Source organism: Halichoeres trimaculatus, unplaced genomic scaffold (genome assembly GCF_033239565.1).
Source record: "Halichoeres trimaculatus isolate MK-OKI-2021-1 unplaced genomic scaffold, fHalTri1.1 fHalTri1_scaffold_3, whole genome shotgun sequence".
Classification (NCBI taxonomy): domain Eukaryota; kingdom Metazoa; phylum Chordata; class Actinopteri; order Labriformes; family Labridae; genus Halichoeres; species Halichoeres trimaculatus.
In genome coordinates this window covers 25,582,966-25,687,908 of record NW_027437181.1, presented here as the reverse complement: position 1 = coordinate 25,687,908, position 104,943 = coordinate 25,582,966, and the positions used below count along the sequence as shown (strand labels likewise).

At 40.3% G+C, this 104,943-nt stretch overlaps 1 protein-coding gene across 3 annotated transcripts; it reads left to right on the top strand.

Moving 5' to 3' along the window:
- Window positions 1-40,591: 40,591 nt before the first annotated feature.
- Window positions 40,592-81,714, top strand: spata17 (spermatogenesis associated 17). Of its 3 annotated transcripts, none has more exons than XM_074666920.1 (10): window positions 40,592-40,680; window positions 41,008-41,097; window positions 42,318-42,399; window positions 43,856-43,906; window positions 46,151-46,254; window positions 52,067-52,190; window positions 57,104-57,346; window positions 61,496-61,644; window positions 63,531-63,628; window positions 80,834-81,714. In XM_074666920.1, the coding sequence occupies exons 1-9, from the start codon at window positions 40,613-40,615 to the stop codon at window positions 63,613-63,615; spliced, it is 996 nt and encodes a 331-aa protein (XP_074523021.1). In that variant the 5' UTR covers window positions 40,592-40,612; the 3' UTR covers window positions 63,616-63,628; window positions 80,834-81,714. The 3 variants fall into 3 exon arrangements, with proteins under 3 accessions (XP_074523021.1, XP_074523020.1, XP_074523023.1); XM_074666919.1 differs by lacking the exon at window positions 80,834-81,714 and adding an exon at window positions 64,078-64,124; XM_074666922.1 differs by lacking the exons at window positions 61,496-61,644; window positions 63,531-63,628; window positions 80,834-81,714 and adding an exon at window positions 60,398-60,498.
- Window positions 81,715-104,943: the final 23,229 nt, after the last annotated feature.

The window sequence follows — 104,943 nt, the reverse complement described above, 5'->3', positions numbered from 1 at the left end:
AAATAGGATATCGAGATATATATCGTGTATCGAGATATAGTCTCCATATATCGAGATATTCGATTTTGGCCATATCGTGCAGCCCTACTTGAAGGCATTTGAATAAAGTTAATTGTTGGAGTTTGTATCGTTCAAAATTTTTACGCCAATATTTTCACTTTGACTGCAAATTAATATCAAATTCAAATATCTGTTATCCGCTTCCTTGCCTACTAATAATCAATATCGGCATTGGCCCTAAAATATCCATCTCTGTCTATCTCTACTTTAAACACATACACGCACACAATAGTGGTAAAGGTAGAGAAACAAACAGTGATACACAGAAACACTCAGAGAAACCTGCCGGTGTGTCCCTGATAATGCCCGCTGGATGTTCTCACCTTTCACAGAGTCTGTCCACGGCTCTATTTATAATCCTATCACAAAGAGCACACACCTTGCACATCTGTGTGTGTGTGTGAGTGTCTAGGTTCAGGTTTGTGTGTGTGTGTCGTGGTGGAGATGGATCCAAGTGCAGGGTCCTAGCAGGGTTTGCTTGAGTGTGATAACAGGCTGTGATTTGTATCTGTAGATGAAGCATCGGCATAATAAATGTTCTCTACCTCTCACCTTCCCCCATCCACTCTCAGAGCCTCCACTCCTGTCTTTCTCTCACACACACACTATTTCTCTGTCTGTCTGTCTCTGCAATGCACTCTGTTATTCTGCCTCTCTGTTCCTCACCTAAAGTTTTTATTCCTTTTTTTCTGTGGTTGCATTTTTCTGTCGGCTTATTTTCTGTATTCTTCTCTGTGTCACACATGACTGAGTGCACACTCACGCACACACACAGACAGACGTGTGGTAGAGAGTGAGAGGGTGTCAGTACTATTCTCAGGTCAGTTGGGTTTGATCTTTTCCACCTTCTGCTTTCGCACATTAACAGACAGCCCGCAGGCTGAAACAGAGAGGAACACACACACACACACAAGATGCGCACACACACTCAGCAAACAGAGACATCACAGTCTGCACACTGCATTCAGAGCTTTCATCATCAAGACAAGCATGTACACACACAGGATCAGGTGAGAAGGGACTTGCACTTGTTGCAGGTAATCAGTTATTTCCTCTCTTTCTTTTGGATCAGTGCTTTTAGTTTCCAAAGTAAAAAACTCCAATTCCAGCTCCAATCTTCTACTTTCCTTTCTGTCAGTTCTGCTTTCTGTGTTTAGTCTTGTGGGTGCAATTTTTCTGACTCAACAAAAGGATCCCTTCCTGCAGTTGATCTATAGTTTTCTGCTGGCCTGTCATAAATTTCTGTCGGCGGTATTAGCCGAGGTTAGGCTCTATTCAATTCTCCTCTCGGCAGTCAGTCCATCTGCCTGTTATCCCCTCTAACGCTCTTCTCATCCCTGCCTCAGCTCCAACTAATACTCACTGCTGTGGGAGAGAGCCTGTTGGCAAACTGTTCTCTTTTTCCCGGCTTCACCCCTCCTCCTTACTTTTACTTTTATTGTCCGTCTGTCTTCCTTCACCTGGTTTCCACCGATTTTGTCTCCCTGTCTCATTATCTCAGCTTTACCTTGCATCATATAGCTCCTCTTCTGCCTCTTAACTTCCCCTCTCTGTTTGTTCAGCGTGTGTGAAGAAGTGTTGGATAAAGCCAGGGGAGATATATTAGGGATATGTGGCTAGCTTGAATGTGGTCTAATTTTCCATAATGAACTGCAGCCCAATCCTCACCTTCATCATCTTTAGATCTCATCGTATGGAAGTGGAAAGAAATCAATTTTCACTCTTATTAAGGGAGGCCTTCCCTGCTTAAGTCTCTGATTCGAGTGTGTGCATACGTGTGGGTGCGTGCTCCCTCCTTCTCTCTCTGCTCTTTCTTGCACTTTTAGTATCTTTCTTTCTCTATCTCTCCCTAATGTATGACTCTCCTCTTTTCTCCCTTTGTGTTCATTTTTCATTCCTACTTCTCTCCCTGCGATTATCCCAGTGCATATCAGAGGCTCTTAATGAAGATTCACAACATTTTCCCCTCCCAGCTAATACCTTATCAAAGGAGAAATCTCGTTCCAGAAAATCAATTTTCTTTCATATTATTAAGTCCTCCTCTACTGCACTTGCATGCGTGATTCCTTTGGTTCAGCGCCGTGAAGCAACAGTGAGGGACTTAACCCTGAGAGCCCTGCACGCTCCATCCACACAGACGCTGATCTGATATCTCTGGTGGCTTAAAGAGATACGAGGGCAAAGGTAAGAGGCGGGAGAGAATCACAGGGAAGAGACGAGACACGAGGAAAGTAGAGGAGAGGAGAGAAGAGAAGGAAAAGGAGGATGGGAGAGGTCTGATAGAAACTTTTGCATCACTTTAAACTTGATTTATCTCACTTTTTACATATTTCCACTCTTGAATTAAATGTCTTTTGTTCATGCTGAATGTAAAATTATTTTTGCACAATTGTCGAAATAATCTCACATTGAGGAAATACGAGAAACAAACAAATTTTGACCTAATTCATATTTCATTGGCTGAAATTGAATCTATTGCTGATGCCGTGAGTACACCATGTCCAGCAGCTTACAGCACAATAATGCTTATATAATGCAATTTCATATTCAACCAGGTCTTTGCTTGAAAATGCTTTAACATCACAGAAAATAAATGACATCTCACAGAGGTCAGAAGCCATAATGAGTCATATCACCAAGCCACCACAACTTTCCCTGAGTTCACTTTTCCTCTGAGTGAACCAACTGGACATCCCATTCCTCTTTTAATAAGAGCAGAAAATGCAGAAATCAATAAACCAAGGTCAAGGTAATGTTACTAATCTCACCAGAAGAAATTTGTATGTCAATATATGTCAGTGAGTGGTTGCAGTTATTTAAAGAGCTCCAGCTATGATAATTCTCCCCTGACTGATGGTGCAATATTCCTCGAGGCCTCAAAAAGACAAAACTGGGACGTGGCCCCTCGTAGCCCAGGTTTTTTTCCCACAATAAATAGAAAAATGTCCCTCTATCCTAGCTGTGAAATGAGCCCAGTTAAAGACTTAGTTTGTAAATCACAACTGTGAAAATTCTCTTACTTTCTAATTTAATGAAAGTAAACTGGAAAGGTCCAAAATTGTTATAGACTTAGGTATACTTTCCACTGTTCAATATCTGGATGAATACCACAATCACATGATGCAAACATCTCCCAACACACTTCCCATAACAGTGTATAAACACACTTAAGATGTAAAATTTACACACTGCTTCCATATGTTGCCAACATTAAGTCCTAATTAACCCCATTAAACGCTCTGCATACAATAAACCTGTCACTGCGTGGAATATACACTGTACAGATTAAGTCCAAGTATACATTGGCAGGGCAGCATTACTCTCTCTAATCCTCTGGACTTTTTTTATTCATTCACTATAAATTACTCCAGAGGATTTACACATCAGTGAGGAAATGCTGCCAATGTGAAATGACCCCAACTCCTCTCTGCTCTCTCAGACCTTTTAAAAAGCTATTGATGTATCAGGAAAATGAACACTGGTGGATACGAGGTTCCAGCCAAAGACTCGGGTTGGCTTTCCCTGATGCATGTTTTGTAGCTGAGGGTGTATTCACACCTAGATCGTTTGGAGCAGTTGTTCCGACACAGTGGGAAGCCCTCCCGAAAGTCCAGTTCGTTTGGGCATATGTGAACACAGAAATCGCGCTCGGATGGGGGACAAAACTAACGGGTCGAGACCACCAAGAAGAGTTGGTCTCGGCTCGCTTCCATTCGAGCCCTGTAGCGGTTCCTGTGCAGTGAGAGCTCCAGCAAGTGGCACAACTGACTCATAACTGTGGCTCACTCTGTAGAGATGGGGGCAGTGATGAGCTCGGTTGACAACTGTACAGTCAAAACAGTAGAAGAAGAATGAGTAGAAGACTCAACAAAGGCAGAAAAAGAAGTAGAGAAGCCTGAAGAACAGAAAAAAATGAGTCGTAGGTTCACGTGGAACAGCGAGGAAATAAAATGCCCCATTTAAAAAACTGCACATGTTGTTCATATAGCACACACTGGTACAAGAGCCAGATAAACGCTATAATGCAAACTAGCCACACATGTTGTTGATGCTCCATGGCGGGTAAGAACATAAATGGATGAACGAAGATAAGGAAACTCCCCGCCTCCCGGGTATGATTTCTGACCAATGAGAGAAAAAAATCGATCGCACGTGACATTTGTTTACAACTTTGGACCCCAACATACTTTTGTCTTATGAACACAAACAAACCAAGTAACAATCGCTACGATCGTATCATTTTTGCCCCTGAATCGGAACAAAGCAAAGGAGCCACAGGTGTGAATACACCCTGAATCATGACGAACCATTTGAGCCTCAGGGGCCATTTACATGACAACTGTATTAGGGTGAAACGCAAAAGTTTTGTTGCAATTCTTTCCTCGCGTTTACATGGAAACGGTGTTTCAGCTGACCTAAAACGCAAACTTTTGAAAATGGCGTCCAGAGTGGGATTTCTTGGAAACACTGCCGGCACCGTTGCAAACAGTGAGCCGGCGGTTTTAGTGGAACCGCTGACGTCACAATCTGCTTCAGGCGAGCGCATACAACAGGACAACAGTACCTTTGTTGCGATCGTCGCAAACTACCGTGTTGTGCTTGTGCTGCTGAATCTGCTGACTGTCTTTATACAAAATATGCATCTGTTGCTCCACTTTTTTAAATTCGGTAGAGATCTTCCAAAACGGCTTCTGGACAAGACAGTTATAGCGCTGACTACAGGCCTGGCATGCTTATTACAGCGTTTTCAGTCCCTCCACGTTCCAGTGTAAATGCAGATTTTTTTCTCTACGTTTTAGCGTTTTCAGATGAAACGTTCTCATGTGAACAGGGCCTCAATCCTGATCATTTAGAGGCATCTTTTCCCACCTTCTGTTTAACAAGATCCAAAAACAATATATAGGAAAGGTCTTGAACATGAGGTCCGCTGCCCCTAGGGGGTCAGTGACATTTTCTGTTGAATCGGTACATTTTCAAATATTTATTCCCCCAAATTTCCATTTTTACTCTTTGAACACACATCATTGGATGCACAGAGGCCAAAGATTTTATCTTAACTTTCTACACACAGGCTCACTCAGCTTTCACTTTTAGCTCCTCAAGACAGAGGAAGACCCGCCTTTATCCCTGCTCTGCCAATCACATGGCCGCATGTTTCTTACTGGCTCTGTCAGGTTTCCTGCGATAGCTTAATACTGAATATAGTATAGTATATCCAGTATAGTATGGTAACATGTACTGGGCCCAGCTTAATAAAACACACAATTTATACAGAACAAAAAACTGAAATCTTATCAAGTGTTTTTCTCACATTTTAAGTAAAAATGGTCTTATTATGCCCAATATAAGCCACATTTACCCAATCAGTCCAGAAAAATGTCTTATTTCAAGTTATTTGAAGATAAAAATGAGGCCTGAATTGCTTGTAAGAAGTAAAAAAAAAAATCAGCCAATGGAATAAGAAAAATTTGCAAGAAAATTAGCTTAAAACTCGATTATTGTCTTAATATAAGTAACTTTTCTCTTGTTGCAGTGGCATATTTTTTTAAACCTGTTACAAGATATTCAGACCTAATTTTTGTCTTTAAATAATTTGAAACTAGACATTTTTCTGGAATGGTCAGGAGAATGTGGCTTGGATTAAGTCTAAAATGACATTTTTTACTGAAAATAAGACAAAAATACTTGACAAGGTTTCAGTTTTTGCAGTGTATTTACATATACATTTATCTAAGGGGGTTCCTGATTTGTCTCTCCATCAGTCAGGGTTCCTTGGTCTGAAAAACGCTGAAGACCCCTGGTATATAGGAATAAAAAGTATGTTCTTCTTTCTATTTTTGGCCAATAATAAAATGCATTTCATTAAGAAAACAGAGGAAAACTTTCAGTAAAATTGGTGTTGCTTGTGATTTCTGCTCCAAACTTTTCTTTCTCGTTACTACAGCTCAGGCAAACTTCACACTGACTCTGTGAAAACCACGGTCAGTTGTTTTTACGCCTTGCCTCAGTGCTTGAGATCTACTGTGATAGGCCATAGGAATGAGGCCTACAGCGCAGGCATGGGCCCTATGGCGGAGCTGCTGGGTGATAGATAAAGTAGGGCAGGGGTAATGATGAGGCATCATCGATGTAAATGATACTCAGGGAGGCCTGGCGCGAGGTGCACGGGGAGGGCTGCGTGCAGGTGAAAGAGACAGCAACACTGGTGAGAGATGGGAGCAGGTGAGAGGGAGGAGAGGTGGATGGATGGAGGGAGGGAGAGAGGGAATAGGGATGATGAAGAGGGAGAGGGGAGAGAAACAGAGGTGTTGGGGGTGGTGATGTATGTAGGCCTGTCAGAGAGTGGTCGGGGAAGATGCAGTGTGCTCCTTACACTGGGGAAGCAGCACCCCCACCCACCCACTCACACACACACACACACACACACACACACACACACACACACACACACACACACACACACACAAATTTGGCTACCGTCCCACACCCACCCAGCACAGCTCCCCAGGTTGGCCTGGATGTAGAGGCTGACTAATAACCTAAAGGTTGTGGGGTTGATCCCCACCACAGACAGGGGTGTTTTCTGGCTGTGAGCTGGCAGCTGCAGGATGCTGCTATTACTTCTAAAGTTCTCACCAGCGATGCCCTTGAATAAGACACAGAGTCCCACGCTGCACTGCAGGTGGCCTCCAGCATCTCTGATGAAATGCAAATGTATATAGAGGGCTGCATGTGAGATAAAGGAGAGAATGCAGAAGTCAGATTCAGTTTCACTTCCATCTTTCCCTAAGAATTTAAATAAAGTTAAATCTCCTAAACTGCTTTTTTTTTTTTTTGTTACTGCAAAAGACACTATTTGAGCAGAGATTTATTGTTGCAAAGACAACATAAGTGTCAAATCAGGTCCTCATAGCCATATTTTTCATTGTAGTTTCAAAAAATCATTCCTATTAGAGGAGGAATTTGCTTGTCAGAGAGTGGCTCTAAAAGTAAAAAGTAAAAAAAAATGCTTTTATTGGCGGAAAGACAGGCTGACAGTGTCTTGGTGAAAAATTAGGATGGATAATGGTAAAAAAAAAAAAAAAGAATACAAGTGTTTTCCATGTTTCAATACTAAAAAGGATTTGATGGCTTCCAAACAACATTTCCCTCTTACACTTTGAACTCCTAACAGACAAGAAGAGTACACAAGTGGAAATCCCTGGTGTTTAAAAGGAAGCCAGTGTGGCAATGCAAAAACAAACAAAAAAAGAAAAAACAAATACAAAAACAAAAAAAGAAAAAACAAATACAAAAACAAAAAAAAGAAAAAAACAAATACCAAAACAAACAAACAAAAAATGGAAGTCCCATCAGTGTCTGCTTGAATCTGGTTCCAATCAGTCATTTGTTTCAACACAGCAGTGAATGCTTTAAAACTCTTTTTAAAAAAAAAACGTATTGAGAAAACACTTTGTTATAAATAAATATTGATTATCATCGAGATACAGAGGCATACATATGCACCCTTTTGTATCTGCAGAGATTTCTTAGGTATAACCTAGTGGCGTCTGCCACCGTCTTTTCGGCCTACATCATAAATTTGTTTATTTATCTAAATTCTACCCTCCGTTCCTTCTCAAGAAAATGATCTGTGACCCTGTCGTACCAACCAGGCGTTTTTTCCAGGGATTTTACCAGTGTTCTCTCAATGGCCTGCAGAGCTAGACTGATTAACGGCTTTGGCCCATTGAGTTGTGGGTGTAAGACTTGAGCCGCTAACAGGAGAAGCTCCTCTCTACAGAAGATGCTCCGGTGGAGGGTTATACTTTATGATCGCTGACTGGCTCATTTCACTGTCGATCAAAAAGGGATTCGCCCTCAGACAGATCATCCAATCATCATGCAGAAGCTCAGTGTCCAGGCCAGCCCACTGCCTCATAGACCCCCAGAGACGCCGAGCGTCCGATAGGCGGGACGAAGTCCAGCGTTTAACCAATGGCCATTTAGTTTCCCCAGTGGAACAACCCACTCTACGCTTCCCCGCTGAAGTCAGAAGACGCTCAGCGTCGGACTGTGTTAAAGCACTGAGACGCTGCGGGGATGAATGAGAAGGAGGTGGAGCCAGTTACCTGTGATAGGTAGCTGATTCTGAACAAAAGATGAAGGAATTCTAGCTCATATTTTGTCAATGAAATGTACACACAGCAGAACATATCACCACTTTTTTTGGGGACATTTTAGGGGAAGCTGAGCTTCCCTTGCAGTCTTAGAGCAATCCCTATAACCTTTTCATGCTGAAATAAAGAGAAACAAAATGATATATTAGATAAGATACATCAGATACATCAAGATGTTAGACACATAGATAAAACTTTTTCTGATATTTTTATTTTATTGCTGAGGTCCAAGAATTGATATTTCACACTTTGAGTATCACCGTCTACTTCAGTTCGTATTTCTCTGTTTGGAAAAATCCACAAACCTAAGTTTGATGGTCTCAACTACATGCTGCACCCAATGAGTGGGTGTAGAGCAACATGTGGACAGAAAAATGATCACTTTTTAATTCACATTTGAGAAAAAAATCTTGTTTTCATCATGTTTTTTTTTCACATGGTACTTTTTTGCTCATTGGAAAAATTCCAAACTGTTGAGAAGCAGCAGAAGCTATCACTTTAAAAATCTGATAATATTTATGAATTTTTGTTGTGAAAATATTGGTTGATCCGGGGTGTCTGGAGTTTTTTTTGGAGAGAGGTTTGTTATAGTGAAGTAATTTATGAAAGTCTTTATGTTTTTTATGTTGAAATAATCTTTAAATTCACCTCTTAAATTCTTCTTTCTGTGTGAATGGCCTCAGTTCACTTTGCATACAATTCCAGAGGTGTGTGTAGTGTATGTGTGTGTGTTAGTGTTTCGAGTGGGAGAGCAGAGTAATCCATTCTCTCCACAGTCGTATGGAGAGGCACTGTTGTCATGGCGTGTTTCACACACACACAAACACAGGGACACACTCAAACACACACGTGGTTGTCATGCTGCGTTACATGGAGCCGTGATCACATTATCCTGCACTGGACCCTACACACTCATTCACTTATACAGCATTCTCTGTTGATTTCCTTCACACACACACACACACTCACACACACACACTCGCACACACACACACACACACACGCACACACACACACACACACACACATGCACATGCACAAACAAACAAATAATATAGGAACCAATGGCTCACCTGATGGGCTGGCTGAGATGGAGGAAGCAGAGCAACAGACACACACACACACACACACACACACACACACACACACACACACACACACACACACACACACACACTCGCAGTGGTCCTGCTGACAAGCTCTTCCACGCCAGATTAATCTGGTTTACAGTCTTATCTGAGCAGAGATAGCACCTCCACAGGCACAAACTCACACAAATATAATATCACAAACCACATTTGGACCCAGAGGAGACATGCATACACACACACACACACACACACACACACACACACACACACACACACACACATACACACACACACACACATACACACACTGGTCACAAGAACACAATTGTCTGTTTACCTGCAGGTGGGCTGGTCAGAAGAAAAGAAAACAAACAATAAAGAAAGAGTCTGAAAAGACGGAGGGAGAACTTGTTCATGTGAGGGCTGTGAGCAGGAGGGAGGGCAGCTGGAGAAAGCTTGAATTCGACAAACATCACATTAGTCACAGCCAGGAATCTCCATTCTCTCCCCCTCCCAGAAAGAAACCTAACCAAGAGAATGTTGAAGCAGTAATCCTACAAACTTCAGTGTCCTTTCTGCTCAGTGAAGGTCAGCTTTAAAACAGTCCTGAGCATTTTCCTTTTCTTTTCACTTGATTTTTATTCCTCTAATGTCTTCACTTTCAGGACGCATGGTTCAAAAATTCTGTCTCATTCTGCTCCAAAGTGTTTGTTACATCTGCGTCATGCATAAAACTCTCCACAAATGATGACGGTGTGTGAAAGGAACCATGAAAACAAGTCAAATCCTCCCTTGAAAATTAAAAAAAGGCCTTTTTTGTTTTCTGTTGCTGCTGTTATGTAATAATAGATGGTAAAAATATAAAAGTGCACTCTGTCTAATTTTAGCTGAAAGGCAAAACCTGTTTACAATGACATCAATTTATTTAACACATCTAAAGTGTGTTAAAAATGAAATATTTTGATAAGATGTAAGAACTGAAAGTGTCTCTCTCTGCAACCCTTCCCCTCATCCTCTCCTCCTGCATCCGTCCTCCCCTCAGCCTCCACAGAGGAGACTTATTGATTTGGCGTCTCCTTTCCATGCTCGAGATGAAATAATTAGTGAGTGTGGAGAAGAGAAGGAGAAGGAGAGATGACTGAGAAGAGATGGAAAAGAACAGGAAAATGTTAAAGAATTAAAAGAAAGACGACAGAAAAGTAAGCAAGAAAGAAAAAACATGAAAGACAAAGAAAAAAAAACAGGAGAAGGGGTAAAAGAGGACATGGAGTGGAAGATTTCTCTGCAGGAAGGGAAGCGAGCAGCCAGTAGGATTAAGATGATTTCATTAACTATCCTCAGCGACTTCACCCTTAAACCCCCAGATTACACACACACACACACACACACACACACACACACACACACACACACACACACACACACACACACACACACACACACACACACGAACACACACTCTTAGCTCCCAGTTAAGTTCTTCATCAGTCGTGTGCTTGAATCCAACACATTACAGGCAAAGCCCGCTAATAAGAAGTGTGGTTTATTTAACACTTTGCCTCTAACACCACATTACATTCCTCTAACTGATGAGCTAAAAACACATTTTTTCTTTTGCCATTTTTGATGTTTTGACTGGGTATGACAGCAGAGAAACAGGAAATGTTAAGAGCTGAGAGTGGAGGATGACACTCAGTGAAGGGTCATGGCTGTAGGAGCCGACTGCCGCAACAAAAACACGGGGAACACACTTTAAATCTTTGGATTAATTAATAATTAATGAAAATATATCTATGTTATGTGACTTTTTCAATATTTCTATTGGTTGTTACATGTTTGACATAGAAAGACATGTAATTATCTTTTTTGAAAAACATGGCACACAGGTAAAATTGCACGTTTGGATTTTTTTTTTTAATTTAAAAACTTCAGAGAAGGAAAGAAAATCACTGTAAACAACTATTTATATAGGGGGCAAAATAGAGTTAAAACAACATTTTCCCCTTTAATTGTGCTCATGATTTATTGTGACAGGTTAGGTTGGTTTTGATCAAACAGCTTCAGATCTATAAGTCCTGCTTGACCACCCGTTTACATAGGGGTTATCCATTTTTTAAGTTTTATGTGTTTGGACTTGGTTTTGCACTACATCGGGGGTCTCCAAACTTTTTTCCCGTCAGGGCCAAACAACTTTTCCCTTCTCTGATGGGGGGCCAGGGTCAGTTTGTAAAAAAAAGTGTGGCGATTGCAGAGGTGTCCAAACGTACATATTTATTGTTTCCCAGAAAGCCAGGCATAACCAGATATTAACAACCCTTTCTGGGATATTGACAGGAAAAAAAAAATCATAAAATAGATAATAACACCATTAATGAAATATATCACACTATTTATGAAATGAATAATAACTAAATAACCCTTTTCAGGTTTTTCACAGAAAAAAAGACCATGAAATATGAACTTTCTTGTAGACACCACTGTTTGCAGCTCTCTCTCATTGACTTCAGAGTGAAAACCAGAAAGCAAGCAGGCTAAGAAACCAAACTAAGTGATACAACACCTACCAGCACAATAACATTTCACTACCAGTATGGTTGTATAACAGGATTTTCTTTTTTTTAAGGGAGGGGTTTCAGATAGTGCACAAACTGCTGAAGGGTGGAATAGAAAGTTATGTTCTATGCATGTGTAAGTCTTGATCACATGGCCAGACTGAAAAATAAAAAAAACATCATAATGTGCCTCTGGTATTGTTCAGGGGGCCACGCAAAATGTGGAGGCGAGCCGTATCCGGCCCCCGGGCCATAGTTTGGGGACCACTGCACTACATGGTGGCCATCAAGTGTTTTACAGTTAAACAAAATTATATGAAAAAGTCAAATGAACAGACAAATACGTGGAAATTGTTACAAAATGAGGAACAGATTTTTAAGTTTAGTTAACCAATTCAACACACCTCTATGAGGGCTCCGTTAGTTGCATGGAGACCATCAAGATGATACTCAGTGTCTTGCCATATTCATATAACCTCATCACTGGTGGCAGTGGCATCAGTGCTTTTTATCTTTAGATTGGTGATGTCCTGTATTTTTGTTCAATACACTATATCTTTAACATAACCCTGTAGTTTTGCTGAGTCTGTGGCTCTGATTTTGTCTCAGTAAATCCTGACACATGTTGAGCCTTGTCTTGAGGAGAAGCCATTTTTTGGTGTTCATTTAACCGTACTTCTTTTATCAACAGGATACCTGAAAAACACAAATGCATCGTGATTTAAAACAAATCTGATTGCGATATCTCATCAGTCGCCTTTGAAATATACTTCTAAGCTGCAACAAGACTCTATGGACACCCTGTATTTCTTCCATATTTTCTCTTTTTCTCTCTTTCTGTTGTTTCTGTCTCCTTCCTCCACCTGCAGCCAGTTGCAGAAACAGCCATAAAATATGAAAGATTATAAGTTCATTACTGGAGTGTAAATGCAGAAAGCAGTAACAGTGTTGTGTATTATTACAGTGGTGGTAGGAAACTAAACTCTTCGCTCCTCAGAGGGAAAACTGGATGACTGTCTTTGACAATTTCTCACCAATCCATTTCCCTGCTCGGTCAAAAACTGTGATTTTGACTAAAGCTGAATGATCCGAATAAACAGAAACAAACAAAATGAGACATTTCATCACAAGCGCTGTCACCACCTCTCTTTCTCCATGCCTGTCATCCCTCCTCCTCTAATTCATTCGTTTCCTGTTTTTACCTTCAGTTTGATCTCAAATGTTTTGTCCAGCGTTTTATCAACTTATCCTCCCTCTCTTCCTTTACATCTCCCCTTTCTCTCTCTTTCTTTCACAGCCTCCCGGGCTCTCCCTCCTCCAGCCTCTGCTTCGCTCTGAAATGGACAGCTGTCGTCTGTGTGTATGTGTGTGTGTGTGAGTGAGTGTGTGAGGGAGTGTTATCTGTCTGTACTGAATGCTGTGAGTGGCCTCTACTGGCTGACTGAAGGGAATTAAAATGATTCATAGAAACGAACACTGGACTGCTTTATCACACACACAAGCACACACAAACACATGTACACACACAGAAAAGAGAAAGAGAGGCCTAATGTATGGAAGAGTGAAATTAAAATGCAAATACCCCATCTTTGAATGACATTATGCTGCTCACAGTGTGGAAGGACAGTGGGGAAAGTTTCATTTTTAGTACGTCTTCCTTTTGTATGTTTACAGCGTGCAGATTGTGTGTACGTGTATGTATGTGTGTGTGTGAAGCTATGTTGGGTACAGTGGAGGGAACAGTAGGCCATAGATTTATTGCTTTCAGGGGAGAAGAAGGCTGCAGGCCCTGGGGGTCTGTCCTCACATCAATATAACAATGACACACATCGACCCAACAAAGGGCCGCTTGCTTCATCACCAGGACAAAGTAGCATCAATAGTTACAGAGCGTGCCAGCACACGGTGAGAACAGAATAGACTTTGTTCAATCATAACGCAAACTTTCTTTTCATTATGTTCAGCAGTTACAGTTTCATCTATACAAACTGTAAATGTAGCTTTATACACAGCGATTGACCAGAGTAAAGTGAAAAACTGTGCAATACATGATATTTGGTTTGTTTGTGAGGATCTCTGAGGCTTTTGGTTGTTGTATAAGTACAATTTCAAAGATCTCTTGAGGACTTTTTTAAAGGGTAATAAAACAGACTAAAAATGAACAGTGGTGTCTCTGCATGACACCAACAGACCAACACGACTGACTTCATCAAAAAAATTATTTCTAACATACTTAAAGTCTGCCACAGGGTAGGTGTCAAATAAGACCATGAACAGCAAAAGGTAGAGCCATGTTTTTAAAGTGTCTGCAGCAAATATCTCAAATGAGTGACATTTAACTGTTAAAATAAAGCTTGATTTTTGTCGCATAGGCACAGAGCGAGCTAAGCGAAGACATGTCCACAGGGGGCGCTACAACTGATCTCACGCAAAAGTCCCCAACAGTAGCTTTTAAAATTATTAGAGCCCAACTGATATGGGATTTTTGGGACCGATGCCAATATCAATACTGGGGGCAAAAAAAAAGCAGATATCCGATATATCGACCAATATCTGATATATCGGCTAATATATAATAAATTCATTGATATACACAGGATATACGCTGTATATAATCACAAATTATTATAATACCCATAAGATTCAAGACAGAGACAGAACACTATTAAATTAGAACAAGGAACTTTAATCATAAAACTGTCAACATAAGAACTGTATTGTAAACCAATGATAATTAAGAACAAGCTGTAAACACAATGATAAATAAAGAAGTCAAACTGTAAACACCTTAAATAAATAAGTCAAACTTTAAACACAGTAAGTTTAAAACAAATTCAAAATGCAAACACACAATGAGCAACTTCCACGTTAAAACGCTGTATTATAGTCTTACATTAATGATGGTGGATGTGTGAATTAACAGTACCATTTATATCTGTTTATCTCACAAAAAAGCAACTAACATAACGTTCTATAGTCTTACATTAGATAATGGTGGATGGAGGGGGCGGGCACTCAGGCAGCGTGCAGACCAACACACAGACACACAGGAGCAGGAGTGACAGAATCTCCGCGGAGCAAAAATTTTTATAATCGGCTACATTTTGGCCAATGTTGATTAATCGGTGACAGGCATAATCGACCCGAAAATTATCTCAATAATCTTTAATAACTTGGACTAAAGCTTTCAAAAAACATATAAATTAGTCTCTAATAATCGTAATGTAACAAATCTTTATGAATGTACCTTTTAGTATAATGTTATACAATAAGCTAGAAAACAGTTATGAATGGAAATCCCGCACAGCGTGATAAGATTTACATGGTTTACATCATAGAATGCTCTAAATGATGACGCTGTGTCTGTGTGTAATCATGTTTGTCTTGAATAAAGGAAGAACCCACGCACACACGCGCGAACATTGATGGATACACAACCGCCCTACACCCTTTTTTACACACACACACACACACACACACAGCAACCTCAGTGATAAATAGACTTATTCCAGGAAATCAACACTGGTCAACGACATGATCACCACCTTTGCTCTTTATAGAATTTCTACAGGACTGCATGATAAATCTAAAAGGGGGACATTTGCATCGGATCTCTGTGTGTGTGTGTGTGTGTGTGTGTGTGTGTGTGTGTGTGTGTGTGTGTGTGTGTGTGTGTGTGTGTGTGTGTGTGTGTGTGTGTGTGTGTCTTTGTGTTCAAATGTAGCATGTTTTAAAATGCTGCTGCATGTGGTTTGTTGATAAAACAGTGTTTAACTACAATTAGTACAGGAGGATGGTACTAACACAGTGGCAAAATCTCAACAGCCAAAACACACCACCAACAACACACACATTCACAACAAACAGCAACATTAGAATTAACAGTTCTTATTATCAAAACATAAACATTTTAAAGTGAGGCAAAGGTTAAAGGTCAGAGCTGTAATGGATCTCAGTGCAAAAAAGGTAAAAAAAAAAAACACAACAGGTTGTAATTTGTCTGTCATGAATATGAGAATAATCTAAAGATCTGATAGATCTGGGCTTTTTATATCTTTGTTGTGAGAGCAGGACACTCTGCCTGCAGGAAACTGAGAGAGAAAGAGAAAAGTAACACACAGATTGGAATTGAGCCCAGGCCTCCTGCTCCTGCAGCCTCTGTACATGTACATGGGGTCCCCACCTATAACAGGGCCACACTGGTGCCCTGAATATAGTTTATTTCCAACCATTCTGTTTCTATTAGTCACTATTTACTGATCCCAGAGGTTGAACAATTACAACACAAAGGTGTCTTTAATTTTTAATTCCTTGTCTTTAATTAACAGATAGATTAAAGTTGTGGTAAAAGTACAAAACAAGGTGGAAAGTTACAAATAGAAAAAGTTAGAAATGGGTCTCAGATATATGACAGAGAAAGAAGTGAAAAACTTCCCAAAAAGAGGCAGAGATGAGAGGAAACTAATGAGAAGAAGGACAGAAAGTGAGACAATATGCTGTAACGCTGAGAGCAGAGACTTTGTTGCCATTGAGTGATGAAAAGTCCATATGTTACAGAGGCATCATAAATTATGTCCCACAATGTATAGTACAGGGGGCACAGGGGTTTGGTGTGTGTGTGTGCGTGTGTGTGTCATCCAGAAATAGGACACCCACCCAGCTAGTAAGACAGCAAGCTGAGGAAAAAGAATAGCTCTGCTCACCAGCAGGACAGACCTGCTGCACCTGCACCAGCCATGCTGCTGCCCTCACACACACACACACACACACACACACACACACACACACACACACACACACACACACACACACACACACACACACACACACACACACAGCAGAGGCTGCACACTCACACAATCATATAACTCTGACATCATAAGTTGACAGTGGCGATGCAATAACAGACGAATAGATACAATCCTCCCCTTGCTCATAAACTTTTATTTAACAGTTAAAGCTAAATGTGTAATGTTCAAAGAGGAGGATAGGAGCGATAAGGCAAAGGACAGCGGGCAGGTTTAACTTGGTTCCTCCAAGTTGTGACTGATAGTGACCAGATGATTTTGTCCTGGTTTCAGATATCGGTGTATCGGTGCCCCTCAAAGCTGAAGCAGGTTCAGTGGGAAGGAGCCTATCCATGGTGCTGATCCAGGCAAATAGCTCTATGCCTTTTTTCCAGGTGCTCTTTGCTCTTGAAAACTTAAAATGTTTCCTCTGATGCACTTTCTTTGTTTTTTTGCTGGATTACCAGTCTACAGGGTATAAAAGTTTAACATTTAGTTGTAATTTCTGTATATTCTGAAGCTTTTTTTTGCTGGTAAACATTTAAATATTTTATAGTTTAAATAAATATTAACTTCAGTAATTCCACATGTACTCATTTTTTGCCTGTTACCCAAAACATGACCCATGTTATCCCACAGTAGGGCACACAGGTTATTATTTAACACTGGTATCGGTGTGGTATCAGTATCGGCTGGTACACAAAGCCCAGGTATCGGTATCGGTATCAGTGCCTGTATCGGTACTGGAACCGGAACCAGAAAAGCTGGATTGGTGCGTCCTTAATTGTTATTAGCAACTTCTAAATATTTTGCGGACACTTTTTCTTTTCTGCTGTGGAGTAATTCTCAATATTTAGTAAGTTCATTATGCTCAAACCAACCTCTCTGAGAGTAAAGAATCCCCTAAATAAACTTTAAAGAAACAATTTAATGACCCAATTTAGATATGGTATAGAAAAAACAACTCTATTTTTCTGCATCCTTAAAAGACTCTAGCTGTCAGGAAAGTGCAAAAATGACCGCAAGATTTGATTTAGATTGAAACAGAAAATAACATAAAATAGTAATAAGTCTACATAAAATGATACTTGCTGTTGAATGCTCAACTACTTATAGCATATTCACCCTTTAATAATTTGGAAGTGTATTTTTTTCCAGGCCTGTCTTCTTCCTATATTTGCCATAAACAGGTCAGTTAAGTATGAGAATGTGATCTGATTTTATCTGTTAAACCTGTTTTCCTATATATAACCTGGTTTGTGTTCTCATGTGGGTCCTTTGTGAGTGAGTCATGTTCTGGCACAAAATTGTTACATATGGTAGCTTTATCAGTAGGCTTGCAAAATTCTGGGCATTTTTAGTTGGACACTTTCCACAGGGACTTATGGAAACTAGAAAAGCACTCAGAGAGCACAGACCTCCGCCAAGCATATTGTGATTGTCACACAACACTTTAGTCCTACTTTAATGTTATACTCCCTTTCAGCAGACTGTCTGCTACAATTTGGTGTTAGTTGCAGGTTTGTACAATATCTGTTTCCCGACAGTGTTGAAAACTATGATGACCCAGTACATATTTCATATATCAGATCTTGGTATTCTAGAATATTGCCAGGATCTGGATCGTGCTTTTACATCTGTCTGAAATTATGGTGACCTTGTCTTGTTTTATTTTGCAAAGCAATCCGACCATTTATGGTGGAGTTATATACACATATGGTGAAAACAGCCCTATCTCACAATGATAAGGAATCCTTTAAAAAAAGTCCTTGATCCAGACGGTGATCCAGATACCACCTCCAAAATTTAGTCATTTCTTCTTTATCCCATTTTGAACATTTCCTGAAAATTCCATGAAGATCTGTTTGTTACTTTTTGAGTTATGTTGTTCACAGATAAACAAACAGGCAAACTCTCCCTTGGCGGAGGAATAAATGAGAATTTATGGGAGTAACTGGGAATTTAAATTAAAAAACTTTAATGTAGCTCAAGTCAGTATATTGTTCTGGCTATAAAAAACACATATGATATAAGTTAATATCTATGCTCTTCCTGAGCAGCACTTCACTGACTGCAGGGCTATTGAGACCCCACTCCCTTCATGCATTGTGCAAGATGCCCACAGCACATGATCATTAGAGACGCCTGCTGAGGACTACATAATGTCAAGGAAGTTTTGATAAAAAGGTGCAGAATGTTCAGAAAAGTTTCTGGAAATTTACTGGAATTTTTCCACCCCTTTGCAACCCTATTTATCAGTAACACAGTTGTTCTTCAGAATAGTTTCAACTTTTTCATCCCCTCTGAATGTTTGGAGGTCTTTGCATAAGTTAGAAATGAATACAAATGCAACATTTGTTTACACGCAAAACATCAACAAGCCTAAGTTTCTGAAGATACACCTTTAAAACTTTTCCACTTATATCTTGTCTGTGATGGAGCTGGACACACACAGTGGTGGCTCATGATCTTGCCTCCAGTGAGCATAAGATCACACAGATGAATAGGATGCAGCTCTGCTACCTGACTGTCTGTGTCCCTGCTCTGTTTGTGTGTTTACTAATAAATCATCCCATTACACATCATAAGTAGGCCATCATAATTAATTGGCCAGTCGAGAGGAGCTCTGACAACAAGCCCCCAGCGGTGAGCACACACACACAGACACACATACAGAATGCAGGGCCTTGCACTCACAGTTATCACTTGTGTTGTGCAAAAGTCTGCACACACAGATGTAAAACCTGGACGCATATGAACAGAGACATGAAGGAAATCATCATAGGTTAGGTAAAATATTTTCAGAGATATTACTACACTGCTTTTATTGTTCTCTACTTGATTTATTCAAAGCATACTTTCTTCTGCATTAACAGATTCCTCAAACACACCATAGAGTGCAGCATGATGCATTTGATGTCACTCAGCATTATTACGTAAGGGGAAGGAGATGAAAAGTCAAACACTACATCTCAGCATCCTAACCTCCTCCATGTGTCTCTTTTGCTCACATCCTACCGTCCACCTTTGTCATCTATTGTTGGTGCCTCACAAAAGCAAGTTGCATGAAGAGCAATAATGTTTGCAGTCTCTGAGAAGGTCAGGAGGTATCCAGATACATGGAAACACAGAAGGAGAATGAACAATGTCCTGACACACACAATGCAGCTCACTGCAGGGGAACCAGGGCGGCCTGTGCAGTGTGTGTGCGTCTTTGGGTACATGCAGTCCATGTATGTAGTGTCTACGCATGTGTGTGTGGATATGCACCCAGCTGCTTTGTTTCTTAATGTGTGCGTGCATGCACATATGTACCTGCCTGTGACCATGAGAGTGTCCTATAGGCTATAACATTAGTGAAAGAGATAGGCAATGGAGGTGTGTGACAGTGTCAGTGCTAAAAGGAAAAGTGGGAAAGGTGACCCTGGGAGGAAAGAATGAATGACCTCTGATACCCATCTTTAGATCAGAGGAGAAAAAGACACCTGATTGGGCTGTGAATAATTTAAAGGGACATTCCACACAGGGTTGTAACCCCACCTTCTAACAGGGGGCTTCAATAAACAAATGTTACTCTTGACTTCAGGTGAATGGCTGATTCATACCATTTGTTGCCTGTGTGATTCATCAAGTTCTATAATTTTTTAAAGTATTTATCATTTAATTCCTTTTTTTCATACATGAGGGAGTTTTTATCTCAAATACTGTATAAGATATTCAACAGGGTCATTTGTTTGTAGAATCAGTCTTTTTTCAGACTTGGAGGTCACAGATAAAGATGGTGGGGAGGTGTACTAGTCACATGTAGTCATTGAAAAAGCTGATTGACTACAGTCAGATGTTTTTATAATACGAAGAGAAAAAATATAAATAGGATATGGGTCTATGTGTAATCAGAGTGGATCCAGACTTTTTCTGGAGCACACTGACTCGCACAGGGATAGTTTTTGTTAACACATTCACATAATTGGAAGGCTGTCTTTTATCACGTAGATCTCCACTCATGTCTTTTTTTACTCCTTTCAGAAAATTATCAGTTTCCTTTTTTTGTAAATAGTTTTAAGAAGTAATAAAACAGGGTTGCAAATTCAAATTCTCTAAATGTGATTGTCCCAGAATTAAAAAGCAAGGTGTTTGCCCAAAACCAACTGGAATTTAATGAAGCAGAGCCAGTGGAATTTAAAATATTAACTAAGATTGAAACTGATCAGATCTGATGCTGTGACATCTCTGAGTGGAGATGAGCCACACACAGATCTGGTGGAATTTGACTGTCATACCACCTCTGGTCACTCCTGTGGATCTGCCCCTGCAGGGTTTGAATTACACAGTGGCCTTTGGGGGAGCCCTATTTTTTATAATGTGCACCACGACTTTTAACTCACATGTATGTGCATGTTTTATTACTTATATGTGGCCAATAACAGGTTTACAGAAAAAAAATCCATTATAACTGCAGCTATTGCCAAATACTGTATTGAAAATTTCATCAAGGCACCGTCGCATCAATCCAAAAAGTGTCCGAAAAGTTTTCTGTTAAATTCACAAGTTGCTAAAATTCACAGTAACTACGAATCACAGTGTGATGAATTAAATCCTTTAACAACGTGCAGCATGGAGAGAAGATCTCTGCAAAGTGCCCTCTACAGACAGAAAAGTTGTTTTGGCTTAAGTACTGTCAGTTTTAAAGCAATAAAAATACCACAGGACAGTCCTCTGCAACTTTTGGAACCGTATCATGTCAACTGTTGAGATCAACGTGGCAGTGGCTGCTTTCCTGGCTCCAAAATCTCTAAATTGTCCCTCATATAAGTTTTACAGAAATAAAGCAGCAGGCGAGACTTAAACAGCTGGTCAAATCCCCCCACAAAAGTATGAGTTAAGTTATGAATTATGACGTAGCCTCTGCTCAGATGCAGCAGCTTCCCGTAATGTCACACACAACAAACAGTGCTATCCGTGGTGCTGAAACAAGCTCTGATATCAAGTGAGGCTCAACAACATTACAAACCCTAAAATTTCAGGGGAGCGCCCGACCTTTTCAGGGGATTGGAGCTATCCTTAGCTCCCCCATAATTTGAACCCTGTGCCCCTGTATGTAATACAATAAAATGCAGATTAGAGATATTCTTACTCGCTAGAAATGGTTGTTTGGGAGCTGGTGGTAACTTCTGGGACTTTGTAAACCTACAAAACAAACATTGCTAACACCACAGCAGCAACTGACTTGCATCGTTGGGTCAACATTTTTCTTCCCCTTTTTATCATCTTCACACTTTTGCATGATAAAGAAAAGTCAAAAGAGCACAAAATAAATCTTGCAAGTAATACCAAGTCATCAAAATCAGGTGACCAGTCAGCCTGCTAAACCTACTCACTCACTGTTGTCACCAAATGTTGAAGAAACAGGCAGTGGCATGTGCAGTGAAACCAGCTGCCCAGACTCAAAATGCAATCAGTGCAGCTCTCCAGAAACATATAACTCCTATAGGCTCACTGCAACCACTGAAGAAAAAACTGTGTATTATAAAGCTTAATGAGCATTAGTGTTAGTATCGACTCAAAAGTCTTAACAAAAATGTCTGCTCATGTTGCATTTCTCTTGCTGAGATCTTTTTATGCCTTGAAACTCACCACGCTACCCAGGCAGCTCTGAACACACAAAACAGATTTATTGGCTTAATTTGCCGACCCCTTCACCCACATCTGTGAGAGGGAGAGGCGGAGGCCAAGGTCAGGTTTAACAGGGTCAAGTTCAGTCCGTCTCCCTGATGCACTGCATTATGCAGTCAGCTGACTGAATTAGCATGACAACCCGATTTAGCCAACCTCTTTCCCCCCCGACTCATCTCTATAACACATGCACGCACACACATACACACACACACACACACACAAATATACAGAAATGCACAGGCAAGCACACTTAAGGTTTTTTTTGTAATATCAAGATAGATAGATAGATAGATAGATAGATAGATAGATAGATAGATAGATAGATAGATAGATAGATAGATAGATAGATAGATAGATAGATAGATAGATAGATAGTAACCTAATGCACAGAGATGTTTCATTCTTTAAACTTTGTGTGTTTGTTGGCAGCTGTTGAAGTTCATAGACCAGAGAACAAGAGGGAGGTGAACAAGACGTCCTCTTCATTGATCAGAAATTCAATCTAAAGTCCATAGACAGATATAAATGAGCTGTGCCGCCTTAAGTATGTATACCTCAATATGTACATGAAACAAACAGGTATGACTGTATATTTTAGATAGGACTGGCAGGGTGTAACTTAGAGGAGACAGTGAAAATAATGTTTAAAAAACTGTTTTTTAATTGTCTGCTACGTTGTTGATAAACTTTTGAAGTGTGTTATACTTTGTCGTTTAATTTCAACTATGATTTCACAGTTAACAGCCAATTATCTTTGGTTCAGTTTAAGTCTTTCATTCACAATGTTAAGCTAATTTTCGAGCATCTTTCCCCTGGCCCAGAGATGAACCAGACAGGGCATACACCAAACCCAGCAAGGCCAACCATCAGCCCCTTAAAACCACATCCTTACAAACTGCTGGGGGAGAAAAAGGCTTCAAGGAACACTGAAGTCTCACATTAGCCCTAGTGGCACGGATTGTTATTGAACATGTTAAGCTTCATCCCTTATAATGAATGAATGGTGAATGTTACTTGCTTGCCATAAAGAAACACTTTGAAGTTTTGAAAAAACACTAGAGATGCTTTAGGGAGCATATTCAGTCAATTGTAAGTTTCCTACAAAAGTTTTGAACAAGGGTGAACAGTTTCATATGCTTTGATTAAAAAGCCCCACACAGACATGGCTCCATATTTTTTTCCACTCCATTTTTATTTGACAATTTGTAATACTGAGGTGTCTCCCCAAGATCTCGACAGGGCTGCAAAGCCCAGAAAGAAACAGAGTTCATCATGGAAGAATGACATGACATGGTCTGACCTGTAACTGTGACCAGCTCATTTTTTATTTTATAGATACCTGGAGAGTTATCTTATTATCAAAAAACAAAACAAAAAAACAACTAAGTTCGACTGAAATAAGTGAAGTAAAGCTGATAACAACCAACCTTGAGATGTTGTCACTTAACATAAAAACTGAAGCCCCAGATGGTGACAAAATTTTTACTTTGGTGATATGTGCAGCTTGCATTGGAGCCAAAAATGTGTACTCTGATTTTCATTGGTTCAAAGATTAAAAGGTAGGGGGTGAGTTTTTTTCCCTTATCAATTTTATTCTCCTGTTAAAGAAAGTTTTTTTTTCAAACTTCTGCAAACTTTTTTTACAGTAAATGAAACAATTTTTCATCAGCAAGATGAAGATGATCAATGAAGTTCTCTTTTGTCCAAAAAATAAACAATTACTTAATGAGACTTTGATTAACAAACAAACAGAAAGCATGACTGAGATCCAGATCCGATGATGACTCCTGAAACAGACACCAGAACACACAGTGATCCTCCAACGAGGCAGAGAGGTAGAGAGGATGAAAAAAAAGAGCTAAGTCTAAATTAAGATGTTGGATGCCGGCTTTCCAATAGGACCTTGACACAGTGGTTGACCTACTCATGACAGGATCCCAGTGCTGCGGATTTGGAATTCTATTAGTATTACCAGCTGTAGAGGAGGGGGGAAAAATGTCATGCAGTCATCAGGAAGAGGCCAATCCATAGCTTCTATCCATCAGCCAATTACTGGTGCTAAAGTGGAATTAGATAGGTATTGACAATGAGGGGAGGTGGAGGGAGATTAGGGAGGGAGATGGAAAGGGTGGTAGAAGGAGGAGGAAGGAGGAGAGGAAAAGGTAGAAAGCGATGAGAGCAAAGGAAGAGGAAAAAAGAATGAGAAGAACAGACAGAAGAAAAAAAGGAGAGAAGAGAAAATGCCAAGGGAAGAAGCCAAGAAAAAATTATGATCCGTGTTAAGATGAAAAAGCAGGAGAATGAAATTAGAAAAATATAGGATGGTTTTTAGATAAAACAATGCTTCTGTAAAGGCATTCCATTAAATTCTTCATAAATTCATTGATTATTGATTGTTGATATAAACAAAAAAAAATCTGTAAAGTGGAAATTGTTATGAGTATAAAAAAAAGGAAATAAATTAACTAACACTCCTCTCTGTAAACAAACTTAAGTGTTTCTGATCTTAGTTTCCATCTTGGTGAAGTTTTATTCTTTTTTTTTTTTTATTCACAAAGCAATCCCCTCTGGGAAAGTTGCTGGTTGATAACCATCAAACGAGAAAGAGCAGTGAAAACCTATCCTGAGTTAACTCTTAAACAGAGGAATAAAAGCTGTGACAACACATAATGAACTGGTGGACTGTGAGTTTGTATTGGAGAGAGATGGAGAAAAAGGGATCGGAATGGAAAGATGGGAGGGAAAGGGAGAAAAAAGAGAAGGAGGGAGGGAGGGAATAGAAACTCAGAGCTATGTAATGAATTTATGCCTGGCTGGCAGATCTTTATAAGTTATTGGAAAAATAGCTGGGCGGCGTATTGACACAGCTGGCTCTGAGATCAATACATTGAGAATGGGCAATACATTTTAATTTAAAACTGTTCAAACTTTAGCAGCAAATCCATGCGGCTCAGCGCAGCCTCCTGCCCCATCCCAGCTCACAGATACCTGCGCGCACACTTCTCCACATACATGAACATAAACACACACACCACACTTATCCACAAGGGGTTTGGTTGGAAAAGATAGTGACTGTGTCTGCTTGATCACAGCACAAACACACAAACAGCCACACATGAAGATGTAGTATAATAACTTCATCTTCTCCTCAGTCTTCAACTAACATATGAGAAGTCTGTAGCATTTTCCAGTTTGAGTTTCTGCGTCGTTCTTGTAGTTTAAACTTAAGCTCTATCATCTGCAATTCAACACAAAAACATGCACACAGTGGGAGTCAGATGCATGCTTAATGAAAGGATGATGCAAGTATGGAAGTTGAGTGTAAATGTGATGTTCAAAAATAAAAAGAAAGAAAAAATGTAGGGTATTTGTTGCAAAATGCTCAATGAGAAATGAGATCTTTCAAACATTTAATATCATCAACCTAATGATTGCATGAGACGACTGAGGGTCCGTCGTCATGCATTGCTGCTTATCAGAGAGTCATCATGCTGAATTTCATTTTCAGTTTTTAAATTTCTGCAAAGAAAAAAAGAAAAAGAAGAAGAAAAGAATTTGAAAAATAAGGTAAAAACAAGATTTGGAAACATTGTTTCAGACATATAAGTTCAATATGAAAGAGTGACATTTGCTGCAATCAGATCATTTAAATAAAATCTGATAATGTATGAAAAGGCTTTTGGATCACCAGAATAATACATTTTAACTTTCAAAAGTTCAAACTTAAGCAAAATTATGAAAACTTTTTTGATTAGAAGTGCATCCTGTCTTCTTTTTTGCATCCCCTGTCTGTCAGAGTGGACATCAAAGCAAACACCACATTAGTGTCCATCTGCATCCTGTGTGCAAACACTCACATGCATTCAGAGTTATTTTTAGATAAACCAATAGCATGAGTAATTAAAGGACAGTTTTACACAGGGATGAGTCTGAGGGCACTTTCGACATCTGTTTTCATCCTGCTCAATTAGCATAATTAATTAACGTTAATCAATCCAAACAAATTATTTTTTAACACTGAGAATAAATCACAGCACATCTCTCCATACCTCAGCTCTGACTCATCGTGCTCTCTGAGAAGCATCCATTGATCACACAACAAATGAGACAATGCAGGGCGATGAGGCTTATTGTATTGTATTCCTATTGCAGTCTGCTGTCTGAGTCTTTGCATCGTCCATCATTAACCTGCCAGAGACGGACAGACTGTGATTATAAGTTTATAAAAGAAATGCAGACAAGCTGCTCAGATAGCCAAACAAGAGAGACATCTTTATCTATTAATATGACTCCAATTCCAATAGAGTGTTACGTATTTTAATAGATGGCACAAAAAACCTACATTATCATAAATAATATAGAGATCTGTAAACGTGAAAAATGAATAAATAAATAAGCTGGTCAGTAGTTAAATTACGCAAATATAAAAGTAAAGATCAGTAAAACTGAAACAAACTAAAGTGAGAGCAGTGATTGAAATAATCCTTGAGGTATTTTAACCCAGGACAAAAATATATGTATATATCTTATACACTTTGGACTTGTTAGAAATTCAAGAGGAAAATACACAACTACACAGTGACCAACATATGCAGGCATAACTTTGAAAAATCCAATTTGACACAAAAATACATGTGATGAATTCATCAAATACCGCTCATCCCAAAGGCCCTTTGGCCCTACTTCCAATGCATGCTATACCTCTGCTTAACTTAACTTGGTTTGCACTGGTTGGCACTGTTTTTCTTTTGTACCCCAAAAGTGACAAAAGATATCAATACATGGTACCTTTTTTAAGATAATAAGCCTGATTTTCTAAGCAAATTGAGCCCTTTCTAAAAGGTCACACCAAAACACTACACAACTCTGATTGGTCACAGTGAATATTTAGTCATGCTACAGTGTGATATACTTTGCAAGCTTCCCATTACAGACTCCTTGAACAGCAAGTTTTTTTTTTGAAAGTGAATAAAATGGATTAAAAATAAAAATATTACAAACTCAGTAAATGAAACACTGAATGCTAAACCCTGTTCATGAAATAACCCCATTTTATTCAGATAACAAAGCCTTTAAAACTTTCTGCCAGTTGTTTTTTCTGTTGTTCAACTCTTGTACCCACTGCCTCTACACTGCCCCTATCTTTCATGTGTACTTGATCATCTTTTACCCTTTATTCTGCTGAGGACATAGACCGTATAATACATGGATGTGGTCTCGCAGACGTCACCCCTCTGTTTCTGAAATGGAAAATGAAGCACATCGGCTATGGCAGCCATATTGGTAGTGGCAAGGGCTTCACGGACAGCTGTGCCTCTTATTGGGGGAGCTCGAGATCTTAATATCCTCCGAACGGCCGAAATTCACCCCCTTACAGTGGGTGCCCATAGTAAAATTTGCGACTCAGACAGGAGACACTTTTTGAACCAGGCTGTAAATAGGTTGATTTCTGCTTTGAAAACAGTTTTTTTTGGCTTGGTGTGTACGTGACTTGGTTCAGGATCATGAGTTGCTGGAGCCTATCCCAGCTGTCTTTGGGCAAGGGTAGGGTGAACCTTGGACTGGCAGTCAGTCACAGGTCTGATAAGCCATGTTTCCACCAAGTGGTTCAGTTTGGTTGGTTCGTCTCAGCATGGCACACATTTTATGGCGTTTCTACTGACTGATCCCAGGACGGATCCCCAAATAACTGAGACGAGCCGTCCCACTTTTTGGGACCCTTTCCTATGGGTGCCTGATGAAACCGATCCGATCTCGGAAGGTGGAGCCACAACACTGCAGACCATTGATTGGTCAAAGGAATTGTCACTTACCCCGACAGCGGCTGCATTTCTCCTGGCAGCGCACAGTCTTCTCTGAAACAAAGCTTGATTGCACTTTATCAAAGAGTCACATGCCAATCACAGAGAAAACAGATTGCTGCATGTCTTCCATCATTGCTCTTTGTTTACTGCATCGCGTTTTTCTTCTTTGGTGGATTTATTAGCGGGGTATACTGTGTCACACTGCTATGGTGTCACACTATTATTTAACAGATGCAGCTTTCGGCATCCGGCTTACACGTCGCCTACCACGTGGGGGCACAGTTTGCTGTGGAAACGCAAACAGGATTAGGCTTACCTGTATCAAACTGTGCCAAACTGTACTGAACCGAATCAGACTGCTTAGTGGAAACACAGCTATACATAGACATGGAGAACTCACACCTACAAGCAGTTTAGGATCACCAACTAACCCGATGAGAATGCTTTGGACTATGAGAGGAAGCCAGCAAGAACCCACACAAGCCCACCTAGCCCGAAATTGGGATTCGAAACCTTCTTACTGTGAGGCAACATCGCTAACCACTGCACCACCTTGCAACTTCCTTTCATCTATATCATGAAAATTTGAGGATGTGCACCTCCTCATGCCAGACAGACACAGTGAACTTGTGGCAGTCATCGTTCACCCACAAATCATGAGCTTAGTTAAAAGCAAGTAGATCTTGGGACTTGCACGGTTATATTATTGTAGGCTGCACACAGAGTTTACTGGCAGCTCTTTATCAAACACACACACACAAACACACAGACACACACAAACACACACACACACACACACACACACACACACACACACACACACACACACACACACACACACACACACACACACACACACACACACACACACACCTCTAATATTGTTATGCTGCTGTCAGGTTTTCATTGCTGTGGGTTAATCAGAAGGCAAGGGGAAGGGTGCTTTCTACTCACCACACTGCCACATTTATCGATTCCATTTACACACATACACACACTCACACACCAAACACACACAAACTGACACCCATTTTCACCACAAGAACAGGCACCCATAACACCCCTTTAACTATTCTATTGGCCCCGAATAGATTTTCCCATTTTACGCTGCAGAGGCAGGGGAAACAGTGGAGCAGAACTGAAAGTGATATAAATGTATCAAAAAACAGATGAACAAACATTGGGGGAAGATTTATTACTGGGGGTTTTAATAAAAATCGGAGGCGGATGAATTGATTTTGGTTTAAGGGAGGGTGTTATAAGGAACAATTTATCGGGATGGCCCAGGTAAGATGCATTATTTTCCGATTGTTATCCGGCTGCAGTGTTTAAGGGGCTGATTTGTGTTGTGTATTGCACTTTATGGGTAAGAAGGAAAGGGGAACTTTGGATGATTTAGGTAGGATGTATTAATCAAAGGCAGCTGGTGTGAACCATAGATCGCCAGGAAAAGGAGGTACAGGTGACAGCTCATTCTGCTAAAGAATGTTTTGGAGCTGCACATCACCGCTTCTCAATTCCCCTTTCTTCTCCACACTTTCTCCACCTCCCTCTTTCCCTCTTCATCTCACTATCTTTCTCGCCTCATCATCTAACTCTTTTTCTCTTCCCCTGCCTTCCTTGCTTTCTTTCTATATCTATGCCTCTTCTCCACAGCTCACTGCACAATGGGTTTTAATTTTATGAGGCTGAGAGTAGCTTTTAGCCATCCATGCGGCAAATAAACGGGGGATTAGGAGTATTTAGTGTTTTCCTCCTCCCTAAAAGCCTCATACCTCCTCGGTGCTCAGTGACCTTTGCTGCCGCCTCTGACATGTGAAGAGACAAGCTCATCATCATCAGGTTTACACATTCACTCTGTTATCAGTTAGTATGGTAATGCCTGGAAGTGATGGACTGTTTGCCTTTGTACCAGCTGCTTGGTTTCTGCTCTGTCTGGCTCATGGTTTGGCTGCCTTTGTCTTGAGGTTCTTTTGGCTGGACTCAGACTACAGGAGACCAGTTTCAACACCAGATTGTTGAGAAATGTTCTTTCCCCCAACATGCGAACCTTAATAAGCCATGTACTTATATAATTATATCACTCATACAGGATCTTATAACAATTACAATGTATGTCATAAGGAGCGGTGTTACCCACACAGTATTTTTTTTATTGCAGGTGTATATAAAACTTGGAATCTATCTCAGGAGTCTGAATTTAATTCACATGAGTGTTTTGATTTGCACTGTTAAGTATGATTTATCAATCCTGTTTTAGCAGGCTTTGGTAGAAAAAGGACAAATAGTTCGTAAAGAGAGCAAAAGCAGGCATTACACTATCTGCGGCTGACGACGTCCCAGCTGTCGTCAGTGGAAGTCTGTTAACTTATCAAAATGAAATTGCATTTGTTTAGAAGTGCATTTAATCCATTTGAAATCAAAACTGTAATCCCGACTATCAATGAGACTATTAATTGCAAGGAAAATCCCCCCAAAAAGAGGTCTCTATTGCAGTTTGAAGCCAGAGTGACGCCTCTCTGTAACCTACTCGTTACAGTAAACCTAAGACCCACCAAAACCAGAAGAAAGGTCACACCTTTAAGGATGTTGAAACCCAAAAATAATGACATTAATGTCAAGATAAATTGAGAGGAGCAAATTTTGCCTTTGTAAACAGTACAAAAAGAAGTTGTTCAGAGGAAACACTCGAAATAGGGATAAGTTGACACTTGTTCCAGTGGTGATTATTTCACTATCAGTTAACAGCTGATTGGAGATTGCTAAACAAATAAACATAGAATAGAATAGAATAGAATAGAATAGAATAGAATAGAATAGAAAAGAACTTTATTGTCATTGTAACAAGTACAACAAAATTGAAGTCACAGCAGCAATCAAGAAAACAAAAGTACAACAAAATTGAAAAATTGAAGAAAGTGTATAGAAAGTGCAAAAAGGTCCATAAGAAAATAGATGATGACAGCTTCCATCATTCTCCAGTTCAGCCAGCCTCCACCTCCATTAGTGTCTGGTGTTAGCTCTGTTAACCATGTCTGTGAATAGCATGATACTACTCTGCCTTCTGGTATTCCCTCTGTTGCTGGGTTAGCACAGCTAGCTTGTCCATCTTTATGGAGATAGATCTTACATTCCCAATAATAATAGATGGAAGGACAGGTCAATGTCGTCACTTCTTAGCTCACACCTGAGAACCAGCACGTTGTCCTCACCTCCTTCTCCTCACCTTGTGGGAAGACATCTGGCCTTACACCAGTTAGCATTGACATGCTAAAGGCTGCTAACAGCTGAGTTCACATGTAAACAATGCAGCCATGGTTACATGTAGGATCTCCAGACAAACACAGGAGCAAAAATAGTAAAAAATACCCTTTTTGCCACAAAAAGTTTGGTGTCCATGACCAACCAATGAGCCAAACAAGTAATGATCCACTTCAAATACAAAGATTACGGAAAAGAGATGAAAAAATTACAAGAAACGACAAAGAAGAGAGAGGTGCTGCAAAAGGCAGCCATAGCCAATAGGGCAGGGCCTTGCATATACTGACATCATGTCATCACAATACTTCCCAGTGAGAAAGAAAACACCAGAGTGGAAAACTGAGTTCAAAATGAGAACATATCTGAGATAGGGTAGATCCGGTTTGAGATCTCAACTGTAAAATCCGATGGAGGTTGTATTCATTTACAGCTCTTTTTCCTCATCTCTTTCTGATTGGCTCCTGTGGCCCCGCTAATCACATTGTTCAAATTCAAAACCCTGAGCAACAAACATTACATATTACTAGATTGGCTTCAATGACTCCCTAAGCCATTCTGGAGGTTTGAGATAGGACATTAGACCTAAGACTGATCATGGGTACTGACCAAAAGCAGGAGAGGCAGATATAAATCAGTTTATCACTCAAAATTGTAACTGAATTGTTAGGACATTCATCAGGTCATAAAACAGCAATAATGAAACAAAAAAATGCACTTTGTGAAGTGTAACCCCAGGACATTCCGCTTTGGACACCTCTGCCCTCTATTTAAATGTACAAACACACAAGAAAAGACAAAGGCCAAGATTCATAACACAAAAGCACACACTCTCGAACACAATAAAAGGCTATTTGGCCAGGCCAGTCACCTGTGGCCAGGGCTGATTTCTGTTGATTTAAAAGTTAGATTGGTTCTGTGCTGAATGTGGCTCTTGGACGTGACTGGGCAGAGTGAGAGTGTAATGGACTATATAACTATGTTACAGTAATCCGATAGAGTTGTGTTTTATGTATTGAAGTCAAAGAAAAGATATCAAATGCAACACCACAGTTGATCACTTGAATTAAGCAGCTCGTGAAATCTGTGATGGGGAAAGTTTTCTTTTTTAATTCTATAACCTTCTCGAAAAAGGCTTGGTTAGTTTGTTAGAAGTAATCAACAGTTGACCTTAACAATGACAAAACATACTTTGCAAAACCCTGTAAAATTTATGGTCTAATCATGGCAATCAGTCAGCAGTAAATGGGAATGGGATAGCAAATCTGTCTTTGGGGATAATGGCCAGAGGCCAAACGCAGTCAAAGTTCTTTGGACACACACAGTGAACCACAAATGCAAGTGTGTTGATGCGTGTTATAGTGTGGTCACTGGCAGCCACAAAGTACTTAACATTCAAAAGCAAGGTGCTGAAGTCGGTACAGAAGGTGCTAAAGCCAGCATCGAGGGACCAGCCAAATTCAGCCTCGTACAAATAAACTGAAAAGCAAACAGACTCAAACCATGCTTACTGCCAAAAGGATTCTTTACGAGTATCTCATGATTTATTTTAGATCTTATCGTTTAATAACCTTCACAAGTATTCAGTTACTTTTTTTCTCTTTGCTTCATCTCACTGTTGAATAAAAGTATCTTTTACTGTTCCCAAATGTGAAAATATTTACATGCAAACATTAGACACAGCTGTCTATATAACGATAGGCTATATGTAAGTGTATATAATGCAAAAAATAACCACACAAACACACACTCAGGTCCCTGTAGCTCTTAAATCAAACACAGAGGTCTGTAAGTTTGAGGCCTTTATAAGAGGCTGATGTATTTAATATATTTTACCCTTTTTGTCTTTTTTTTCTCTCAATGGTCAAACACTCACCAATTCATCAAAAAAAATAATTCAGCAAAATATCAACTTGTTGCACCCACAGGGAAACCTTCTAGCCTTAAGGTAGGTTAGTCTATGACTATATCACCCCCTGTCTGTGGCTCAAATTTAATTATGATGTGAGCTGATGTAGATGGCTGAGATGACTTTTGGTTGTTGGTGCTCTGTACTGAACATTTTGGTTCTGAAGAGTCAAGGACTGATCAGTGGACCTGCTCGTAAGGTAAATCCAGCCCAGTGCACAGGGCAGGGCCAGCAGGTTTCCAGCGAGGTGAGTCCAGCTGATGAACTCCTGCTGCTGTCTGTCTTCTGATCTGTCCATGAATATGGGACACAGTAATCTGAGCCTCTTGGTCTGACTCACTAGGAAACAACAACACAGATTTGACTGTGCAACCCAGTTCTGCTTCTTATAAGAGCAGGACAGTGAACTAACAATCAGCATTTGTACTTTGAGATTGTAGTTCCCTTTTCCTCAAAATTGAATGATTCTTTTTTGCTTTTGTGTCATACTGTGAGGATTTAGTTATAAAAAAAACACTCACCATTAAAAATTAAGAAGAAAATAACTCGATAGCATTCTTACAGAAAATAAAAAGAAAAAAAAAGTTTGTTCCCCAGCAAAGTTGTATGTACAATGTATGTTCAAGATGGTATAAGCTAACAGTTGATATGGCCTTTGAATCTTGGTAAAAGAGCTACGCTGATGTCCAGTTCTTTCTTGTTCCTCTATTTCATGTATCTTAAAAGGATCTAGAAAAATCTTTTTGCCTTCTTCAGTTTTCAAATTGCACCAAAAAAAAAAAAACAAAAACAAACAAACCCTGCATCACATTTAAATAGTGATTAAGTTTGAACAGGAAGATATTCATTTACCAAACAGAAGCACTTAATAGTAGTTGTCTGGAGAGCCTGAGGAAAAGTTGCAAGAGCAAGCAAAAAGGAACTTTAGCTATTGCAACATATGTAGGTACAGATGTTCACAAGAGAGGAGATTCAATGAATCATTAAGTGACTCCACATGTCACTGCCGCGACTAAACAAGGCCCAGAGTATCTGAGCCAGAACTTCTATACATACATCGCTTTGTGTGTGTGTGTGTGTGTGTGTGTGTGTGTGTGTGTGTGTGTGTGTGTGTGTGTGTGTGTGTGTATGTGTGTGTGTGTGTGTGTGTGTGTGTGTGTGTGTGTGTGTGTGTGTGTGTGTTCCTGTTTGTGTGTCGGGGCTGATTGCTCTTGACTTCATTAATCTCAACAGTGTGCTTATGATTAGCTCTTTGAGGCATGCCAGAGGGCATCTCTCTCTCTCTCACACACACACACACACACACACACACACACACACACACACACACACACACACACACACACACACACACACACACACACACACACACACACACACACACACACACACACGCTCACTGTCAGGTTTGGCCACCTCTCCAGCCTGTTTCTAACACAGTCCAACCAGTGAGCTGGAGCCAAGTGTAATAAACCAGCCTCTGTTGAGACAAAATAGACGTACAGATACACACAGGCATGCTGGAGCTTTATCAAACTTCACAAAGAAGCTGCAAAGTGTGCTTTCATCAAGATTGTTGTTAGTGTGGTTATGGTAAAGTAAAGTCAAGTATTTTTGTAGAACTTCCTGCTCCTTTTGCTTAAGGAATGGCAGATTTGAAACAGACAGTAACAGGTAGTTAATTTCAACAGTGTAATACTTTCATTTCTTAATCCAGAAGCTTGATGGCCCTACAGCTCCCAAAGTATTTTTCCAATACCATGAAATGCAAAGGCCGAACTCAAAATTCCTGTTGGCACACAGGCTGTTGCCCTTCAGCTAACATGATATGATCTGTGCCATTAATGCTTCAGGTGGCAGATTGGTGCAGCGTGCTTAAAAGAAAGATTCAGAAAGGAGACTGAGGAAAAAGAAGAAATTAAAAAGTCTCTTGAAATTTAGATTATGAAAAAAGGTTATTTCTAGATGCTATTTCTTAGTATCTGTGGTTGGGTCATCCAGGACTAGATTGATTTATGGCACATAGACGTCACTATGACAACACCACACCTGCTGACAGAGTTTAGCAGTAAGAAGAGAGATCTGTGTTTTTCTCTGCTGAACAGAATTTCTTTGATTAATTTTGTAGTGACGTCAGACACTGGAGATGAACTGTCAAAAAGAAAAAGGACAGAGGAGCAGAAGAAAGCTAAACAGGAGAGTGATGGAGCACGAGCTAAAGGTTAAAACACGGGCTAAGATGAGCATTGGCAGAACGTAACAAGGATTTTAAAACATTACATGCTGTGGAAACGTCGAGCTGTGAGAAGTGCAAAATTTAGCCGGCTTCTAAACTATGGTACAAACTTAGTTAACAAAGTTTGCTTGTTGTCAGATTTTAAACTGCAGTGTTACCTAACTGTTCAAAGTTAGGTCTTGAACAAAGAAGACCTGTTCCTCCATTCATTTACTTCAAAACAACACCCCATTGGTTAGAGTCATGTCCTCATGACAGTGGGTGCTAGTGCTCATGGGAAACAGAGTCTTTATCTTGGAAAAAATACTTTCCTTCGGATTGTCCCCTTTGAAGGAACAGGGAAAATGTTCAAATTTTTTAAAATCCTGAGCTGACAATGACAGAGTTGGTCACTAATGTAAACCACACAGAGCAAACAAAAGACTGGCACGAATCAGAGCAAGAGAAAGACATGAGCGTAAGAGCGGCTGGATTGGGGCAGATGAAAAGAACAAGTGAAGTGTGAGGGTTGGAGAGCTACAGAGAGGGAGAATCCTCAGATGCATGCGTACACCCTGCCATGATCAGAGTATGCATCGGATGATTTATTTCTCGCTCCAATATTGAGTCCCTTGGTGAAAAATCTACATTCCATTAAACTACTGAGAGTTTTATTTTGAAAGGAGAATGTGATTGTGAATGTGGATGTGGAGGGGGTGAAGGCATGGCCATCAGATGAGGCAATCAGGAAACTTAAAACGTGGCTCTCCAGTTCTCAGTGGCTATGAGGAGACATTAAAGAGAGAAAGGGGAAAATGCCTGAAATAAGTCTTTGTTTCTTTTGCATAAGGTGCTGATAGTGATGTCATTAAGAAAACTGTCAGCTAAAAAGTGATGTGTTTCATACAGTTTATCATAAACACTAAGAAAACTATTAGGAATCTGACATTTGCATGGTTGACTTACTCAGAATTTTAGGACAAAGCAAACTTTGTATCATAATCTTTTTATAAGCCTCACAATAGTTTAATTTTTTGAGGTCAGTTTCAATGTTTGTAATCCTGGCCTCCACGCTCTTCGCAGTAAACATGATGACACATGAATCAGTGTGTTTGTGTGTGTGTCAACACAGACAGCAAAATGACAAATTGTTGAGTTGAAGAATGAGAGGAGTAATGATAGAACAATAATGCCACATGTGTACTGTAGCCTGTCTGTGTGCGTGCAAGTATGTGTGAGTGAGCTTTTGTGTGTGTGTGTGTGTTCCTGTGTATGTGGTGATGAATCTCTCATTGTGACAGTGGGGCCGGCAGCAGCAAATGTCCTTCTGGTTGGGACACACACACACCCACACACACACACAAACGCACACACACCCACATACAGAGACACGCATACACAGATGGAAACGACCACACTAATGGATCACCCCTGTCTGCACGCAATCCGCCACAAATAATGATGAACCACCCCTGCATTAAACTATTTTACACAATGCTCAATTCATTACTTCTCTCTCCCTCTGCCTCTCCCTTTCCCTCTCTCTCACACTCTCTCTTTCTCTGCTCCTCTCTGTGGGAATAGGTGAGCTAATAAAGGTATGATATTTCTCCTCTACTGGCACAATCATAGTTTTTATCCATTAGTAGGATATTAGGATGGGGAATGAGGAAAGGTGGGAGGAAGGGGAGGGGATGGAGAGGGAAAGGGAGATGACTTCAAATTGGTTTAAAAGCACTGCCACTGTAAAAAGTGACAGCAACCTTAGGCAAAAAAAAAGGTGTATGGTTTTGTTATAAGAAGGCCAGTTTTAGGCCTCTTAAGGCCTAAGGTGAACTTTTGTTTGGAATCAGTTCCCATGTTTTCACTAACATTTAAAGAAACAGCAAGGATCTGAAAAAGAAATTACAACTATTTTCAATCATAAAAAAAATTAAACCAACTCTGCCTTTTATAATCTAATAATTCACAACATGTTGGTATATGAACAAAAACATCTAATTTTTCGTCTTTAACTGAAATGGACATTGTGATAATAATGTCATCTCCATGAAATGACCAGAGAGACAGTTTGGCATTATCTGATTTATTTACACACATACGCATCCTCCTTTGTAATCCTGTTTGAGGATTATATAATCTAAATTATTTGGACAGAAATGTTCATAGACCAATATGACTCTTGGTTTGTATGTCAAAATAACAAATAAATTCAAATAAGATGACAGTAATGGACATAACAGCTTATAAGTTGCTTGGATTTGTACTAACATTGGATACAATCCTGTTTATATGTTGTAACATAGTGTTAGAATCTGATTTGCTGTTTGCATAGGTGTCATAAGAAAGTAACTAATAACCTCAAGTAAACTCTGTGCAAAGAAAACTCACATATTTTAATTTTTAATTGTATACTTAACTAAAATACCTTCTCTAAAATAACTTTTGTTAAGTTTAGACTTGATTTTATTGGTTTATTCAGACCTTAAGTGCTGCTACAAGATGAAAGCTCCAGACGTTATTTAACCAGCGCAAGAAGAAACTCACTTTTTGAGTCAAAATTCTCTTTTCCAGCTTCACTTTGCTCAGTGTGTGAGAGAAGAGAAGAAAGAGTCATTATGGATTTCAATTAAGTGATCCCTGGGCAGAGAGGGATGCGTCAAAGTGGGGAATTAATGTGCTGCGGACAGATGTTTAATAATAATGGCCGAACTGGTCCTGCAGAGAAACACACATTCCATTCACAGCACCCTACTGTGGCTGTAGGAACACACATGCACAGACAGACACACAGGAACAGGCCCACATACACAGACCCTCACATATAATCACTCATACTCCGACACACGCAATAATGATTCATACACATGCACTGTGTGGAGCAGTGTGTGACAGCATCACACACACTCATTCAAATGTCGACACTGGTATCACCGCTGACACGTGTATGTGTATGTGTGTGTGCCTGTGTGTGTGTCTTTTTATGACCAGTGCTGGCCGCAGCGCATATGGCCCTCATTTAGGAACAATGGGCATGGAGAATGACTGGTTGGATGAGCTTCCTGACTGTGAGAGGTGACTGGAGGCATGTTAAATGACATGCCCCGTATGGAGAGATGGAGTGAGAGACAGAGCGCGAAAGAGAGGTAGTGAGGAGGGATTCATGGGTAATCCTGGATGAGGGATCATTGCCTCAGTGAGCAACAAAAATGTTTTGATTGAGAAGACGACAAGAGAGAAAGAAGAGAAAGTTTTCTAGAGAGATGAAAGCAGAGGGATTTGATGGAAAAGTGGAGAGGGACGCAGAGAAGATGGTGCTCCAGAAGTGGGTCATTAGACAGTGTGTAAACAGCATGTCCTTTTATGAAGCACTCTCACTCACCTTTGCTTGTGGTTCTCTCATAGATACTCTCCCAGTGACACCTAATCAGTGTTGGGACAGGACGAATGGCTCTCAGCCGTCCTTACGGTGTTGTCTGAAACAAAACAACGCTTTGGTAAAAATCCCTCTGTCTCTCCCACTCGCACAGGCAGTTCATAGCAGCTTGTCACAACAACATTTCCCCAGTAATTACCAGGGTGGCCGCCCTCCTGCTGCCTCTGGATGGATGGGCTGAGCCGCCATGCTTCGCCCCTGCAGCCATAACTTTACCTACGACGTCTGTCTACTGCTCTTCGGCACTGCGGTGGCCCTTGCACAGCAAATTGGCCCGAGAGAAAGACAGAGAGACTGAAGAAGACACTTAAACAAGCATGCTGTCTGCCTCAGAGAGAGGACGGTAGTGGACATGAAAGAGCACGGCAAAAGAAACACACACATTAATCCACTTTCTGTCTGTGTTGTCTTCATGTCTCTGAGGATTAATTTATAAAACAGACAGTCTTTCCTTCTGTCCAGTGGCCAGACAGATACCTTTCCTTGCATATACACACTCCCTCCCTGCTGAGGAGATCATTTTGACAGGTGCATATGGCTGAAGAGGAGCAGAGGAACGTTGAGAAGGTAAAGTAAGGAATAAGGAGCAGGTAGAAATAAACTGATAACTATATGATGAAGGGTGATAACGTCTAGGGAGAAAGGAAATAGATGGAAGGACGGAAGGAAGAAGTGAGGCAGCTGGCAGATCAATACTCAGATCCACAATCTGCATCCAGAGAGCAGGGATTTTAAAAATGTCTGTCTACCTCTCTCCCATATTTTTACTCTATTTCTGCTTCAATAAAGCAGATAAGGAGGAGGAGGATGCAAACGAAATAAACAAGATGATGGGCCTCTGTGATGCATTGCATTCCATCTTGAAAGGACAGATGCAGCCTTTCTCATTTTTGTTGTTTCTTCTTGTAGTTGTACAGCTGGTTAATGGCAAAAGTTATTTGATGTTAGATGTTTTGATATTCAAACAATTAAGAACAGAGAAAGTTGACCAGATACTTAATACATATTAAACTCATTTTTATATCTATCTCATTTGCGAAAAACAGTAATTCAATTGCAACCTGTAATTCTTGTTTCTTACTTCTTTGCACTACAGTTACTTAATTTATTTAAGCATTTACCTTTATAATTATATCATACATAATATTTCTGTTTTACTTTTTGCCATGTCCCTTATAACTTGTCATTTATTATTTGCCACTTGCACATATCTTTGTACATTCTCAATCACTGCACATTATACATCTGTTTACATTAAGTTAAGTTTAAAGTATGATTTGTATTTAAATCGACACTTTATATTTTAGGTTGTTTACTTTTTCTGCACAGCTGTAAATTTACCTGTGTCTTTGTACTGCCCCCGCAGACAAATAAAGTTTTTTTGAATTGAAAATTCAATTTTTTCACCTCTTCCCTCAAAACATGTAGGTTTTGTTAGAGGGGCTCAGATAATATTTAGAAAAATGTAAACATCATCTTAAAACATTGAGAATGATCATATTAAAGTTGTGTGTTTTGCTATGCTGTGTAGAATAAAGCGTAATTTATTGAAAAAAAAAAAAAAAAAAGTGTCAAACTTTCAAGAGTACCTGAACGCACCACCACCACCACCACCACGTTGAGAGACTTGTTGTCATGACAACATGTAAACTGTGACTGGTAATCATGGCGGAGCTGTTGAAGATAGAAAGTTATATTGAACAGTTTAAATCGGAACTCCTCCGCAGACACAGGTACGTGTTGATTTTGATACGACGATGCGTAAGTCGGAACCGACAGACTGTTTGGTTGGTGAGATATGGCGACGTTACATTTATTAAGCTAGCTAAATGAGCTACTCCATGTGTGAGCAAGGCTAATGCTACATTTACCTAAATATCTAAGTGCTTTGTATGTACTTTTAAGTGGCATTACCGTAAATGAGGAACGTTTCATACCATTTTCTAAATTATTAACAATACATGCGTTGTTGTGACGCAATAGAGATGAATACACCACTTACGCAGTTAGCTTAAGTGACAGAACCCTTACTTGCGTTTTCACGTGTTCGTGTCCCTCAGTCAAGCCGAGGAGAACAGACTGAAGGAGAACCAGGCTGCCATCCTTATCCAGAGCTGGTACAGAGCCTGCAGGGTGCGAGCCTACCTCAGGTATGAAATGTGTGCATGTGTTGAGTGTGTTTTCTTTATTTGAGTTTTCTGCAAACAAGAAAACCATTTTTATCCTTTAAAAGCCACTGGCAGAATAATATAAGCCTTAATATTTTATGTAGTAATATGAGGTTCGTTTTTTTTTTTTTTTTCCTCCAGGGTTTAAAAACATCCGGGCAGCTGCCTAGGTCTCTGAAGAGTTAATTTCAAGGGAAACCTTGATACTAGCTCACTCTCATAATTATCTCACTTCTAGAGCTTTGCAAATGGCCTTGAGGAATAAATGTCGCTTGCACTCTGTGCTACTTTCACACACACACACACACACACACACACACACACACACACACACACACACACACACACACACACACACAGGAATAAATGTCTGTGTCTCTGTGCTTTTTCCCTGTACTGTGACCCCAGCACCATTCTGCAGGGTCAGCAGACAAACTTCCAGACAGTAGGTTAATTCAGATTACTTTAGTTAATTGATCAATGCGTTAAGTGGATAATTAGCAACAATTTTAGCTGCCTAAGTGCAACTCCGGGGTTGTGCTTTCCCCACTATAAGCATTGATTTTCTGGGCATATGAATGGCCTTTTGGAAATTGATGGCCTCGTTGGAGGCAGAGAATCGTGGTGGACTTGCATTTAGAGTATGTTAGAAGATGAATACAGATGTGTGCCGCCTACTAAAGGAGGTGAAAGGCTCACAAGACGTGATCGAGAAGCCTGGAGGAGCAGAAATGTTCTATGTATGTGTGTCTTTATGAGAGTGCTGTTATTTTTTTTAGCACAATGTTTCCCTGACCTTTTAATTGAAGTCTTTTACACCCCTTACATTTGTATGCAGAAAACAAATCATTCCTTTTATCCTTTAATTATCTTGTTTTTGAAAAATGAGATCACAGTTTATTGAAGCTGAATTGACTTTGGGGGAAATTTGTGATTCAATTAATTGCATTATAAAGCAGTGATCCACTTGTTCTACATTTTAGTTTCTTTTCTTTTCCTTTCAGTGGAATAATATTGCAATGGGCTTTTATTTTCCTGCTTTTATTTTCCATTGTTCAACTGGATAATTTCTAAGCATACAAATACCTGTACCTTAATAAAGAAATTAAATTAAATTTTCACCCTCTGTATCAGAATTTTATCTTTTAGTGTTTCAGCTACTCTTTTCAACAACTAAGCTTGCAAAATGGTTTTTATTACAGCCACCTGCACAAGAAGGCAGTCATTATACAGAAGACATGGCGGGGCTTCACAGCAAGGGCACGTTTCAGACAAATGGTGAAGGTAAGCCCGTGCCTGGAACAGCTATAGATATATTGATTATGTTATGATAGCATGCATTAGAATTCAATTGCTATATTCCTAAGTCCTGTGTCTGACCTTAAGAGATATAATTCACTCATTACACATCAGGAAATTAGCACTTAGGAAATATGATGCAATATGATAAGGAATTCCATCTATATCACAACTCCTGGGATGGATTTGGAAAGCGCGAGGAGAGGAATAGAGAGAAGGAAAAAGTTGCAGAGTTTGTGTGTACAGTGTGTGTATGTGTGTGTATGAATGCGTGTGCTTTTGTAAAACAAGGCCCCATTTTCAGCATATTGCCTCCAACTGCTTCTTAATTGAACAGATTGTTGATACCGGATCCAATACCCAGCGCTCTCACGTATAATTTTCCCCTGGATTGAGTTTTGTAAACGTATCACAACAAGCTATTTATCATGCCTGTAAATTGACTGTTTGCTAAAGCATAACTGCCAGCCGCCGTTTGGGAGACGTTCAAGAAATGGAAAAGGGGGGCCGGGTGGTGGGGGTGGGGTTGAGGGACGTTGAAATAAACGATGAAGGATGTGTCACAACACACATATGGGCTAAAAAGAGGCTGTTTGCTCTCATTTGGAAACAGACGAGTGCTAATTTAAATCACTCAAAATTGCCACAGTGAACTATTTTGAATTAGCCCGTAGAGATTCCATTTCTCCCCTCTTTCCCTTCTCTCCCTGTCTTTTCTTTTATACTCCGCAGACCTTATCATGTGAAATGTGACGTGCACAAAGCCTCATCTCAAAGCATCAAGCTGAATTTACAACCTCCTTTCAAGTCTTTGTCTTCCTTCCCCTTCCTCTGCTCCCTCTCTTCCCTGTTGTTATTAAAAAGACGTGTTGAGATATGAATCCCTTTTATGGCCGGCTCTCCAGTTTGCTCCTGAAATGTGCCCCCAGTGGTCGGGACACACACGTTAGGTGTGTGACGGCTCGTCGAGTGCGCCACTGAATATTCTCTGGCCTTTTGTTTGTCACTGCTGGCAGTGCTGTCATTGATTATGAAATCCAGAGGAGAGCGTTTGGCCGTCATACATCTCCATTAGCTCGCTGCTTGACTACCATAGATTTTCTTGGCCCTTGTCTGCGTTGTAAGAGAGTCCCGTCCTCCCCTTGATACAAAGTCCTGCTATCCACCCTCTCTCTTTCTCTTTCCCTCTATCTTTCTCTCTCATCCTCTCTTCTCCTCTTCCTCCATCCCTCTGACTTTTTCACTTCTTCCTTTCCTCTCTCTTGCTTTTCCTATCTCCCTTTCTGCCTCCCTCCCTCCCTCCTCTCTACAGTGGCCCTATCTGCGCTGCCTCTGTGCAATGTATTATGTATAAAGAGCTCTTTATCTTTGACGCCTGCTGTGGACAGATCAGAGGGCCGGGAGACAAGATGTAACGCCATCTTTTCCTTTGTGTTCACAGGAGGCATATTTTATCATGAAGATGAATTTCTACGAGGAGATGGCGGTCAGGGTAAATATCACCACAGTGTCTTGTTTTAGCAAAGGAGTGTCGTGGTGGGGGGACTCTCTTTTTCTCTGTGTGTGCTGTGAAAGGGAGGCCCCATGAAAAAGCCTGTAAGCACTTAATCACACTGCCACTTTGCAAAAGTGGTCCACTGGAATGGGACTTCTAGTAGATATAAAACATGCTGTGTATTTACACAATATACTTTTGAAAATAGACTTTTCCTGAGCTTTAACACATTAAACTGAAAGGAACTATGTGCATTTAAAAAAACTGTCCTTTCTTTCATGAAATCACCATAAACATTGTTTTGCTATGGAACATTACTTGGTAAAAGGCCCTTTGAAAAAAAATGTTCATACTAAAACACAGCTTGCATTACTAATTTAGAAAAACTAAATCTTTTGTATCTTTATCAGTTACCTCAGTGCTAATGCCACATAAACGCTCCCTTTAATCCACATGCAGCTTCTTCTGCTCAATCTATAAATCATGCCATTTTGCTGTGACTGATGCTTTGGCACTTTTACACAAGGATATTGCACAGAAACCTTATATTTTTATACTTTCATAAAGCCTACTCTTTTGGCTAACAGTTCCATTCTGTCGAAACAGTTAAAGGGTTTTATTGGCCCACAAAAACCCCCACTAGTGTTTATTGAAGAGGCTGTGTTGCTGTCCAGGCCCAGGGAAAATGGTTACAATATTTTCATATTGGTTGAAAACCCTGGAAATCGAAGGCTTCAGGTTTTACACTTAATAGAAACCCAAACACATAAATCCGACCACCCTGTGGTTTCAATAAATGTCACATAATAGGAGACTCATAGATCTAGGAGTAGTGTTTGACCCAGCTTTTTAGGTCAGTGGGTGAGAAGGTTAGGGGTGAAGTCACCATATAGAGCAGGGAAGAAGCTTCTGAAGTTATAGAAAAGAGGCCTTTTATTACCCACATAAAAACACAGTTTCCTAAAGGAAGCAATGGGAATTTTAATGGGAGAAATATATGTGAAAAGAGAGGCAGAGTGGCTCATTTCAAGCTATTTTAAAGGTTCCTGGGTTTAAGTCTAAATCAAGCCAAATGGGACTAGGTGCAAGGTGTGCATTTTATTCTGTTTGTGATTTTTGGTTTACTCTCCTACTGTTTTTTTAAAAAACAAAGACAAAGACCAAGTCTTCAAGAACTATTGGCCACTGGAATGGATTCACTGTGTGATACTAAATAATCCAAAACCAACAACATGGGAGAAATGCAGGTGGTTTAATAAAAGAGGAATAAGAGAGAAACTTATTAACTCCAAACACTCTAAAGGTGAAATAATATTATTTTAGAATCTGTGCGTTTTGTAAATGTAAGCAGTCCCTTGAGCATTGTATTAAGTTCCTTGTTTTTTTGTTTTTTTTAAATTCTGTTTCTTTGTTTGTGGATGCTGCTCAAATGTTTCCAAAGAGTGACCCTAGTTTAAACATCAGAGTGAAGGTCAGCTTTGCTCAGAGGCCAGTTTTGAAATGTTTACTGCATAAACAGAAATATAGGCAAAGTGCAAAAGAAGTCACTAAGGGACAAACAATCATCTCAGAATCCTCCACTGTGTGACACTTTCTTTGAATCAATTTTGATTCTTTCTTTTTTCTCTCTCCCCTCCTGTTGTCTTCCCCACGGCGTGGTAGCTAACAGAGGATAATGTATTAGGGCCGTAATAGAAACCAGTGTTTACATGCCGCACCTCGGATTTGTATTAGATTCAACAGCATCGATTTCACTAGTCAACAAAGGTCAGCAAGAACTCGGGAGGCGGCAATTACTTTATTTAAAATTATCTATTGACTGGCAGATCAATGCTAATTCTCATTTTGCTCTTTGTTGTTTTTCCCCATCCTCCACTTCTCCTCTTCTCTCCTCTCCCCTCTTCTCATAGTGTGATTATTCTTTTACCTGCCATCGTTTTAATCTCCTAATTAGTCTGAAGGACATCCGCCCTCTTGCTTTAAAATGGTCCAATGGCATGTGTGGGTGTGTGGGTGTGCTACATAATCTGCAACCTCCACAATCAGCTTGGACTGACACAGTTAAACATATGGGTCCTCTGCAGTTAAAAGAAATAAGGATGACTTTATCGAGCTTGAAAATATAATAAAATACATCTGAATAAATAAACACCTAAATGAACAGTGGCACTGCCATGTCACGTTATCTGAATTATGGAACGATTAGTTTTACAATTGTAAAAAGAAAGATATCTTTCACAGATCCAGCGGAGATGGAAAGGATTCTTTGTGAGGAAGTACATTCATAATTTCTACGCACGCAAGCGCTACCTGGAAGGAGTTGTCATGAACAATGAACTCGTCAGGTAAAAACAAACAAGTGTTGCAAAACAGTGCTGAACATGTTGCTTTGTGAAAAAACAGGCAGTTTGATTTTATTCTTGAATGAATGTCTTTCTTTACATTTTTCTTTTTTTTTTTAGCCAGGTGAAACTAACAAAGCACAGTACAGCATGTATTCTGTCAGTATGTGTTGTAAGGTTTTTAGTATGTGTGCTGTCTTTTACCCCTTTTCTTTTACGTGTATGTATAAGTGAGGTGTAAGTCAGAGTCAGTATCCACTTGCATAGTTGTTACCTCAGAGGAGAAGTAGAGAGATAGGGGAGAGGAAAGAAAAAGTGAAGGATTGAAAGAGATGAGGAGATAAAGAGAAAGCAACAGAGAGGGGAAAGAGGGGAGAGGAAGTCCTCTTAAAGCGCTCGCGGCTAAGAGAGAGAGAAGTGAACGATGTGAAGAAATTAAAAATTAGCCTCTGATTTGAACCGCAGCTTGTGCATTAATAAAACATCCTGTGCTCCAGGGCTTACTGCTAGAGATATGCCATCTTTTATTTTGACAAAAAAAAAAAACCTTCACTTTTAGCTAATAGTCACATTTTTAATGTTGCTAATATATTTTACCAGAAAATATCTTTAGGCTTCTGCTAAAATTACATGTAAATTTGTTAAAGTGCTCCTTGGATCACTGACTTCCCCCCTCACTTCCCCACCAGCGTTCCACCTTTCCTCCACTTGCTTTGCCCCTTTTAGAGGTAGGGGGGACTCGGCTGTAAAAGTCCATTAAGGAAGTGTTGCCACCTTGTTATAACAACGACAGAGACTGACGCACAAGTACAATACACACACACACACACAGGACTGTATCACTACATCTTATCACTCTAACTAAATTGCACTTAGAATCAGCGCTTATGGAAGTTGTGCGTACAAAATGTTGTAATGCCTTATTGTGGTATTTACCTATGTCCAAGGTGGAATTTGACTTCATTTGTCTTCATGTTTTATCTTTCAACAAAAAAACTAATGGCTCAGAAATCGAGTAATTGTAGCTATTTTCACACATTAGTCTTTATACAACTATGCTACATGAAGTGTGGGAGTAAACATTTTGTAATACAACCTGAAGGAGCACAAAATGAAATTCCCACTCCTGGTTTAGTCGTTGTTTTGTTTTCAGCTGTGAAGACATCCCCAGTCTCCTCCTCACTCTTCCACAGCCCCTCCTCCACAGCAGTTTAGGGGTTTGAGGTCACTTTCTCTTCAGTTAATCACATGTTTATTTAGTGCTGCTGGGGTCACGATCAATTAACGCCATGCCGGCATTTATTTAAAATATCCTTTCCGTGTTAGCGGCTGAGCCCTTGGATCGCTCGCTGCCTGATCACTCACCCCGTAAAGGTCCACTTCTAATCCACCTGCTCCCTCCTCTTGTAGATCAGTCTGTCTGTCCGTTTAACCTGCTGCATAAATTATTCAAAGTTGGACTAATGGTGCCCATTTAGCGCAGGCTGATCGGCTGTGCATGGTAATGATATAGGAGTAATACATAGACTGCTGAACCTCCTTCTCTTCCCTCTCTCTGTGACTGTTGCGGTCTCTCTCTGATGACAGATCTCGCCTGCACGAAACCATCTGTGTCATTTCATTAGGTACAGCATACAGCTAATACACGCCACTTACACTCCTCTCTGCCATGCTCTGCCCTCACTTTGCCTTCCTCCTGCTTTTCTCCTCTCTCCTCTCTTTCTCTTTGTTTGTTTCTTCCCTATCCTTCTTTCTTGCTGTCACCTGTTCACCGTGCTCCTGTGTCCATCCTCATTCATCCTTCCTCTCCTTCTGCATACCCTAATGAAGTCAGGACCCCGGCACAGTCCCCACTCTGCCACAGTTTTCCGTGGTACCCCAACAATTTATCACTTTGTCAGGGAGACACTTAAAGTTCCAGGGCTTTAATAAGGGGCATGCAGTGGGACGACGGGGGCAATTAGGAAAGCGGAGCAAACCCCCTTTGCATATTTACTAAATGTGCTTGTGTCATCGCTGCCGCCACCACCACGGCCTGTTGACTGCATGAATAATTCCTCTATCTGCAATAAACAGCTGGGTAATTATTACTGCCATAATCAGATAAATAATTCTTCCTGTGATGTTGCAACGACATGGAAAAATCATTTTAACTTATCCGAAAGAGAACAAGGAAGAATTTATGGACTTGGTGCAGCTAGGCTGAGCAGCAAAAGTGACGCTGTGCTGTCTCTCTTCCTCTCTCAATTTTTTTCCCTCCTGTCTCTCTTTTCTCCAGCCTTCTTCATTCCTCCTTCTTTTGTGTCCCTCTCAAGGACATTCATGAAAGGAGAGCTGCTATGCTGGAGAGAGAGTGCGGGAATGCCTGCAAGCCTGCCCTGCGATCACTCTCCGCTTCTATGCATCAGTCTTTCTTTTGCTTCTCTTTCTTTCTGATCCAGTTTGGTGTGAGACAAGTTCACTTCAGTCTGATTGGATTTCCTTATTCTGTGTGTGTGTGTGTGTGTGTGTGTGTGTGTGTGTGTGTGTGTGGGTAGAGGAGGGAGAGTGTTGAAGTAAAGCTGCTATGCTCTCTGCCTCTTTAAGAAATAACTTTTGGAGACTGAAACATTGGAAAGAAGGATCCTAAAAGTTTCAAACTGTTCAATATTGAATGTTTCATCCCGTTTTAAATATCTGGAGTTGTTTAATTGACGAAGCTCTTGTCATGGAATTGTCTGCTTTACGCCTTTTTGTGGCATCTGTTTAACTTCTTCAGTGTATTAGTTAATCAATCAGTCAGTCTCTTATGAGGGGTTTGAAGGTTCAATACATCGAGCCGGTCACCGGCTAAATTGACTGGCTGACTCCCCCCTCCTTGCCAGCTATTGAATCATTTAATTGAAGCGATTAAAACACCCAATCAGGTCAAGCCTCCATTAAATATTTAAACCCTGGCCAATTAGTTGCTCTGGTGTTGGCCTGGACGACCGCAGGTGTGGCCTGCTGTCCCACAATGCCTCCCTCTCTGATATCCCATCAGCCTGTTAAACCTCATAGTGGACCAGGGGGTAAATAATTGAGGGAAAAGTGAGAAATTTATCTGTACTATATTAGCCATTTAAATAAGTGAGCAGTACGGGGTGAAAATGTCACGTAGAGTTTTAGGTATCTTGGTTAACTTGTTCAGCAGCTACAGAAGTCATCTGCAGCCTGTGATTTCCCTGGTGTATGTCGTACCAGGTAAATCCAATAATCCTAATATTAGGGGTTTCACTAAAGAAATAATATGCTAATAATCAAAACAATATTTGGAAAGATAGCCATTCATGTAATCCAAATGACAATTCCAGCCCGATGAAATGTGGCATATCACATTTGAATTTAAAGTATAGTGCACTGACATTAAAAAGCAGGACCCTTGTCTTAAAATGGAATGACCTTCAAGTAGAATTAGACATAAGCTCTAAATATATTTTCATTGACGGGAACACATTAAAACATAGGTTTAACTGTCATCAGCTGCTCATATGTACAGGAACAGGTTTTGCTTGTCTTCATCATTCCTTCAGTTTATACTGTGCCTGAGCAGATCACTTCCTAATGCGTCTCACATGTAAAGGATCGAGGACGAAATCTGCAGTTCTCATATTCTTTAAAAAAAATATTACATGACTTCCCTCACTCATACTGCCCTTATGACTTCACTGAACAAAGATGTCTGCGTCCATTTGATTTATCTGACATGTTAATTTAGGAGGTTTCCTGCCTTTGTCTAAAGTTTTGGCAGATGCAACAAAAGCATCAAATTTGATGAGTTTTAATTAAAGTTACTTTATCAAAGAGCAGGGAAGCAGAAATACATCATTTTCAAATAAAGTTTTCGTTGATGAATAAAAAGACTCCCTTCCTTTAGATGGGGACTTTGTTTTCCTCAGAGAGAAATAGATTTTTACAAAACAAGAAGATTTCTGCCCAGGCATTAATGTTGATAACATATATTACAGAATCACAGGCCCTCGTTTCATCCCGTGTGTCTTGTTTTTCTTATTGTCCTGCTCTCTCATTCACTTTCTTATACTTTCACACAGTCGAACACATACACACACACACACACACACACACACACACACACACACACACACACACACACACACACACACACACACACACAGAGCAAGTGCTGCGTGCCGAACAGGGCTAATGAGGGTTGTATGTTGTGGCGGCTGGTTGGGTCGACACAGATCGAGGTGCCTTCAGCCGTTACAAATCTGTTTGGCTTTTGTCCACTACACAGCAATTAATAACACTGGGGCTGGGGGCAGGGAAGCAAAGGTCACAGATTCAGCCTCACACACACACACACACAAACACACACAGGCACGCACACACTTCCTTGTACGTTCACTCTTATGGCCAAACATTGAGAAATTTGTGAACACATCATCTGAACTTGCTCACATATTGAAATTGTCCAAACCTCCAGTTAAAAAATGCAAACTGTTTCTGTGGCCATTTTAATGCATGGATTAACAGAAATACACATAAAAACCAGAAACACACATGCGCACTGGTTTGTGAACCAGACTGTCCCACAATAGACCAAAACTTTATATTTTACATTAATAAGTAATATCTCTGTTGGCCATGTGGACAAATAGGGGCCAGGCAACCTCAATATTTACATATGGCCTCACATACACACAATCCTAAATTGCACTGCTTAATATCACACACATTGGCACATTTAGACTTTCCCACTACATAAACACACACACAGGCACACACACACAGAGTACTCTGCATATTTCATTTATTTTGTAATTTAATCTGGTGCAGAGGAAGGAATGAGAATCCAAAGGCAACGGGAGCGGGTGTTGTGATTTCTTTTTAAATGTCAGTAGCGGCAGAATGTGTTAACCTCACATTACGGACACACTATGAATATTCTGATTCCTCTGTGGAGGCTTGTAATTGAAAACAGAAGTTGGGTAAAGAAAGAGGCAGTGAAGAAGAAGGAAAGAAAAGAGAAGGGATTAAAAAACGAGAAAGCAAAGGATTGTTGATGAGGTACGGCTTTGCTCTTAGCAGTGTGTGTGTGTGTGTGTGCATTTTCCCATTACCATTGCATGCGTGTTTTAGTAATTGTTTCCGCTTCCCTTTTTAAGTTATTACCCCCCTTGTAACAATAAGGCTGTGTGATTGCAGAATGAAATTGCTGTGTATGGGCTTTTAATGCATCCCATTTAGCCGGCTCCGCTTAACAGATGTCACAGACGGACCTGTCCTGACTGCGGTGATGAAATATATCCATCATCCTCCCACTTAGAGCCTCTTGTGCTCTAACTAGGCTTTTTCCCATCCAGGCTGTCTAGCTCTCTTGTTTTTTCTCGCTCTGTTTCTCTGCTTCCCCCCCTCCTCTCTCTCAGAGGCATTTTTTTGCCCATTCAAAGGACAGCTCAGGTGACAGACAGTTGGACAGCAGAAGAATATGTCATAAAAACAAACTCTCTGAGCAGAAAGTAGTTTATTTAGGTTTTCAACTTGAAAGTGTTGATACCCAATGTAATGAACCTCAATTTGAAACATGTTAACATGGTGTTGAGCATGTATTTATAGTATGAAAACACTGCTCTCTTATGATTCATGTCATATTAAGAAAATTCAATGAAATAGATGATGTACATTAATACAGAAAGAGATGTGATGAATTCAAGTATGAAGCTGTGGGATTTTTTGGCACCTTTTTGAATATTTGTAAATGATTTCTACCAAATCAGTAGTTTGGAACTTTACATTTCACAGCTGCTATGTCTTGTCTATGTGTATCCTGTAGGAGGGAGCTGGACGAACATGAGGAGCTCCAGAAGAGGGAGAGAAGCTGTCTCAAGATGGTGAAGGAGCAGACAGCCAAGGTCTACCAAGCTCATCGGTTACATCACCTTCTCAGTACAAAGCAGGTCAGTCTATGTAAACACAAATATTGTGATTATTAGGCCAGAGTTACACCATGGAAATTAGAGATGGACCGGTATGGATTTTTAGGGGCTGATACCGATACTGAGTATTACTAGGCAAGGAGGCCGATAACTGATATTTGAAGCCGATATTCATTTGCAGTCAAAGTGAAAATATTGGCATAAAAATTTTGAACAATACAAACTCCAACACTTAACTGCATTTGAATGCCTTCAAGCATATGTTTATTAAACAGCTCCCAGGCTTAGCAGCGTATTTTATAAAGTTAAAACTTAAAAAAGTAAAAAGCTAAAGTTTTCCAAAAATTTCTATGTAACTGCAATAAAACTGCACAGAATTGAGTTTTTGCTGCTTTTTACAGGCATGTAATGCAGTCAAATTAATTTTCTGTTTGGTTTTACATGTCTGGTTTTAAGTGTTTTGACCATCTAGGGCTTCCATAGTGCAGAGAAGCATCAACAAGCAGCTTCTGAATGTCTGCAGTTTAAAACATTTCTCATCGTTTTTTAAGGGGCAGAAAAACATATTCCTGTGGGTGTTGATGAGAGGACTGATTTTTGTGTCTGTGAAAGTTAAAAGAAGCTCAAAGACAGTAAGATAGTCACAATGCTAATTGCGTGTCAATGGGATTTTCCATTGGCATTAGAATCATCGGCAGATGCCGCTATACCCCAAAGTGCCAAATATCGGTTCCGATAATCGGCCTGAGCGATAATCAGTCTATCCCTAATGAAAATACAAAGTTATCACACCAGGTCAAGCAGGTAGATAGGATGAGTCTTTGAATTTGACTGGAAGCAACATCATGCTTAAGAAGTTTTAAAAACTCATTTGAAAGGTTACACATTTTGAGCCACCAAAGCTCTTATATCAATGACAACACTGATCCAATTGATGTTCCTTGAAACATTTTTTTTAATCATTATAATCATATTCAAAGTGGTTTATGGATACGGGATAAAGGTTACTGTAGAAGTTAGCACTTTACAGTGAATCCTTCAATGCATGTTTGTGACCAAAAAAGAGTTGAAAAAGAGAATGAAATACGACTCTGGGTTAAAAATCTGTCAATTGAGGATGTTGGTTTTAACATCTTAAAGAAAACAAGAACAAGAAGCATCCAAAAAGTATCAGTATGCTACCAACAATGAGTATCATAAGTAAGATTTTTTAATTAAACTAACTGCTAACTCTAACCAACCTCCTATGAATCCTGTCAGAGTCAACTCAAGTTGGAACGAACAACAAAAAAAAAACATGGTAACTTTTTTGACTCATCAAAAAGTATTTACCTACATTGACTGTCGTTTTTAAATGTATATCCCAGATATTGTGTCTTACTAGAAACTTTGTTCTAGGAAAGTTGGCGCAACTATATTTGTAAGCGTCCACATTAAAACAGACATACATGCCTTGCCAGAGATGTAATCCTCACGTTAGTAGAGAGAAAAGAGTCACAGAGGAGTAGTTTCCCACAGAGATCAGAAAGGAAAGAGTCTTCTTTTTTTCCTTCTTTTGTGGAGAGAAAGAAAGTCCACTGTGTGGCTCTCTGTTAAGGTGTGTATGTGTGTGTGTGCGCACACAAGTAAGTAAGTGTCCTCAAGGCTCTACTGATGTGCTGAGTGGAGTATTTTAGTGCTTCCCCTGGCACAGGTGTTCATGCATGTGTGTATGTGTGTGTGTGTGTGTGGCATCCAAGCATCTCTGTGACTCCCCACTGGGATCATAATGAAGACAAAGTGCACTGGTCACTGTTGATTCAGCACCACCAGACCCTCTCCTTCTCTCCTTTTCCCTCTGTGTCTGGCTTTTTCTCTGTTCCTCCAGCCCGTGTGACCAGCTTCGTCATCATCATACGTACAACCTATTATCTGCAGAGTTTCCATGTTCATCTAAGATTCCCACTAACATAAACAGTTTATCATTTCAGTGTAAAGACAGTGTCAGCTGGTAGGCCTTTAGATCAAACTCTATGGTGTCATTTAACACTCCAAATTCTTAAAATGCTAAAATCTTAATTTTAATCTGATTGAATATATATATATATATGAATAAAGAGAGGAAAGAAATGAGAAAAGTTTGAGCCCTCTTCCACTCCCTCTGTCCATCTCTCTCTGTCTCTCTCTCTGCATATGGCAGGGGACTCTTTCCCTTCGTAGCTCTGACCTTGTCAGCAGTGAATAGATGGCTCTCCCACACAGTTCATCCTTCCTCACTTCTCGGACCCCAGCCCACACACCCACACAGACACACACACACACGCCCGCGCACACACACACACACACACACACACACACACACACACACACACACACACACACACACACACACACACACACACACACACACACACACACACACACACAGGGCTTACCAAAAGGCCCCAAGTCCCTATGACAGAGACAGAGATGGTGTGTTCCTGGGGTCAACATCATTGCTCTTCCCATAGCTAGGTTGGTACTTTTGGGCTTGCATGTACCTGTTTGTGTGCGTTTGTGTCTTTCAGAAGGGTGAGAATTCTTCCATCCAGAGTATGTGATTGTTAAATGTGTGTGTTATTTGCCTTGTTTAAACATGGTATTTTTAACACAATTATTAGGAAAATAAATGTGCTAATGGGGAACTGCTTTCTGTTTTATACACTGATCATCTTAAGTTTTGTATTTCCATTGTAATACAGTTATCATTTTATACAAGAGTGTAAGCATGGTGTTAAGGTTACCCAGGTATCATCTGTGTGGGAAACACTGATGTAACACTAGCTGCGTTTCCATTACACTTTTTTGCAAAATAAAAGAGATATTTCTGAAGTTTCGATAAAGAACAATTTCGCCTTGCTGGTGTTTCCATTAAGACCAGAAATGCACACAACTTTAGTAAAGTTAACCATAATGTCCGCCCGGGCGCTGCACTCATGATGATGCCAATTCTTAAACATTAGTGTTTTTATTCTCTGCTCAAACTGTCGGCCGTGATCACGCTAACTCAAAACAGGCACGAACAAAATATTGAATGAAGATCATCATCTCCACCTCACATAATCTCACTCACGCACACAGACCTCCACCTCTCCCTCCTGCTGCTCTCTGACCCGCTCACAGCCGTCCTGCCAGAGTCTGTTTGTGTGGTAGTGGACACATTCAAGGAGGTGAGGGAGGTGCGTTGTTATGACAATATGACAATTTTGCGAAAAAAGGAGTTTCCATTGCACTTTTGCGAGAAACTTCAACATCAAAACTTCTGAAAAACCACCTCACAAGAGCGTAAAATCTTTTCATCGAAATTTGAGAGGTTTTTCAAAAATGTGGCATTTCAATTACCATTTCTTATTGCGATTTTTACGTTTTGCGCAATTCTAGGTGTAATGGAAACTCAGCTACATTGTTTTTACGCAACTATTGTTGCTCTGATCAACTTGATTTACCGTACTGGTTTTAATTTAGTACTGTGCAGGTCATATTTCGCTTTTCCTGTGCATGATGATGCTGTATTTTGAAATACTTCTTAATTATGTTCTTTACTTACCTGAAGCGGTAACCACTGGTCTTAAAATATGAGACAATGCAGAAGTGCTAAAATCTGCTGTTTCTCGAGTGTTCGCTTGAGGCTGGCTCTGGAAGTACAGGAAGTCACATACACACCAGGCCAAAAAAAGACGTTTTAGCAGAAAGTAACCTATTTACTGCCTGGTTCAAAAAACCTCTTCTGTCTGAATTGCTAACTCTACTATCTGCACCCACTGTACGGGGGGTGATTTTTTTTCTAACTCGGTGGTTTAAAGGATATTAAGATTGCGTGCTTACCCAATCAGAGGCACAGCTGAGGTCACATGACCGACAGGCGCCCTATAGCTATACGCAAAGCCCTTGCCACTACTAATATGGTCGCGATAGCTGATGTGCTTCAATTTCTGTTTCTGAAACAGACGGGTGACGTCGGGGAGACTACGTCCATGTTTATTACAGTCTATGACTTAATGCTGAAGATAAGACTTTCCCTATTATACAACACTATCACATGGATGATGACAGAGGACTTTTTCTAAAGCCAGTATAGCCTGCACAATCTGTGGGAGACATTTTGGGGTAGAAAAAGAATCTTCATTAATCCAAACAAGTTTTGACTGCCCTATATGTTTAGTCTGGTTGCAGGAGCCATTGAAATTGCTTTACGTGAGTGTCCACCTCTCCACATCACTTCAAAATCTGCTGTAATCCATTCATGTCTGCTTCCCATAGTTACAAAAATGAGGGTCATTGTAGTTTAATTAATTCCTCTACTTGTGCTGAAACACTTGACATTTACATCATAAGTACTCATGGTCTCATAATGAAACACTTACTAATTAACCAGTCAGTTAATATGTTATTTTAAAAGAGTGAGGTTTGGGTTGATACAGTTAAAGCAATTTCCCTCTTATGTCCTTTCTCTCTCCTCTCTCTTGGTTGTCCCACTCTGTTAGAGTGGCCTAAATAGCAAGGGGTGTTATTAGCATATAGAGTAGATACAGAGTCCTCCAACTCAAAGCTTTGGTCTGGTAATTAACACACAGGAAAAAGGATCACTGTGATTTGAATAATTATTACTGAGGCTGTCTGTGGCCAGTTGTACCCCTCTTCACAACAGGGAGAGGCTAAGTTTTGTAAGTGTGTAAATAATTCTTTTGTGTGTGAATATTTGTGGTTTAGCTGGGTTTTCCAGTTGTTCAGTTTAAGATATTGGCACACCGAATGGAGCCACCAAATACTCAACCTGGTTAAAGTGTTGAAAGGCAAAACTTTGGGCATGTACAGTGCAAACCAGTACCATCCAAGAAAGTGACCATATTTTAGACATATGCACCCCATCATGTTAGCTTCTTCATACTGATTCACCCCCCTCTTTCTCTTTTCAGTGCCCAGGGATCTTCAACCCCCCATTCAGACCAGCCCCCAATGAAATGGAACAACTGCTGAGACAGGTCAGATACCAGCCCACGACAAGACTGCCCTCCTGGGATAGGGCTAGTGTCTTGGGTATGCTTAGCCCAACAGCCCCCAGTGTCCCTGGGACTCTTGAATCTCCATGGATCAAAACCAATAGAAGCTGCTGCCCCCCCAGGTCCATACTGCCCCCCATTGCCAGCAAGAAACAGCAGGTGAGTTGATAAAAGCCAGAGCCATGACAACCATCAACGGGCAGGGACAGAAAATCAGGAGTATAACAGGGAACATATAAAAGACAAATAATATGAAGGGAAGGAATGAGATGAGAGTAAGCAACAGAACATATGCAAGAGAGGAAGAGAGTGTTAGTTATTCTAAAGTGTCATACCAGTTATTAGAGCCCTCCCATCAACCTCTTCTTGTCCCAGTGGAGCTGGTTCTTGATGAAAGCACAGATCTTTTAAAACTCCTTTTAAAGAAGTATGACATCATTAAAACATGGCAGACAGCTCTCTTGGGGGCTTCTGTGCAGAGCCGTTTACTGTCTCCATTTCAGAGAGTACATCAGTGTATGTTTCACAGCGCTGCTCCATGTTACTGTCAGATGTCAGTCCCATGCACACATCTCATTTGTAGTCCTGATGATTCCATCGTAGCTGGGCTGACTAGTATGATCTGTGATTCGAAAGGTAGACACAGCAGGGTTTATTTACACAGGTACATCATCTTTATTTCATTTTTTCCCCTTTTTTATTTACATGATGAAAATAAAAACCAAAGCCCAATACTTTTCTTAAATTGGTGGATTAATGAGCTCTTTTCACACATGCTCTGCACTCCTGAACTTGTCTGAACAGGCTTTTTTTACAAAATCTGTGAAAAATGCTTTTTTTTGGCTACATCTAAATACATACAACAAAAACACTGAAACAGTAATCTTTAGCTCTATAATGTGTATCATATTTAATACATGAGTTTGAAGGACCTTTATCTCATCCACATGATAGTTTCCTTAAATATATGTAAAAAACAAAACATGTATTCTACCACCTTGAGGATTATTATTCCACTACAGGCAGCTGAAGTGGTATTTTGGCCCTTTTCAAAACGGCTGCTCTGACGAAATGATCCACACATTTTTTTTCTCAGGAAAGTTATTGTTAATTTTCAAAAAGTTAAAGTAAGAATGACCTGTAAATTGTTACTTTAAAAAATAAATAAATAGATAAATAAATAAATACATGATTTTTATATATATATATATATATATATATATATATATATATATATATATATATATATATATATATATATATATATATATATATATAGATAGATAGATATATATATATATATATATATAGATATATAGATATATAGATATATATATAGATATAGATATAGATATATATAGATATAGATATAGATATGGATAGATAGATAGAATATTTTCTGCATTGAGAGAATGCGTATTTACAAAAAAAAGTAGCTAAAAAAATGCTTAAACTACCTAATGTGGCAAATATGTTAAAATAATATATCATAAACAAAATAATAAAACAATATTTTTTGGGGATTGTGAAAAGAAATTAATTAATGTCTCAGTTCAGTTAGAAGTTCCTGGCTAATTTTTGATAGGGCCGTTTTTACAGGGTTAACAAGTTTTCTTTGTCATCCTGTTTGCACTCAGCTGACACTAACTTTCCTCCAAAACAAACCAAGTAATTCTGGTAACTGTGAACATGTTGGGCAGGATCAAGGCAGGATGCGACCAAAATTGTGAGGAGTTCATGTTTGAAAAGCTTTGCTCTGATAGGATTTGAGATTTAAATGTAAGTAATGCCCTTACAGAGAAACAAAAACTGACCATTGTTATAGAAGACATTTTAACATGTTATCGAAGGAAAACACTGCAATGCAACATTTAACCAGGCCTTTATGAAAAACACTATGTGGAATCAATCTTAACTTTCTACAACTTACAAAAGTTCAACTGTGCATTTGTGCCTTTATACTTGTGCTCTTAGCTTGCATTTTGTGTATGTTGATGATGTCATAAGCAGCCATTTCACCATTTGTGTTATTTACGCTCTGTAGAGCTTTATGGCAAAGTGCTTTCCCTATTATTAGTTTCAAGTAATGTAAAACATAAGTGAGCAGAAATGAGGCGTGGATCCGTCTCATTTTATTAGCTGCACTTCACACACATGCACAGACACACACACACAGACAGACCTGTCTCCAGCTGGCTATAGTTCGGATGAGTTCATTAATGGTGTTAGAGAGGTCTCTTGGTGCTGACATGAAGGAGAATACATTATTTATCTTTATTTAACTCACACCTGCCTATCTCTGCCCTGTCTACTGGTGTATCTCTGTTTTTGTGGGTATGTGTGTGATTAGTGCAGGAAGTCCCCCTTTCTTTCCTTTGCTCTCATCCCTACACCCCCTCCCTCCCTCCTGTGATAACTATCTAGTGGTGATGGATAAGGTTGAGGTGCTGGCTGTGGAAGTGGTCAGGCCAGGCCGCCGATCCCGTGGTGATAGGAGCAAGGACAGGGTCCCCGTCCCTCCCTCTATCTTTCCTCTCTCATCCTCCCTCCTTTTTAACACCAAACAACAACTGAAGGTCACCTCAAACAAAGCAACAACATTAAAGTTAATCTGCACCGCAGAGTTCTCACTCAACGAAGATTACTCTAAACAGTGAAACAAGATATATCTGCATGTTGAGAGGACACAGATCATCATCTGCTGAAATTCATTAAGAGTTTAATATCTTTATGTATTTAAGTTATTTCAAACTGAACTGATTTTTAAGCAGGACTTCATGCATGGCTTCCCAAATATACCAGTATAGAGTAGTGTTCCGGTCATTCAATCATCACATTTTCCCACCATGCTTGTTAGAACTTTCTGGCAAAACATGATCTCATGTTTATGCTTCTAAACTCTTACATAAATAGACCCAACTTATGTATGAAGTCTGACAAGTATAATTCTGTTATCCTGATAAATGTAAGCTTCTATGAAATAAAAAGATGGCTCCTCAAGCTTCAAGAAATGACAAAAAACTTACAGGTAAGATAAATAAAGACTGTTTACATTTATTCTATCATGCTAAAATTTACATTTAGTTATTTATTCCTTCAAATGTTGCCTTTCTATGTCTGAAAGGTGTTAGTGGGGGTTTTGAAGGGGGAATGAGGTCAGACAGGGAACTTGGTGCTAAAAGCAACTTTTCTTTGTCTTTGATATGTCAGGAGACATCAGAAACCATCCACTCCAGGGTAGGAGCCACAATGACGAGATGATTTACAATGATCAAAAGTGACAGACAGCTGTCTACACTTAAAGTGACTTGTAAGTTTTTAGTCCCAAAAAATGTATGTCTTTCAAACACTTTGTGGAAGAATTCAAGATATGGATAGATCTCTTTGATCTCTTTGATTTTACCCACGAAAGGGTTCCCTAGAAAACACTCAACCATCAGTTAAACTGCTGGAGGAGGAAACTGTGAAGACACTATCTGGTCAAGTTTAGATACCAGATCATGTGATAAGGTTATTAAAAAATGATTTTAAAGAAGATAAAGAACGCTTAACATGGCAAGTATTATGCTTGAAGTCAGCTGTTGAACTTTGTGCATGATAAAAGCCATGGATAGCAATGGCCTGCTTTGCTGAATGTTCACATCAAAACACCGTATTCACCAACTAGATAACATTAGCCGTTTAAAAAAATGCACAAAATTCCAAAAAAATTGTCTAACGTTTCACAGTTTTCAAATGGTGTAACAATGATTTGAGGAAAAAAAAGAAATCTGAGCAGACGTACACACCTGGGTGTTGATGCTTCATTTAAAACAATGTGTAAAAGTTTTCTTTAAGTTCCTAGTGAAGGAGAAGATATTTCATGTGTTGTGTTTGTTTCCTTTACTGTGCCAAAAATGTACTGAGCCAAAACTTGAACCCAAGACCCAAACTGAACTGATTTTGTTGTATGTCATTGCACCCAAATGTGCATGTGTTCTCCCTCTTTTTACCATCATTTTCTATTGCCCCTCTTTGCTCTCCCCGTATCCTGTCACTTAACCCTGACACGCTTGGTTTTACTGCACTTCCTCTTTTCCTGGTATCCTTTTCTTCCCTCTCAGTCCCTGTGTCACAGGAGGAGAGATGAAGAGGATTGGCCTCTGGTTTTAGTAGTAAGCCGTCACTACCTGTGGGAGAGGGATCAGAGACAGAAAGAGGCAGGGGTCTGAAACAGAAAGATACAGTGATCATTATCTGATTCGTGTGTGTGTGTGTGTGTGTGTGTGTGTGTTTGTGTGTCTGCACTGTTGGTTGTGGTTATTCCAGGGTCTACTCAGAGAGCCAGGGGAGGTGTGGGAGCAGCATGTAAAATGTCCTGACCTGACACTGCGTCTACAGACCTCTTACACACACCTGGAGGAGGCCCAGAACCAGCTCCGACAACATGATACCTCAAAATTCTACACTGAAACAATGTGAGAACAAGCTACAGACACACACACACACACACACAAACACACACACACACACACACACACACACACACACACACACACACACACACACACACACACACACACACACACACACACACACACACACACACATACACACACAAGAAAAAGACAACTACAGACACAAAAACAGTTTCTTAATTTCACAGAGAATCAGGTAGATATAGATATAAATACATTTGTGATTTTTAAGTGTTGTCTGTAACCTTTACCTTTGTAGGAGCCATATTTTACTTAAGCTCATCTGAATTGAGGTACTTTAGGAGCCACAAAATCTACTTTATCTTCAAAATTAAGACAAAAAAAGTAAATAAAATTCAATACGTTTTTCAAGTCTAAAATAGAATAATTATCTGGACACAAAGCTTTTTGAATGTATGGACTTGAACATGTGATGTCTTAGTTTTCTATTTTTTTTCTGCAACAATTTCAAAAATCAACAAAAATTTGAAAAAAAAAAACAAACTGTAAATATTTAGAAATTGAAATTAATACAATTTGCAAAAACTTTGATTTCAAAAAATTTATAAAGGATTTAGAAAACTTTAGACATTTAAGAAATGTGTTAAAATTTTGAAAAAATGTTAAAATTTACAAAAACTTAGAAAAATATCAAACATTTTTGAAATTCACAAAAACTGAATAAGAAATATCAAAATTTGAAAAAAGAATTAATTTTTAAATTTGCAAAAATAAAAAAAATGTAAAAAAATTTGCAAAGAAATTGAATGAAATTACTTTGTAAGATATTTTAAACAATTCTGAAATTTAAAAGAGTTGCAAAAATTTCCAATTCAAAGAAATTACTTGATTTGATAACATATCTAGATATTATGGCCCAACTAATTATTTTTTGCTGTTTGCTAATGACTTTCCTAATATCAATCATGCATTTTAAGCTTGTTTGCAGTCAAATGAATCCAAAGACGCATAATTAAAATCTGTATTTTTTTCCAGATTTTTTTTTTTGTAGATTTAGTTATCTTACCAGGGCTGTAAAACTTGAGGTTAGCCACAGGTGCATGGAAAGTTGATGGGCTGTTGATGTTGTAGGAGGTGAAGTAGAGTGGTGGCAGGCTTTATGTCAGATGGGATGAAGATTTAGTTCAACGAAATGTTAATGCATGATTTTATTTAGTGTCCATGTCATTAGTCATCAATACCCTCTGTAGGAGAAATAAAAAATCTTAACTTCAATAATATTTTTAAAGCTACAAGGAGCCACTGCAAAGGAGTCAAAGAGCTGCATGAGGCACCAGAGCCGCAGGTTTAAGACCCTTGTCATAGACTCACTATATGCATTAAACAAACGTATGCTACATTAAATGTAACTGTACACATACTTATTATTTGAAACTAATGGGTATGTGTATGGTGATTATTTTATTACAGCTTCATTGTGAGTTACAGACACAGTCATTTCCTGCTGTATAAAAGACTTGTGTTAGTTTTAATTAAGAATTTGTGTGTGCACCAGTGTGTGTGTTGCTGAAACACTTGACTACAACCTCATTACCACTTGCAGGCTAATCTACTCAGTTGTGTGAGTGTGTGTGAAGTAGTGTTATTAACCCTCTGTTTGATCTGTCTCACTCAATAATTTCCCTGACTACAGTATAAAAGACCACCCAGTTTTTCTTCCCCATTCAGCCCCCTTCTCTCCTTTGTCTCCATACAATCCAACAACTAAACACAGGTTTTCTCTGTCGTCTGTAGTTTTTATTTCTTCATTTTTTGTTTAGAGATCATGCTTAACACAATATTGGTATTTTAGTAAAGACTGTACTGAGCTAACCTGCAGCTTGTGCCATTTAACGTTGATGTTATTTCTGTCACTTTCCAACCAGACAAACAGGAAGTAAGCTTCACCATCAGGGCATCAGCAGCAATGCCTTTACTGAGCCAGTCAGTGCCAAGAAATTCGTACTGTAGAATGGATAAGGAGGTATGTAAAAGTAACACACACAAACATTATAGTAGTTTCAATGAAACTATGACGATTATATAGTTTATATACATTCTTTGATGTGTATAATGTTCCTACATTAAGTCTTGAAAGGAGATCACCCAACCATTTAAACATCATGTCCAAATCAATGGCTTCTTTGCTGCCGTGTGTCCTCATACATTAAGTTGGAAACAATCACTGGCTGTAAGCACCCACACACAAAACTCATGTATGTTACAGTGGATAAAGAGGACATGGTAGTCTTGTATTTGAACCATTTATTATAGACTCCTGTCTCAAATGTTATTAGATTGATCCCTTAAGACGTACAACTTAAGACACATTTATGCACAATTCTGTATATAACATCACAGTCTTAAAATGATTGCCTAAGTTATTTTTTTGACTTTTTTTTTGTTTGGTTATTTAATGTTTTTCTTTTATAGGTGGTGTCAAAATCACATAAAACGTCTGATCCTCTTCAGCTGTCACACATACTTTCCATTTATTAGCTTTTTTTAAAGATCACTCTATGTTAATGCGAGGATCTTTACAGTAAAATTGTCAAATGTCGCTGAAATAAAAAATGTATGGTTGAAATGAAAGTCAGGCCAAGTGTGTGCTGTAGGTTTATGGCAATCCTGTAATCATTTTATTGTCATCATACATTTTTATGTTGAGAACATAAAACTCTTCTTCATCCTTTCAGATCAAAATCAATCAATGTTGGACCCGTGTAAACCTGGGCCTGAAGCTTGGTCCCATACGATACAAACAGCAGACACAGGTTTATACTGGGAAGCCTTGGTTTCAGTCTGCAAGGTGTTATTCTTCTCTAACAGGGAAAGAAAGATTGAAAAAAACAGAGAGGCAGTCCAGGCTAACCCTTTCAACTTGAGTTGCACAAATTTGTCAAAAATGACAGCAATTTAATAAATCGCCGCTCTCCATCACACGCATATGCACACCCACCCACACACTAACACACAATTCCCAGTTATGCCCTCCGCTGCCCCCTCTCCATGTATACGTAAATGAGGTGCATGCATTGGTGTGTGTGTGTGTGTGTGTGTGTGAAAGAGTCTGTTAGAGGGAGAGTGTGTGTGCGTGGGCCCTGCGGTCTGGTCCAGGCATTAGGTAATTGACTGTGTCTTTGCTCAAGGCCTTTCATGGATCACCGTCCTTTATTAGCTCACTTCCCAGCACACACATACACACATACACAGCCGTGCACACACACACACACACACACACACACACACACACACACACACACACACACACACACACACACACACACACACACACACACACACACACACAAGTTCCCAGCAGCTCCACCCCAACCTCTTACTCCCCACCACCAGCACCCGGACCCAATTGCCCGGAAACGAGGAGTGAAACAAGAGAGAGAGGAGGCAGGGAAGAAGGAGAGGGAAGCGGCGGGGGAATGAACTAACACGGCCCCAGGAAGGGGAGATAAATAAGTGTGGGGTGTGTGTGGGTGGGTATATGGGGTCTCAATGGGCTGAGGGAGAAAGACCAGTTTTATTTGATGTATCTGCTGCATTTGTCATAAACAATATCGATGCAAAAGTTTTAATAAGATCTGGAACGTATGCTAGGCACAGAAAATGCTTTTAACGCCCTTAATATGCAAGATCTGGTGTTGGCATGCTAACCTGTCTGACCACTGAAATGATTGTCTTATGTATCATAAAATCACTTAATTTCAGAGGTGCTTCTGCCTCCACAAATGATAGGCAACACTGAGTGCCACAATAGAGGTATTTAGACTGTTACCTTTAATTTAAGTTTATGACCAGCAAAGAACTGACAACTTGAGGTGTCCCAGTCTGATATTGATATCGGATATCGGTCCAATATCAGCAAAAAAACAAGTATAGGATTATATCGGAATGCATCTAAAATCTCCGATAAAAGCACTCCGATATAAGCAGTCCATTCCAGACTCCGCTCCTGCTGTTTTTATTTGACTTATTCAGGTTATTTTCTGGGTCTTCTAATTTATTCTTTATTTTATTAAATTACTAGTATATTCTTATGTTTAATGTTAAAATTTCTGTTACCCATTGGTTAATAATAAATTGGTCAGTTTTTCCTCATACCTTCTGTTGCTGACTACTGTTCTTTGTCTGAATAATATCACTTAGTCAAGCCTTTTCTAACATGACAGACATACTACAAAATAAGTAATAAAATTGTGCATGTTAAGTGCTGATATCGTATCGGATTAATATAGGTATCGGCCAATACTCAATGCTGCAGTATCAGTATCGTATCGAAAATGAAAATGTAGTATCGGGACATCCCTACTGACAGCTCTTAGATTTATTCATTTAGCTATTCAATTCTGACTGGACGCATTTCAAGAGTCTTGAAAACAGGCAAAGAAAGGAAAGAGAATGTAACTATGTCCTATAAAGTAGGGATGCACGATATTGGATTTTTTGCCGGTATCCGATATACCGATATTTAACAACTCATTTAGCCAACCAATGCCGATACCAGTATATTTTTCTGCACACATAATTGCAGAGATCATCAACTGTTTTCTGTATTGGTAGCAGCATTTTGTATTATGGTGCATACTCTTATCACATTTCTTATGCAATCTTCGTTTCTTGTGCAAAATGAGAAAAATATAGACTTGAAACTGTATATTTCTTTATGACAATTGCTTTCCAACAAAAAACAAAAAGAAAAATCCTACTTGAAAGCTGGAAAATGCTCTTCCTGAGAATATCATAACATTACCCACAACTAAGGATGGGTACTTTTCACATTGGAAACGATATGGTACCAATGCCCGGTACCCGGGCCATTGGTACCGGTACTTAACGGTACCAATTTTCAGTACTTACTTTGTGTTTTTGTGGTGAAAAAGATAAATTTGTTTAATAATAAAATATATATTTTTTCTATTAACATGTTTATTCTTCAATATATAACCTAGCAATGCTGTGTTTATATCCAGCATGGAAAATCACCAACTCTTCCTTTCCCTGACAGTCACATGGTACCTTTTGGTTTTACATGAATCGATACCCGGTACTTTTGACAGAATTCGGTCGGTACCCGTAAAAGTACCCATCCCTACCTACAACCAGGGCAGATTTGGCCACTTTCATAACTGACATTCAGTAAACATAATCTCTGTTCACAGGGAACATATGAGAGGTGCAACTGCACAGCAATAAAACCCAGATTGAATAAGATGGTTTACTTTGGTAAATGGTAAATGTGCCTAAAGCAGTCAGATACATGTACCTTACAAACTGCTGCTTAAAATCAGTTTTAACTTAAAACAGGAACCAAATATGCGACTACCCAATCTGAACTGGGCAAATCACAAAAACTTCAAAAAATATCAGCAGCTTCAGCTCATTGTTTTATTGGTTTATCACATCAGTGGAATTTGAAGTGTTGGCTGATATCTGATATTTAAGTTTTAAGCCATCATAGGCTGATACAGATAATGTGCGGATGATATTGTGCATCCATAATACCAAGTTATTAATAGCCACTAAGTAATTTACATTCTAAATATGTAAACAAACTCTTAAACATGCATGTATCAAGATCTCTAGATACATGTTCAAAATATGACCTCCTTTCTCTGTGACAACAATGCTGCAGCTGTGTCAGGGGTTGTTGAAGAAGATGATGGTGAAGGCGGCGCTTGCTCTCAGCCCAGTCGTGTCATTCTGCTGTCACTCAGAGCTCATCAGACCTCAGATTCCCCCCATTTCACCTCTCAGCACGACATTCTGTTTCCCCGTATCCCTCTCTACCTCTATTTACTCTCTATCTCTCTTCTCTTTCTCGCTCTGTGGTAATTAGTGCATTAGTCCTATCGTTGGCATCACCCCCAGCTACAGCAGCAGCCAGCAGAGAATCTTGTCACAGCTCAGAGGGCCAATGGAGTGGACAGCTCAACCCTGGTACTCATCATCTTCATACTGTGCCCAGCCTGCCTCCCCCCAGCCACATTATCCAGCTATGTTATCCAGCCATGCTCCTAATTATTTTCTAACCCCAGCCACAGCCCTCTCACCCAGCCTCTGCCACATTACCTAGCCATGTTTGTAATCATCACCCTAAGCCTTGCTTCTGCCCTCTCCCAGGCCTGAAGCTTCATCATTAACATAGCCCAGTTTTTTATTTCTGAGCTCCAGACCCCGACTCTGGCTTGACCATCACAGCTCCTGGCAGAATACATGAAGCAGTGCCCAGTCCAACTCGAGTCCTAGAAATAGACCATGACTCCTGGACTTTTATTTACCTAAGCCATCTGTGTCACAGTAAGAAAATCTATCAATGCAAATGTGACCCAGCATGTCAGGACACACACACACACACACACACACACACACACACACACACACACACACACACACACACACACACAAACACACGTTTTTGCTGCTTTTTACCTCTGCAGGAACTTAAGTGCCCTATCTTGAGTCAGTGGGCGTTGTGTTACCATTATTTTTTTTTCAGCTCTTGCGTGGCCTTGTACACTACCAAACCTGAAAACTAAACATGTTTTAACTTATTTCTTGGTAAAAACATGTTATTAGACTGAATTTGAGCCACATTCACCTGACAGGCCTAGGAGCGTGCTAATATTTGCTGATTATGTTTCTTGAAATAAGAATAATGCTTTACTATTGGATTTGCTTTTTTTCCGCAATTAAAGCAAATCAGATGTCTTTTTTTAAAATCTTGAATAAAGACATTTTTCTGGACTTGTCGGGTGAATTAGTGTCATATTGAGCCAGATACGTTTTTTTAATCAACTTTTACTCAGTTTTTACCAGAAATATGACATCATCACTTTCAGTTTTGCCAATGAATTTAATGCTTGACTAAAAATTGAGATTCACAGACTGAAGACCCATGTCTGGGGCAACTTATCTATTAATTACCCTTATTTCTAAACTGTCTGCTTGAACCCCATTTTGACACCAGCCTTAAGTCAGAACTCTTTGATTCTGTGTACTTGTATTGACAGTCAAACTAAACCTGTGATTATGGATAATCTAACTTTCACTAAAACAGAGCTAAATGTGGGCACTACACAGAAAGGTTGTCACTACTTAGCATTGAGAGTTTCTTTTGAATCATTGATATTTTCCGACAAGCCCAGAAAAGATAGAATCGACTAAAACTTTGACATGCCAGAAAAAATAATTTTAGAATAAACAATGTAAACCACTGATTATCTCATCTGACTAAATTATATTTAAAAGTAAAACAAAAGTTATAGTACTTGCACACTATTATTTTTTCCACGTTGGTATTGTATACTTTGTGCTAGTTTTTTTTTTAATTATTGTGTATTTTTTTTAAATAACACTTAAGGCTTCGGTGGAAATGCCATGGCAAAGTAATCAAGCTTCTTAATCACACATTACCTTGTGAATTGTTTGTCATGAAGTAACCATCAGTTTTGTTGGCAAAAAGTGCCCATATCCCTAAAAGTTGGAAAGTTTAATATGTTTAATTCTCAATGGTCTACAGCTTGTGCACTAGCTTAATGCACCAACAACTAATTTCATATGCAGTTATGGGAAAGCCCCCTCTGTCCATGCTAATTTTGTGGTTGTGTTGTAGGCTGTGTCACCAGCGGTGCTGCCTGTAACCATAGAGGCTAGCTAATTAGGAGGCTACGTGCTAATCAAGTTCACTAAAGTGAGTGGTCACGTCTGTGTCTCTCTGCGCTTCAAGCCTTTCCTTCCCCTCACATTAGACTGACACCCGTCACAACTTTCAAAAGCCAGCACCAGACCAGATCCAACACACACTGATACACAGCAGTGCACAAGTATGCTCAGCATTCTACATGTTCATGAACACATGCACACAAACATGTGAACAATCCTTCAACACACCTGTACATTTCCTTACACTGATCATTGCCAAAAGCTAAACTATGGTTGGACTTTGATGTTGCCTCAGTGTCTTCCTTGTCTGTGCCGCATGCTCAAATACTTATCTTCCTCTCCCCTCAGTCTCCTCCCATCTACTCTGGTGTGGCCTTGTTATTGTCATGATTGTGTTGTAGATATGAGGCTTCAGGCAACATGGACAAGAAAAACACATCTACCCTCATACCCATATATGTCAGCTCACATACTAATGACCCCAGCCACAATGCATCACCATGACGTACACATTAAATTTAAGACAAATCTTAATTAGGAACAATACTTCTGGGCAATTAATACCTAAAATAAAATCAGCCACCAGTTGAGACAATGGAACTAGGTGGGGCAGACAGCAAATGCATGAAGTCACCATTATCGTGTCTGTCTGTGTATGTTTTTCCTGCATTATCACGTCCATCCATCTCGTGAGCTCAGCTGCGTTAATGTCCAGGTTACAGAGGTGCGAAAGAAAGAATGCTAATTCTCTATCACCGTTTTACGGGGTGTGTAAAACTCTGCAGCCCCTTCATTTGCACAGCCATAAAACATTCTCCCGGCAACACTCCTTTCTATTTAAGACCTCAGCTTTATCAATTAACCCAACACTTTGCTTCCATTACGGTGGCATTTTGCACCACCAGGCCTGCATACAGAGGCACAATAAGGGCCCAGCATGATTTTAAATGGACAGTCTCAATTAAATGATAAGCAATCATTTTTTGGTATGACTTAAGAGAGTGACTGACATTAGACTTTACTTATGTTCAAAGCAGTTAGACCTGACTTCTAACCAGGTTGGCGTGTCACTTCAAGACCAATTTCTTGCACTTATTTCTGTGAGTTTGCGACGTCCTCCTGTAAGAAATGAATCAAAGAGTGGTGTTTGTAATTTATCATTCAAAATGGTTGAGACTAGATTCTTTATGCCTGACTGTAACGCCCTGGTCGTCTGAATGGAGAGGCCTTTTTACATTGTTTACATTACAACAATTTATTTTGGTTAAAAAAGGTACAAACACTCATAAGTACTAAAATCTTCCAAGAAACTAAATGAAATTCTTTAGTTTTTTAATCTTATTTTATTATTTCCCAAGTTCAGCAGTGTTGCTGTTTAATTGTATCATAATTAACATGGGGAGAAAAAAAACATGAAATTTATTGTAATGTTCATCCATACAAAAAACGTTCAAACAAGTTAGAGCAGTTTGGATAATTGATGTTCATCAAATTTAAAACTCATTAAAAAGCTTAGAGAGCATAACACCAATCTAAACCGACTTTTATTTGATAAATTCTATTTTTATTTTAGCACAAGTTTTAGCCAGAAAAATTAAATGAAATCAAACAATATGGTCTCAAAACAAAAGAAATCTATTGTATAGAAACATGTTCTCTTTATGGTAATTTTCAGGCAAAGTCAAGATTGGATCCTTTTTAGGTTTATTCAGATAGTTTCCTTTCCATGTATACATGGATGTTAGAGAGAGCAGGAAGACAAGCAGGATGAGGATGTCTGTGCTTTTTAATGGACCGCCTGTCCCTGCGAAGATATGCTCCAGTGAACCATACAGTATGGAGTGTGGTATAATCACTGCCCATCTCTATCTCCTGCCTGTATTCTTTCCTCCCCTTGCCGTCTTGTTTATTTGCAAACCTCTTCTCTTTTTATTCTTTCCTTTTTCTATCTGCAGTTCCTGGCTACAACTTTTTATGCTCCCTGCTGCTTTTCCTCACAGACTATGTGTTGTGTACATGTGTACATGTGTGCATGTGTTTACGCATGCTATCAAATAGCTGAATATACAATATACACTCACACACACAGACATACTTGAGGAACATGACAGCCCTCTTATATAGCAGTGTGTTGGTGATAGAAGTCAACTCTGGCTGTGAAATGCAAATGAATTGTGATGAAGCTGGCATGTGGACGGACACAGTGGATGCAGCAGACAGCGTACATAGACCTAAGTGTGTTTGTCTGTCAAGAAAAGCAAAAACTGATACATTTTCTAATAGGAGATGGTGGGTCTGTTTTCATTTTCTAACATTGTCTGCTTTTTTTTGCGTTTTCATATTCTGTTTCTGTCCGTCTTAACTAAGAGCATTCATAATTATAACTGAAAACAGTTTCCTCTTGTTCTTTCAGCTGAGCATCTTCTATCTCCTTTACACCCTTTCTATTTGTCAATCAACCTTTTGTCCGTTTGTCAGTCCAACTATCAGTAAGTCTGTCAGTGTCTTTACCTCCCTCCATCTGCTCGTTTATGTGAATATGAAGGCCACTGCTTTACCTATGCTATTAGATGGCTGATATATATGCAAGCCTGTGTGTCTTATTGCAGGCTTATATGCTTACTAGCCAGCGTAGGGAGCATGTGTGGGGGGTTGGTGCTGGTGGGATCTGGAAGGGGAAGCAATCACAAACACTTAAACCTGCAAATGGCCTTGATGTCCTGTGCTAAGCAGCCTGTGTTGACTGATGAGCCTGTTAACCCTGGCTGAAACAACTCCAGCACGCGGGGATTAGACAGCAACGCTGGTCCCGGCTGTTCCTGGCCCGTTTTGCATGGGAATTGTGCATATTTAATCTAAGGTGTGCTGAGGTGCAAAGACAAGCCCCCCTCGTCTCCGTTTCTCATTATAGATATGTAATAGCAGCCCTAGGCTGGGGGCCTTAATTCACCAGCCCCAGCCCTAGTCTTAATCTTACCCTGAGTCTCAGCCCCCACCTTCCTGCAGTGTGTATTCTCCACCCAAACCGATGGTAGTCCTTGTCTTCTTCCTAAGCTTCGTGTCACCCAGTCCTTTTTTGACATTGCATATGAGCCAAAGACTGACTCGTCCAAAGCCATTTTATCTTTATAAGTGTGTGTTCAGATAGTAGCAGCCAGTGCAATAGTACAACAAGGGGCTGTGTTGGATTGGATGAGTGGATCCTCCAAAATTACTATTAAATCATTTTTTAGCGTTGCAGTATATTAAACTCTTGTTCTTTCCACTTTATTCACATCCTAGAACAACGCCACTTGTTAGCCAGTAGGCTACCTTGCATGCTGCCCCTGGTGTTGTCTTGAACCAAGATGGCAGCTCTCCTGCCAGTTGTGGCAAAGCTTGGATAACCCAGTGATTCTTAAAGTGAACTCTTCCAGCCCCTCATCCTGTGGGAACAACAAGTGATGGGCAGTGGTTCTCTCAGTAGAAGACTGAAATACACTTGTTCCATCTAGGCTTGGAAAAGAGGAGGTATCCAAGTTTTGAAGCATAAAAATTAACTGTGAGTAAACATACTGAAGCTTTTACAGGGACATCGTAGGGTTACCAGTTGAAGGGGGGACTTGGGACCTCTTGTCTTCAAGTAAATGTCATGGAAGTGATTTCAAAAGAGAAAAACCAGAACAGTAAATCTATAACTCTATAGCTGTCAGGGCAGAACACGCCTTTGACGTATGGGGGCATCAGTTCTGTAACCAACAACAGGGTTTGTAGAAGATCACTTGGGGTTTTGCAAATATTTGTATCAGGTTGATTAGAACGCAAAACTACTTTCTTCAGGGTCTGTACAGACAGCGAGTGAGAGATGTAGCTTGCTTACTGTGTGTGTCATACTTCAAGATGACAGTGCTCTGTTACACGGTCATCATACTCAACCACAGCTAGGTTTAGCTCAGCCTTTCCATCAACGAGGGCTTCAAAACTATCATACACCAATATCAGAAACCTCTATGGTAGCATTTGGTTTGGTGGGTGAAACACGGGCTTGAATTGATCTACCTGTTTATATTATAAGTACTTTGTTCTTTTTTTGGTCTTTATTTCAATGGCTTCTTTTTTATTACCTCCACCAAGGAGATTACGTTTTTCTGAAAGTTTGTCTGACTGTGAACAACATTACTCAAAAAGTTACAAACTGATCTTGATGAAACTTCCAGGAAATGTTCAAAACGGGATAGGGAAGAAGTGATTACATTTTGGAGGTGATCCGGATCACCGTCTGGAGCCAGGATTTTTTTAAAGGATTCTTTATCATTGTGGGATAGGGCCATTTTCACCATTTGTGTATATAACTCAACGATAAATGGTCAGATTGCTTTGCAAAACAATACAAGACAAGGTCACCATAATTTCTGACAGATGTAAAAGTACAATCCTGATCCTGCCAATATTCTGGATACTAAGATCTGGAATATGAAATTTTTACTGGTCATCATAATATTCAACACTGTCAGGTAACAAATTATTGTACAAACCTGCAACTAACACCAAATTGTAGCAGACAGTCTGCTGAAAGGGAGTATAACATTAAAGTAGGACTAAAGTGTTGCGTGACAATCACAATATGCTTGGTGGAGGTCTGCGCTCTCTGAGTGCTTTGCAAGTTCTTAATATTGCAGTAGTTGTGAATTCTGCATCTGTTTCTTGATTAATGCAGATGCAATGACAAGAGCCCTCTGAAGCATCTACCCATCTAATTCCATCTATCAGTCAATCTCTTTCCCCTCTCTCCCCCTTTAATCCAGGCAACTTTTCTCTCTGCAGGACGGAACAATTAATGTGTCTTCTCATTTACTCATCTCTCCACATTATCTGTTCCTTCTTTTTTCTTCATGTCCCTTTTCAGAGGATATTTCTACTCTCATGATCTCTAGCATCGTATTACTACCTTGTGAGGGGAAAGTACGTGTAGCATGTGTGTGTGTGTGTGTGTGTGTGTGTGTGTGTGTGTGTGTGTGTGTGTGTGTGTGTGTGTGTGTGTGTGTGTGTGTGTGTGTGTGTGTGTGTTTGTGTGCAGTCTGAAGAGGGACCCCATGCTGTGTGTGTAATTTCTTGTTTGTACATGGCTCCAAACATCTCTGACCACTGTAGAGAGGAGGAGGGGAGATATTTAGAGAGACAGAGAGATTGAACAAGACAAAAAAAGATTGAGAGAAAGAGGAAGGAGAGGGGGGAGAGAGGGGAAAAACAGGATGATAACAAAAGCAGCTCGGATTTCACAGACGCATATTTCATCAATCATGTGAATAAGTCGGGGTGATTATGCATGGCGGTGGCAGGCCGAGGGGGGGCTGATTACCATACACCATAAAGGCAGCTTTCTTATCTCACACACACTGATTAGTTTCTGTCTGCAGATAGCCTCTCACTCTTCGCTCTTTTCCACGCACACGCAGGCACTCATCAGGCGCATTGCCGTACACATACATGTGCGTGTGCTTATGCAAAGAGGCTCAGGCTCACACACGCAGGTACACACAAACACAACTTTGTTAAAATTCCAGGTGAATGAAATTTACCTGATGACAGCAAACAAACCTCGAGAGGCGGATGAGAAAAGTTTTCAGAGCCTTTTATTTCTAACAGGTTTTACTTCAACAAGTTTGGAATGAATCACCTGGAGGACAGTAAAAAAAAGGAAAATGTACTGAACCGTATTCTTCTTTGAACTTTAACTGCACGAATCACAACAAAGGTGGTTTACAGAAGAAAATATGCCGAGCTTACATAGGGTTTCCCTATACAGTAGACAAAAATGAGCAGAAGTGTTGCTGAGATGCCAAAGTATTCACTGTGGCAGACCCTAGCACATTTCTCATGTGGAGCCAGGGTGGAGTTGGGTTTGGTTGGTGCAGCCACAGTACTGACTTCCAGCTTCTTTGCTAACAAAATACACATTCAGCAAACTGTCAAAAAAAAAAAGTCAGTAGGAGAGATTCAAATGTTTTGGCTTCACTTTGGGAGAGCTGTTATTTCATCCATCTTTTCATGCTTTCTTTAGGTTTGAAACACTGTTTAAAGTGGCTGTGAGGAGTTTCTAGGTGATCTTGAAAAAAAGGCTCCCTGTTAGATATTTGCCTAGTTGTAACCAACACTAGGCTAAAGGCTAATTAGCCTTTAGCTTAGGCTGTATCTCTCTATAACACAGGAGCTAAACTGTTTGTGATATTGTCCAATCCAACCCACAGTCAGCAGTTATTCTGCAGTGGTCTGTTCAAACTTGAGAGTCTATCAATAAAATGAAGAGTGAGGTTATGTTAGCTCTGCTTGGTAGATGACTAACATGACAAAACTATACTTACTATTGTTGCACATTACAGACATGTCTTAGAGTGCCAGGCTGTCAGGTGCACTAAACATAAACAGTTACTAAACTACATACAAACTGACAGTGTTTACTTGTTGTCACGTTAGCCTACGGATACGTCAGAGCACAGGGCTAACATATAGCCGGCTGCTACAATGTTTGCTTGATGTCACGTTTCAAACTGTACTGTACTAATAAATACCTTACCTTGGCGTGTTGTATCCAGTGAAAAGTTGACTTTAACAAAGAAAATTTGTTTTGATCTGATCTCCATTTAATTCCAAAACAAACACACGCTTCACTGAAAGTAATTTACAACAGTTTGCGAAGACTCCGGGCCACAACATAGCGAGGGAGTGCAATTGAAACAGATCCTCCTCATAGCATCTTTAACTCTCTTTCCTCAAGTCATTTTGAAATACATTTTTTTTTTCTGGACAATTGTTGCAAAGCTTTAAAAGACTATTTTTTAACCTTTTACATTAGGTCCTTTTGAGTTTCTTGTTGATTAGTTGCGTTTAACCAGCCAATTCTAAAAACAGAGAAGAATTATACTTACATCTTGCAGCTGAAATTATACCAAGAACTGTGTTCTTTTGTATCGTACTGGTAGGCTCACAGACTGAGTTGATGTTTTGCCAGCTGAAGTCACTGATGTGAAACTGTGGCCTTTACATGATGCAGAACAAGAAAAGCGAGAGCGAAAGAGAACGTGGAGGTAAGGTTGAGGTAAAATTAGCTGCGTATGAAAGGCCTCGCTTTGTGTTTCAACCAGGGAATTAGAAATTACTCTTTTCTCTTGCACCCTCCTCTCTGGTGCTCTGATATATAATGTAAACTCATTTGGTAACCAGGCTGGAGCTGCGTTTGGCTGTCTGAGTGCCTGCATGTGAGAAGTGCGCCTGGGACGCATTAGGGCCTCCTGACAGGGGCCTGGGTGAAATAAGTGAAATTAATGGAGCTCCTTTCATGTCGGACAAGGCCGCGGCACCCCTTTCACGCCGCGTACAGTCACAGAAAAGTCAATACTTTTTTATTACTCCTCGCTTGCCCTACATTCCCCGCTACAAGTGCTCTGCTCGCTAATTGGTTTCAGTTTGCAGAGAAAGAGGGAGAGAGAGAAAACGGAGGAGAGGACTCCATCCCAAAGAACACTGAAGCAAATAAATCAATCTCATATTTTTTCTCTCCGCTGTCTTTTTTCATTGAGTAACATGATGGTAGAGAGGGGGAGAGACGGGAGAAATAGAGGAGAGAGGGTAAATGGTTGGTTAGAGCACGCCTGTTCCCTTGGGAGCATAATGATATCTGGGAGCCTGTTAATGGAGACGAGTGGTTAAAGTGGTCTGGGGCCCTGGCCAGGTCACCCCTGGGGGATTTTAACTGGCAACCTCCCCACAGTTGGCTGCTGTGCCTTGGGCTCAGAGGCACAGTGGAGCACCCTTCAAAAATACAATTTGAGTGACATGCTTTGATAAATTTTCAAGAAATTACATCAAACTCAAATATATGTGTGTGCGAGGCCTGCAGGATATGAGAATATCTTATGTTCAATTATATTCAATATTCAGAGTATGGAACTCTGCTGTTCTTCATTTTACTGTTTGCAAAATGTTTTTATATAAATAAATCCAAAACATTTTCCCAGACTCACATTCAACAGGAAAAAAATTCAACCCGGATCACCTGGAAAGCAATGCTCTTCAGACGTAAAACTTGCCTTTCTATTGAAATAAATTTTGACCATGGCAATGTGATTACTGTGAATTCTCATATGAAATGTACCAAAGCAACTCATTTCCTAATCATTCAAATGGAAATTTTAATTCTGACTATCCAACTAATCTAAAGGTAAAAAGATAGGAAACCGTCAAAATCGAGCATAATTTATGGATCTGGTCACCACCAGCCCTCGGTCCTCAAGTTCACGTGCCTTTGCACATTGCTCCTGTCAAGTGATTATATGTCTGTTTAATTAGAGACAGTCCACATAGACCTATATTTACTTTTCCTAAATCAAAATACTAGAAAAAATGGATCATGCTACAATATTCTATCTGTTATCTGTGCATGTTTACATCTGGGTGGTAGATCATTACTGTATTATAGCAGTAGCTAGACCCAGTGATGCAGCACCAGCTAATGCGGACTGGCTGTGCCAGAGCTTTGCCACAGAACATCTGGCATTTTGCCTACAATAAAAAAAGTATAATGTAAGTTTAATATTTAACATTATATTATTAGTATTAGATTTTAAATTAACTAGATATTTTGGAGCAGACTCACAAGGACGGTGGCAAAACTTAAGTCACCATGAAATGCATCAATGCTTAATACAGCAATAACAATTTATTCATTGAGTGAACATGAAAAAATTCAATGACTGAAAATAAAAACCCTTTTAATTTTAGCTCTGCTGCAAACTAAACACTGTCAGATTGCTTTGTTACTTGGTGCTATGGCATGTGGTTCTGCAGAGTCGCCTCATTCATCATCTCATCATTCATCATCTCATCATTCATCATCTCAGCTGAAACAGGATTTTCTTCAGCAGCAGCAACGATTAAAAGTGACAAAGTGACACAAAACACTTTGTGGAGTAGTTGGACTTTGACATTTGTAGAAATTGTATAACTGTGTGTGTGTGTGTGTGTGTGTGTGTGTGTGTGTGTGTGTGTGTGTGTGTGTGTGTGTGTGTGTGTGTGTGTGTGTGTGTGTGTGTGTGTGTGTGTGTGTGTGTGTGTGTGTTTGGAGTATGTATATGTCCTGTCTACAAGTGTGCTGTTCACTGCTGTGCTAAGTTTAAGTGGCAGTGGGGTTAGCCTCTTTCAGAAACAGCACAGCCACAAATTGATGTGACATTTTGAACCCGCCCCCCAGTACACCACCTCCCTCCCACTAATACACACACACACACACACACACACACACACATACACACATACGCACACACGCTAATCAGCCTCCAGTTAAAAGGAGGTTCCACCAGTCTCGTTTTCTCTCTGCGTCCCAGCTTTCACAGCTCTTCAGTGCAGGCCAGGGTAGGTTTGGGGGGGTTACAGCATGTGTGTATGTGTGTGCGTGTGAGTGTGTGCATATGTGTGTGAAGGAGCTGTCACACAGGGCTGGCATCACCATCCAGTTTGCCATCTCTTCCTCAGCCTGACAAGTCCCTGCTCCCTACCCCATGGCTAACACACACACACACACACACACACACACACACACACACACACACACACACACACACACACACACACACACACACACACACACAAAGACTATTTCTCTTTCTGTCTTTTTCTCACTCCTCCCTCCAACACAAATTTAATATGATCACAAACTGACATGAACTGTCTAAGTGTACAGTTAGTGACTATTCTGGAAGCACAAGGGTCAACATCATGACGCGTTTTGCACAATACACACGTGCGGCAAAGCATGCAGCTGCTCTATCAGTGTACCCAAAAACTGCTCCTGAATTAAGATGGGGATTTGCTTCAACTTTAGAGCGCAGGAGTGTTTGGATGTGTGTGTGTGTAAGCTTGTGTGTCTGAAATCTTCTCAGCAGTTGCTGGCGTCAGACTGCAGAGGGGTTCTGTTTGTTACAAGGACAGGCTTGTCCCCGCCCCCAGGCGTCAGCATCACGATGATTGTCATGGCGATGGAGTGTGAGTGACAGGCGGGATCACATGTGGTAGCCGGGGAGCAGGAAGCCCGAACCGCCCCAGTCCCTGACATTAGTTTGTCCTTCATCAAAACTTTACACTCGTTTATAACTACTCACCCGCTCTGTCGCAAAATCTTCCTCGTTTATTCCCCTTTTTTAACCATCTGTCCCTCTCATGTGCTGCTCTCTCTGTTTCTCTTTCATTTCCACTTCCTGGATCTTTCTCTCTCATTTACATTTCATTTAAATCTCTAATATTTCCCCTTCTCTTGCTCCCTCAGCTCTCGTTCTCGCCCTCTTTCTGTGGTTTACTTCTCAGTTTTTCAGAGTCTGTTGTCCTCTGGCTTTTACGATGTGTATGTTTTAGTCTTTTTTGAAACCACTTTGGTTCCTGGTGTTATAACTGATTGGTAAAAGCAACACATTGTTGAACAGGCTCAAATCAGTTACACAGGCTATTCATTCCCAGTGTGATCAGATTGGCTAAAGTAGGCTTAGATCTGCCTATGGGACTAGTGAAAGAGTGTGTGTGGTTACATTTATCCTATCATTTTTGTTGCTTTGCTTCAGCAGTGTATTTTTTTTTTGTTAGGATGTATGTGTTGATGCAAACTTCATCCACTTTGTGTTTGTGTCAACACAAACACATGCGTTTGTGACTGTTTTTGTGCATCACAGCAGAAAAGGAGGTCAGGGTTTGCACGGAGACTCGGGCATTCATCATTAGCCTGCTGCCGCTGCTGGTAATGTTGCCTGTTACAACCGTGATTAAGAGCCCCGCTTAGTTCCAGCAGCCTGTGCAGACACACACACACATACACACACACACACACACATACACTCTCATGTGTGGCACAAACCAAGTCTCTGCTTCTTGCTGGTTTCACACAAACTGTCTCCTTTACACCATCACCCAGTTCAGTGTGCGCTCATGTGAGTGCGTGTGTCCGTGTTTGTTGTTTGGGGGGGCTGTGATGTACATGGTCTCTAACTGTGAGGAGGCTTCAGGGCCTGATGAGAAACCTGTCACTGTCACTCATAAAAAGAGCAATTCACCACTCCATACACACACAAACACACTCTCACACACTCAGCAGGATGTTGCACACAGCAGTACGTGTATTTTTGGTTCACATTAGATGGATGTGTAGCTATACTCAAAAGCTGGAAAGTGAGGTCTCATTGTTTATTCTCTATCCTAACCTAACTGTAATCAAACCACTGTAAAACACAAATGAGCTTTCAAATAACTGTAGTTCTCCAGTTCAGTTCTAGACAGAAACTCTTAAGGTGAGAGGTATTGCCATGAAAAAAAGCTCTAAAAAAGAAAGTGATACTCAAGTTCGCCCTTTGTTTGTGTTAACCCGTAATTATATCGGCCCCATGATTTGGCACAAAAAATGTTAAAATCATCTCTTACGATAAACCCTTAAAGGGATATTCACCTTCTCCTCTCCTCTTCTCTCCTCTCCTCTTCTCTCCTCTCCTCTCCTCAGACAGTGATGCCATTTTTAACATCAAGGTCCATCATCAGTGGAAAGCAGGCCTGAGCGATACACCTCCTTCTTGCCTGAAAAAATGCAGAAAAGTACAAATGAAAGATTTTTTTTTCTGCACGTTGGACTATTTCATTGCCTGGTGAGAACATGTCATCATTTTCTCTGACTGATTTCAAGTTTAAAGTGACAGCCAAAAAAGGACCTCATGCTACATTTTTCTCGAAGACAGAACGTCTCATTCTACTGTCTGTTACTTGCATCGTTCAAAATGTGTGAAAAACAGATTGTAACTCTGACACTTACTGAAAAATCTATATTGTTAGATAACGTTTTTTTAGGACCACTGAGCAAAGGCATTTCCTCCCTAAAGCTGACTACACCCCTGACAACTTTTTGATCTTAACTGACCTTAAAATTGTTGAAAACCTTACACAAAAAGACATTTCACACCAAGTCTTTACATGAAAATCCTGTGATGACAAAACAAAGTCAATCATTAAGCATGAAACACACACTGGTTAGGGTTTTATGATATCTCACAGTAGCTTGTGTGATCAAATGTGACTTCAGAAGATGAACAAACATGGTTGTTGTCAGCCAGCCATCCATGTCTGTGCTGCAGTAACAAGAAAAGAACAAGTAAAAGAATATAGGTGAATAATTCAAAACACTTGGCTCGTTTTTCAGTTTTCATGCATATTGGCTCAGGGTACATTTGCATTTAGGTTGCCTAGGAAAGCAACTTCAGGTTAATGACACTTCCCAGTTGGCTTCTCTCATTGGTTATTGTGTTTTTTTCCCCTGGAGGCAGTCCAACCTGGAATCACAGACATAAAACATCTTTTATATTAAGAGCTCCAGATCCGTAGTTCTCTAAAGCGTTCACAAAAAAGAAAATTTGTTATACACTCAAGCATTATTTAGACAAATATTTGGTTATGACAAGCTCCAGATCAGGTCACACACCGCTGATCGTTCAGGGAGGCCAATCAGGCCTCAAATCTGACTTAAAGTCATACAGTGTATGGCCGGCCCAATGAAAACAAACTTTATATTTTAGCCTGATCAAAACAGTCAGAATCTGTCTTGATTAATTTTGGATTTTCTGTCCAACTTCAGGAAAATGTAAGTCACTTCTAGAATCTGTGCTAATTACTTCACTCATTTGAAAAAATGGTTTAACAAAGAAGATATGGAGTAAACATACGGACAAATGTTCATTTCCTGCGCACCACCAAGGCTTTTAAAAAAACGTTTCAGTGACTCCAAAAGACTCATTAAGGAGTTTGGTTTTGGTCAGGTTGGAAAAAAAAAACAGGAGAAAAAATAGATGTGACATATTCAACGTCAAAATTTGTTAATCAAGTTGTTTCCATCACCTTTTTTGTTCGGTCACCTCTGAAGACGTATGCTGCTTATTTAAGATTAGAGTCAGAATAATGTAGGTCAGTCTGAACTTAGCTTGAAGTGGAAGCTGGATGACACCTCCTCCTACCATGCCCTGAGGCAGACCTTCCTCAAATAGCTCGGTTTTGATGGTGAACTATAAAGTGAGTTCAGAGTGTCTGCTCTCCATCTCTTCCTGTCTCTGGCACCAGCACAGAAAATATGGTACAGAGGTGTAGCATTAAATCCACCTTCACTTGTGAAAACTTTCCAGTGCCATCTTCTTCTCTGTACTTTCTTTTTCTCTCTGTATGATCTGTCTCCTCACCCTCCTTTCATTTCCCTGTGTGTTGTCGGCGTTCCCCCGGGCCTGTGCTGTAAGGCGTGGAAGAGGAGCAGAGACAGCGCATTTAGTAATGGTTTCTTAATGGGCTTGTCGACAGCCACATTAGAGCGCACAGGCAGCGGGCGAGGCCGGGCAACGATATGCCAAGCCAGATGCTATGCCAGCTGTGGCACTCCGCTCTCTCACTCACACTCTCATTTGTAATCACATTTCTCATCCGGATGGACGCCATGTGCGTAAAAGAGAGCAGACAGGCTGGCATTCCCTCCACCAATTCCCGTCAGTATTTTTTTTTTTTTTATTCCTCTGCTCAGTTCTTTTTTAACACTGTTTTCTCTGAGTCTTGCTGCCCCTAAATCTTTTGATTGATGGTCTCACTGCAGCAACAGAAACATGTTTTCTTTTTAAGTGTTCTTCAAGGATTCATAGTGCATAAAATAAACCACAACAAAATTAATCTGCAACTTCATAGACAATACACATTTTTAGACGATATCCAAAAAATTGGTGACACCTTTGGTACTGTCAGAAAACAGCCGATAGCAGCTTTCAGCACATCCTATATAACCTATAGCTAGGTTGTCAAATGCTAACGTTATCTTTTAGAGCGGTTAAAACAGTCTTAAACTGACTCAACTTTGACAGCACATTAGCTGCCATTAAACAACAGCTAATGTTAGCATCCCACTATTTCCTTGCCAATAGTTGCATTTGCAAAATGGACATTGCCTATCGTACAACCAAGCAGTAATCTACGCTCTTAAAATGTAAAGGCTATGTGCCTACCAGACACCAAATACACACCATTTAAAAGAACAGGGCCTGTATGCACGACAAGTCATCAGTGGGGAAAACAGACTGTTTGTACTTACAGTGAAAAAAAAGTTGATTAGCGGTGTGCATGACCCAGGTTAACGGCCCAAAAGAGCATTTGCTTTAATGGAGGTATACCCCACCACTACATGCACCAACGGCAGGATAACAGCACCTGTTTGGTTGTTCAATGGGAGACATTGTGCAATACGTGACAGTTCGAGATGAAAAATGCAAAGACAGTGGACAATCTTATAAAAAAGGTGGCTATGTGTAGCCAATCAGCAACTTTAGATTTAGGAGACACGTTCTTTCAGTGAACAGATGAGATAAGAGAGACAAACCAGCGAGGCACGCTGCTGTCAGTTTTATAAGTTTAATTTGCTTTTTGCTTTTCTGCGTCTGGGTCCTTCCAAGATGTGTGTGGTGAAATGTTGGGGTTCATAAACTGCTTTAAGAGTCATTCATCCAGGTACTGGAGCATTGCTGCGGGGCTTGTTTCGCAAAAATAGCTTTCACATTACTGATTTTATTATTGAGGTTTTCTACTGTGCACTCAGAAACACCACACGCATTTACTCTGTTCAAGAACTTGAGCCAAACTTTCTCTTTCTCTTTGTTTAAATGATTGGCTTACAGATAACAGCTGTCTGTGTATTCTTTTGATAAAATGTCCATTTCTCCAACTAAAAAACCTTTTCTTGATCTTCTCTCAGCCACACAGCTCGCCAGGTTTATCACTGTTTATGAGTGTACACATGCACAGTTCAAATTTGTTTGATGGGGTTTTCCGGGGGGTTCCCCTGAATTATGATGTAATCTGCACCTGCATCTCTTTCATTCAATTCAACAATTAGTTTACTGGCCAATTATTTGCAGTTGTGCATGCGGCTAACGCTAACAGAACATTAAGACTAATGGTGCCATTTGTTTAATGACTGAACCTGCATATGGGCCCTGGTCTTTTACAGCCAAAATAATGAAGTTTACAGCCCGGTTCAAAAAATGTTATACATCTTTTATAAGTTGTTAAATTTAAAGTTACTTAACCTCCAACTTCACTGACAGGCGGGCACCCTGTAGCTATCTGGGATGAGGCTAAAGTCCCGCCCCTTTCCCTGAACCTAACTGGAAAAACGCTAGTTAATGTCAAACTTTTTTCAATATGGAGCCCACCAGCTATGGGTTTCAAAAGTCTATACAGTAAAATAGTTGAAATCATGGAGATTATGTCTTTGTATTTCATAATGTGCTACCAACTCTTCTGTTTTGATATGGAATATGATCGATAGTTATTCCCAAACTTTCATTTAAAGTTACATGCTCTATACACCCACTAGTTGTGTATCTGTTACCCACCAATGATAAGAGGCAGTCCATGTAAAAATTTTACTGTAACATTGTGACAGATTTGTTCTGGAGTTTTAAATTAGTACAGCAATGCTGCCAGAGTAAGGATGTACCAATCCAGCTTTTCAGGTCCTGATACCAATACCAATACCTTTGGGCTTTGGGTAGGATACTGATCCTGATCCGATACCAGTGTTAAATAATAACCTGCATGCTCTACTGTGGGATAAGACTGATCATGTTTTGAGTAATAGACTAAAAATGAGTACATATGGAATCACTGAGGTTAACATTTATTGAAACTATAACTGTTTAAATGTTTCACAGCATTTTGGCTAAAAAAAGCTTCAGAATTTACAAAAATGGCTGTTTGGTTGTAAAATTTTATACCTTATAGACTAAATTGTAGTTTAGCCTTAGTGTCCTGTTTATACTGTTACTATACCGATCCCTTCCCACCAATACCTGATTCAGCTTTGAGGGGCTGGACTGGCACCAATATCCGATACCAGGATCGGATCGTTGATCATGCCTTTGCAAGAGTACCATACGAACTGATTCCAAGAATCCCAAGAGTAAGTTGCTGTACTTTACATAGCCCACTAGATTGTTGATTTTTCAAGTAAAAGTATATTTTTCTCAGGTAAATTTGATACACTCATTGTTGCTTAAAGAAACCTGTAGCATGCCAAAGACAAACTTTCTACTCTTCCAAATAAACCAGGGGGGGAGATGGAGTCATGGAGTAAGAAGAGGAGAAAGGGAGGAGTGTTTAATGAATAGATGGATAATTGAATCAATCAATGAATGTTAATGTGCTACGATGTAACCAGGGACTGAATGTCATTGTCAAAGGTCTTACAGGGTCTCCAGTAGAGGGAGCCATGTGTCAGTGACTCACGTCTGTGTCAAAGACCTTTATCTGAAAGATAGGGATTGTGTGTGTGTGAGTGTGTGTGTGTGTGTGTGTGTGTGTGTGTGTGTGTGTGTGTGTGTGTGTGTGTGTGTGTGTGACTGCTCTGCCAAACACTGAATAGTCAGAAGGTGGTTCTTTGTTTCCTCATCTGATCTGATCTCGTTGCTACTGAACCAAATTTTCCTGTGTCAGCGATGATCAGGTGTGATGAGGATGGGAAGAGAAAGATGTGTCCCTGTGTGTGTGTTTGTGTGTGCATCTCTGTGTGTGTTTTGTGCTTCTGTGCATGTCAAGCTTGTGTTTGTGAGTGTTTATGTATTGGCAGCTGATAGCTTTTTAGGAATTGAAGCCTGTTTACAGACTGGCGGACCTTTACACTGTATCGACAGCTGCCAATTGTCGCTCCAATGACTGACAGTCGTGTATTGATGGACGGGACATGCTGACAAAGTGATGGAGGACAAAACAAAAGGAAACAGAGCACCATCGGCAGAGAGGGGCAAAGGAGACAGCAAAAGGAAGGAGGAAAAAGCCGGGGAGGTCACTCACTGGGACGTTTGAAACTTTCTTAAGGTAATGGTTAGGAGTTGAGGAAAATTAAGGTTTGGATTGGGATTAGTTCACATACTGCACACTTTTTGCCATAAATGATAAATAAGTAATGATAAATATAAATCATAAATGTATAATAATGAATGTGTGTATTATCATCTCTTTAAACTGAGGCCTCTGGAGGACATATCGCATAGTAAACATGACTTCGGTGTAAACAAACATGATGGACACAGGGAAAAAGGTATGATGGTTGTTTTTGGCCTCTTAAATTTTGAAAAATGAAAAATGATTCTAGAAAAAGTTGTGGAGACATAATTAGAAGTCGACCGATATGGGTTTTTTGGGGGCCGATGCCGATGCCGATGCTTTCCAAATTTGGGCAGCCGATGCCGATATGCATAGCCGATTTTTCCAATTTGATATTCAGGCCGATTGTTAAATAAATATATATTTATCACATTTTTGTGAAACGCGGCAATTTCTGAGCAACTAAAAGAAATCTATTACAACAAGTCGTGTCCAGTCCTCTGAACATTTATTCAGCTTTCAAAACAATGAAATATTTTGTAAACACACAATGTAACAAGCAGTAGTAAACATTCACACTCTTCTTAAAATGTCAGAAAAGAAATTTAAACTTATTAATATAATTTGAACAAAAGTATGTAATGTATTCAAGTGGTTCCACAAGTTTGAGGTGCTCATCTTTTTTGTGCCTGATCAAAAATTGCGACATTTTATACAACGGATCAAAAATCGGCTTTTTAAAAGAAAATACGGCCGATGGCCGATAGATACAAATGTCCAAATATCGGCCCAATATATCGGCCGGCCGATATATCGGTCTACCTCTAGACATAATGATGCACAACAATGCAAGTTGGTGGTGAGTAAAGTTGTTACAAGTTTTACAGATTGATTTCTTACTTCCTTTCGGTCAGTCAGCTGAGTCAGCTCGTGTCTTGATTGGCTTTGCTCTGGCACACGAAATTACACGCTGTACCTGCTCAGTTCCTCTCAGAGCGTCCCACACACAACAGGATTTCTAGTCTCAAATATCAAACATGTTCATTATGTATGATCAATTAGAGGCCTTCGGAGCGGCTCCGACTGGACAAAACTTATCACACCCCACACTACAGGAAAATCACACATGATGTCATTTGCACACACCAGAAAATCAGGCCTATGCTGGTTTCGATCACAAGGGGGAGATCAGGAAAAAAATCAGCCCGATTATCCTGTAGTGTGTCCCCGCCTTTACTAGATATGATGAACACAAGTCTGCCCTATCAGAGGCACAACTCAGCTGATTCACAGATACTATTTCAGAAACACACAGGTGACTTCACAGTAACTACATCCATTTATCATATGGCTGTGGGTTTGATATTTGCTGTCTTGTACCTCGCTCAGAGACTCAACCCAAGCTTCCTGATGATAACAAACATTATTAAAAGCAAAACCATAACCTTATATTTTAAAGGTGCATGTTTGAAAAACACTTGCAGGACAAAGGGGGAAAAAGTGGAAGTGGTGCAAAACAAATTTGAACAGTTTATCTGTAGTGTAGCCATCTTAGGCTGACAGCAGAACTCAAAACTGACCTTATTTTAACTCCCCTCTCACCCTGAAAATGTGTTTTTTCATATCTTATACTGTTTGACTGAAAGAACTTTACAGTTAAATTTTAAACATTTAAAAGAGCTTTTATTTTATCCAAAAAACACATTTTAGGAAATAAATTAAAAGAAAACAAACGATTAAATTAAGTTGAAAACATGACTGCTTTTTGCCTCCATACACCCATGTAGTATGATCTGTAACTGACGCACTCTGTTTTCTTGTTTGGAGACGTGTGGGACATGGCGAAGCGCACATGCAACGCACCTTTCATAGCTGAGTATACAGAGACTGTGTAGATGTATGCTTTTGGTAGAGAGAGAGGTCCTAAGAGTGATAACTTGATAACTCTATGAAACTGAGGGGCGGAGGAATGCCAGTGGTGTCTGCTGAGTGATTAAAAACACTTTCAGTACAAGTCCATGGACCAGTTTAATGCCATTCATAAGATCCCTTACAGCTGTTAATGTGGCTTTGGCCTGAAAGCTAAAGAGGAAAATTACTGTATTTACAACTAACAGGTGCACTTACAGTTATTCACCCAAAGCCTACAAATTGATTTAACCTCCACTTTAACAGTGAGAGTTATTCCAAATATTGAACCAAGGTTCCTCAAGAGCTGTATTTTTAATAGTGGGTCGGATTTATACTTTTTTTGCTCTGATGGTGACAGAATATTATCATGGGACTACCTGTAGACGAGCAACAGCGCTGAATATTGTCAAGAGGAGGAAGTTGTGAAAGTGACTTGGTTTTAACGACAGATCAGATTAATAAAACCACAACAATCTTTAGCTGTATTGGACAAAGCTTGACACATAATAAAGCACTGTCGGGAAGAAGAGTTGGGAAATTCCCTTTTTCAAAAGTTTTCTCTACATTTAAGACTGAGCTGCATCTTTCTGTGTCTTCTCATTGACCTTCCCAGCCAATCCTCACAAACACATCACACCCAAAACATCTTGTGCACAATCACACACACCCACACACACACACATATGCAGTGCACACACACTTCTGTCTATATGTCTATGCGTGTGTGTTTGTTTGTTGCCTCACCTCAGGAAACTTGTGGCTAATTTCATTAGTGGGAGGAGAGAGAATGTAAATGAGGGGAGACAGCTGGTGGTGAGGGGAGGCTGATGGAGTGAGCCTGGGGGGCCAGACACACACACACACACGCACATTCAAACACACACATTACTGCTCATGTGCAGTCATTGTCTTTATAATGCTATATTAAGACATAATAAACTTATTGAAAGTATGTGAAATGATCACTTTAAGGACACTTCATGTTTTCTCAATGCTACAAACACATTAAGATGGTTAAATGATGGTGCTTTGAGTGGGAGCTGTATTTCTGCTGATATTAATAGTACATGGAGAGAGTAAGGGATTGGAGGATGACGTATTGTAGAGCTTTGCATTTTCTGGCATGGACACCTTAGTATCCTCGCAACACAAAGCAATACAGTGAAAATTAAGGTATTAAAGAGGGGTGTTACACTTCCCCATATTTTGATCTAAAATGTTGAATACACAAATAAAACATAATTCAACATCTAAAAGTAAACAATGAACTCAACATTTATATGTACATGTACATATGTGAGAAGGTGTGTAAGGCTGATGAGTGGGGGTGGGGGTGGGGGTGGATGGAGGGTCCAGATGGCTGCAGAGATAGATGGAGTGATAGATTAAGACAAAGAAGAGGGGAACAAAGACAGATGTGGTCTGAGTTTCTCATTCAGGAGCCTCCCCTGTTGGTCACTGCTTACGTGTACTCTCACACACATAGATACACACACTCACACACACATGCAGGTAGATGTTGGTCATAATCCTATTGTGTGTCAGCAGTGACCACTGTGCAGGGCTCTCTCATCACCTGTCACCTCACACACACACACACTAATCCTGTCAGTAACTGTGATTGAATTTTTCTATAAATTTAACTGCAGGCTGTGAATCATGGGAGCAAAAAGAAAGATCCCGTGCACACACACTCACACACGCTTCTGTCTTACTTTCTCTCTTCTATTCTCTCTGCTGCATGTTTGTATGTGACTGTGACTCTGATCAGCTTAAATCTATTGTTTCTCTTTCACAGCTTTAGTTTGCAGTTAGTACAAAAGGCCAGAACAGGTGAGAGCTTACATATTCACTGCATCTATTTGATTCCTCCATCCCCTTGTGGCCACTATGCATTTCATTAAAGCCAAGTTAAAGTAAAATCTGTCTATGTGGGACAGGAAATGGCTGCAGGGAAATGACTGCAGATGGGAGGCATGAGGGTAAAGGCTATCAAATGGAAGTGAATGTTCATATCTATCTATATATATCTATATATCTATACACACACATTAAACTGTCCTAAAGCATAAGGGGCGTCATGTTGAAACTGTAATTGGATGTTTTTTCTCTTTGGAGTGAGTTATTGTTAGCTGAATGAGATGTTCTGTGCTTGATTGACAGGAAATAAGAGAGGAGGCCGGGCAGTCTGTCGTATCACTAATGTGATAGGTAATGCCCTAAGGAGACACACACACACACACACTCATATGTAGCGTGGTGAGCCCCTTTACCTGTCTCTCCACACACACTCTAGTTTCTCCATCTCCTCTCCCTTTCTCTAAATCACTCACAGACACCTTGATGTACACTCAGTGGCTTTGTGGCGTTTTCAGTGCAGGTTAATAATGAGAGGAAAGGTGTGTGACCCTGTCAGAAGTGTGAGAAACTGACCCAAAGAAATCAGACAGGGGCCGAGACCCCCCCAACCCTGAGGGCAGGAAGTGGGAGTGTGTGTTTGTGTGTGTTCATCCCCATCTTCTCATAGATGACATATGTGAGGTCATTTACATACTATTACCTTTCTGTTGGAGATGAAGCACCACACACACACACACACACACACACTCACACACACACACACACACACACGGACATGTGGATTGGCCTGGTGTGATGCCCCCTGTCAGATGTCAGGATGCAGATGGGATGGAGGGGGGTAGGTCACGTCTGTTTCACACACACACACACACACACACACACACACACACACACACACACACACACACACACACACACACACACACACACACACCTACACCTGTCTGGCCCCCCCAAGGTGCCCAGTTACTGAGAGAGTTGTCAGCACGTCTGTGTGAGGCTTCAACTGTTTGACATCTGCCAGCAACCCCCCATAACACACACACACACACACACACACACACACACACACACACACACACACACACACACACACACACACACACACACACACACACACACACACACCTCAATTCAAAACAACAGAGCATCTCCCTGTGATCAACATTTAGACACAGTCATCGCTTACCAGTCCCAGCTGCTGACATACACACAAGCACACACACATCAAGAGAGAAGGAAAATATGAGAGAGTGAGATACAAGGGATCTGTGTGTGTGTGTGTGTGTGTGTGTGTGTGTGTGTGTGTGTGTGTGTGTGTGTGTGTGTGTGTGTGTGTGTGTGTGTGTGTGTGTGTGTGTGTGTGTGTGTTTAGGTTCTTGTTTTTCGCTCTCCATACTTACACGCAGAGTGATAGTGAGACAAGCCTCCATTTGTCCCACTTTCATGCAAGATAATGAAGCTGTCATTCCCAGACACTTCATTGGTTTGCTACAGGAGCACAGGCGGCTGCTCAGGGACACACACCCACACACACATACACATACACCTACATGGACTCACCTCACAGTGAGCGATCCCCCCAGCCCCCGTTAAGCATATGTCAAATATAACCATGTATAGAAAAGGGAGATTGTATGACATGTGTACAGCTGGCTGAATGGCAGAGACACAAAGCACAGAGTAACACACACACACACACATATGTACGCATGCACACCGAGCTCATTTCTTTAACATGCAAACAGACAGCCTTGATAATGCTGAAATGAAATCAACCCTCAATGGCTGAGCCCTCTGTGAATACTTGTCTCCTCTTTACAAGTCAATTTGAGATCCTGTAGCTGCAGACAAATCTAAAGAGATTTCAAACCAGCGGAGGAACAGACAGAAGACGAAGAGGAAGGAGACGGGTTACAGAAAGAAAGTGAAGAACAGAGTGTGATAGATGAACAGGGAGGGGACCCATGATGAGAGCTGGGAATCAAGTGTTAAATTGAGGTTGAAAAGTCATAACAGTACCACCAGTTCATAAATATTGTACAACTGCTCTGATTTGTGCCACAAGATTAAACAGGATTGCTTTTCTTTCAGAGAGCCCAGTGGGTTAACTTACATGACATTATTTAATGATGTTGTGGCTCTGAGGTCTCAGACTTTCTCTCAGCCTGTCAAACTAAATACACATTTCCAGTGAAATGCCCTGTGTGTTTTAAACTCTGGGAAAAAAACAGTAAATTATCTGACACATCCAACCTGAGCTGGATACAGGTTAGGGATGTTCTGTAGTAACTAGTTTCCTGGTCGTTTAATGAGATTACATTTTAAATCAAACAAACCAACTAAACTGAAAGGGGGAAATGGCTCAGAAAACAACTTGAACTAAGCTTACTCTATTTGACACAGCTTAGCATATGAGTCTGTGAGTAAATAGAGTTAAATTGATTTTCCCCGGCAACAGTTAGCGCTACAGCCTCACAGCAAGAAGGTCACCGGTTTGATTCCCACCTCGGCTAGTGGGCCTCTCAGTGTAGAGTTTGCATGTTCCCCCAGTGCATGTGTGGGTTCTCTCCGAGTACTCCGGCTTCCTCCCACAGTCCAAAATCATGCTCACCAGGTTAATTGACCACTCAAAATTGTCCGTAGGTGTGAGTGTGTGCGTCAATGTTGTCTGTCGGTGTCAGCCCTGTGATTGGCTGGCGACCAGTTCAGGGTGTACCCCGCCTCTCACCCAATGACAGCTGGGATAGGAGCCAGCCACCTGCAACCCTGAACAGGGTAAGCGATTCAGAAAATGAATGAATGAATGATTTGCCCCATGTGACTAAGGTAGGCAGAGCTAGCACCACCAGCCCTTCTTGAAGCTACGTCCATACACCTGTGCTGGTTACGTACTGCTGATCAATTGATCATATGCTAGTTTTTCCAGACTAAAAACAGGCACCTTTTTCTCCAATTCCTAGATCAACATACTACCAAACCTTAGCAGACTTAATGTCATCTGTGCTTGTTTACGTCCAGGTAGTAGAGCATTATAGCATCATGGCTGTAGCCATTGAGCTACGGTACCAGTTAGAGGCTGGGGTGGCTGTGCAACAGCTGAGACCAGCATTTCAAGCCCACAATAACATGCTTAAGAATAGACCAATGAGTAATTCTGGTGATTGTGGGGATGTCCCTAATGCAGATATAGGACGAAGCACAGGGACAAGAGGAAACAATGAACTGTTGTATGTTGGCCCCAAGATGTTTTTACTGTAATGTTTCAACATATTAAAATGACGAGAGGTAACATTTTTGTGTTGGATGATTGTCTAATGTAATTTCAGCTGTTATTTCCAATGGATTCCATCTGCAAACTGTGCAGACTCTAACTGGTACAGGATCCGCCTACTAATAAATCAACACTATAGGATCCATGGTCTATATGAATTATAATCATTAACAGAGCTTCTGAAAGTATAGAAGACTCCACAGTGTTACATCAGCTGTCTGTTATAAAAGGGTCATAAAATAATGTTTATGATGACCACATATGCAGTGAAAGTAAAAATCAATGAAAGTGTGTTAAATTTAAACTTTGGTAACTTCCTAAAAACCCACAGTCTCCACATCCAGCAGCAGGAAACTGCTGACTTCTGGTGTGGGTCTGTGTGACTTGAACAGGTATCCACCCACTTTTACAGAGGGATCTACGTCTCTGCTGCAAGCCCTGCAGACAGACCTTACTTGTGATTTCTGTGTAATTCTGTAGAGACTAAAATGAAGTATCTGTGATGTCACTCATGTGTCTCTGATACAGGGTTTTAAAGCCCATCGTCAGTGGATATATATTTGAAATGCTGTATTTATTTGGTTTCCAGTAAGTACCAAAAACTGTACAGTTGATGTATGTATAAGTGGTAAAGTCATCCAACAACCCCAGTTTTTATAATTCTTGACCCTTGGGAGCAAAGGAGAAAGTCAGGAAGTATTACAAAAAGACAAAGCCAACAGAGAAAGGATTTCTGGAGGAATAGCTGGTTAACTACATACCAGATCTCTGATTATTTCCAGCTAGTATCAAACAGCAACAACCAAGACAAACTTCTACCTCTTCATCTCCTCATTAAAATGAACTTTACTGAACTCCCTCTAAACCCTGGTCAAAGAAAACACTCAGACCAAAAGAGAATGAGTAAAAGGCGCACGGAGCTGCAGAGGAGTGTCGAGCGTGTGTGAATGACAGCAAATGAGGGAGGCAGTTAACTTTCTTTCATCCGCTCATCCTCGCAGCCACTCATGTCTCGGTTTCAAAGAGCACCATAATTACAGCTTTGAGTATTTAGCCTCATAATTTACTCATTCTGCCACATTATTTACAACTCTCTCCCTCCGTCTCAGCGGGGTTCACCCTTATAATCTACTCTGTTAGGTCCAATCCATATTCCAAGTTATTATCACTCTCATTTGCTTATTAAGTGCTCCCTTGTTTTCTTCAAATAAAGTTATAATTAGAGATTTAGTGTCGGCAGCTTGAAATACTATCTCCTCTTTATGGAATCTTGGGTGGGATGAGAGCGAATCGTGTTTTATCATACTCGAGGAGTTAATGAGGATGTGCACAGCTTGATATTGTGTTTGTATGTGTGTGGCAGTGTGTGTGTGTGTTTTCTAATTATGTCTCTGTGACAGCTTTCTGGCCTCCAAAATACCCATATACTGCAAACCCTGTGTTGTTTTGTCTTTCAGCTGATTTATGTTAATGAAGTCAATCACAACAGAGGCGATGTATGAGCTTGTTCTTCCTATACTGCTGCAGATAAAAACAGTGCAAATCAGCATTTCCTCTCTTAAATTTAGCACATTTAACTATCAAAATTGAGTATTTTGAATTACATAATGCACTCCTCAGTAGCTTATTTAGTCTAAATTACATTAACAGGAAATCTTGTTCTCAGCCTGTGTTGCCAGGTTTGAATACCAATCACCCATGCTTCCCTAGGATGATCCTCTGATCCGTTCTTACCTTCCTGTGACCCACCCTGTAGGCCTGGGCCTGTCTTTGAGAAACAGCAGAGTGGAGTACATTAAGACACGCCCCAGCAACACACTGATTACATATGCTAGCTACGGTAATGAGCTGAGCTGGACAGTGGAAGACTGCTGCTGTTTATGGCAACTCATTATCTGGCCCATTGACCAGAACTGTTCTACACATCATAGAGCCCCGTGTCCTCTACAGCTACTCCACCATTACTCTCTCCACTTGTCTGGAAGGGGTGTGTGTGTGTGTGTGTGTGTGTGTGTGAGACAGTGTGATAGGTAAAATTGGGTTGTTAGATGGATGGATAAATGAAGGCATGAGTGAATGGATTGAAGTTAAAGTGAGTGCTGGTGTGTGCGTGTGTGTATGTGTGTGTGTTTGCCTGTCTACATAATGAAAAGTAAGATGATTCCCGAGCTAATGATCTCACACCCTCACATGCAGCATTACACGTTCATTTGAGTCACACTTCGTGCCGTTAGTTTCATTTAAGTGTGTGTTTGTGTATTTCTGTATTCGATTATAAGCTGAAGTGTCTTACTCGGGAGCATGTGTGTGTGAACGTCTGTGAGTGCACGCGCTCGCTGCTATGATCGCCTGCCAAAGTAAAGTGTTTGCAGCCGAGAGAGACAGGGGCGCTAAGCTCAAGGGCACATTTGTTTCAAGCTAATGATAGAATGTAAATGGAGCAAATTTCCTCTGCAAGAACAGAAGCTCTTGCGCACAAACACACACACACACACACACACACACACACACTTTCATACTTTGCCTCACACACATATACACACACACACACACACACATCGCGGCATCGTGTTGATGGAGTGCAGAATCTCATTACACATCTAATAGAATAAGTGTAGTGTGCGTATGGGGAGAGGAGAGGAGCAGCCAACCTGATTAGCCTTATCACTTTATTATGCCGCTCTGCACGCAGCACACAGGACAATTGCATTAGAGAGGAGCAGATGAGCTGAAGGCAAGGAGAACTCAGCAAACACACCCTTAATTGATTCCTCACCAAATTAGCAGGGACAGGTGGGGGGCTCACCGGCTGCGTGGCTCTCTGACTGACTAGATGCTTGGTCGGCTGCTGCGCCGAGCGGCTGACTTGTTGACTTCTTCAGCGGTCAGGTGACTGAGTTATGGCAGGAGTTGGCGTGCTGGTTGTCTTAGAGGCCTGAAGTGGAAATAAAGGTGGTGAGAGCTTAGAAAATGCTTTGATCAAGTTTTCACCAGATTAGCAGACAGGTGAGGTGTTGAGCGCTAGAGCCAGTTCTCCTTCCAACACTGCACAATCCAAGCATGGGTCAACTTCTTAAGAAGCAGCTCACACTCTCTGCTTTTTAATCCTTCATATTTTATTGCAGTAAGTCAGACCTGCACATCACCACCCTGTGTTAAAGCTCATCGTAGGGGGCTGTGTGAGGGAGGGTTATGAGCCTGGTTGGGAGTTATGGGGTGTGAGAGGAGGAAGAGAGGGGGACACACAGGACACAAGAGGGGAAAGAGTTTGTCTTTGTCTCTGTATGTCCCCCTGGGGGGATTGTGGGATAGTGGAGGTTAATGAATCTGATTGGCTGGTGAGAGTTTTTCTGCTGGTGCTGCGGTTTACACACTCGCAGGGCTTCACTTTTTTTTTTTTTTTTGTTTCGCCAAGTTTGGCTTCGGCACAGCGCGGCATGAAGGACAGAGAGGCAGACAAAAAAGTCTGCTTGGTTTTCCTAAAGGTGTGGAGGTGGCTGTTGACTGGTGACTTTGATACAACACCAAAGGGAGCAGGAATATCATTCACACACATGTGGACGTAATTGGGCTTGATCCACTTGTGTTGACGATTACTTCTTTTAAATTAAAATCTTGTAAATCAATTCCAAAAATTAAAACTAATAAAACTAAAAAAAATCATTAAAGTCCTTCAGGCTATCCTTTACCTGAACATTGGCCCACATCAGATTGATTTTTGACAACTCTGAAAGTTGGCTGCCCTTCAACAGACCACACCTTGATGAACACCCATGCAGAATACAAACATTAACCACACTGTTTAGTCAACAGGGATCTAATTTAGGAATTAAAAGTTGACTCTTCCTGTGTTTGATCAAAAAACGTGCACTTACAGAAAAATCCTGAAACCAGCTTCTGAGCTGCAGCTGCTGAGCTGGACGCCAAAACCTTGATGCCACGTAAAGTTATCTCTCTGTACAGAAAATAAGGTTATATGTTTTACGTAACATTGATATCGTAGACAACTACACCAAGCAAAATTGTAATTTACTTCCCAAATTAGTGGTTCATTGGAGTTTTATCAATTGTGGGATCATTAAATCTCTGATAATTGGAAGACAAGTCCTGAGTTAACAACAAATCAAAGTTTGTGCAAGTGTCCACACATAGCTACGTGTATGTGAAGCAATTCATGTCTCCACACAAGTGCACACCTGCATCCATATCTGTGTGTGTGTGTGTGTGTGAAACTGTATGTGTGTGTGTGTGCTAATGAGAATGGGGGGGAGCGGGCCATCGCAGCAGTGCGTCCTCTGCTCTCCCGGCAGGTCACTAGCGACAGATGTTCTCAGCATATGTGGCGAATTAATTAGCTGCTAGTAAACAGAGGGGGCTGCCGCCATGAGCTGCCGGGCTGTGCCGCCGCCGAGCCGCAACGGGCCGCCTTTTGTCCAAATTCCTCTTTTCTCTCCATCCTCCTCTGGTAGATAGTTACAGGGAGCATCATTCTTTTTGATCAGTCGGCCCATAATGAGTTAGGGGGCATGTGTGTGTTTGTGGTTGTGTTTTCACAGGGGGGGGCAGTGTGATTGTAAGTCTGTGTGCCAGTCTCTGTGTGTTCTGAGGATCTCTTGAGTTTGGAGCCAGACGAGGAAACACGGCTGTGTTTGTGCGTCAGCTCCCCGTCATTTGGACGTGGCAGAGAGCCGGTTTTTGTGATGAGAGATCCCCTTGATGACCTAATTGGTTGATTGAGGTGCATCTCTGCATGCTTGTGTGTGCGCTTGTGTGTGTGTGTGGGCGTGTGTGTGCCTGGGCATTGCATTCCCAGAACTGGGAATGTTTTCACAGCCTCAGAACAACTTGGCAGAGACTGGAAACACTTCGAGTGCTGTTAGGATAAACACACACACACAAAGGGACGCCATGCTGATACTCATGGACTGTGTGTAGCTCTGTAACTGAACTCTGGTTCTGTGGCAGCATTTTCTCTTACTGTTAATTTTTAAAATATGTAAACATATCATTATTTAAGTGCCATAAGCTGATATCAAATACATTCACCCTGAGTCTCTAGTGATTATGGAAGTAAAGCTGCACAAACAGTAAAAAGTCTGTGATCGTTTGGTTTTGCTGAGGTGTATCAGAAGAAGTAGGATTGTCTCATATGCTGGGTCTACACCAATAAAGGTCAACTCCAAGCTTCCCATCTAGAATATTACTGAAAATTACCCAAGTGAGGAGAAAAAAAACTGTTGCTTTGTAAAAAAATTTCAATCAGATGAAATAAATGCACTTGTTGCTCTCTGTTGTACAGTTGAAGTTTGGTTAATAAGTCCACACGCATTGGAGTGGTGAGATTTCAAAGAAAAGTTTTTCTGATTTTTCACAATATGACTCCTCAGATTATTTTCTTTAGCAACAGTGACAGTTTAGTTGCAAATGAGACACACAGGTAGAGCATTTCTAAAAGCTGGCACAGTAAATAAATGCTTTTCAGTCCAATCTTTTTTCAAGCTGCCATTTTCTTCATCAACCTTTTACTCCAGGCTCTTTGAGAAAGCACTTTGGTCACCTTGTGTGCTGTAAAGGGCTCTACAAATTAAAGTTGGTTGATTGATTGATAAAAGTTGACTAAACAATAACATAAACTTGGAACAAAATTTGACAGGAATTAAAAAATTAAGATGCGATATTAACTTTGTTTATTCTATAAGAGCATCTGGCTCTCATAGTGTCTGCCAAAAATATTTCAGGCAAATGTAGTTGATGACCCCTGGTCTACACTTTTAATGCTGACGTGATTTTGGACAATTTATCTGCACTCCACACGGCTGGATCCTGCTGTGACTCACAACTACAGTGTCAGGGGGACAAGGAACGGTGAGACCATAGACTGTATAAAACATGGACGTAGTCCTCCCGACGTCACCCGTCTGTTTCTGCAATGGTAAATGAAGCACATCAGCCATAGCGGCCATACTGGTAGTGGCAAGGGCTTCGCATACAGATAGGGCGGCTAATGGTCACTTGACCCTGAGCTGTGCCTCTGACTGGGTGAGCTTGCGATCTTAATATCCTCTGAGTGGCTGAGTTAGAAAAAAATCACACAGACGTTTTTTGAACCAGGCTGTAAATAGATTAATTTCTGCTTTGAAAAAAAATTTTTGGGGCTCGGTGTGTATGTGACTTCCTGTACTTCTGGAGCCAGCCTCAAGTGAAAACTCGAGAAACAGCAGATTTTAGCACTTCCGCATTGTCAAATATTCTAATGATCAAGGCAGTAATGTGGCCAATTTTATGATGATTGCAAGAAACATTTAACAACTTTTAAGTGGCCAAGAATATACTGACACAGAGTTTGATGTCTGAAATTAGTGAGCTGCCATCTCCATCTGCTCCTCAGAGACTGACAAGAGAGTTAGTGTGTTACTGTAAAACAGATCAAAAGTTTGCTTGTTACCAGGGCTGTCATCCAGCTCAAAGATCATCATGAAGTCTACAGGCTGGTTGTTTCTAAACTAAGAGGGGCCATGCCATAGTTAATGAACCATGGGGTATTGATGTTTTCATTGTATGAATGGTAAAAAACAAACAAACAAAAAAAAATCAGTTCCATTTTAATTTAGTTTTAAGGAAACACATCTTCAAATTGTTGAAAACAAGACGATTAAGTCTTCAAAAAGTTTATTCAAAAGTAATCGTCGAAAGTAGATAGAGGTCATCTTATATCAAGGTCGCCTTATATTCCAAACAATACGGTACTCAAGGCACTTTACGTTAAGTTTTTCGCCAATTGATATTTGTGAATCGTGACAGGTCTCTGGTTCATGATCAACAGTGTTTGTGTTCAGGCATGGCTTGGTTAGTGTGTGTGTGTGTGTGTGTGTGTGTGTGTGTGTGTGTGTGTGTGTGTGTGTGTGTGTGTGTGTGTGTGTGTGTGTGTGTGTGTGTGTGACTGCAGTAATGAAGTTGTTAGTTAAAGTGGCCCCCACCCCAAGGGACTGGCTTAAGCTGTGTGTGATTGCTTAGGGATCGGGCAGATACACAAACACACACACACACACGCACACTTATCATTATCCACACACACATACACACGCATACACTCAGAGTCATTACTCCATTACGCACATGGAGTATTGATTTCCTGCCATCTTTCCATCAGGTGAGAGCTTGCCAGGGAATATGGGAATGAACGCCTGGCTAGGAAAATCAAACTGTCACTCCTCCTTTCCTCTCTTCCTCCCTTCTCTCCTTCATTACAGACAGATGACAGGTCAAAGCTGCTGCCGTTCACTCTGTTGTTTTTCCTCCATCCGTCATCACTCAATCACTTCTTCCCTCTTACATCTTCATCGAACTAATCCTTCTGTCTGTCGATGTCTCCTCATGGCTTCATGTCTGCTCTCATTCCACTTTTGACTTCATTTCTCCACTTCCCCTCTTTCTCTGATCCTTTCTACTTCTCTGTTCTCCATCTATGCACGCCAGAATCATCCCTTTCTTCTCCTCCCTTCAAGTGATGGATTCACTCCTCTGTTTTCTTTTCCCTTTCCCCCTCTCCTCATCCCTCTTTCCTCAAGTCTCCAACACTCTACACAATCAATCAGCTGCCCCCTCCTCCCCCCTTCATTCATCCTTAAACCCCTTAGTCCCCTCTGTAGTCTCTCTTTCCCCACATTTCACCCCTCCTTTCCTTCTCTCCACCTTCACATTCCCATCTCATTGTTTTAATCTGTAGCTTTGTGCTCCTCCTTTGTGGTTCAGCTCCATCAATCTCTCCTTCTCTTCTTTTTTTTACCTGTTTACTTTTTGGCAACTTTTCCTGTAACTTTTACCAAGTTTGGTAAACTTAAACATTCTAAGAATACTTTTCACAATCACGTTTCCTTTCTTTCCCTCACTTAGGTTGTTTCCTTTCCCTTCTCTCCTTCCCTTCCTTACCTCTTCTTACCAACTCCTCCTTCCCTCTCTTCATCTCCTCACCATGCCCTCACCTGCTCCTCCTCTACCTTCTTCGTCCTCACTCTATCTCCAACCACTCTTTAACCGTTCCTCACTTCCTTTTTTACCATCCTCCCTCACCTGCCTTCCTCTTTTCCCCTCCTCACTCCATCTCTCCCTTCTCTCACCTCTCGTGTCTCCTCCCTCCTCACCTCTCCTCCCTGAGAGGAGGATAGAGGAGGATATGGGATCAAAGGATGTAATTCACTGACAAGGGTATCTATATTTAATATTAATGGGCACATAGGACCCTTCACTTTCACACACACACACACACACACACACACACACACACACACACACACATATGGACACACACATGCTCGGTGCCAGATAAAGAGTGATCAGAGGCTGTGTAAGGTGCTGCGTTGTAGCCCCCAGGATAGACGCCTTGTGGACACACAAGCTTCACACACGCATACACACACCTACCAATGCAGCACCCGGCGCTCCAGGATGGATGTGGCATCATTAGGCAGAGGAGTGTGGCCGCTCTCAGCAGAAACGGCCACGCCGGCGGTACACATCAATCTAGCACCGCACGCTCCCTCAGATACTGTCTGCTCCTCACAAACAGGAGGAGGAACAGAGGAGAGCAGGGAGGGCTTCTGTACAAGTACAAACACACACACACACACACACACACACACACACACACACTCACACACACACATACACAGCCACAATGGGCCTTGTAAGGTATCAGGCGTTATCACCCTTGCTCTGTTTTCTCACACACACTTCCTTTTTCTAATCTAGTCACCGCTGCAAAGAGCCACCAAGGAGAAAAGGGACGAGAAAGGAGAAAAGTAATGTCCATCCATGTCTCCTAAACTGCACTCCTCTTTCTTTATCAACCCCAGTTTTTCTTTGTGTTACTCTAACTTTTAGTGTGAATTCACTCCTGAGTCCGTGTCAATACTCGCTCAAAAGTTTGTTTGGGTTTGTTGTCTAAAAAGTTTAATTGCAACAGCACATCAAATTACTTTATACATTCTGCACAAAAAGTCTGCATCAAATGTTTCTGAAATAGAGAGTGACTTCCTATGTGCACACCAGTGTGAGTATTTTGTTTCTGATGACGTTAGCTTGAGAGATTTTAACTAAACTTTAGTGTTCAAAATAAAAAAATGTCTTTACTCTTTAAGGAAATGACTAAAGCTAAAACCACTGGAAAAACAAAATCAGACATTCAAGTGCATCCCATTAAAATGATTAAATATGCTGCAATCTGCTACTTTTTTTGCTCAGTATGAATAAGTCGGCAATGATTTTACTTTTAACTTCCAAAAAAAAGTTAATGGCACTATAAAACCAAATATATTTTTGATTTCGTTTGAACAGATCTGAACCCATGCTTTGATGGGTGTGATGTACATTGATGCTAAAAACCTTTCTTTTAACTAATCTGATAACATCTCAGCACAAGTTTATAATTTCTAAACATTTTCTAAAAAGTTTGAGAATTTTCTGACATTGAAAGAAAAACATGCTAGATATAATGAACTTGTTTTTTGGATGAGTTTGAGGATTTATGAGTGTTTTCGCTGATGAACCACCAGGGAATTCATGTCAAGATGAACATAACGACAAATACTTTATCTTGTGAATTTTAGATTTTGTATTCACGCTCCACATTTACATTTTGAATAACACCTTGTGTGTTTATTTATCAGTTTTTAAAACATTCCACCTGCTTAAAAAAATCTGCATATCTGTAGTTTTTGGCTGCAGCATGTGTGTTCAATGATTTAACAGAAACATATTAAACAGAAAGAAATCACACATGGCTCCTTTAATATGCTGATTCCTAAAGCAAAAAGTTTTATCTCTCTGCACGCTTCAGGTGTTTCCATGTTTTTTACTGTTTTCCTTGTGCTAATGATCTCCATATCAGAGTTGTTGGGAATAACAAGCGTCTACTGCAGATACCATCTGCCTGCGGGCTACACGCTGTGGAAGTGTGGGTGTGTGAGTGTTTACGTGTGAGTGTTTACGTGTGTGTGTGTGTGTGTGTGTGTGTGTGTGTGTGTGTGTGTGTGTGTGTGTGTGTGTGTGTGTGTGTGTGTGTGTGTGTGTGTGTGTGTGTGTGTGTGTGTGGTGTCTCCTTGGTTTCAATTGATCTGTGGGTATCATACTCTATCAGGTAATAGAATGTGTTGGGATGGGGGCAATATTTAAATGAAAGGGGACGTGTGTGCACAGACACAAACATCTACCTGTCTGTGTGTGTGCATGAGCATCTGTGTATGTGTGCGTGTGTGTGAGCTGAAATAAAAGAGAGCAGCGGTGGATGAGTGCAGAGCAGGGTTTCTCTCTGGTCCTCCAGCCGACAGACGAATAGACGTACCTATTGGTAATCAATGGTAAAACTGGAGCCATTGAACAACTGTCCGCCTTTTCAATTGTGTCCCGTTTGAGAAACAATTTGACAATAACGTCAGCCTGAGAAAAAAGACACACAGTCGATACACAGGGAGAGCTGTGTGAAGGACAATTTAAAGAGCGTCACCATCTATACGTGTTTGTGTGTGCGTGGGTGTGTGTGTGTGTGTTCTTTGTCTCAGTGTGTTTTTGGACAGTACTGACAACACAGCATTGTATACCCTTCACTGATAAACAGCTTCCAGAGTCATTAAAACAGAGTTAGTGTGTGCATATACAGACCTGACACACACGCATACACACACATGCACACAAAAAGAGGTGAAGCTACACAAAACTGAAGACAAATGTTTCAAATAGAAATTTAATCACAGCATAATGTTAATCTGAAGTTCAATTTTTTATATTAAGTTGAACTAAGGGATGGATTTGGATTGTGAAATGATGAAAGTATCAAGTGAATATAATTAAATGTTTTGAGTTAGTGAATGAATGTAAAAAGAAACACACACACTAACACACACACTTGAATCTCAAGAGTTCTTATAATGTGAGAAACTTGCATCAAGAAAATAGATGAGGCTTAAAATTCAGAATCCCTCTTGATTAGTCTCTCAGTCTTTGATAAGTAAACACGAGACTGTGATGTCATTATATACATTTTTAAACGAGATGTAGCATTAACCTACTGTAGTTTTCAAAGTTAAGAAATTGAAGCCTAATTATTAAGCTTGTCTACAGGCCTAAAATTGCTGATGTAGAAATATGTGAAATAACTACAATACTTTTTCTTTTAAGTTTGAATTAAATTTACCACAAAAAGTACAAAGTTGAGCACTTTTTTTTTTTAACACCCATTCCCTTTTCTGTCTTTCTGAACCTCTCCATAAAATGTAATAGAGGCTTATAAACAAGTGTTTGGCTTTATTCTTTTGTACACACACATGGATTCATCTATGTATTTTTGCAGAGAGGTGTTATTTTCTGTTATTTTCTCAGTTTCTGATTTGTAGCACACTCAGGTAGATGCATTAGTACAGTACAGCCTTTGCCGCTCAGAGCTGTTGTGTGTGTTGATAAAAGCAAGGACTCTGCCCTCCACCCATCCATTTGTTGTTCGGTCCCTGATGAGGCAAACAAACTGTCTCTGACACAAAGACGTGGCTGTGAAGATCTTTTTCCTCTGTCTCTGTGCGTTATGTCACACACACTCACATTACTGTAGGATGTCACTTTCACCCAGACACTCTGACTCCACAAACACTTCACTCTAACACACTCAACCACAAAATATT

What these genes read in the sequence shown, in the direction of transcription:
- spata17 (XM_074666920.1), top strand. Translation starts at nt 40,613, where the DNA reads ATGGCGGAGCTGTTGAAGATAGAAAGTTATATTGAACAGTTTAAATCG. An exon ending in ACGAGGAGATGGCGGTCAGG is followed by an intron (nt 43,907 to 46,150) that starts GTAAATATCACC and finishes TATCTTTCACAG; the next exon opens with ATCCAGCGGAGATGGAAAGG. An exon ending in ATGAACAATGAACTCGTCAG is followed by an intron (nt 46,255 to 52,066) that starts GTAAAAACAAAC and finishes TGTATCCTGTAG; the next exon opens with GAGGGAGCTGGACGAACATG.